This window comes from Coptis chinensis, chromosome 9 (assembly GCF_015680905.1).
Source record: "Coptis chinensis isolate HL-2020 chromosome 9, ASM1568090v1, whole genome shotgun sequence".
In the NCBI taxonomy this organism is placed as follows: Eukaryota; Viridiplantae; Streptophyta; class Magnoliopsida; order Ranunculales; family Ranunculaceae; genus Coptis; species Coptis chinensis.
The window spans coordinates 7,274,521-7,418,699 of NC_141464.1; the positions used below are offsets into that span (position 1 = coordinate 7,274,521).

The 144,179-nt window shown below is 38.9% G+C and overlaps 5 protein-coding genes and 3 long non-coding RNA genes across 8 annotated transcripts; 6 read left to right on the forward strand and 2 right to left on the reverse strand.

Annotated features, from left to right (window-relative positions):
• Positions 1–12,935: 12,935 nt before the first annotated feature.
• LOC147474622 (uncharacterized) lies at positions 12,936–13,829 on the reverse strand. The gene is made up of 3 exons (XM_086585131.1): positions 13,650–13,829; positions 13,148–13,462; positions 12,936–13,048 (listed from the first exon to the last, which is right to left on the reverse strand). Exons 1-3 carry the CDS (start codon positions 13,827–13,829, stop codon positions 12,998–13,000), a joined length of 546 nt encoding a protein of 181 aa, XP_086441257.1. The 3' UTR covers positions 12,936–12,997.
• A 2,415-nt stretch (positions 13,830–16,244) lies between these two features.
• On the reverse strand, positions 16,245–21,525 carry LOC147474623 (scarecrow-like protein 21). The gene is given in 4 exon segments (XM_086582345.1): positions 16,245–18,004; positions 18,007–18,096; positions 18,099–18,385; positions 21,407–21,525. Coding segments are annotated over 3 exon segments (1,644 nt in total). The 5' UTR covers positions 18,162–18,385; positions 21,407–21,525; the 3' UTR covers positions 16,245–16,513.
• Positions 21,526–24,576: 3,051 nt separating this feature from the next.
• LOC147474624 (F-box protein At3g07870-like) lies at positions 24,577–48,210 on the forward strand. The gene is made up of 5 exons (XM_086584879.1): positions 24,577–24,720; positions 25,761–26,426; positions 31,945–32,453; positions 47,729–47,778; positions 47,902–48,210. Exons 2-4 carry the CDS (start codon positions 26,097–26,099, stop codon positions 47,736–47,738), a joined length of 849 nt encoding a protein of 282 aa, XP_086441005.1. The 5' UTR covers positions 24,577–24,720; positions 25,761–26,096; the 3' UTR covers positions 47,739–47,778; positions 47,902–48,210.
• A 32,571-nt stretch (positions 48,211–80,781) lies between these two features.
• Positions 80,782–82,956, forward strand: LOC147474625 (uncharacterized). Its single transcript, XR_015208582.1, has 5 exons — positions 80,782–80,984; positions 81,067–81,185; positions 81,286–81,672; positions 81,753–81,869; positions 81,985–82,956. It is a non-coding gene; the product is annotated as an uncharacterized LOC147474625 (long non-coding RNA).
• A 4,124-nt stretch (positions 82,957–87,080) lies between these two features.
• LOC147474626 (uncharacterized) lies at positions 87,081–94,556 on the forward strand. The gene is made up of 3 exons (XR_015209643.1): positions 87,081–87,160; positions 88,972–89,055; positions 94,460–94,556. It is a non-coding gene; the product is annotated as an uncharacterized LOC147474626 (long non-coding RNA).
• Positions 93,124–94,180, forward strand: LOC147474627 (uncharacterized). The gene is made up of 3 exons (XM_086583343.1): positions 93,124–93,320; positions 93,410–93,506; positions 93,587–94,180. The coding sequence occupies exons 1-3, from the start codon at positions 93,124–93,126 to the stop codon at positions 94,178–94,180; spliced, it is 888 nt and encodes a 295-aa protein (XP_086439469.1).
• A 499-nt stretch (positions 94,557–95,055) lies between the features above and the next one.
• Positions 95,056–96,504, forward strand: LOC147474628 (uncharacterized). The gene is made up of 4 exons (XM_086585132.1): positions 95,056–95,076; positions 95,275–95,346; positions 95,553–95,837; positions 95,914–96,504. The coding sequence occupies exons 1-4, from the start codon at positions 95,056–95,058 to the stop codon at positions 96,022–96,024; spliced, it is 489 nt and encodes a 162-aa protein (XP_086441258.1). The 3' UTR covers positions 96,025–96,504.
• Positions 96,505–98,772: 2,268 nt separating this feature from the next.
• Positions 98,773–100,873, forward strand: LOC147474629 (uncharacterized). The gene is made up of 4 exons (XR_015207929.1): positions 98,773–98,997; positions 99,112–99,402; positions 100,424–100,517; positions 100,611–100,873. It is a non-coding gene; the product is annotated as an uncharacterized LOC147474629 (long non-coding RNA).
• Positions 100,874–144,179: the final 43,306 nt, after the last annotated feature.

A 144,179-nucleotide genomic window follows, 5' to 3' on the forward strand; every position in this document is an offset into this window, starting at 1 on the left:
ATCTGAACCGGAGTCGGCGACCCTTGCAACTCGCGCCCAATTCCCGATCCGTGCTTGTAGCCATTTTCCAGCATGAGCCTAGCTACCATCATACAGTTCTCCGAAAGTCGTGGCTTCGGAAATACTAGATACCTCGGCTATGAAGGTGGTCGAGATGACCTCGAATGAATGGAACGAGTCGGGAGCTCGGTCGTTCTCTATGTCCACAAATGGGATTGACGGGTTATGAGAGATCAGTATATCATCCTCAGCATGAACTGTGACCAGATGATTCTTGACGACGTATTTCACCTTCTGGTGGAGACTAGAAGGGACGGCCCCGGCTGGATGCACCCAAGGACGACCGAGCAGAAAGTTGTACACTGCTGGAATATCTAAGACCTGAAAGGTGATCTCGAATGTGTAAGGACCCACTTCTACCGGCAAGTCAACCTCTCCCATGACTTCTCTCTTAGATCCGTCGAATGCTCGGACAATCTAGAAGGGCGTATTGTAGCCCTATCCAATCCCAGTGTATGAAATGTGACCAGTGGGCATATGTTAAGTGCCGACCCGTTGTCGACTAGTACCTTGGCTAGCTCCTTGCACTTCACTGTCACGTAGAGTGCCTTGTTATGCCCAATTCCCTCTGGAGGAATAAAAACATCTGTGAAGGTGATGGCGTTGCCAAAACATGACCTACCAAGTGCTTCAATTTCTCAAGAGTGATGTCTGACGACGGTACGTGTGCCTCATTCAAAGTTTTCAACAGAGCAGCCCTGTGCACCTCTGAAGCCATTAACCAAGGATGGAGATCTGTGTGTGCAGGCATGCGGTTCAACTGCTCGACAACATTGTACTCGCTATTATTCATGTGTTTCAGGAATTCTGTGACTTGCTCATCAGTTACTTTCTGTTTGGTAGGTCCCCTTTCTTTTCCTTTTCCCTTCTCTTTTGGACCGAGATCCTCCGGCTAAAGGCTTAGGTCAAGTCCTCATTAACTCGATTAGGCCGACTTACCCACCAGTAGGTTTCAGTTAGTGAGTTCTTATCTTCCTTCACTAGTCATAAGAATCTTGATAGCGACCGCCAAGCCCCACCTAATTAGTCATGGCCTATGCTCGCAGGCTAGCATAGTTGAGTATAGCTACAGCCCCCAGAAGGAAATGAAATCCACAAATCAGAGCTTCCATCGCCTTCACCAGCGAAATCCCTTACGTCACCAAAGAGAGATGAAGAAGCTCCGCGGGGTTGATCTAAAGGGCAGTAGTCCCTCATTTCGAGTCATTAAGTTAGCGCGGTCACGCATGAGCTGCCTCCCCTCATATCCTTATGTTGCGCTATGAATCATGGGCTATATATAATAAGGCCAGACAGACTCATCACTTAATATCTGGTGAATAGCGACAGCACTTCGGGACTATAGAGAGCCAGAAAGCAAATCCAGTACTAACTAGCTCTTATTGGTGGTCCTTTCAATGCCTCCCGCTACTATTATAGTAATAGAGCCTCCTTTCATGTGGTTCGGCCCTCCGGTAAACATCTAGCTAGAGAGAAGAATACGACAGATTGTGGACCATTGATTCTTCCCAACCTACCCTAACGACGATTCTTTTGGCGCCTGTTGTTGTCATTATGACGAGATTCTACAAAGGATTTCATGATCAATCTCACTTGAAAACAGATCACCTAGACTGATGAAACTATGACTTTGGTGACTAGCTAGCTTAGTTCGTGCTATCGCTAACGGGATCAGTCCAAGGTAGGTGCTTACTCATTCGGTGATGGAAGCGCATAGTTGATTCATCTGACTAATCACATGCCAATCAAAATCTTGCGACCCAAAGAGTGATTTACAATAGGACCTACTATGCCAGACTGATGATAGTGGCGTCTAGCCTAGTCCCGCATAACAACTCAAACGAATGCTTAATATAACTCGTATCTCCAGTAGGCTATTGACTAATCAACATCTGGACTCAACTTAGGGTCCCGAACGGAGAATCATTCTATCCTCTATTCTAGTGGGAGTGAGGGAACGGACTCATAGCTCTCTTTTCTCTTCTATTGATATGAATCTATCCTTCCTTAACTGAAAGCTATTGAAGGTTTGGAACCTTGTATAGTAAAGGAGCTTGGAGATTTTTGCATGGTCGATTAGTGAGCATCACATCTCGGTCAATCAATCGGTCCGCTGATCCATCATTCTCTATCGTGCGGATCACTCACAGCATAAATCCTTTCTTGTTGAAGGAGTGTCACGACACTCGCTGGGCAGGACATCCCGGTCAGCACCGAACAATGGCGTTGTTTGCGCTCGATTTTCTTGGCCTCAGATGAAAGAAGACGTGAAAAGTTATGTCCAACCCTGTCTTGTGTGTCAACAAGACAAAATAGAACATAAGAAGCCAGGAGGAGAGCTAGATCCTTTGCCTATCCTCACCAGATCATCAAAGTGTTACTATGGATTTCATCTCTTGCTTGCCCAGGGTGGATGAGCTTGGAAGCATCATGGTGGTGGTCGATATATTTTCAAAGTATGCCACCTTCATGGCGGCATCTGCCGACTGCACTGCGGATGAGGCCGCACCTTTGTTTATGAAGAACGTGGTTAAGTACTGGGGGCTGCCCTCGCGTCCCTTCTCTTAAGAATTCTTCTATGAAAAGAAGGAATGCAGCGTGGTAAGCCGATCGGGTGAGTGATACAGGAAAGGGGACCGCAAAATGGAAATCGAAGTCCCCCTCCGTAGTCTCTCATAAGACATACAGAACAATACTTAAAATATAGGGAAACATTTAGCCAGCCGCCTTGGCGCGAAAAGAGAACAAGCCAACAGACAAATAAGTACACTGCAATGCACCTTTTCTTGGTTAGCTTAACCGAAGAGGCAAAGGCTATCGGACAAGGTGGAACAAACTACCCTTATTGAATTTGAGTCTGGTGACCACTGCACCGCTTATAGATACTATATCCCACAGTAAGGGTGAGAAAATCAAATGAATCAAGGTAGTAACCTATGCATCGATAATGATACAAGCGCTCCCCTGGATGTTCGGGGATCAGAAGTGAAAGAACTCCATTTCTAAATGGAGGAGTTTACTTTATCGGCCGATAGGCCCGGACTCGCCTTTAATGACTAAAGGTTGGTTCTAAAAGATCTGACCGGTAAAAGAGGGGAGGGGTTGGCAGTCCAGGTTATGAAATATCCAGCCGGTATTTAGTGCCTGATCCAACAGAAGGGAAAGCCTACCTCAGATAGTAGTAAAATCCTTGCTGCTTTCATCTCGGGCTAGGGGCTGGGTTTGCAACAGGTAAAAAGAAAACTCCTGAATGGGCGGTTCAAGTTCGGGGAGGTCCTTGGCTTAACAGCCCGGATATCTCATATCTCAACACTTCGATTCGAATAGAGGATGAACGACTAATGCTTGCTTCAAGGTCGCACCTCTATGGAATGGGTATCCGATACATCTTCTCTGGAATCTTCGCGATTTCAGCAGGTAGGGACCAAGATCTCCGAACCACTAGCTAGGAGTTCCCTGTTTTCACTGGCTCCGATGAACTGTTCGAAGGCCATAAGCAGTTCCAACATCTTCTGAGGTCAAGTCGTCTTCTATGAATCTTCCATCTCTGGATCTCAATTACCGCCGCTCTTCAGAAGCAAGAGTCTCTGTTGAGGAAAGAAGGGGGAAGGGGAATCCATAAAGGTTTTTGGCTCGCAATAAAGCTAGGGTCCTGATCGAGCAACTAGTAGTCCTATCTATCTACCTCTCCAGACACAATATCTTGAGTACCTATGATGGTGACCACATCTGCTGGCATGTGATGTTTGGACATAGAATCGAAGTCCCTGTGAATGGGCAGAGCCAGGTGCTCTTATTTTACTTACGGTAGGGACGATTGCTTCCATTACTGACCAGAAACACACCAAATTCTCCTTTAGGTGCTTCAACAGCGTATAGGTAGAAGGAGCTGGTAACGAAAACCTTCTGTATAAGGTTCAAATGGTGAATTGAGGTAGAGTAGACCGATGATCCTGTAGTCATTTGGCCGGCTATTGAAAGAAAAAGCTTGCATCTGCTCCCCCTATTATATAACCGGGTCCCATCTCTCCAGACCTAACGTGGTAGTTTCCCATCATAGGGCTTTCTATCTATAGATTAAGCCATTACCAAGACCAAGGAGCTGTTCAGAACTCAGTTGACTGCTTCTATAGATAAGGCGGAGCGCCCTTGGCTCAGCATTATAGCACATAGGGCTTCGGCGCTTATTACAGCGCTTTCGCTAACTCAAGCTCGCTATGAGAATCTAGCTTCGCTAACGCCGCTAAGTCTTGAACCTTCGCTGACCGTTCGCTTTCTCAGTAGTAAAGCTTCTCTTTGCCCCTTAAGTAGAAGGACAAGAAAGAGATTATTGTTTTTTGCTCCCGCTCCTCATCTGGCGCCAAGCCAACTTTGCTTTTGGGAGGTGAAACAGTGGTTGAAGCGGACATTTCGAAATGACAGCATCGAATCACAGAAATAGAAAGATATACATGGTCACGTTATCCCGATCATGCTCCGAAAAAGTGGCCTACTTGAAAGAAAGGGCGGCACTCGTGTTTCAAGCCCACTATACTATTCATAGTTGTGGGGCACTGTGTACTTACAGCCTCTACGATAAGCAAGTGAATGGGGCCGTGCGGGGAACGGAACGGTTCATCAAGCCATTTCGCCCTCAACCCCTAAATAGGAAGAGGGGTACTTTACAAATAGGGGCACTTCGCGACCTGACTGTGATAGCCCTCTCGATACCTTATTGGAGCTTCAGAACTAGTGGCCAGTTTCCCGCCGCTAGAGCCGTTTTCCCAGTGCACGGAGCCCCAACGAGGAAGGTGTTAGTGGTTTATCATGGGGCCAATAATGCTAATCCCTTTTTTTGCTACTCCTAGGGCGGAAGAAGATAATAAAACGCTGCCGTTCTCTTGGTTTCCCAACCTGTTGCTTCTAAAGGCTGCCCTCTCTCGGCTGGATGTTGGTCCAGCCTACTACGAGGATCCCGTGATCCCGCACATCGCCTTTCTCCCTCCTGGGTCCCGTGGTTCCTATGCCGCCGCGTTTCCGGTCCTTTTTTTTAGTGCTTCGACCGGCTTATAGCTTCTAGCTAGTTCAGTGGATAAGATGGCTGCGCTCCAGCTCACTCAAGAATGGGACGGCAGTGGTCCGCCGCAAGCTCGTTCTGATCTTGGACGCAGTACATTGGAATCCTGCAGCACCACCATTAACGCTACCAAGGCGTCCGCCTGCGGTGCGTAAGGCACCACCCTGTTGTGCCAGCAGCCAACTCCGGGCGTGTCAGCTTAGTTATCCTCATCAAAACCACTTACTTGATGTCTAGCTTCCCAACTGGTAGACGGTTCCTTTTCCCCCAGATCAATGAAGAAAGGAGAAGTAAGTTTATTCTTCCAAGAACCGAAGCGGCTATGCCGGGGGGGACGGGAAAAGAAACTGCTCAAGAAAGAAATTGGGGTTCCTAATGCTTCTCCACCCAACGATCGCCAACCTCGATGCTTTACTCCTAACCCCACAAGGTTCGAGACGGAGCTTAACCTCGAAGTCTCGGTTAAGAACGGCGATGATCTACGCTTCACACGGGCGCACGCGATTCCATGGATAGTTTCATTCGACATCGGATGGAGGACATAGCTACTTATCATCGGCTTTGATCATGCCACTAGGCATTTGATTAGGACATTGCACAATGATCCAACACTTTGTCGCATCTCTTCGAGCACGGATACAGTAACGATCATAGCGATCTCCTCTGGTACCTACTGGTACGCCAGGGATCCGATTGGTCATGAACATCGTGAAGGTGCTGCTCTTCGCGAATCCCAGCATACCCCTGGTTGGGATGGGTAGGCCCACCACTTCACTTTCACTTAGGCCCGGCCAAGTCAGTGGGGGGACCCTGTCGGCTCTTTCCCCAAAGCAAACTGTACGTGGGAGTTTCCTTCATAATGCTCGATCATTCTCAGATGCCCGAGAGGCATCCTTTCCTTGTTTGTTGGGTTGGTTCACGCAAAACGAAAGCACCGCCGCAACAGCAGGGAACTATGACCAATAGAGTAATAAACTTAGCTACATCCGCACGCAAAAGGAATGTGGTTCTGGTTGAGGCTTTTTTCTCTGAGGGCGCTGGACGTCATGGAGTCCGTGTTTTTCATTACCACCACAAGACTGGTCGTTCTTGGGTGGATCCTGCTCCTAAACATAAGGGATAGGGGGAAGGGGGCGGGCCTATCATATCAAAAGGGTTGTAGAAAGAGAACCCGCCACCTATTTCATTCGACGTTCCGGGCAGGGGCCCGCCCGATTCGACCGACCAATGGGGCTTAGCTGATCTGCTTTGATCAAGGAGAAAGCCCAGTCAGCCACCTTATCGGTGCAGGTCACGCGGACCTACAGCTCGCCGCTTTTTAGGCTTCCTCTACCCACATCTTTATGTGCCCCGCAGCACTTCCATATGGAGAAAGATGGGCTTACCATGTTCCATCAATAGCACCTAACCTATGCCGATTTTGGCGGACCGTGCTCCACCCCCGTGAACTCATGCGGTTCCGACGCGCCCTGTGAGGCCGAGGCTTATCCCTTCACGGTCCTACAGACCAACACCATTTGAAGGTGGGTGGCCCGGCCCGCCTAGAATAGTCATGTTTGACTGGGCTTACACACATTCGCCACTTACGCTGTCCCCCTCAGCTCACCCTAGCCCCGGTACGTCGTCTCCAAGGCTTCACACCAAGTCTTCACTGACATAATATGCATGCTTGAGTAGGGTCGGGCAGAACCGTTGTTGCCTGATGGGAACTTCCCCATATTGCTATCAATGTCTTCATGTCGCGCATCGACCTCTTAACATTACACCACTCAATCCCCAATCCTTTTGCTTTGCGTGTGCAGTGACAGCATACCAATATCCACTAATCGTTGTTTCCGTGAGATACGGTTGCCGGTTGAAATTTCTTCTGATTCGCCGACACGGTAGAAGCAAATTGTTGTGTGGAGGAATCAATATCTCGACATAAGCCAAGAGGCAGATCTTGTGCCACTCCACCTGGTCAGATGAAACTGGCATGCATCCTGGCTCCCGGGACTCTTTCATAGAATTCCAACAATTTCTCCCCGGCTTCGTGGCCTCCACAGGGACGGAGTTGATGCTCCCACATCCATAGCATGAGTAGTTGAAGCAAGTGAATGATTTGAAATAAAACATATTCTATATTTACGCGATTCCATGCTCAATTACAGAGTGGGTCGTCTCTACACAAGTAATTAAAGTCAATCTACCCTTCAAGAAAACTACATACAATCATATATTTAAAGATATATCATTAACCAACATATTACCATAATTATATTATTTTCAGTTTCTTTATGTTGTCCCTAAAATCACGTCAGATCTATGTCTTAATGAAGCTCGCTACCACAATCGGCTACCCAACGCTAATATGTACATCCACATGCCTTCACATAATGAACTAATTGCATAGCTACTCGAATCCGATGCCGTGACACCGTAACCTCACACGAAGCCATTATATAATCGCCACTATTCGCATAAAATATCACAAGGCCTTCGCTCTAAATTTTGGTAAACTAAATAATCAAGCTACTATTCTCGCCCGGAATGGCCATTCAGATTCATCAAACGCTAGAAGGGCTAATCAAATTACTACGCTGAAGGGTCCATTCAGATTCACTAAACACCGAAGAGACCAATCATATCACATCCGCCCCATCACTAGGGCTAAATCACATGAGTCAGGGTAGCTAGGTTCTAGGATTTTACCGTTACGTGAATTTATTCGATGTCATCGTAGGTGTCTCATAACCATTTCCCTCTATCAGTGCCAAATAAATTATTGCACTAAACCACCATATTTGGAAATATCTCAATAATAATTTTGTTCTATCTCATGTCAAGATACTTAATTGGATCAAGCTCAACGTTTCTTGTTTATAATAAAATCCGTATTATTAATGCCAATACTATTCATTGCACGATATCCAAGCATCTCTATATCAAATCTCAAACTTATTTATTTCACATTACCCAATCATATATTGCACTACACCATATGGAATATATCGAGCCTTCATAAATACTACAATTCATTTAAGTAGCAACTCATAGTAGTAATCAATCATATAACGTATTCGATTCAATATATTTATGTGAACTCAATTCACTATCAAGGCACGCATTATTTCCATTTGTGCACAATAGCAAATAGTATAAAAATAATCAAAATATAAGTCCATTCCACCAAATATCAAAATGAAACGATTTTTAAAAAAGAAAGAACAACTCAAGTCCAATTATCACGCATAATTATTCGAGTCCAAATCACAAATCAGGTCAAACTGATCAACCATAAAAAAGCCCAATACTAACGTCCATGAATCTGAGTCTATGTGTAGTTTAATTCTCATAAAAACGTATATATCTAAGTCTTATAAGAATTCCCCTCTTGTAACGTGCCAATATTTATATTATTTACACACTACTCACGTCAAATCTTAATTAGATAATGATAAACAAAGGTTATACAATTTTCGACAATATTTTATTACTACATTTGTCCATATTAAGTAAATATGTGAAAATCTGGAAAAAGTCAATATTTCGCGTCAATGAGCGGTCAACGGTCCAATGTCAAAAGTCAACCTTTATCATTGTCAAAGTCAAAATGTCATTTCCATGTTCGGGTTCAGGGTCATAACCATGGTTCATGGCTAAGGGCAAAGGTGCATGGCTCATGGGCTCATGACTAAGGTCATGGTTGAACCTAACCAGCCAAAACCCATGACTCAACCAAATATTAAAATAATGTTATGGGATCCACATAACAATAATGAACGCCTACCAACAAAATAAAAGAAAACCGCCCATGTAAACAAAATTAGAACAGGCCCCAACCAAAAATAGAACCGCCCAACTCAAGAGATTAATATCGCCCATCACTAACAAAATAGAACCGCCCAAAGGAAAACCAACTAAGCCTAAGCCAAAGAGAAACCAAAAGGTCGTCTTCTTCACTGGTAACCAGCTCTCCTCCATCCGCCTTTGACTCAAGTCCGCCACCACTTCTCCTTCCCCATCATATCGGTTTTGATCCTTGACAAAACCCAATAACTTTAACAAAAAGCAAAACCACCCATCATTCAATATATATTCTTTCTCAAAACTAGATCTCGATTACGCCATTAAAGCTTCTTCAAGCTTCAATCTTACCCCTTTCCGGCACCGTTCGACACCCTCATTCCAACCCTCAATAACCAAACTCAAATCAACAAAGTAAAAATCATAAAGACAAGGGGTTCAAATAAAAGTCCAGGATGTGGCGCCATTAAGCGCTTTTTAGAGCTTGAAGCGGCTCCTAACAATGTACCACCACAACCCAACAAGCTAAAAGTTCAAAACCACAAACAAAAAGAGTTTAAAGGAAACATTGTGTCGAAAACTTACGTGGGGCATCGCGCCATTAATAGCTTCTCGAAGCTTCATGCTTTAATAATTAAGCAAACACTATACTAACATTTAACCCGTTTAACACGCCGACATTATAGCATGATAACTCACGGAAAAATGAACGCTGGGCTTAGGCGACAGTAAAATTTTGTCTGCGTATAATTCAAAACTTTGGATTCCGCGAAAAAGAAAACTCTCGTGATTAAAAGCTCCACTTAATCCCTCCTGAAAGATAATCACACGCCCAACGCTCTAAGCAATCAAGCTTTTATCTCTGCCTCCATTTTTATTTTATTTTTATCTCAAAACCCTATTCTCTAGAAAAAATATGTATATATACCTGGATTTGAAACCTAAGCCCATTGATTTCGGGCCTAGAAATGGAGCCCACATATCCCAAATCCAATCCAAATAATTTTAAATAAATAAATACATATTTTAAATATGGGCTTTACATTAATCCATCTAGTCTTAATAATTGAACTAGTTCAATATTATCTTCCACCTCGCTCTAACCGTGGCCAACCACCAATTAAATATGATCCCGATCCTAAAGCTAAAAGTGAAATATCCTATAAGCAACCATGTGTCAACTCACAAGTTGTCCAAGTCATATGCATCTTATGTATTCCAGTTATCATCTGTCTCTATTCCTAGTAAAATGTAGGAAGCTTTAGCAGATTCTAGATGGACCAAAGCTATGGCAGAAGAAATGGCAGCACTGAAAAAGAATGGCACTTGGGAACTTGTAATTTTACCCAAGGGAAAGAAGACAGTGGGGTGCAGATGGGTATTTACAGTCAAGCTCAAAGCAGATGGGACTATTGAGAGATACAAAGCTCGGCTGGTTGCAAAAGGGTTTACACAATATTATGGTGTAGATTATCAAGAAACTTTTGCACCGGTTGCTAAACTCAATACTGTGAGAGTACTTTTGTCATTAGCAGCTAATAAAGATTGGCCTCTTCTTCAGTTTGATGTAAAAAATGCTTTCTTGCATGGAGATCTTACTGAAGAAGTATATATGGATCCTCCTCCAGGTATACCAGAATACGATGATACAACAATGCCTCAGAACTAAATAAGGCATTGCATGGGTTAAAACAGTCCCCAAGAGCTTGGTTTGGCAGGTTCACCAAGTCTATGAAGAAGTTCGGCTACAAACAAAGCAACTTGGATCACACTTTGTTTTAAAACACGTAAAAGGTAAAATCACTGCTCCGATTATCTATGTTGATGATATGGTGGTGAATGGTGATGATCATGAGGAGATTTCTAGCTTACAACAAGATATCCGGCTTCAATTTGAAATGAAACAACTTCGGAGACCTTAAATATTTCCTGGGATTGAGGTAGTCTCTGATCAAAGAATGATATTTTCTTATCCCAAGAGAAATACATTCTTGATTTATTATCCGGAGACGGGAATGCTTGGATGTAAGCTAGTTGATACTCCCATTGAGCATAACCACAAGATGTTTCTGTGTTTGAATGCAACTCCAACCGATAAGGGGAGATATCAGAAGCTTGTAGGGAAACTGATCTATTTATCACATACCCTGCCGAGATATGCAGATGTTAGTTAGTGTCGTGAGTCAATTCATGCATGACCCACGTAAACCTCATATGGATGCTATAGAGCGCATATTGAGATATTTGAAATATGCTCCGGGTAAAGGCTTATTGTTCTCGAAACATGATCACTTAGAAGGCTACATCGATGATTAGGCGGTGTTCGACAAATGTAAGGTCTACCTCGGGATACTTCACTTTTTGTAGGTGGAAACCCTCGAATTTGGAGGAGTAAAAACAGCCCGAGTATCAAGATCAAGTCTTTGAAGTTGAATATGAGGTATGGCATATGGGGTATGTGAGTTGCTGTGGTTGAGAAACTTGTTGATGGACTTGGATGTTAAACCAAAAGTGGAAATGAATTTGTATTGTGACAATATGTCAACTATAGAGATAGCTCATAATCATGTTCAACATGATCGGACCAAGCATGTGGAGATTGATAGACATTTTATCAAAGAGAAACTTAAAGCTGGAATTATTACTTTTCCATTTGTAAAGTCGAAGACCAACTAGCAAATGTCCTTACTAAAGCTAAAGCTGGCTAGCAAGCGTTTTATTGACTCTCTTGTCAAGTTGGGCATGTATGCGATATCCACGCACCAACTCGAGGGGGTCTTAAAAATACTATGAAGCGGTGCCACTTTATCCAGCAAAAATAGAGATGGTCACTTAACGATCCGAAGTCGCCAAAAAGGCATGAGCCACACTCCTTGTCCAGCATGGAGAGGCCGTGGTCGCGTTTTAACACTAAAGAGAGAAAAATGTTTTGTTCTCTCCATATGACTCTCTTGTCAAATTGGACATGTGCAATATCCACACACCAACTTGAGGAAGGGTGTTGGAATATTTGTTAATATATTTAGTATTAGGAAGTATCTTGTATATTTAGTAAGAGTATTATCTTCTCCTAGATATGTGGATCTAGGAGATCTTCTGTATTCTTGTATATATACCTAATATAAAGTTATCAGAAATATTCAGTAAAACATCTTTGATAGTAGCCTCCATTAGAACCTTTTAATAAAAACTTTAATTAATTCAATTCAATTCAAGTTATTTTAATCAAGTTTAGTTTAATTTAATTATGTCTTTTTTATTATTGTTTATTGTTAATGAACCCAATGAAACTAGGGCTAAAACTCCATTAGAGGAGTTTTAGGAAGTCTATGTGAGGGTTATGATTGTTCTTCTTTAGTTTTCTTATTGTCTTATGTGCTTCAAGTTCAAGTTCTATAGTTGTCTAGAGATAGAGATTATAGAAGTTGAACTAGAGAAAGGAAACTCCACAAAGAGATTTGTGGAGGAGAATTTCTCTTATGCTAATCATATCTTAGTATTTAGATTGCTAGGATTGGTTAGAGATCAATAATAAATTGTGACTTTTGTTGTTTTACCTTGTGTAGATTAATAAAGGTAAAGATTAAAACATGGGAAACTAGTTAGAGTAATCATAGCTTCACATAGATGGATTAATCCTTCCTCTATGTTCTTCCTATTTATTAAATTCACCTTTTAATTGCTTAGTTTAAATTAGTTTAATTTATAATTAGTTTATAGCATTGTTAGTTTAATTAATTTATAATTAGTTTTAGTTTAAATAAATCACAACACTACCGCATTGTTCTCACCATTGTTTCCTTTTGTTTGATTAATTGGATTCTATTATGTCTTGGTAGTTTAGGAGTGGAACGATTCTCACTCTATATATTGCATGAATATACATGTGAGAGTAGGAAATAAATAATTGATACCGTAAGAATAAAGTTAGAGTAATCTAGTTGAGTTTCTACGGGTTATCGCCTACCGCCTTATCCGAGAATCACCGGCGAAGTTGGCTTTTCACAGAGTCCAATGCTTTCTTCTCGTGATCGCCGCACCTCTCGAAGAGTCGATAGCTCGTCCTTCAAGGACTCGACCTCAGACTTCTCCATCTCAGCAATCTGAGCCTCTATCTTCAACTTTTGATACCCAGCAATATATGAGCTGCACCATAGAGATCACGACATGCCATTATTACACACTTTAACACGTATATATGAAGCAAAGCAAAGGAAAACCAACCACAACAAGATAAGCACTTACCAAGCAGTGCGCCTTATCCATTTCCCTCAGGTTCTCTTCTAGATCCTTAGAATCTAAATCTTTCCTGTCACCATCCAGTGTCATCCCATCCAGTAAACAGGCTGCTACAGGTGTGGACTTGTAGCTGCAGTCAGACCTCTTCACAAGTTGTTTCTTCCCAGTACCCTCATCTACATACACCAAGTTGCGCTTCAGGTCATCCCTCCCACTAATAGAGTGACTCTTGCCAGTCTCCCTAACAGTAGCCTTTCCCTTCACCTTACCAAAAGCGTCCCTAACAACCCCCGGGTCTAAGACGACCTCGGTGGTCCTCGCCTAGGACACTAAAATCAACCTCAACCTCGACTTGAAGCTACGACCGCCTTCCCACCCGGTTCGCCGCCATCCACTACTAGTTCAGAGCTGCCCCTAACAACATCCTCCGCCACCCCGGGCAACCTTAGTAAAAAGCCACCGGATCGGCCGCGATCAGCCTTCCTATTTAGCTTAATCGTTTGGCTACAGGCGTGAAGTTGATCTCCTCCAAGTCAAATGGAGCGTCACCAGATCCCCTTCCCCCTTCAGGTCGCCTACTAGACCCACCAATCCCCGAGGCCCCAGCACCTCCTGTGGGTCGCCCATGACCAGGACGGTTTCGTCTTCTTTCCTCCTTAGTCGCTAGTTCATTATTGTTCCTCTCCATCATTGCTTCAATTTGGAAGATTCACAAACGCTTAAACCCCGAGCCCTTTTTTTCCCGATTCTTCCTCTTCTCCCCGATTTAGCGACCTCCCCTTTCAACTAAGTAATTAAGCTACCTCCGGTAGTATCTCCCATTTTTCATTTCGAAGTTAGCTTAGCAAACCTCTATCACCCTTTCGGTTAAGCTTTTAATGTTGACCTCTACAAAAACAAAACAAATACATATCACATACCCAATCAACAATCAAGATGTCAACACAAAAAACCAGCACACCAACACCCACCCAAAAAATTGCAAACCCTAGTGTGCACGTTGAACCCCCTAGCACAATAATTCCCAGCTAACAACAACGGCCTTCTCTCCCAAGGATCGTTACTCACACTGTCCAGAACACTCGACTTCTTCGTCCGCGTCTACAAACTAAAGTTATGGGCACGAGATCGTTTCACAGAGAAGTGCTCAATAATGTCAGCAACCCCAATGTGATATTTACCAATCCCGTTCAGCAGGTCAAACACCCTGAGCAACCTCCAGGTATTGCCAACGAACTGGCAGGGCGCTTTCTCATAAAAGTTCAGAAATTCACAAGCCAGCTTTGAGAGCGGTATCCTCATCCCCGCCCTCAGCTGCCCCTCGCAGATAACTACCCCGTAGTTCGATGGCACGAATGCCTCACTAAAAACCTCTGCGTCCTCTCCCAGTTCATGTATCTCCAGGTCGTTTACATTTATATCGTAAGCTTTTCTTAGATCGGTGAAAGCTTTCACAACTCATCTATCTACTACCCTAAGTGGTAAACCACTAGAGGTCGATGCTGCCTCGCTATCAGATTTAACTTCCTCCCTCTCACTCTCAAACCCAACCGATTCTTCTATCTCCGCCTCAAAATCCTCACAAACCAGAGAAACCTCGCGAATCTCATCAGATCGCGTATCGTCAGAATCAGACATCTTTCTCTCACAACTACCACAACAATAAACAATACGGACGACCTAACAACTCAATAGAACAACAAGAACAAAATAGAGAGATGCAAGAGCAACAATGGCAGAAAACTAACCTGAGAGCTCTAGACGTAGTGTTTTTTGGGAATGAAGCAGGAGATGGCTCTTCAAATTTCCAGATGTGGTTTTATGCAACCGACCTTTCAGTTCCCAATGCATGTCATGATTACACCCTAAAACCCTAGCCCACACGTCTACCAGAGCGCTATCTTTTCAAGATCCCGAAAAAAGAGGTGGTACATTTTCCTCCTCAACTGCTCAGATTCTCCCTCGTGCCAATCACGTGCCTACTGCAATCCAACACCAGTTCGTTATACAATATGGATCGATCTCTCCAGCACAGTGGATATTTCTGTTCACATTCGTTCACCTCCTCACATATGCTAAACATGTGCCATCGTTCTTTCTCAGCAGATAACTTCTCCGTGATAAAGTTTACCCATCGAGATGGGGTGCAGGAGGGAGTAATATTCACATCTAATGAATATCAGGCACGCGTCCAGCATAAAAGGAAATATCCTACCGACCTCATGTCCTTGTCTTCCGAGCTCGCTTCATGTTTACTTCGCCTCATGCAAGTGGTTCTATTTCACCGTACTACAAGCAACGACACATCATCACCGATCTAAGATGTTCATCCTACGAGCTCGCCTGTGGTGATGATGCAGTCAAACGGACAAACTCACGCTAACGCTTCATCTCATGACATCATCCCTTGTCCATATGCAATCATTACTGTGGTCATACTTACGCTAATCCATTACCGCAATATACTAAACCATCGCAACCACTCTAAATCATTACGGTTTTCCTACCAACACCAAAATTACCTACACTTTTCAAATCTCAACCATACATCTATACTTGTGTCAAGATTACCGTGTTGTGTGGATCCTCATATTCAACAACTATAAATACCACCTGCAAAACTACGTTAGACCGATTCAACTCTCCCCGTAAATGAGAGCTTAATCGTGAGGCAATTCACTCAAAACTAACTCGGTCTTTCCCATCTCCAAACCCCTTCTCCTCCATCCTACTCACATTTGTAAAGCCAAACCAATTCACACCTTTACAAGTTTCTAGAGTGATATGTTCCCCGTTGGAACATTTGTCCATCAGTACTGCTAGTGAAGTCCGTCCTCACTTGGTCCGAGTTTGGGCCTGAAATGTGTAAATTTGAACTTGTTTTCTTTTCTTTTCCTTGACTGACTAATTGCAACTCTATAAGATGCAGAAGACAAGACTATGCCTACAAGTAAATGTTCTTGGAATCATATATATGGATGCAGGCATCCTGCTCAACAATGGAGTCAGTACATTCGGCTATATCGAAATAAAAAGGATCATCTGAGACCTGATTCACCATTTTAACCATCTTGAGTTGAATATGTTCTTAGGACCATATCTGTAGCGAGTAAACTGCATCATCTGTGTAATGATCAACTCATTTTCTCACATGGGGTATGACACTCATTAAACATGATGATCAATTACATAACACAGGCGGAGCATTTAAATGGTAACTTGAAAGCTACGCCATAAAAAAGAAGTAAAAGGAGCATTAAAGTACAGTGCAACAAAAGGGGGCTAATAATCTGACTACTTTTTTATAACTAAATTACATGCATTACCCCCTCCAGCACAGTCCTTTCATAAGAAGAAATCGTCAAGCTTTCTTTATCTCCATGCACAAGTGGCAACTAACGCTCTGCTCCTCCACCCAAGATAGAGAGCCCCATCTCTTTCTTCAAGTCTGTACTCGTCGGAATACTCCTCCAACAGATTCTTGATGGTGGTATTAACTACTGAGCTCAACGGGTGTTGAGTAAACCCAGCCATTCTGAAACGGGACCTCCACTTTCCAAGAACCTCGTGACGCTCCACCCTCTCTGCACCTTCACATGCTATGATATTTACTACTTCACGGGCTAAGCAGTGCTGCTCAACATTAATTCGTTCCTTGTGATCCCTTGGGAGGCTTACGTCAATCGACTCAAATACAGCTGTGTAATAGCTCAGAGTTTCAAGGAATCGTGGAAAGAATGCAGCGGTATTGGTATTAGATTCTTGCTCAACAAGGGTCACCACCTTTGGAGACAAGCTCTTGACCAATCTCAACAGTCGATCCCTGTGGTTATCAGTGCTCACGCTTTCGTCTGGCATGTGGTGTAACATGAGTGCAAAATTCACAGCTAAAGCCTCGCCAGGTCGAATCTCAAGATTTTCGAGCTTAACTTCACAGGCAAACATGGGCCCAGCATGGAACTCGAAGGGCACCTTCAATGACTCTGCAAGCCTTCTCAGCCTCTGCCCCACGATGTAAAGTCCTCCATCCCTGGCATACGCTGATGTGGAGTCATCTATCCCTGTGATCCGAATGTGTGGTGGTCCTCCTCGGCGAGCTGCCAGAGCCTGTATCAGGGTGATCCATTGGGTGCCCTGCGCAATCTGGAAGTCAATAATGTGGACTCGATCTTCACCTTTTAACGCTTCTGCAATGGCACCATTTGCAGACATGTAACCGAATTTGAAGTATGGACAAACCTCATAGAGGATGTGCATGTAAGAGAGGAGTTCAGAGCTTAACGGTTCTTTGCACCTCAAGGCTTTGTAGATAGAACTCCCTGTCAGGGCCAATTTTGCCACAAGCCCTTCCAACATGTATGCACCTAACCTCTGGATTGGATCCCCTGAGACAGATACCATCTTCCGTAGCTCACCCATTAACCAGCCTGTGGTTAATGAATCGCCATCTGAAACAGCTTTTCCACAGGCAATGAGAAGCTGTTTCAAATCCCCTCTTGGGATGACTTCCCTCTTTTGTTTCCACCACTCTGTTTCTGATGAGGATGGGCTGTTTTCATTCTGTATGGTGCTATCTAAGCTGTCCATAATATCTGAATTAGGCCCTAGCATCACAGTTTCTAATTCTCTCAGCTTATATCTCAGATCATCAACATCAGATGTGATACAGGACACACTTATTGGAGACCCATGTATATTATCTGGGGAGTGATGTGGTTCTGAATGGCAGGACTGAGAATCTTGCTGTGGAGGGCTACCATTAGGTGAAAAACTTTTCGTAGACTGGGAATGGTAAACTTTGTAAACACCACCTGTAGAGGATGACTCCAAGGTGCAGTGATTTTCATGAGAAGTCTGAACTTCGATAGCTTAATCACCTGACTGCTGCCATCAAATGAAAGGCTGTTGTCTGAAATCTGATAATTTGGCGGCAGGCAATAGGGGGCCCTGGCCCTGGCATAGGCTGATAATAAAGCTTCTGAGACACACCTAAATCCTCGTGATTCTGAGAAGATTGCATTGAAGGATAATCAGCGCTGGCCAACTGGAATTTCAGTCTAATACTGGTAGCAGTTCCCAGCAGACCTACTCACAGAACTTAACTGAGAACTCTTCTGGAACTAACAACTTATCGATGCTTTTCAGCATTTGTGGCTGGAACACACACATTTGCAGCAGCCGCATTAGTTACTTTCACAGGCCTCACTACATTCCATTGACAATTTATTATAAAGGTCAGATCACCTACAAGAAAATTGAATAGAATCACTGGAACTCTGAAAGTTAAACAGAATCTCTAGAAGCTGAGAGAACGGAAAAACAAACTGGAAAAGAGTTCATGCAGTGTACACATCATTCAGTGTGGAGTTTCCATATGTCAGAAAGTCATGATATGGCTCCAAGTGATAATTAGAATTTAAAAAGTAAAAACTATAAAAAATAATCGCCTAGGAACCTGGGGTGTTCTGAGCCCCTTACTGTTAGGGGCCAATATCCGTAGAAAAGGTAATGTTTGTAAAGATGTATGTAGAAAAAAAAAACCACAAATAATTACTGAGGCACAACAAAAATCACATCAATAAATGTACCGCAGAGCATTTCGTATTAGTAGTGCAGATCAGAAATTACCCCTACGTGTTAGCACAGAACCTCAGGCGTAAACTTTCTAGGACTGAACTGTCTATGCGTCCAAAAGGTAGTCTATAGTGTTCTCTCTCTGGAGAATTAATCTGAAAAAAAAAAAGGTAGTCTATAGTGCTCTCTCTCTGAGAATCAATTTGAAAAATTCTTACAAAATTTGTGTAGTGAATTTCTTCCTATATGTTTAAGGTATATGTTTAAGGTGTAGAGAAAGAAGGTTTGATAGAAAAGGGAAGGCAATCCCTTGGGCAGAGTATTGTCTCTCTATAATTTCACCTTATCCGAGGCATATGTGACTTTCCATGTAGTTACATGCCTTCCCCAAGGGCAATGAGGCTTTGCGTAAGTTACATTCCAAAAGCAGTCAGTTGAAAACCACCAAGACTTGCGATAAAAAGGCACCTATTAGATCTGGAATACAAATATACCTTATATGAGTGAGGTTTTCTTTACTCACAAAATTTAACAGCTCTAAGATGTCCGGATTGGATGTATACTGCCCATTACTTAGTGGTTTGGTGCTTAGGAGCATTCAACCAGATTCATTGAGCAAAATGACTTTAAGTATGCCCTTCTTAGGTATTGTAAGTGGGTTAGATCACTTAAGTCCCCACATGGATCAAGGATCCATCTCCAATATAAACTACTCCCTGGATCGTAGGATATTATGCACTATGTGTTATCCTACTAGATAGAAAAGAATCTATCTTGAATCTCTTGTTACTCAAGAGTAGTGGGAGTTAGCTATTTTCTAGCTATCTCAAATTCTTACTCTCTTCTTTCTCCATTCACAAGGAGTGGGTTTAAGGTGTGGATTCAAAGGGTTGATTCTATTAAAAATCCTACTTGAGACGAGGCTTGTAACGACCAACAAGGGTTCATTATTTATATTCGGGTTTCTTCCGCTAGGACTAAGGTATGTTCTATAACTTGAACTATCATGTTGATATACGATTTAATATTCAGTTTAACTGAGGTAGAGGGGTCTGTTGTATAATAAAGGAAAACAGAAAGAAAGAAACTATACATACTGAATGCAGAACACATATGAGCAAAAAAAAAAAAAAAAAAAAAAAAACAAAAACAAAAGCAAACAAACAAACAAACCACTCTTATCTATACATAAAAGTCCTACTAACTATTGTCAAACCATTGCCTAAAAAATTTCAGCTGAAAGATACTCAATCTTTATATTTCCTTTTCTAGATGTGGTGCTATGGGTTAGTCAGGTAACTAATATGGAGCTTACACCTTTCTGGTAAGTATCTAGTTTGTTGTATATCCAACTGAGATGAACAAATTCTAAGGGATTTACTACGACAAAGTGTAGGCATTATTTGGCAATCTGGAATTCCTAAGCAGGAAGATTGTATGATTAGCAAGTAGAGCATGTGGTGATTGGTAATGGTGGTCCAGGCAACTTTTCCAATTTATTCAAAACCAATATAGTAGAAGAAAAGTGGATATTTGTCCACTTACGGAACAGATGGCTAGAGAGAAAAGACGTGAGTAGCTTGAATCATTGTTTGATCTAGACATACTACACATCTTTTGCCTTTTTTGCTGAAAAAATCCTAAAGATGAAATGTCATAGAAACCCCGAAGAAATCACTAGTGGCAGAATACTACCAGCATCTAACCATAGGTTAAAAGTATTATGCATTGATCGATTACTTTCTCGACATAACAACAAATCTGCATGTATAAGCAGAGGGCATTAAATATTTACTGAGCATCTTTCATCTGTAGGTTGGGAAAATGAGAGCTTACCAAGCATCTATAATCATATGAAAGAGATAGAGATACTAATAAGATCGAGAACTTATGTCCGAACTTTCGTACTCACAACGCTAGAGGTTTTCTTGATTATTGAATGGTTGAGAAGCGCCATTCCAAATCTGAATAGATCCTCTGCAGAATACAGATATACCTGCACAAGGAAAGCATGGTAGAGCTTCCTTGTTCAAAATTATTCTGATTCTCCTTAACTCTATACATCTGCTGTTATATCTCTCACCAACACTTTCAAGCCTACTTCCTTTCTCCATCATCCTTCTTCACTCATCCTATCTACCACTACATTTCACATCTCTCTTGTTCCACTCAAACCACCGTTCCACTGCTCCTACTTTCATTCTTCAAGACAACCAAAACTAATAGTATCTTGGTGAAGAGAAGAGATGGGACTCGGTTTTCATTTCCTTAAACAAATACAGCTTCCTCCAATATCCTAAATTTCACCAAAACAATGGTAGAAAAGATTGTGTTTATCTCATGCATCAAACAGGTAGAAGATCAATCAAGTTTGCTGGTCAAATACCATGGAAGGCTCTTTCTCTGACACCAACAATTGTGTCCATGTCTTTGTTACACAGAATGGTTTGCACGTGGCAAATGTAAACAAGAAACAAATACACATAAAAAATACACTAAGAAATACATACACAAATCTCTCACCAACTCATTTTCCTGAATCATTGACCATATGCTCACATCCAACATACTATTTGCACAATTATTCCATGCAATACTAATTCATTACACCAGAGAGAATCTTAATTCATAAACAACTAACATAAAATTCAATCAATAACTCTAGTAAGATAGTAAGTAAAGTGAAGGTACCTTATTGACTTGTTGATGTACAGTGTTGAGGTTTCTTTGAATTATTAACCAACAAATGGAACTAAAAGAATGAAAGAGTTCCTGCCACCAACAAGGCAGTAATGTCCATGGTTTTATAAGAGAACTGAACTGGAATGACTTTGTTGCCCTTGTACAGGACATATTCTGTGGTCCAATCAAAGACATACTCACCCAACTGCTTACATCATTTTGCTTGAAGAAGCCTTGAGTGCCAAAAGTAAAGAATGTGGTCCAAAGTCCAAACCGAGTGAAAATGTCAATGTTGCAGCATTCCACTGTAAGTCAACCCCGTTGAACACTCGAACCTAATTGACGGTTCGGTACTTGGGATGTTATTGGCTTACTGCTATGCAATTTCCCGTTGCTACTATACTCCAAAATATCCTTAATGTACGTGTTTCATGACTTCATCAGTCCATATCTACTGTTTTGCATATCTGTGGTGGCCATTTAGCAGATTTTAAGATCAAACATTCTTAGGTTATCGAAAAAAACATATGTATATATCAAACATTCTTGATATATATCACTGAACCAGACATTTACCAGAATATTTATACCTCCTACCACATTATTTATTTTTTTACTTTGTTCAGCTCATGGATGTTTTGGAATGCCTGGAATTTCGACCAAAGAAAAATAGTAAAAATAATGGTTACAAAATTTGGACTGGGACAGAAGGGCATGCAGCAGCTTGGTCCGGATTGAATAATGATGGTCATATTTGTAATTTGACATTGAAAGCCTAGTGAAGCAGATAAGAATTTTGTCCGTGAACAGGGTTTTGTACAAATAAAAAAGACCCCACACGGTTCTCCAGCACCAGATTCGCCTTGACATGGTGCCCAGTGCCTTTTTTTCCTCGCCTTTGTCTAACACTAACGTATGCATTTTGGCAGGCATTCTTTTCTTCATTTTAATTATAAGTTTAACGAATATTTGTAGCATACACTATACACTATACACACATGCATTATTGCTAATGCTCTTCCTCCCTTCTGGAAGAATATTTGTAGTATATAAAATGATATCCCACTGTCACCTGATAAGAATAATTTCAATTGATTATTAGTTTTGCTCATTGATGGCACTTCACTGGTTTGCTACTTATTATTATTTAAGTAGGGACTAATAAAGACTACACAGTGACTTCAATCGAATGTGAGCCGCGCCCATGTGAAACCATAAGCCCAGCCAGCACATATTTATTTCAAGGATAGCACTAGATATACGAAAGTGATTGCAAATGACATTTTTAGTAAGGATGGTACGGTTGAAGATTACTCGTATGCCGGTGGAAGGAATTGAAGTCCCAACCGATTTTCTGAATTTTTTTAGTTTGAGAGTCACTACAAAACTTTTTATAATTAATGCATTAATTAGTAGAACCTTGTCACAGACTCACAGCTTCAATAAATATGTTTTGAGTCAGTGTGTAAGGGAATGATGATTAAGAACGAAGAGAAATTTGTTGTTCTGTACGTATTTCAGATTTTAAACTAATGAATAGGGGGTACCAACTGAATTACCTCAAAAAATTCAAAGTTTCAGGGCTGAAATACGTTATGCTGAATTAATTGATAAGTAGTCTACAAGTGAACCATCGATTTCAGGGCTGAACCCAACTATTTTACACACTCGTACAAGCGAAAACAAAGACTTTAATTTGTTCCTTCAAAATTGAATATTACTCTTTTAATTTCATCACAGATACACAATGCTGACAACATCAGAGACTCAGAAGTCAGCTCCAACCATTTTTCAATTATCCTATCCAATATCATATGCAAATTATGCATGTTCTCTTGACATATTCGAATTTAAAATATCTTATGCAGGTTCTCTTGACCTTTGATCGAATAAAGAAAATGTGATTAACCCCTAAAGGTTGAAAATTAGGTGTATGGCTTGTTCCTATGTTCGTGTGTGTATATATATTAATATATATATATGTTACTGACCATGGTATCTCGCGTGACGAACATCACTAGACACCAATGCACGCTTCTGCCATCAACATCCATAACTCACCAGACCAAGCGACCAAATAAATGAGCCAAAGCCAAAACAATGCAATGGAATTTCCGTTGTTCATGTCTGAAGTAACTTTATTCATGTCTAAAGCAATTTTAAACATATTGTATTACCAGGCTTTATCTTGAGCGGACATGTTATATATCTTGAGAAACTTATATAGTGTCATATATAAGTTGTCCACGAACAAGTTAATAAGCATAAATTGAAAAATTGTTCAAGACTCTATATAAGTTGTTCAATACATTATATAAGCTGCCCCACCAACACATCCGTTTAAGAAAAAACATGTATTACAATATATTTACATGAATCCCGTTAGAACTATTGTGCAGTGTTCAAAGTGATGTATAAAGCTAACAAACCTTGTTCTTAGTCCAAATTCACAAATTTCTATGGCACCAAATGACAAACAAAATCATAATTATGCTTGACTTTTGTTAACCCCTTGTGGCTACACCGACCTTGTAAGGCTTAAAAGGAACTTGACTCGAAGAATCAATAATTCTGAATGAAAGGTTATCGCGATTTACAAATGGATCCCATCCAGATTTGGACGTAAGTTTAGAGTGGGATGTTGTTAGATCATTGTTTCCAGTTGTGTCCATGCAACAATGACCTTTGCTTCCGAAAGGAGACTATCCAGAAATTTAATTATATAATCCAAAATCGGGTCCTTGCAATTAATTATTTTTTCTTCGATAATCCCATCATCTATATATTAAGCTTCAAAGTAAACAGGGTTACAATCCAAAAAAGATGGAGGAGGTTCTACGCCAGAAATTATTTTTTTATTTTTTATTTTTTGCAAAAAAAATTCCAGCCTAAAGAAATTAGCTGCAAAATGAGATATGATGACATGACATAGTACCCTGTCACATTCGTAATATTGTTGTCATATAAATGTGGAAATCCATCTTTTCTGGTAGAAAATTCGGTGGTGGTGTTTTGCACATGAGCCCTGGATTATCGGATCCAATCGGCCTTTCGGGCTTAGCCCAGCCCATTAGTTCTGAAATATGACTACCAGATGCCGATATATAGAGCCACACCGATATTTTATTTCGACAACAATTGAGACATCGACTCTAGGGTTTCCATACCACAACAAAAATGTACTCCTTTTAAAAGTTGAAGTTGGTCCCACCATATGGAAAGCAAGAAATAGAAATAGAGGAAGAGGAAAAAACTCTATTTGTCTAACAAAATGACTCCTAAAAAAAGGGACTTGATGCAACCACTCTCAAGTCTCAACTAGGGTGATAAAAGGGCTACAAAGCTAGCCCTGCCCCCATCAAAAGCCCCTCGTGATTGAGGGTCGGTCACCCTCTATTTGATATTGAGGGTAGGGTCGAAGTAGGGTCAAGCATGAAAACTCAAGCCCCTTTAGCCCTCGGCCTCATTTTTTGAGGGCCAAATGAGGGGCGGGGCGGGCCTAGGCCTAATTATACTTCTAGTTTTTTTTTTTTTTTTTTTTTTTTTTTTTTTTTTTTTTTTTTTTGTAATTGATTTAATGATATGTATATAAGTATGCAAAAACTAATTCTTATATCTTTAGAAAAAAAATATATAGAGATGGTGGAAGAGATGATATTCTTAAAATATCTACATTTTTAATACTTAACTATGTTGTTAGGTTGGATTTGTTTTATGTATGACTTATATACATATCATTAAATCAATTACAAAAGTGCATATATTATATTATGTTATAATTTATCCCCTATTGAAAACTAATTTAATTTTTTTTTATACAATTTAGATAATTATAGTATAATACATAAATATAATGTAAAATAACAAGAAAATATGGTTTTCTTTTAGGGTTTACACAAATATATAGTATAATACATAAATTATCACCTCTATTTTGGGTTTTACACAAAATAATCATAATTCACTTTTCTTTTATATTTGAACTTTTACTCAAATTACAAAATACCTCATATGATATGTGGTAAACTACTTTATTATTAAACATCATTCAGAAAGTGAAAATATTTAGTTCAAATAGGAATAATTGTGGTACCTTACATATATATAATGTAAAAAAAATATATATATCTTATCGAAAAAAAAAAAAATCTCGAGGGGCCAAGTGAGGGGCTTGAAAGGGCCAAATCTTGGCCTATATCTTCGTAACCTAGACCCTAAGCCGCCTAACAAGCATGAGGAGGGTGAGGCCCCCCTCAAATTTGTGAGAGCCAACTTTTGAGGGTTTTGACGCGCATTTTTGAGGGCCGGGTCGGGCCGGGTTGAGGGCCTGAGGGCCAAATTATCACCCCTAGTCTCAACTGAGCAAACAGACATAAATGCCCCTGAAGATGATGACGCAAATGAGTGGAGTCTTCTCCAAGTTACCCAGTGGTATATTTCTCGACTACCACTCAAATCACTTTGTCATTTTAAATACATTTGTAAAACTTGGTTTCATTTCATTTGTCGTAATCCTCGTTTTGCCCAAGAAGTCCTAAACAACTGTCCTTGCATTGTTGTTGCTACTAGAAACAGAGAGTTCTACTTATTAGATAACCAAGTTTTTAATCATGGTGCACCAAGTAGAGCTAGTGCTTAAGTTTAAGTGTTTCGACGATGTTTTTTTAGTAGTGGGGTTTTTAAAAGAGTGTATGAAGTGATGGGTTGTGTTAATGGATTAATATGTTTTTACTCTGATTATTCGGGTCATCCTGCATTGTATGACTCATCTGTGCCTTATTATATTTGTAATCCGGTTACGAGAGAGTACATTACGTTGCCTAAGTCTCCAAAGTTTGAAGTTGCTCCTGCTGTAATGGGGTTTGGGTTTGATCCGGTTAGTAATGAGTATAAGGTTGTTAGGGTTTTACAGGGTGATTCTTCCAGGATTTTGAGTTTGAAAGCTGAGGCTGAGATCTACACTTTGGGTTCCAAGAAGTGGAGAGGAATAGACAATGTTCCGTATATTACTAATACACCACCGAAGAATGTGTTGGAATCTCTAAGTGTATTTCGAAATACTTGTGAGTGTGTGCAAAGTGGAGGAGATGAACCATATGTGTTCTCTCCACTTTAGTGCATAGTAGATAGTCCCACATTGGTTATCCACCACATCGGGTTGGGTTCGGGCTTGGGCTTGGGCTACTTGTTGTGGGTAGTGGTTTTGACTAATGGACTAAACTTGTTTTTTTTTTTTTTGGCGCAAAGAAGTTTAGGTGTTCTATTAGGAGTTGGTCTCTCTTCCTCCTAACCTCTATAAATAGGACTGTGGAGTCCATAGAGAGAGAAGACTTGATCGGAAACTCAACTCAGGAGAAACAGAAAACAAAACCCGGTCCTTTTCTTCTTCTTCTTCTTCTTCCGTCGGCCAGGAGAGAGTTATATTATTGTTTACAGAGGGTAGTCCGTTTCTAGTGCAAAGTCAGTAAATTGGTTGTTAACCATTGAATCTGTGAGGGAAGACGCCACCGCTGTGTTGCCTTCTCGCACCATTGGAAGGGGCTTAAATCTTTCCTTAAGGATGACCTAATCCAGCCTTGGTTATTCCAGGTTACATCGGCCCTTGTTTCTTTATTCTCTTCATTTCTACGTTTCTACTTTAGTTCTTTGTGTTCATACAACTATTCTAACAATCTTAAGGAAAGAGTTTTGTAGTAGAACAAAGGAGAGTGCTTTAATACGACAATCAAAAGACCCTATATGGTTGTAGACTTTTCTCCTATGTTTGTGGGAGTCAAATATGAGATTTCTATCAAGAAACACGTCAAAGTTCGTCTTTTTGACAGCTGCGTCACTCGTTACGGAAACTGCTATAACTTTCAGCTCAGAGCTCGGTTTTGCAATCCGCTTCTTGTGTTGGATAGCTGATTCAAAGAGCTTTCCAGTGGTATAAGGCTTGATACCCAATTCGTCCTGAGCTGGTTCAGAGTTACAGTTCTTTTGAACTGTTTTTCTGGAAGGAAGAAAATATGGTAATCCGGTTTTTCAATCGGTTAGGTATCGTATTCTTTCACTATTTGCAATTCTTTTGGTTTGATTATATAGTGATATTCTTGCCTTGAGTTGCATGCTAGTTTTCTTAGGAGGGAGATCCCTAAGCTTAAACTTCTTTAATAACCTAGTCAACAAATTATACGTGTTTATCACTGAGGAATTAATTGGGTTGACTAGAAGTAGTTTGATATTAATTTTCTTTGTACATATGTAGATGTATGTAGATGGTCTAAGAGAGACCTTAAGATAGTTAATATCAACCACACTCAAATCTTGGATAGTAATTATAATGTATTCAATGCATAATTGCTTACCTTTATTGAGTGTGAGCGTGTTGTTAGGCGATGGTTATAATTGATGCTTGTTGTGAAAATACATGTTAGATGAAGTAACTTGTAGCTTATATCTAATATAGCATATGTTAAAGTTGTGTAGCATGCTAATTTTGGATATTAATCATCGTGGGTTTGCTTTGAACTTGATGATAGTTTATTAGTAATTTTTTCTAGTTGAAGACATTAATGGGTTGAGCCATTAGATGTTGTGGTAGTACTTGAGGTCTTGTTAATAGGGTATCCTATCTTGCTTGAGCTCATGTAAAAAAGAGGAGGTGAAGTCCTCGGTTGTTTTGCATATTCGGTGGCTAGATTTGCTTAAAAATATCGTATACTTTTGTTGTGAGGGGTATAGTTAAAGTTTACTTTTCCTGAACCTATGATATGATATTTACCATGTTTGGCATGAATGCATTATTTAACATTGATATGAAGTTTAACCATGTCATATATTATTAAGTAATGAGTATCGTTGTCTACGAGAGGAAACAATATGGGAAACAATTATATCCTCCTAAACCTAATTTAGTCAAGGAGATGTAAGGTTATGGATTGTCTTCTTAGACAATATCCTCCAGTGACTATTTTAGACAAAGAGATGTAACGCTTGTGGATTGTCTTATTAGGCATTATCCTCCTATGACTATGGATAAATAGCTAAGGTGATGTACAAGTCGTGGATTGTCTCTATGATAGTTGGAATGTTGAATGATGAAAAGAAGGATGATAATGATATTATCCTGCAAAACCCTTTTCATCCGATTCTTCTATTCTTTAAGATTCATTAGAATCTTTTGTAGATTTCCTTTCATATAGATAACATGAACATAATATGACTATGTTTATATGATCGAGAATCATAGACTTGAGTAAAATATATTCTTGTCATAAGAGTGCATTTTATTGTTGTTGTTTTTTTAGTGTTTGTAGCGGTATAATGTGTTTTGCATGAAAGTTTGATTAGGTTGAGTAACTATTGAGCTGTGGGGGTGGTGACCCATATGCATAACATCGCTTTTTACCATAGTTCATCTCACAAGATAATTGGAAAGACAACGAACTACAAAGTATGGAAAGGTCTTGGGCCCCATCCAAAAATGCTTCAAAATGTGGGGGTGTCTTGCCAAGGCTATTGTGAATGAATCTAAAAGAAGTCTTTTGAGACCTAGAATTATCTAGTAGATATTCATTGGTGAAACTCATAATAGTGATGTTTGTTTTCAGTTGTCATGAGTGATAACAATTTTGTAGATACCACACTATTATTGAATGTCTTATATGCTAAATTTATTTGAGGTTGTGCTTTTCGAGAAATTGGCATAATGAACTACATAAGATAATCCCATTATTTCTGCGACAAGAAATTTGGAAGACTATCAATGAGTATTTCCACCATTCACGGTGATGATGTTTATATGTTTTCGAGGAAGATTCATTAACCTATAAGGAAGTTGTTCCAATCTATGAGAAGTGTCCTTTTGAAGGATACAACTCCTCTAAACTGGACTCTTGATTTATTGGGGGATCTATAGGTTGAATTGGATCTTCAAAAGAAAACTAAAACGCGTGATAGTGGTATTGCAAAATACAATGCTAATAATAATAGCCAAGAGGGTTTCAATCGAGAGACAAGATTTATACTATTTTGAAACCTTGCTCATATAACTAGAATTTCTTCTACGTAATTCTAAAGACTCTAGTTGAGTAGTTGTGCGGAACTACAATACCAAGTAGTACCGGTGTGATGAGTCAAGGTATACAATTTAGTTAAATCTTTGTATGAGTTGATTCAAGCCTATAAATGGCATGAGCAATTCAACAACATATTAGTGTCATATGGATGTCAAAGCACCGTTGTTGATAAAAATGTGTACTTTCTTTAGAGCAAAGCAAGACACATGTGTTAATCTCTCTTTGTTTAGATGATTTAATATCATGAGTGCTAGCATTGAGAATGTGTATGAGGCGAGAGAAATTCTATTTGAAACACATCATAAACCGCCATTGAAAATGATAGTTTATTATGTTGTTAAACTCATTTCAGAATCGCTATATTGGGTTGTCAAGATGTCGACGTTTGAATATGGTTGAAGCGCCACAACGCACCTTAAACCGCACCGCCGGATGGTATAGGGAATTTCGCACTCTGAGAATTGAATGACCGGTGAATATAGGAATTAAAACTCATGTTGGTCTCATTATATTGTTATAGCACTTAGTAGAAATATTTTTCATTGAAAAGTATGGATATTATGATAGTAAGCATGTGTTAACACCTTTTTGTGGCAAATATCCATCTTATGAAAAATAATCTCATTGTGTTTTCTCATACTAAATAAGTCAATATCATTGGTAGCCAATTGTACTTGATGGATAATGTATGTGAGACATGACATTGCCTACATTAATGGCATAATCGAAATGATAACCCATTGTGTCCTTATAAGGAACTTTGATGTATATTGTCGATTATCCAAGTACTATAGCGAGCCATTGATTATGGTCGATATTTAGTAGATTTCCATCATTGTTAGAAGGGTAATATGTTATAAACTGGATCCAAGAATGTTTATGTGTTTACCTTTGGTGGAAATTGAGTGTCTTGGATATCATCCAAGCTAATCGCCTTTAGAAAAGGCATGTGATGATCTTGAGTGGGTTAGCAACCTCTTGGCAAATCTTCCCATTGGCTCTAAAATGACCTCGATGTGTATATGCTTTCAGAACCTGCCTCATTGCAATAGCTAAGACATGTTAACTTATGCGCAATGGGAAAAGAATACATGTAAGTTGAGATATAACTTAATCAAGCGGTTGCTAGAGATTATGTTAGGTTGGACTTAGTTTGGCCACATGTCTAACCGCACCACTTCTTTGGAGGCAAGTGGTTATCGTCGAGGGATGGGACTTTTGCCTTAGATGAGGGCTTACACCGACAAGAACCCCACCTATGTGATTGGAGATCCCATGAAGTAGGTTCAAAGGGGAAAAACAAGTCACCTCGCCGCTTCTGGTATGCTATTGTCTTTCTTTGAGACGCCCCACCCTATGACTAGATAGCATTATTGTATACTTTGTATAACTTGAATAGCAATGAGAAAAGGATGAGTTATTTTACTCTTAATGGAATCCATAGTCCATTATTTTTATGAGATAGTGTATTTTAGCCGCTATGTACACTTGATGGATATCCACCTACGTGAATGTAGAACTGGGTCGGTTCTTATGAGTATTCGTGCAAATACTCTGTAGAGCATTCACATAACACAGTGTATGAAGGGCCAAAAAAGCAACAACCATGAGAAACGGCATATAATGAAAGAGCAATGTGGGTGCATGTCCTCTATTTTACTACAAGGAATGTTGGTTCAAAGATTTTTAATCCACCACTTTCAATGCATTATAAGACATGTTACCCTATGACTGGTTCAAGCCCGAAAAGCACCAATATCTTATGCATTGTTTTTTCGATTCTTTTCCGGCATTTCGTTAACCCTTTCTTTTGTAATATCCTATTCCAAAATAGTGGGGACTATTAGTATTTTGAAATAGTGGGGGATTGTTGGAATCTCTAAGTGTATTTGAAATACTTGTGTGTGTGCAAAGTGGAGGAGATGAACCATATGTTCTCTTCCACTTTAGTGCATAGTAGATAGTCCCACATTGGTTATCCACCACATCGGGTTGGGTTAGGGCTTGGGCTTGGGCTACTTGTTGTGGGTAGTGGTTTGACCAATGGACTAAACTTGTTTTGCCTTTTTTTCGAAAGCAAAGAAGTTTGGTGTTCTATTAGGAGTTGGTCTCTCTTCCTCCTAACCTCTATAAATAGGACTGTGAGTCCATAGAGAGAAGACTTGATCGTAAACTCAACTCGAGAGAAACGTAAAACAAAACCAGTCCTTTTCTTCTTCTCTTCTTCTGTCGGCCGCAGAGAGAGTTATATCATTGCTCTAGAGGGTAGTCCGCTCTAGTGCAAAGTCAGTCTTTGTTAACCATTGAATCCTCGTGAGGAAGACGCATCATATTTGTCTTTTTCTGCACCATTGGAAGGGGGCGAAATCTTTCCTTGGGAGGACCTAATCCGCTTGGTTTGGTTATTTACTCTTGTCCTTGTTTCTTTATTGCTACTGTTCCTTCTGTTCTACTTTAGTTGCTGTGTTCATACAACTATTCTAACAGAATGTGCTTGTGAATGGGTGTCTTCATTGGGTGTCATTTGAGAATGTTGAAAATTTGCACTCACTGTATATTGTCTGTTTCAATGTGGGTAAGGAGGAATTTGGTGCAATGAAACCACCCCCTTACACTGACGGTGATACAGAACACAAAAACATGTTTAAAAATTTGGGTGTGGTAGGTGGCTGTCTTTGCTTTATTGATGGAAATTTTAGTGATTATAACGAGTTATGGGTGATGACCGATTATGGAGTACAAGGGTCGTGGGTTAAGCAATGCGTGTTGAAAAAGGCATTATATGGATGGCTTTTGCATGGGGATTATGAATTTATTAAACTAAGGAGTGGTGAACTATTGCTGCTACGTGGTCAGAAGGAAATTGGTTATTATAACCCCACTGAAGACACTTTTAGGCCTATCACGATTGACGGGATACCTCGTGTAGAATTTCGAGTAATAGTTCAAATGGGAAGCCTCTTTTCACCGAAGAATGTTCATAAGCTAAGAAAGAGGTAAAGCAATCTAACCCTAAGAGATTTTCTATATACTGATATCTGCACACGCTATCATATATTCCGCTTCCGTTATTTGAGAATGAAAACTCAGACAGTTAGGATCATACATTCTGCCATACTATGTTTTTTATCTGAAAATACAATCTTTAGTATTTACTGCATTGTTGTTTCATATGTATTTTCCAAAAGCAGCTAGTCATTGTGTCTAAATCCTGCAGTCATAAAACTTTTCTGTATATTTTGGTTGATAACTTAATATGTTTGTCTACTCATTTGCTTATGATGATTGTCAAACCGTTATGTCTACGGTGGTGAATCAGAAAATCAGTTGATTCGTATGTTTCCGTGGGTTCAAATCTCGATTGGATGGTGATTTTAAATTAAAAATTGTCTCTGCATATTTTTGAGAATTACTTGCTGACATCTCCATTGGCAAGCCGTGGTTGTAGGTATCAATGAGAAGACAGAGCTCTCATTTATTTTTAGAAAAGGCTTGGGTGTTGATTTTGATTGGACTATGGGTTTGGTCATTTTGGATGTTCTTATGTGTCTGAGTTTCAACACAAAGAAGAGGAGAGGGGTTGGAGAGTCCTTCATAGTAGTAGAGGGAAGTTGGATCTGGACATTAATTATTCCCTTAATTCGTTTAGAGACCCACTAAAAGAGATGATTTGCATCCTAACAAGTGCATGTTCCTATTTGATTTGTTTTTCTTCATTCCTTCCCTTCTCGTTATATGTTTCACTTTCAATATTTTTTAGTAATTTCTTCAGAAGCAACTAGGAGTTAGGGAAACCCCACCTGTGTTAATAATGGATTTCTTATGTGCATTGCTCCATTTGCATCATCTTCAAGTAGTTTGGTTAGGTTGACATCCATCGGAGGTGCATAGTGCATTACAAAGTCATCTGCAAGCTTACAACAATTAGATAGGTAATCTGCTGTATTGTTACCCTCTGTAAAAATGTGTAAATACCACTCTCTCAAAATCTGGTTGCTAATGTTTGGATCGATGCAGCCAGGTTAGTATAGTAGCAGGGTTCTCCTTAATCTCTTGGACTGATCTCACTGCTCTGAGTGAAACAGATCGACTTTTAAGGTTCTAGTTGTCTCCTGTCAAAAGGGCTGATTGAAGTCCACTGGCAATTGCAATGAGTATCTGTACAAGTACAGATATGTTTCCTTAACATCCCTGCATATGGTGGCTTCACTGTACCTTTGTGATCCCTTATAGGTCCCCCATACCAATTATCATTATCTGCAACAGATCCATCTGTGCTGATAGTCACTTCATCATCTTCTGGTTTATACCATGTACCGCGACTTGATAAGCTTTTGGCCTTTCGCGAATATCGAACATCAATACCCAATTTGTGCAGTAGATTTCTTTTTCTCCCTGATTCAGGCACATCCGTGAGTATAGACTGTATGTAGATTTCATCTCTCGTCACCTTAAATAAACTTCCTGATAGTTCTTGGTTCTGTTTTTCTGTTCCTCTCATCCCAAATAGCATAGATACTGGCACAAACAAATGCTTTCATTACTTCAGACTCCACTGTTGCTTCCCTGCATAATCTCGTAATGTTTTACCGTTCTGCTGTAGAATCTACTACTTGAGAGCTCATTCCGATTGGAGCTTTAACACTAGGCTATATCTGCCTTGAGAAAGGACAGTCAAAGTAAATGAGTTTCGAGAGTTTTCTGGCTGAATATTAATATTCAGTTATTCACATAAAGCCAATCTATATTATACCTTGTGCAGAAAAAGAAACGAAAGGAAAACCTAGTGCATTTAGCAATTTCTCACCACTCTTGGCCGTCCATTTATATTTCCTACTACTTGTATGTGAGAGTGTTTGTATCACTTTTTCACTCATTGCAACGTACTTGGTACTTATAATAATTTTTCAGATATAGCAATGTACTTTTCATGGTCAAAAAGTGCTTAGTTGCATATACTTTCACAAATGTTTTCCAGTTATAGCATTCCCTCAGTATGCCGTCGAATCTCCATTAAAACTTGATAATGTGAATTCTTTCTTCCTGATTAATCCCATTTTCCATCCCAAGTTATGCTACATCAGCTATGCACATGAGAGGCATGTGAAGATCTCATCTCCTCCCCAAATTGATTTGAATTATTCTTCTTCTTCCCCAACCCAACCGAGTTGAAAACCTAAACTGAAGACATGACGCAAAGGATTTTAGTCTGGTTGGGTGGGAAAAGAACAAGACTCTGGGTTCAAATAAATTTGAGGAGATGAAGTGGCCTACATTTGGGAGAAGAACAAGACTCTGGGTTTAAACTATGGACATTGAAAAAAAAACACATCATCAGTTTTTAACTGAGATTTGATGGAATATTGGCGTAATGCTAAAGCTGAACAAAGTATAAAAGTATAAGCACTTTTTTACTAGAAAAAAGTACATTACCTATTTTGGTGTTGAACTCTTATATGATATTAACTATTGGCATCTAAAATGTTTGAATTTTGTATTAGAAGCTATGATGCACGGATACTACACTTTTTCTATTGCATCGGTGTCCACCGGGTACGATACTGGTACCAGCACAAAGGTCCAGCTAAAAACATGGTTAATGAGGAATGGTTTGAGAAACAATACGCTGATCCGTCTCGACCTGAGCTGATCAACGTGGAATCTAACTTCAGAATTGAATGGAATAACCTTCAAATTATAAAAAAGGATACCCCTGTAAGACTTGGAATCAAAAGGGACCCAGTCTTTGATAAGAACAATGCTTGGGTAGATACACAACCTAAGAATGTAATAGACTTCGGTGGTCAAGAAAGCTCTATTCTGAAAATTATTCATAATGAACATATCCTTCTTCAGGAGAAAGTTAATGCACTGACTAATGAGAGGCTTAAGTCTGAGAAACTGCAAAAACAGATGAAAAAAAAAAGCAAAACCTGAAGAGAGAAAATCGAAAAAGAAAGCGAAACCTGAAGAGGAAACTATGAAGCGGTCTGATAAGCAAGATAAAACAACATTACAAAAAGAAATAACTGAATCTAAAACAGAGAAACCTACAAAACAGAAGAAAAGAAGAAATACGAATAATAATAATGGGAATTCATATATGGAAAAGAGAAAGAAAGAATACGAAATAAGTATTGATTGTATGAAGTCAGAACTGCGTGAAGAGATTCAATTGGTAAAGAAAGAGAATCAATCCGTAAAGAAAGATATGCATCCTCAGCAAACTCTGCCTCAAGATACTAATCCTAAGAATAAAGAAACTAACAAATTACAGATACCATTAATCCCACCTCAAGAAACTACGGGACAACCTATGCATGGATTAGAGCAAGCTAACCCTATTACTGAAGACCGAACTACAATACCTAACCCGGGATTAGAGAAACCAGTAATGCCTCCTATTACTGAAGACAGAACAGAAATACCTATGCATGGATTAGAGCAAGCTAACCCTATTACTGAAGACATAACAGAAATACCTAAGCAAGCTAACCGGGATTAGAGAAACCTGTGCCTCAAGAAACAAATCCTATGACTAAAGATACAACCGGGAAACCTAAGCAAGGATTAGAGAAAACTGAAGATACAACAAGATTAGAAAATACTAAGAACAAAAAGAACATCAACATAGAAGAAACAACGGGAAACCTACTCTATACAATCATAAAAACAAAAGCTGTGAATAACAATTCAAAAAGAAAGAATAAGAATAAGAAGAAGAAGAGCAGAAACAACAAGAAAAATAAGAAAAGTAAAGATCCTCTGGAAATAGAATGAACAAGGATCAGAAATGGCAAAGATCCTCCAGTGTTTATCTGTAAATAGTATATCCTTGCGCTTATAGGTCATTTAGTTCAACTCGAGTTTCTGCGCGTTGGATAGGTGGTAGGCTGGGAAACTGGCACTACAAAGTCGAGGTCTCTAGGTCGAAGGATATCATGGCGGGTATTCAAGGTTTGCAAAAAGCAGCCGCTCTAATAGGAAGAAGTACCATCTGAAAACCCATGCTTAGGGGCTTGACTTCAGTCATTAAAGAAATAGTGTTTCTAGTGGCACCAGCCTTAACTTAAATAAAAAGGGTTGAGGAAACCCTGATACCGACACCGACTCAACTGGATTCCATCTTTCTCGCTATGATCCGATTGTCTAACATTCTTGTATCTAAATATAGAAATAATAAGAAGTGATGCTTGCTGGCTAACGCGCTACTTCTTTATTTAAGTGTGAACTTGACTCTGCCCCGTTTGCAGCTTGCGGACCATTAAATAGCGCCGTTTAGTGGCCTTAGTCGGGAAAGTGCTTCTTCTTCGAAAGAAGAGTCAGGGACGAGCCCTTTTTTTGTATGTAGTTTTCGCTGTCACTTAGTTTTCGGGATTGGATAAATGATTGTGGTCTCATAGATCTTTGGTGCACTGGTTCTCAGTTTACATGGTGGAATTGTCGGCAAGGGGGCTAAGCGAGTTAGCTTGAACTTCCTCTTCCGGTTATGTTATGAGAGGACTGTCTCGTTCCTTTTGGAGTGGGAAAATCGATGAAATGACCAAGTTGTGAGATCGAGAACTACTTTAAAGGAATTAATGGAGGGGTCACCAGAAGTTCATCTTTGACGTCCTAATCATAAATTATGGTACACTGGAATTGCTAGAAAACAAGTAGAGCCAAGGTAGCTTCCTCTCGCTTCGGAAAGCAAGAAGTAGTGGGGTCAAGGGCGATCCTTTCTGCCTTCTCACCCTAGTTCTTCAGGCTGGATCCTCTTTGTGAACACCAACTCAAGCGAAGCCTTCAACTTGTCACTCGAGTTTCGTTTGGCCGTTAGCAGATCTGCTGGGCCATCCCGTGAGCAACAAGCAGCGAGGTAGTCTGGAGCTGAGCCTGTGCAAAACGAACCAGACGCGGGCTCTCATCTTGGCCGTTGTTTTCACTTTCGCATCACTTTGTGGTGTGATATTGTGCAGACAAGGTGCACCCGGGAAAGAAGTATCTCTATCTGCAAAGGACACTGGAAACGGGTCGAAAGGAGACGGGCTCCGGTAAATCAAAGAGTGGCTCCCTCTCAAAAGAAGAAAAAAGAAAGTGAGAGGGCGGTAAGGTGGGAGCGAGTGAAGCATATTATTATTCTAATGTGTGAGACTTCGATATCTTCTAATTGCACACCGATCCTCCCCTGAAAAAAGCTTAGCGAAATGGTCTGCCTCACTTCACGTGCAGGAATGGATCTTAGCCAGACGGTGACCGTCAGTGGAGTTCCCTTTCTTTGCTTTCAGAATCTGTTTCTACGAGTGGAGTTTACCATGGCGGTGTCCAAATGGGAAGAGAGGGAACTAAACACTTGAGAGAAGTAGGTATGCCTTTGATCCAAGCTACAGTAAAGCCACTGAGAAAAAATCTCAATTGGTTCGAACGTTGCGTAGGTCCAGTTTTTACCTACAGCCTCTCAGCTCAAACTCCCTTTGACTGGTGGCCGCTTAGGCATGAGTTTAGAGGGCTCTGGCAAGAGACGAATCTTTGCGATTGGTAACTATGTTAAACAACGGTTACTTCATCCGTACCATGTGTGGTTTATGTCTTTGTGAAAGACTATTCCTAATGATGGCACATTTGATCAATCGCGTCCACTTGAGTGAGTGGATTAAAGGTGCCCAAAAGTGTTCGCGATGTAGAACATGAGTTCGTTTCTTTTCTAGGTTCGATGGTCAAAGCCCACGGGTTGCTTTTAGGCGGCTTTTTCCTTTCTCTTAGTTGGTTGTTGACATGTCGTGGTTCCTATTGGTTTATAGTTTTTAGGATTAGTATAAATAATGAGTTTGTAATTAGGGTTCTTTAGAGTTGTGTTATTGAGAATATTTCGGAGAGAAATAAAGATTTGTTTTAGTTTTAGTTGTTTTGTTTAATTCAAGAGTAGATTTGATAAATTGAAGCTTCCATTAGTTTAGTCTACATCATTTGGTATCGAGCGCGAATCGTTCCCCGAGTAAAATCCAATTTTCTTTTTTTCTTATTCGTTTTAATTTTTTTTGTGTTCTTGTTTATCGACACTATTCACGAAGTCTTCGTTCATCGGAAATACTATTCCCGGTACTGTTCATCGTGGTACTGTTCACCCGATTAAATTTCAATCTTTTGCTTCTTTTTCTCATCGAGATTCAATTTTTCTTCTTTCAAAGTCAAAAAACCGATTATCTTTACTTCTAAAGATTAAAGTTTCAATCTTTACAGAGCTATGTCGATAGATCTGACTGGCATGACAGAATCTGAGTTAAATTAGTTTGATGAAGACGACTGGGATGTAGGATGAGATACTAGTGTTTCAATTGACTGGGATGCGCCTAATCCTAATCGTGGTGAGCCTTTGTGGGATGCACCACGGGTTGATAACACAACACCAACTACACCTATGCAAGAACAATCATCTGTTAGGAGGCCCAACTAGAAACACGCACAATCCCCAATAATGTCAGCAACACACTTCTCCTTAGTTGCAACACCAGCAATGATCATTGGGAAGGGTGATGAGACATGGAAGCGCCATTCTATTTTTAGAACTAGATGCATCAGTAAAGGTAAGTTGTGTACTGTTGTTATTGATGGTGGTTTTACTGATAATCTAGTTTCCCAAGAGATGGTCGATAAACTAGGACTACAGACCACTAAACATTCTAAACCATTTTCTATCCAATGGTTTAAAAAGGGAGATCTAGTGGCAGTCAATCATCAATGTTTAGTTCCACTGACTATAGGACCTTACGAAGATACAGTAATGTGCACTGTTGTTCCAATGGACGTTTTTAATCTTCTACTAGGGCGTCCTTGGCAGTTTGATCACAGGAGTATTCATGATGGCGTCAAGAACACTCACTTATTCTTGCATAAGGGCAGGAAATTAATCTTGGAACCGCTCAAACCACCAGATATAGAAACCACTATGTGTACGACATTCTTGGCTGAAGCACGGAATCTGGTATGTTTTTCTCTCTTACATCACATGAGAAAAATAAGTATGATAAAAAACCAGAAATCGAGACAGCAAGCCTTGTTAAAGCCGCACCAAGCCCTACAGTGGACAGCCATGATGCATCCATTTTTATACCCGTTATGGCTTATTCTACTTCTTCTTCTACTGAGGATTTATTTGTTGGTGAGGTGCCGACTAGCAAAGTCGGTAAAACCTTTGGGTGATGATACCAAAGGTTTGGGGCTCGAATCTCGCCAAAGATCAAAGAGTTTTGATCTCATTTAAAAGCGAAAGCTTACCAAAAAAAAAAAAAAAAAATATGGAGTTAAACTGTGTTGATTGGGATTCCCCTCTTATTTTTGATGTTTGTCCAGAGGAGGAACATGATAGTTTTTTAGATACTCCACCAATATTTTATGAATACGGAGCAGATGAATCTGAATTTTGTGTCACTACTCCCTCTTTGTCTGGGAATCTTTTCATTGAGTATGCCGATCCGGTTTGGGAGGATTTTGATATTAATTATTCAAAGCTCTTTAGATCTGTGCATCTAAAGTTACAATTGGAGGTATGCGCATTTTCTGTTTTGGGATGTGGTAGTATTATCATAGAGTAGAGAAATCATGTTGGTGGTTTTACATCTTTCTTCTTGCATCGCTTTGCATATGGTGATTTTGCAAACTGGCATACATTATGGTGTATTCTTATTCTTGTGAGTAATTATCTGGGCAAAATTCAAGGTCGAATTCGTTTGAACAGCAGGAGAGTGATGGGTATCAGCTACAACGAATTTCATCAGTCCTTTGCGTATACAAACTCGAGATAAGTTCTTTTCAAACTGGGGAGAATGATGTAGAACATGAGTTCGTTTCTTTCTAGGTTCGGTGGTCAAATCCCACGGGTTGCTTTAGGCGGCCTTTTTCCTTTCTCTTAGTTGATTGTTGACACATGTTGTGTTCCTATTGGTTTATAGTTTTTAGGATTAGTATAAATAATGGGCTTGTAATTAGGGTTCTTTAGAGTTGTGTTATTGAGAATATTTCAGAGAGAAATAAAGATTTGTTTTAGTTTTAGTTGTTTTGTTTAATTCAATAGTAGATTTGATAAACTGAAGCTTCCGCTAGTTTAATCTACATCAGCTACAATTTTGACCTTAAGTCGGCTACTAATCGCTGGCCTTTATTCTATCTATTTAGTATAGTGGAGGTTGGGTCATAATCTGGCAGGGTCTATTGTTAACACAACACTAGGACATAATGTATTTGATGTACCAAATTGTAGGAAACATCGAAACGTATGTGGCTGTTCAACCTTTATTACTCTTCTTGGCCACTCTTTGCTTTATCACACCATTTCTTGGTGTGGTATTGTGCAGAACTAGTATACCCAGGTCGGGAATTTAGGCGTTATGCCGTGTTAGGTGACGATGTCGTCATCGCTGACCCGCTTGTGGCTAAGCGCAATGAGGAAGCCTTAGGTGAATTTCAGGTAGAAATCTCTCGACAAAAGTCATTGATTTCTAGCACTGGTTCATTTGAGTTTGCTAAACGGTTCTTTGTTAAGAATGGGAGTGTGGACTTGAGTCCTATTTCTATTCGGACTTTGATGTCATTTATGTCTCCATTTGGATTAATGGGGATATCCTACCCGTCGCTTATAAAAAATCTTTTGAGAATATGTGGAATGGGATATAAGGTGATTGCTCTCTTAAATCATAATGCGTCGCCTAAACGGGTTTCGTCAGATAAGGGCAATGTGGGGATTACCCGAGGACTGTCCAGTCTTTCTTTTGAAATTTGGTTAGGGCACTCTCTCTCCTTATCTGAAGGGAGTTCTAGTGGCATTCTTGCTATCTGAGCTTAAAGAGTTCAAACGCGGCCTATGCCCAGCATAACTCCCGCATCGCTATAGCAAGGTTGGTTCGCTAAGTTGAAGTTGATCACTGGTTCCACACCGTGGCTGCTGTTCAATCTCTTCCGAACGCTTGATATGATGGTTCTGTCCTTTCACTTTCGAAGATTGACTGTGCTTATATGGTGACAATGAGAGGCTACTGATTCAGTAATTCAAGAAAAGCCTCACCCGCGACTCTGTCTTGGTTTGCGCTGTTAGACCCTCACAAAATCCGCACCTGGTCGGATTTGGCCAATGCTTTCCTTGCGCAATATAAGTTCAACACTGAAATGGCATCAGATCGTTGCAAACTTCAGCGAATGCAAAAAAGGAAGAATTTCTAATTAAGAGCCTATGCCCAGCGATGTAAAGAATTGGCGGCACAGGTGAAACCCACACAGTAGAGTAAAATACTATTAACCTCCATCATTAGAACCTTAATAACCTTAATAAACCTATCATTCTACCCACACAGTAGAGTAAAATACTATGAAATTCCATCATTCGAACCTCATAAATAACCTAAATAACATTAACATTCTACCCACTCTTTAGAGTAAAAAAGCCTCTCTCAATTAAGGTAACGAGCGGTAGAGTAAAATCCTTTAAAAAAGCATTTAAAAGCTCTTTCCTTTCCTTTCCTTTCTTGAATCCCTAAATCGCTCCCAGGAAATTATGACATCCCATAGCCGGTAACTAAACCGCGTCTGAGGGTCTCTTTTAAAGAGGTTACTCTACTAAAGGAAGGTCTACACAGCAAGGATGAGAATCCGAACTGAGACTGAGAGTAAAAACAAATGATTTCCTCATTCAAACACTAGATGTTTAGCCTGTTACAACAGGTTGTTGTATAGTTAAGACTACTGAGTCCTAGGGTAAGGCAACGGGAGGGGCTACAAGCTTGAGAAATTAGATCGTATCGCATAAAACATTTCGTTTTTGGACCATAAGTAGCAGATTACAAATAGAACTCAACCCACACTTTAGAGTCACTTTCTCCTTTAACACAGGTCTTCTGCTAGCACCTTTGATAGTAGCTCTTTTGAGACAATCCTGCAACTATGGCCATTTATCCAAAGTAGAAATGAATTTAGTGAAAAAAAGATGCTACACACGAAGTAAGGGCTGCTGCTAAACCGATGCAACTACTTCTTCAGTGGAATCTTAGCTTTCCTGAATGAAAGCAGTTGTCAGCTAAGCCACTTCGTTAGCTCCTTCCTTCAAGAAAGAATCTACAAGCAAGCTCTCTTGTGAATGGAAAACGAACTTCTAGTCTTTCGTAGGTTCGTGAAGTCAATCTTTCCAGAGTGAGGGTACTCAAGCAAGGGCCGCTAATTCAGAATGAAAGATGCTCAAGCGCTATAAAGAAAACCACCAATTACCTGCTTTTAGATAATATTCCATTCCAGAACTAACAACACTGGTACAATGGAGGAGGTACCCTTCAAAAAGGGACCGAGCGGGGGAGTCGATTAGTCAATCTATTCTAGCTTAATGAGGGAACAGACTCCAAGTATACCTCCCATAGCCCCAAAAAAGGCGAAGGGAGGTATACATTGAGAGGCAGTGACTGAAAGAAACAGTGAGTGTTAACTTAAAAAAGTATGCATTAGTGCTTTAAGATTCTCTTACAGTTTGTTTTTAAGTTTCCTAATTCCAGACTTGTAATTGAGAGTTTCTGATTCTCTAGTTGCAAAGACCATTCGATGTTGCCGCTGTCTTCACTTCTGCTGCCGTAGCCTCTACCTTTGCTTCCAGTGCTTATGCCTTTGTTTCTGTCTTCGCTCTTGCCTATGCCAGGATGAGTAAACCAAAGAAAATAGAAATAACAACCTACCCACTCAAAAGAGTCAAATAGAATTTCTCCTTTGCTTTGGAAAATAGAAATTCACTCGGAATCAAACTATGTAAATATTTTCTCTGATTTAGAAAATTCTAAATAAAGAGGATTAGGGAATGGTGTTGACCCTAATAGGTGCATTCCTCCCCAGAAATTTGAACCTCAAAGCCGGTTGTTTCTAGAAACCAATATAATCAATCAATCATTCCTTGTTTTAGAAAGAGGGATATTTCTTTATCCAGGGTAAGGCAACGGGAGGATGTTGAATCTTTAGTCTTATATTGATTCTAAAAAAAAGCCTAAACATAACAGGTAACGCCGTAAGTAACAATAAATAAAAGCAAGCGGGCGGTGTTCGATCCATAAAAGGCCAACCTGATGCCTGGGGCTTAGGACAAAGCGCGTCCGGAGTCTCTTGAAAAATGACCCCAACCCCAACCGTCGCCATAGCATTTTTCAATGCAATATCTTATAATGTGATTTGTACAGGTATTTATGGAATAGGTGTCTCTAATTTAGGATCGAACGTAATTGAAACTAGGAGTATCAATTTGAGTAGGTTGCTTGTATTAGGTGTTCTAGTAGTATTTCTGAAAATGAGAGTTCTGAACGTAAAGATTTTATTTCTTCAAGTCTCAAACCTACTGATACTTCTAATGAACCAATTATGAATTTCAATAATCAACAAATTCTTGATCGATTTTGGAATAACGTAATTCTAAAAATTGAAGAAAAAAAGAAAGTTTCTGAAAAAAAAAGAAAAAAGAATCTCTTTAAGTTTTCTTATGCCAAGACCCCCTTCTTCAGGGGGTTCGCATGTTTTCTGCCATCATACAGTGACTGCCTTTCTTTCAGTTGGATTGCCACTCCAAATTAAGTTTATGATGATTTCCTCACACACTTTAATCACGGACTGTGGCCAAAATGGCCATGTTATGCACAGGAATCCTGTTGAGGACATGTCTTGCTAGTACAACCCTCCCTTGAAAACATAACATTTGGCCTGCCCATCCAGTTGCTTTATTCCTTATCTTGTCCACTAGAGGTTCCAGAGCTGCTTTAGTTACTCTCCCCATGAATATAGGAACCAAAAAAGTTTTTTCTGTATATTTTGGTTGATAAGTCTACTCATTTGCTTATGATGATTGTCAAACCGTGATGTCTATGGTGGTGAATCAGAAAATCAATTGAGTCGTATGTTTCCGTGGGTTCAAATCTCAATTGGATGGTGATTTTAAATTAAGAATTGTCTCCGTATATTTTTGAGAATTACTTGCTTACATCTCCATTGGCAAGCCGTGGTTGTAGGTATCAATGAGAAGACAGAGCTCTCATTTATTTGTAGAAAAGGCTTGGGTGTTGATTTTGATTGGACTATGGGGCTTGGTCATTTTGGATGTTCTTATGTGTCTGAGTTTCAACACAAAGAAGAGGAGAGGGGTTGGAGAGTCCTTCATAGTAGTAAAGGGAAGTTGGATTTGGACATTAATTATTCCCTTAATTCGTTTAGAGACCCACTAAAAGAGATGATTTGCATCATAGCAAGTGCATGTACCTATTTGATTTGTTTTTCTTCATTCCTTCCCTTCTCGTTATATGTTTCACTTTCAATATTTTTTAGTAATTTCTTCAGAAGCAACTAGGAGTTAGGGAAACCCCACCTGTGTTAATAATGGATTTCTTATGTGCATTGCTCCATTTGCATCATCTTCAAGTAGTTTGGTTAGGTTGACATCCATTGGAGGGTACATAGTGCATTACAAAGTCATCTGCAAGCTTACAACAATTAGATAGGTAATCTGCTGTATTGTTACCCTCTGTAAAAATGTGTTAATACCACTCTCTCAAAATCTGGTTGCTAATGTTTGGATCAATGCAGCCAGGTTAGCTTAGTAGCAGGGGTTCTTCTTAGTCCCTTGGACTGATCTCACTGCTCTGAGTGAAACAGATCAATTTTTAAGGTTCTAGTTGTCTCCTGTCAAAAGGGCTGATTGAAGTCCACTGGCAATTGCAATGAGTATCTGTACAAGTACAGATGTTTCCTTAACATCCCTGCATATGGTGGCTTTACTGTACCTTTGTGATCCCTTATAGGTCCCCCCCATACCAATTATGCGTATCTGCAACGGATCCATCTGTATATCGACTTCATCACTGATAGTCACTTCATCATCTTCTGGTTTATACCATGTACACGACTTGATAAGCTTTTCACGTTTTGCGTATATCGAACATCAATATTCAATTTGTCCAGTAGATTTCTTTTTCTCCCTGATTCAGGCACATCATTGGAGTGTAGACTGTACGTAGATTTCATCTCTCATCACCTTAAATAAACTTCCTGATAGTTCTTGGTTCTGTTTTTGTTCCTCTCAGCCCAAATAGCATAGATACTGGCAAAAAAAATGCTTTCATTACTTCAGACTCCACTGTTGCTTCCCTGCATAATCTCGTAATGTTTTACCGTTCTGCTGTAGAATCTAATACTTGAGAGCTCATTCGATTGGAGCTTTAACACGAGGCTATATCTACCTTGAGAAAGGACAGTCAAAGTAAACTAGTTTCGAGGGTTTTCTGGCTGAATATTAATATTCAGTTATTCACATAAAGCCAATCTATATTATACCTTGTGGAGAAAAAGAAACGGAAGGAAAACCTAGTGCATTTAGCAATTTCTCACCACTCTTGGCCGTCCATTTATATTTCCTACTACTTGTATGTGAGAGTGTTTGTATCACTTTTTCACTTATTGCAACATACTTGTAATAATTTTTTAGATATAGCAGCAATGTACTTTTCATGGTCCTTTTCATGGTCAAAAAGTGCTTAGCTGCATATACTTTCAAATGTTTTCCAGTTATAGCATTCCCTCAGTGTGCCGTCGAATCTCCATTAAAACTTGATAATGTGAATTCTTTCTTCCTGATTAATCCCAGTTTCCATCCCAAGTTATGCTACATCAGCTATGCACATGAGAGGCATGTGAAGATCTCATCTCCTCCCCAAATTGATTTGAATTATTCTTCTTCTTTCCCAACCCAATCGAGTCGAAAACCTAAACTGAAGACATGACGCAAAAGATTTTAGTCTGGTTGGGTGGGAGAAGAACAAGACTCTGGGTTCAAATAAATTTGAGGAGATGAAGTGGCCTACATTTGGGAGAAGAACAAGACTCTGGGTTTAAACTATGGACATTGAAAAAAAAACACATCATCAGTTTTTAACTGAGATTTGATGGAATATTGGCGTAATCCTAAAGCTGAACAAAGTATAAAAGTATAAGCATTTTTTAACTAGAAAAAAGTACATTACCTATTTTGGCGTTTAACTCTTATATGATATTAACTATTGACATCTAAAATGTTTGAATTTTGTATTAGAAGCTATGATGCATGGATACTACACTTTTTCTATTGCACCGGTGTCCACCGGGTACGATACTGGTACTGGTGCAGGATACACTTTGGATACTGCTGAAACGTCTCGTTACATATCCGGAGTGCAGGGGGAGAGGAGGGGGAAGAACACACAAACAGAGATGGAACATAAGAAATAGAGAAAGATGAAGAGGAACTCAGACCTACTTTGTTGCTAATCAATAGTCACACCACTACCTTATGTTTGAAATCATATTAAAATGCTATTTTTTCTACGAATTTTTTGTTTATATTCCCGTGTCCGTATCCCTATCCCTATCCCTATCCCTATCCGTACCCGTATCCTAGATTTTAAAAATGCGTATCGTACCCCGAGCCTGTGTCGCCGTATCTGTATCGGTACCTGTATCCGTGCATCATTGATTAGAAGTTTAGAACAACTTGTGCTTTTAGACTGATTGAGGAGGTCAGATGAGGTTCTCTATATGCCAACCAATCTTTGGGTGTATGTCTGTAGTCTGTTAATTTAGTAGTCCCCAAAACCTGTTTTGTGGTTGCTGTAAGTTGCATACATTTGTAATTACCATACCACTCTCCATTGTCTTCTCTCTTTACAGTTTACACAATATGATGGTGGTATATTAATTTTTTTTCCATTGATTTAACCACTCGCACTTCTGCTTCTGTTTGGCCTTCATCCTCTATGCTCTCTGCATAGTATTATGTTGTTACCTATGAAATGAATGTCTTTGCCTTGATTCTGACTGCTTTCTTGCATAGTCAATGGAAGCATGACACCAACATAAGCTCGTCTCTTTTATTCTCTGTAAATAGTTGATGTCGATCTCTATACCGTTTTTTAAATGCAATTTTTCTAAAAACTGCTAAATATCAGATGGTTCAGTTATTTGTAGAGCTCACGTTGTACTGCTATTAACCATGAAATGTGTGGGTCTATATAGTTCAATCTCATCTCTCTCAGTTAACGACTTCTCAGTATATTTAGCTGTGTGACTTGAAATTGGAAGACCTCATTTTTAGATGGGAGTCTGTGGTTGAGGGGTAGCATTTATATGTAATTCTAGTAGTGTGAATCTCTCACACTACATCTTCATTATTATTAATATAAAATATTGTTTTGCTGATAAAAAAAAATAAAAAATAAAAAATAGCTGTGTGACTTGTGCATCTTTTATTCATGTTCAGGAAAGATTAACTGGTGGTGGCGTGGATAGATTGGGTCTTTTGCTAATCAGGTGAGCTTCCAAAATATTTTCTTTCACCTGATGATATTAATTTGCTTTTGTTTCATCTATATGATTGCTTTCCCCCTTCTTTGTTTCTTTATATTTATCATATGTGCTCTATATCATGTGAAGGTTGAAGAGTTTTTCCATTGGAGTTGGAATGCGCCAGAGTTGTAGCATGAAATCCAATGCGCTCCTTTGTTCGTTGACGTCACTGTAGAAGAATAGCCTCTTTTGTTGGGTTCCTTTGTCTATTTTGTAGTCGAGGACTTCCTTCCACAAAATCTCTACAAACTCTGAAACTGTTTGCATTTACTCGATTGACTTGTGTATTAAGTATGCTGTTTATTAGACAAATTAAGTGAATCGGGTTATCTGAGGCACCAGTCTTGATATGTACGACTTATTGAATCTCAGTGCATTTTGAAATTCTTTTGCGCCTGCAGTTCTGTTAGATGAGAACTTGCAGCACTGCCAAATCTCTTCTCACAAGGCATTCTTAAGTGCCTAGCTCAACTGTTCCAGAACTAGAAGATACCAGGAGTATTGTAGACGGAGTTTTATTTATTACCCCCCTTCTTGGTGAAGTATCCACTCATTTTGAAAGTGAAAACTGTAAGGCGGTGATTACCTTTTGTCCTATTTTATTGCCATGTATACAGTCGGATTGGATTATAGCATAAACCCAGAAGGTTTCCCCATATCCAAGCAAATGTACGAGGAGGGTCACATGTAAATATGCCTCTAGCATAATTTTTGATAAAGATAGTTATTAGAAAATTATAACATTCTAACGCCAACGCTAGCAAAAATATGGATGTATACTTTCAATAAAACGGGTTTTTGACTTGTGTGACTAAACGGTCTGTTCATAAAAGGCCTCCGACCATGTTGAGCAGTCAATTGAGCCCAATAGTCCATGTCATTGGTTGGGCTTAGCCCACCAATTGTTCCCAATTTGTGTACGTGTTTACTGACCAGTTAGCGATGGAACCGCTACTCGTCTCAACTCAACAATACACAGATGATGATGATGAGGTCATGATGACGCAAATGAGTGGAGTCTTCTCCAAGTTACCCAGTGGTATATTTCTCGACACTCTTTCTAGACTTCCACTCAAATCACTTTGTCATTTTAAATACATTTGTAAAACTTGGTTTCATTTCATTTGTCGTAATCCTCATTTTGCCCAAATGCAATATGCCCGAGAAGTTCTAAACAACTGTCCTTGCGTTGTTGTGACTACTAGAAACAAAGAGTTCTACTTGTTAGATAACCAAGTCTTTAATACTACTAATCAAGAAAACTCAATAGAAACACCTACAGGCTACAGCTTATAACTTATAAGCATGAGTTTAAGCGGTTTGATCTAGTGTTTAAAATGGCACTGTATGCAGTGATGGGTTGTGTAAGAACCACAACACTAAAACAGTTGTATTTGGAAAGAAACTCAGATTACAACCCTAACTCCCTTCTCTCTCATTCTCTCTCTCTTTTCTTTTTCTTTTTTCACCTTCTTACTTTGCGGCCTTCCCTTTTTCTCTCCTCATGCTCTTCTTTTTATACCCCTTCCCTTCGGTTCTGGATCGTCTATCTGTCCACTCATCTAGTGGCTCTCCTCTTGGTCGTACCTAGGCCACGTCCGCAATCTAGGGTTTCACGGCTATGTTCTCCTGCTCCCTAGGGTAGCTTACTAAGCTGCCTTCCCCTCCTTGTCCCGCTGACTTGGTCTCCTTGCCTCTATTGGGACGCCCCAATCCAGATCGTCCATCTCCCCCTCCATCCCTCGGTTCATCTTATAGCTGCACCAATGCCACGTCCACGATCTAGGGTTTCGCAGACCTAATCCTATACCCCCAGCCTTCCCTATTACACTGCATCCCCTTTCGTCCTTGACCAAGTCCATTATTATATAATGGGCCACTACAAATGCCCATTCTCGACTTCGCAACCATATAATTGGCCCGGGGTCGAGAACTTCCACCGCTTCATCTCCTTTCTAGCTAATATTCGTCTGCATTGGGACGCGTGTGATGTGAAAGGTACTCATCATGCGCATTTTTCGACGGCCCCTCGTTTCCTGTGTTCCCACGTGTCGACCCTTCGGGTGGAGCCCCGACTAATGCTTCGATTTCCTCATCGTCCTGAAATTACCTTTTTACCCCCCAGCCTATTTAAACCCCACTCCTTCTTCTTCTTCCCTCATTTTCTTTTTCCTTGTTTCTTCTTCTTCTCTCACCTTGCTCCAGCTCTCCATTTTTCTTCTCCTCCAATCTTTCATCAATTTGCGTGCGCTTCCCAGTAGTGATCTCTTCGGGTATCTCTCTTCGCTTCCGGCTATCTTTCACAAGCTCACCAACTCTCTCTTCCCCTTGATTGGTATGTTTTCTAGGCCCCCTTTCCTTTGGTTTGAATTGTCTTTTCTATTTATCGTTTTGAAGTAGTTCAATTTTTAGAATCTGTTCATCTCCCGTTTCGATGTCAGACCGCGAATCCGGCGACTTGTCCCCGTTCCGCGGGTGTAGCATCTTCTCCTACTCCTGCCTCCACTGCGGTACCCTCCATTTCCGGTTGCCTTGCCACTCTATTGCCACCCCCCGGTCTTGTAGACCTAATTTAGATGCAATTAGAGCCACCTACGGCGTCGCCTGATGTTAGGTTGGAGCATGTGTCCTCTGTCACCCACTATCCCCATCTAGTTCCCCGCCGTCTGGGTTCTCTTGTTATCACTGTATGCCAAATAGTTGCCGGTCTACGACTTCCCCTCACTCTCCTGGACGTCGAAGTTTGTAACCACTTTAATATTCCCCCTTGCCAAGGCATAGGAAATTTTTGGCGAATAATGTATGCCGCGAACTCTTATAATAGGACACGGGAACCCAAGATCACAAGCCGCGATATCTACTCTCAATACTACCTCAAAACCAGCACCAAAGATGTCAGCATAGGATACCAGTCTTTCTGTGTACGCCCCAAGAAACAATCTTTTCTCCCCCGGCTTACCACTTCAGATAAAGTGTGACACCACTATCCGCTATACGTATCAGGAAACTTTTTGTCCGTGGACATTCCTTCCACCCTAACTCTTAATCACCTACCTTCCGACTTCGTGGTGAGTATCGCAGTTCTTTCCTCATTTCTTGAGGTGTTTTCCATGTAATCCACTAACTCTCGATTGTTCTTATTTGCAGGTTGGCGGCCAGATTCTAAATCCAGGATCTAAGATAGCATCTCTTGTCCTATCTTTGCCCAGCTTCGCGACCTTGGTTCTGCCCAGGCTGATCTCTTAGGCATACATCCCACCACCCCTACTCCCTTATTGCCCACCGCCGGTCTCAACACTTTCCGCGGCTTATCAGGCCCCTTTTTTTGTCGCCCCCCCAAGGAGCGAAAGCCCCGAGCGTCTCCTCCTCCGAAGAAGAGGTCTCGCGCTCATACTTCTCATCTCCCTCCTCACACTCCCCCACCTCCCTTGAATCTCAAGATCCTCACCCCTCCTCCGCTCCCAAAGACGTCCCGTCCTACCGCTCTATCTCCCACTGGGACGATCAGTTCGCCTTTCCTAACTCCCCTCCTAAAGACATGGACGTCCACAAGTAGAAACTATTCGATAGTGATTCTGACGACGATGTGAGGGAGGTTCCCCCCACGGAAATGCAGGCGCCCACTGACCAGCCCCCAGCCAAGAGGCCGCGGACCTCCACCTCTGAAGAGCCTGCCCCTACCACTCAACAGGCTTCCATACCCAAAGATCAAGCCCCTACCTCTGCACCCTCTCACCATGCTGTCTCCTCACCCACACGCGCCGACTGGTAAAGAACCCTTTCGACCTACCGGCTCCCAGAGATCCCTCTTTTGTAATGCCGAGGACTTCTGTCTCATATTCAAGGTGCGTCAACCGTAAGGTGAATACAGCTAACTCCGCTCTGGACAATGCCGCCATGGCCTCCTCCTTGTTCTACAATGCTCATCTGCCCAAGGACATAGGCTACGTGGACGGAGGTTCATTCGACTAGCACCGCACTTCATTGTACACCAACTGGGAAAGGGTACAACTTTCTCTCTCTCTCTCTCTCTCTCTCTCTCTTTTTTCTCTATCTTTTTTAAGTGGAAATTTTATTGATAATGATAACGAGGATTACAAATAATTAGGGAAAGCGTACAACAAGCCTGAAGCCGCAAGTCCTTTTCTCGAATAGCAAATCTTATCCTTCTAAACACAACTTCGTTTTCATCCATAACGCATCGCCCATAACCTTTCAAGTCTCTTGAGAAGCTCAACCGATTGTTGTTCCAAGAAACCGAAAGTGTCAAAACTAAACGGAATGAAACAATGTTGGTTAGCTATACAAGCTTCCTCATGCTTCTATCTTCCCTCGCGCTCTCTTAGGCTGCTTCTCCCACCTCAAAGACTCCATTCCCAAGCCCTACCAGCGGAGAGGCTCCGGTTACATCAACACACGATGTCTCCCCTCGGACCAACCAGATCAATACATCTGGCAGGTCGAAGTGTAGATCTTCCCTCATTCGGATCGTTGAGAAAATTAACGGGGAGCCTTTACACTTTGTACCCCACCCTCGGGAATGCATCACATAAAATATCTCGACATGATCATGTCGGTATTTCCGGAAAATGTGCGAATGTGTCGCATGGTCCCCGAAAGCATCTAGTCTACTTTTTTTTTTTTTTTTTTTTTTTTTTTATTTATTTTTTTATCCATCTTCATCTTCAATCCCAGGTGAGCTTGGACATCTCCTTTATGATCCGCGACCTATTCAGCGCTAAGACTAAGGTGACAGCCTTGGAGCAAGAACTTAGCGGCCCCACTGGCTTGCGAGCTGCCTATGCCGGACTTCAGTCAGATTTGGCAGCTGCTAATTTGGCCAAAGTCCAGGCTCAGGATGAACTTAGGTCCGCAGAATCATCTCATCAGCGATACATGGACACGGTCAACGAGCGCCTGAGTCGTCAAAGAGAAGCGCTCCTCCAACACACTAGCTCGATTTGGATGCCCTCACCCAACAACATCAGAAGACCGTGGACGCCCTCAGTCAAAACCATAAGGATGATACCACCAAGCTGATGGAGCAGCACCAATCGGACATGACGGTTCTTCGTGCCGCTTCAAGGCCCTGGTTGACAAGAGGGTGGCCCGAAAGATCCAAGAAGAACTTGACCGGCTCACCCAGGAAGCCTACCTTCTCCCCGAAAGACCTGCCACACTGGTGATTTAATCCCCTGAGGTTGCCAGGGAAGGAGTCGCGGACCCTGATGTCACTTCCGAGAACCCTGTGATGGGCGAAGCCACCTTCCCCGCGGTAGCCGCTGAGGAGACCCCTGCTGCCACTGCTGAAGGAACCGCTGAGGAAATGATTGTTGATGAATCCACCTAGGGAATGCCCTAGTCCTCTTTTGTACTAAAACCTTGTTATTAACTCGCGATTTGATTCGTCCCCTGCTTATTGATTTTGCTGTGTGATTACGTTTTACATGCATGTTACCCTTTCATCTTTGAGGTTTATCTGCTTGTTTGGTTTGCAAAGTATACCCACATGCACGTTTCAATATCTCTAGTCAGTCCCTTGCCCTCTCCTTATCGCATTCCTACAATTTTCAACCCCGAAGCTTTCCTCCTCCCATTAGGGGCACTTCGGCTCGGTTCTAAGTTGGGCGGTGTGCCCAGTCTAGCGTCAGTGAAAGGCTTATCCACTCTGCTGCCTCTCCCTTTGATAAGCGTTGAAGCCTTCCGGGGCCACTCTCCTTGCCCCACGTGTCTCTTGCATTTCTAACCCACGGAGAGCTCATCCAGCTCCGCGGGCTCGATCATGCCATGACCTGTTGGACCAATTCATCTTGTTCTAGGCTTTCTCTAGCTCTAGTGTCAGCGAAGGGCTCATCCCCTCCACTGCTTTTCCCTTTGATGGGCGTAAAAGCCCAATGGGGCCACTATCATTGCCCCATGTGTCTTTTGCATCTCTAATCTGCGGAGGGCTCATCCCGCTCCATGGACTCACTCATGCCATGACCTGCTGGAACAACTCATCTTGCTCCAGGCTCCCTCTAACTCTAGCATCAGCGTTGAAGCCTTCTGGGGCCACTCTCCTTGCCCCACGTGTCTCTTGCATTTTTGATCCGCGGAGGGCTCATCCCACTCCGCAGGCTTGATCATGCCATGACCTACTGGCACGACTTATCTTGTTCCAGTCTCCCTCTAACTCTGGTGTCACCGAAGGGCTCATCCCCTCCGCTGCTTCTCCCTCTGATGGGCGCAGAAGCCTGATGGGGTCACTCGCATCCCTGTGTCTCCTGCAACTATGATCCGTGGAGGGCTCATCCCGCTCCGTGGACTCAATCATGCCGTGACCCGCTGGAACAATTCATCTTGTTCCAGACTCCTTCTAACTCTGGTGTCTGCGAAGGGCTCATCCCCTCCGCTGCTTCTCCCTCTGATGGGTGCAGAATCTGGATGGGATCACTCGCATTGCCCCATGTGTCTCCTGCATCTATGATCCGCGGAGGGCTCATCCCACTCCTCGGGCTCGATCATGCCGCGACCTGCTGGAACAACTCATCTTGTTCCAGACTCCCTCCAACGCTAATGTCAGCGAATGGCTCATCCCCTCCACTGCTTCTCCCTCTGATGGGCGTAGAAGCCCAATGGGGTCACTCCCATTGCCCCATGTGTCTCTTGCATCTATTATCCAAAGAGGGCTCATTCCACTTCTGCGGGCTCGATCAGGCTCATCCCATCTCTAGTGTCAGCAAAGGGCTCATCCCCTCCACTATCTATCTCTCGGATAAGCGTAGTAGCCTGCTGGGGCACTCTCTTTGCCCCATGTGTCTCTCGTATCTCTAGTCTACGGTTCACATTCTCATTTAGAAATCACACATAACAAACATATTTCTTTTCACAAAAGTGCTGTGGTTTTATATATTTACAAACAGCTTTAGTCCTCTATTCTGGACCTTCCTTACATTGTTTTGTAATTTCAGTACATTCAGTTGTAATTTTTTTTCAATATTCTTACATTCCAAGGCTTTTCTATTAGCTTGCCCTTCATTGTTTGTAGCTTATAGGTTTCGGACCCTCCTACCTCCACCACGGTGTACGACCCCTCCCAGTTTGGACCCAACTTACTGTCCCTTTCTTCCTTCATGCTTGGAGTCACCCGGCGGATCACCAATTCCCCTACCCTGAACTGTCGCGGCCTGACCCGCTTGTTGTATTACCTCTGTAATCTTCTGTGATACGTTTCCAATCAGATGCGAGCTGAATCTCTTTTCTCTTCTGCCAAATTCAAATCCCTTGCCAAGATGCACCAATTCGATCCCTCCTCCATAGCCTTTGTCCTCATAGTAGTGGCCACCATTTCCAAAGGAATCATGGCCTCGACGCCGTATGCTAAGGCAAATGGGGTCTCTTTGGTGGTTGTCCGCAGCATGGTTCTATAAGCCCAAAGAACATGCTTCAACTCGTCGGCCTACGCGCCTTTCTTATCTTCCAATTTTCTTTTCAAATTGTTCAATATCGTTTTGTTGGAAGATTCAACTTGGCCGTTGCCCTCGGGGTTGTAGGGGGCAGAGAACCTTTGTTTCACCTTGTATGCTTGCAGAAATGCCGCCACCTTAGTTCCTGTGAATTGTGTCCCATTGTCTGCAACGATGGCATATGGTAGCCCAAACCGACATATGATGTTCTCCCATAGAAACTTAATCACTTGCGTTTCCTTTACCTGCTGCAATGGTACGACTTCTATCCATTTAGTGAAGTAGTCCGTGGCTGCCAGCATATACCTCCTTTTGCCGCTAGCCATGGGCAATGGTCCTACGATATCCATCGCCCACATGGCAAAAGGCCACGGACTTGAGACATTATGTAGGGGCTCCGCGGGTGTGAATATCAACTGTGAAAATCTCTGAAACTTGTCACACCTTTTAGCAAACTCCACCGCATCCCGTTTCATGTGGGACCAGAAATAGCCTTGTGTTAATAATCGATGCGCCGTCGTCCTCCCACAGTCCCTTTCATGTAATTCTGCAACCACCTCTAAAGATAACCCCGGCCCTAGGCATTTCAACAATGGCCCATTGAAGTTCTTTCGATACAGCTCTCCTTCCACCAGAACATATCTCTGAGACGCCTGTTCCAACCTCCTTTTTTCTTTCTTATCTGTCACCTCCCTTCCCTCTAGAAAATGCTTAATCCACCCCCTTTCTTCTTCTATAACCTGACACACCTCTATCACCTCCTCTGTGCTTGGCCTCTCCAGTCTTTCCACCCGTATTGTTCTTTCCTCTGACCCAGGCATGGCTGCCGCCACGTATGCCAGAGCGTCTGCGTGTCTACTCTCCCCGCGCCCCAAGTGTACAAACTGGAGCTTCGTAAACTTGCTGGCCCTTTGGTGCACTACCTTCAAGTACTTTGCCATTCGCGGACATCGAGCCGCGAACCCACCATTTGCCTGGCATACCACCAGATTTGAATCTGAATACACTGTCAATTCTTTCACTCCCAAGTCTTCAGCCATTCTCATAACGGCCTCATACTCTGCTTCGTTGCTAGATGTCGCGAAATCCTAGTTTCATGGTCAATTCTATTATGTTATTGTCAGGTGTAACCAACACAACCCCTATGCCGCTGCATGCATCTGTGGCAGATCCATCTACAAATACTCTCCACCCATTCTTCTTATCCCAAGGATCTAGTAGATTGTGCTCCACGTCCTTCTCTAATTCCATGACCTTCTCCTCTCCCCACGTCGGGTCCTCAGCGGGGAACTCTACCAGAAACTCTGGAACTGCCTGTGCTTTCTCCGCTGTTCTTATCTGATATTATATCTCATATGAGCTAAGCATCACTGCCCATTTCAACATTCTGCCTGATTTCTCTGTTCTTAATGCTTGTTTAAGAGGCAGGTTTGTCACCACCACCACCGAATGTGACTCAAAGTAGGGCTTTAGTTTCATGGCTGAAAAGATTAAAACAAGGGCATACTTCTCCATTCTGCTGTACTGCGTCTCTGCGCCCAACAATGTCTTGCTTTGAAAATACACTGGCTTCTCCACTCGATTAACTACCCGGACAAGAACCAAATTGATTGCATACTCGGTGGCCCCCAAATACAGATACAACTTCTCCCCCTGCTCTGGTCGCGATAGCAATGGAGCCTTGCCCAAATACCTCTTCAACTCTTGAAACGCCTCCTCACATTCTAACGTCCACAAGAAATCAAGGGTACTTCTCAGTAATCGATACAGCGGCCTACATTTGTCCGATGACTTGGAAATGAATCTATTCAATGCCGCTACCCTTCCGGCCAGCCGCTGCACCTCTGTGACATTCTGCGGTGTTGGCATCTCCATAAACGCTCTTATCTGTTATGGATTAGGCTATATTCCTTAATGAGTAACAATGTAACCCAAGAACTTCCCCGAGGTCACCCCGAATGTGCATTTCTTTGGATTCAACTTCAAATTGTACTTCCGCAGTATTCCGAACATTTCCTTTAACCTCAGACATGCTTTTTTCCACCATGTCATCTATGTATATTTCTATCTCCTTCGGATCTTGCTCTTGAACATTTTCTCCCCCAACCGCTGAAATGTGGCTCCTGTATTTTTTAATCCGAATGTCATCCTTGTATAGCAATATATGCCGCCTTCTACAACAAATGCTATTTTCTCCTGATCTGGCCCATACATTGCGACCTGATTATACCCCATAGACGCATCCATGAACAAAAATATTTTGAATCCTGCTGTCCTATCCACCAATTCATCCACCCACGGCATGGGATAACTATCTTTTGGGCACTCTACATTCACATATGTAAAGTCGACGCACATACGCACCTTGCCGTTCTTTTTTGGTACCGCAACCACATTGGACAACCAATCTGTGAACTCCACTTCTCGTATTATTCCGGCTCCTTTCAACATCGCAACCTCCTCGCGAATGCCCTCCGCATACTTCGGTCTAATGCTCCACATCTATTGCCTCACCGGTTTAGCATCCTCTTTCATGTGTAGTCGATGACACGCGAACTCCGGGTCTAACCCCCGTAACCTCCTCAATTGATCGACCATGCAAACACGCCCTTGTTTTATGACAAGAATTGTATTAACTTACTTTTCCATTCCTCCAACAAGTTGGATCCTACTGCGGTAAAATTCTCATCCTCCCCTCCAATGTTCACTACTTCAATCTCATCCAGTGTCTTCGGACCTGCAGTTGCCTCCGCCTTCTCCTCTACCGAGGCGCACTGTAATTGCTATGCCTGCCTCTTCCTCGGGTTCGGATTCTCTTCATCCAGTCTTCAGATCAACTGTTTCACTGTACCCCTGTGACTGTTTTTGGCCGTGACTTGATCTTCGCAAACTTCATACATACCCGTTAGGGTGGGAAATCGTATCACTTGATAATATGCTGACGGGACAGCCTTCATCTCATGAATCCACCGCCTCCCTAAGATTGCGTTGTACTGAGAAGCCGAATCTACCACCATAAACCGCGCAATACAGGCACTGGACCTGTGGTTATAGGCAGCAAGAGTTCTCACATAGGTTTTGTCATGCTCCCATTGAACCCGTATAAATTAGTCCGCGGAGGCCTCAACTACCTATGATCAATTCCCATTTCTTCCAAAGCTCCTTTAAACAACAAGCCCATTGCATTGCGGCAATCTATCAACACCCTCTTCACCAGGTAGTTGCCCATTGCTACTGTGATGACCAACGCGTCCTCATGGGGGAAATCCATAGCTTGTAAGTCAGCGCTGCTAAAGACGATCCTATCTCTGTCTTCCGCTACCCCTACTCTTGCTCTCGGTCTGTCTGTCCCCTCGTTGATCTGCTGGATGCTCACGGTTCTTCTCACCCTATCTCTATGAGCATTATGACTTAGTACCTCTCCACTGAAAATCACATTAATAGTTCCCAGTATACGATCCTGACGCGGCATGAGCTCCTCATTATGTGCTCCCCTTACAAACCCTCTCATCCTCCCTTTTTCCACCAATAGCTGAACCATCCACTTTAGTGCATAACAGTCATCGGTCTCATGATTACATATCTGATGATAGGCGCAGAAAGGTTTATTAGGCAGCTCTCCTGGGGTGTTCCGCGGCCTTTCATATCGCTGCAGGTTCTTAATCAACGGTAATATTTCGCTCAAGGGTCTATTCAGCGGTGTCACCTCTATCTTGCGTTATGTCTTCCTTTCTCTGTTTTCCCTTCGAATCCCCTCCCGGCCTCTCTCTGCCCTCGATGGGTATCCGCGGTACCCCCGCTTTCTTTTTCGGTCGCGCCCGCCTTTCTTGGTTCCCTTTCTTTCTCCAACGATAGCAATGCCTTCCCGGATCTCTTAGACTTCTTTTGCATACTGTCCTCATATCTGATATATTTTTCCACTCGCGGATATAGTTCGTGCAAGGTTGCAATCTCGTTCTTCGCCACTGACTGGTGTACTCCTGTTTCTGGCTGCATCCCTCTTTCAAATGCAATCACTGCAGTTCTCTCATCCATATTTTTGACCTTCAATGTCTCGGCCTTGAACTGACACAGGTACTCCCTCACTGACTCCGCTGAGCGCTGACGAACATTGAATAGTGCTGCGATATCCACCACCCACTTTTTTTTGGTGTATAAAGTGATCTATAAAAGCCTGTTCCAATTCTTGGAAGTTTCTTATGCTTCCCACTAGTAACCGGTAATACTAGTCCGATGCCCCTCCTTTTAGACTAGCCGGGAACATCATACATCACAGACCGTCATATCGAGATTCTTGCCATAGTGGCATCTGCTGCCGGAAATGAAGGATGTGATCCGCTGGGTCTCCTTTACCATCATACTTCTCAAACCTAGGCTGGTTGAAATGCTTTGGGACTTCCGAAGCCCAGATGCCGTCCGCTAATGGGTTGCGGTTTAACCCGACCATCGCCTGACTAGCTGCTCCCCCACGACCCTTCGTCTGCTGTCGGTTAGCTTCCCTATCATTATTTATCATCTCTTGCACCTGTTCGACTGTCAAGCTGGTTACTGGATTTTCCACGAGATTAGGTCCATCCTCTTCCTTTTCCGCGTCCTCGCTTGCCTCTCAACCTGTCTCTTCCTCTTCCCTTTCCATTTCCTTTCTCAACTCGTCATTCTCCTCTCTTAACCTCCCGATCTCTTCTCTCATAAGCCGTGTCTCTTCTGTTTCCTACTTATCTCTCCTGTCTCTTTTTTCATCGATCACCGCCTTTGGCATCGGTTCCTGCACCGCCACCCTTTTCGGTCTACCTACTTGTTTCTTAGGTGCCATTATATCTATCTCACTTTTATGTCCCCACAGACGGCGCCAAATGCAAGAACCTCAACACTAAAACAGTTGTATTTGGAAAGAAACTCAGATTACAACCCCAACTCCCTTCTCTCTCATTCTCTCTCTCTTTTCTTTTTCTTTTTTCACCTTCTTATTGTGTGGCCTCCCCTTTTTCTCTCCTCATGCGCTTCTTTTTATACCCCTTCCCTTCGGTTATGGATCGTCCATCTGTCCACTCATCTGGTGGCTCTTTTCGCCGTACCTAGGCCACGTCCGCAATCTAGGGTTCTGCGGCTATGTTCTCCTGCTCCCCAAGGTAGCTTACTAAGCTGCCTTCCCCTCCTTGTCCCGCTGACGTGGTCTCCTTGTATGAGCCGTTATTTTAGAATGAATATTTCTACAAACCGTGAAAATCACGCGCAGCGGAATTAATGGTTCTCATGATTTTGGAATGGAAAACAAACTTGTAAATCCGGTTTAGATAACTCTGAGAATCCAATAACTATGAATCTGAATCAACCTCTTGATCATCTGTTGTATTCCTATCTTTAGATTAGACATTGTGTGGGTAACGATCTACCAACCTCTCCTTTCTCACTTGGCCTCTATCACTCTCAATAATGGAACCGATTTTTAGATCTATTTCCTTGAGCAAAACCTTGATCTTTTGTGTAGAAAACGGCAAGAGAATGAGGTTTCTTTTTATAGGCTACTGATAATCACCCAAAACTGTAATATGAAACTCCATTGAGACATATAAATTTAGTTAATTATATGTTTAATAATCATGAAATAAGTATATTTTCGTACTTTTGCAGGTATTCGCAGTAAACATGAAAATATTGGTTAAACCTGCGTTAAAGCACGGGGAACAATGTATATATGAATTCTTCCAAATCAGCCATGTGAAGCCCAACAAATCCGCACAGAATCATCAAACTTTCGGAGCTCCTATCTCTTGAACCAGGACTCCGAATGCAACAAGTGAGCTGTTTAGACAATCAGGGCGATGAACTCTACACATAGGCGAAAAGTTGTAAAATTGTCAAAAGACCGGACCGCCACTAGACTGCACGTGGACCCACTATGCAGGCCTGCAAGATTTGATGAGTCATCAATCATGGAGCATGTCAAGACAAAAATGCCAAATTATTGGTGCAAAGTTGACACCTTGCATGTAATTAATTGGATTAGGTGTTAATAGTGAAAAAAAAGCAAGGTGTCACTTTGCTTTAATGTGGTGGATAAAAATGAAGTAAATGAGGTTTGGTGTTTCACGTGGGATGAGGGGGAAGAATTGAAAAAGGAAGGAAGAAAACAAACAAGGGGGGAGACACTCCATTTACTCCCTTGACTTCTTTTCCTTTACCATGCATTATTTTAGTTCCTTAGTCTTAGTTTTTATTTTAGTCTTTAGTTTTTGTAGAAAGCTTGTAATAGTTTTAATGGAGGAAACCATGTGTTATTCTAGTTAAAAACAAATCTAAATGCAAGTGAGTTTATATAGATAGTTTCTTCTTTTTGTTCTCTCTCTCTCTTTTTACATTCTACACTTGTCATCCTTTATCCCAAGGATCATGAGCTAACCTTCCCTTTTTGGGGAGTTAATAATACTCATGTGAGGGAAAATCTTTGTTATTTGGTTTAGTAAGTTGTTTAAGAAGAACAACTAGACCTACATCCTATCCCAAAATGATAGTTGGTGTAGAGTCTAGTTAGGGATCAAAGTGATGAGCTTAGATATAAGTCATTGCTTTGGTTCTACATGCTAGCATGTATGAAGCTTAGAGATGAGTCATATATGTTAGGGCTTGTCTAAGAGTTCTAGGAAGATTAAGATGTACTTACTAAAATCAAATAACAAAAGTTATTTTCACATGAGGAGAATTAACTCTCCATTTTCGTTTTAAGTAAAATTTTATCGTGTTTTAGTTGCATGTTTACGTAACTTAATGTTTTCAATTTTTGTGTAGTAAAGAAACCAAGTATTTAGTATTTACACAATCATAGCTAAACTTACTCACTAGTTTCCTAAAAGAGTAAAACCAAGTTGTAAGTGGTCCTAGAATTTAGGTTGGTTCGAATCCCTACTCCAAATTATATGAACACGAAGATCGTGAGTAAGGAAATATTTGTTTCGCATTTTGGCCAAGGAAGAGATTCAAATCTCTAACATAGCAAAAAGATGAATATCAAAATGGCGCCGCTCTCATTCTAAAGACCAAGGACTTGTGCTACATACTGGAAATTGCTCCAAGGGGAACCCCCACCCTCATCTTTCCTTTTGTTTTTTGTTTTCTACGTTTTTGTTTTATTTTCAAAATTTTGCCTCGCAAACGACCTAACGATCATCGGATTTTTTTTGTACTTCCAGGAACACAAAGTTAGGTCCGGGAAAGTAAACTACACAAGAATCTAAGGTTGCTGTGAAAATTTTAGCTTAAAGTGGGAGAATCCTCCGAGTGCGCAGTACTGAACTCACGTCCGCAGGTGTAACCTGCGTCCGCGGGTGTCGTAACTTTTTTGCTGCTCATGTTCTAGCTCCAGGATCCACTGATCTATCTTGATCTATATCCAGGCCTAATTCTCTGGAACGGTAACAGAAAATTCAATTATCTTCTGGGATTAATTACGTCGATGGATTGAAACGTGTGTTTCATTTCTTTGGCGACTAGCGTGATGCTACAGGTTCCAAATTTTTATTGTTTATGTATGAATGTCATGTACGTAGTTATTATGTACTAGTTTATGGATTATTATTTATGTATTAGCCTAGAAATATGCATGAATCATGTTCATATACCTGTAAATATTTATATACGATTAATTGGGCATGAATTGCATATCAATGTATATATACATATAAATGGTACTATTTTGCATGGTTATATGTCTTTCTACGTATAAGTGTCTATTATTGCATGTTTAGTATTTCTCTACGTATAAGTACACGTCTTGTATAATACTTCGATTTTGTCAAGAAAGAGGAGAACATTCCAATGAGGGTTAAAATCTGAGTTGGGTAAGTTGTTTCTAAACCTTACGGGGTGAAGCTGCTCTCTATATGATACTCATAATCTCAATGAGTATTACCGAAATCGATTTATTATGCAATACAAGAGTCGTATTTTAGTTTATATATAATACGTTGCATGTTTAGTTTTAGCATTGTCGTATTTATATGCGCGACGATACTATATTCGATGCTATCAGATTTAGATAATGTATGAGTGATTCAAATTTGCCTGTTACTGTTGATATACGTCTACGTAATATCGATCTACAAATTAGCATACATATACGTATTACTGATGTATATTTGCCTGTACGTATGGAAGTATTTATCGATGATACAACCTTGCCTATTCGTATAGCTATACATATGAGTAGAGTATCTTCACATGCTACTGCATCTAGTATTGTATAAATCTTAAAAAAAAAAAAAAAAAAAAAAAAAAATTAAGAACGACCTTGCATAAATTTTAATTCTATAAATCTTAATCATATTCCAACGGTGTCTAGGAAACTTGAAAGATTGAGGTTACTTAATTAGAACCGTGCTTGCACGGAAAGCCTCCCTCATATCTCTCTTGTAACATGGCCATTGGTTTATACACACGTATTCCTTGCTTCACTGCTACATTAGTAGCAGCTTAGGCCTACGTTGTTCAACTCCAAAATCTTTAAGAGAATCATAAAATTCAAGTAATAATAAGTTCCTTCTGTCAATTAGATATAATTTTATGCTTGTATGAGATTAAGGTCTGGTTCCACTAAAGAATTTGAACATACCTATCGTCGAAAAAAATACGATAAGCAACTGCGTAAGTTCTCACCTAAAAATTGTTCTTCTTCTGTTAATTACCTTCATCAAGTTCCTTCGTCGCCATTAAGTTCTGCAGTTATGGCCGACGATCCTCCACCAGCTGAGAAGCCCCTGTCGGACTTCTATACTGCATTACATGAAGGACCTTCTTCCTGCATCAAACTTGAGGACATTGTCGGTGATTTTCGTATCCTACCAAATGTTTTTAGTTTGTTACCTGTGTATCATGGTTTGGATCACGAAAAACCGTACAATCATCTTCGTAGGCTTCAACAAGTGGCCACAACATTTCATTATCCAGCTGTCTCTAAGGAACAACTCTTGCTTCGGCTATTTCCATTCACTTTAGCAGAAAAAACGTCAATTTGGCTTGCAGGACAACAGCCACAATCCATAGACACATGGAATAAACTTGTTCAAGCTTTCATGCTTCAATTTTACACTCAAAAGAAAACTACTTGAAATGCTTCAAAAATTCAATTCTTTTCGTCAAAATCCCCATGAATCCTTTTACGGAAGCATGGAGTCGCTTTTTCGATCTTCTTTTAGAATGTCCTCATCACTAACTAGACAAAGCCGCCCTTGTTCGTTTCCTTCTTTAATGGACTTTTCGATCATCAAAAAGAAACTCTTGATATAATGAGCGGCGGTTGCTTCATGGACAAAGGAGCTACCAAGCATATACTTTTATTGAAAAACAAACTTAAAAAAAGGTACACACTTTGGGGTAACACCGAAGTCGCCTAGATCATCAAAGGATACTGTAACAAAGGCTACATCTATTTTTGAGGTAAAACCCGATCCCGAATTAAAAAATTTGATAGAATCCCTAACTAAAAAAGTAGATGCCCTTGCAGTTCAAATAAACGATCAACTCCCAAAATAGGTCATGAACGTTGACACATCCCCATGTGTTCTTTGTCTCACTCCTGACCATCCTGATGCTTATTGTTCCTTATTATATGCCTCCCCTTCTCAACCATCAGAAGAGGCATGTGCATTCAACATTCCTAATGCACCTTGGCGACAGCATCCGAATTTCGCTTGGTGCCAGAATAACCAACAGCTGGGGGCTCCTCTAGGTTTTGCTAATCCACCTGTTCGACCAACCAACAACTTTATTCCATACTGCCAAGGAAATAATCAACAATACCAACAAAGTTAGAATCAATTTCAAAATACTTCGAATGTTAACTATCAAACCAACCGCAGCCTTGTTCCAGCCAATCCAAATCCCAACTATAATCAACAACTTCTCAGCAATAATCGTGATCTAGTACCAGTTGCACAACCTGCACCACTCGTTACGGATAGGACAAGTGAGACTTTCTTAGCTTACATGAACCAACAATCTCAAATTTTAACGTCTATCCAACAATCACTTCAACAATTGGGGCAAGAAAAGAGTCAGAAAGGCGTGTTTCCTAGACAAGCAATTTCAAACCCTAATCTAGCAAACACTGCCTTTGAACTCACCAATGCACCTGGTACAAGTACTCCCAACCAAGGTGAGGTGCACGCAATCACTACTCTTCGATCTGGAAAAATTGTAGACAATCAAATACGTATGCCAGATGATCAACCAAAGGAATTCGACGGTTCATATGAATCTATTTCCAATAATGAACCTACAGAGGATTCACCAAATACAACAAAGTCAACATCTCAGAATTTAGGAAACAAGCAAGCGGACCCCTTTGCCAAATTCCGCCCTAAGGCACCGTTTTTTGCGCTTTGGCAAAGAATAAACCCCGATGAGAATTTTGATGAAATTTGAGAGACTTTTCAGAATTTGACAATCAACTTACCTTTTCTCGATGCCTTAAAGCTATTGCCAAAACATGCAAAATTTCTGAAAGATATGTGCACCACAAAAAGGAGAACTAATGTTCCTCAACAAGCGTTCCTCACCAAACAGTTTCCATCCATCACCGAACACAATAGTATAGTCAAATACAAGGACCCTGGTAGACCAACGGTTCCATGCACCTTAGGTGACAAATATACGGCTACAGTGCTACTAGACCTAAGAGCTAGTGTGAACTTACTTCCATATTACTTATTTAAACAACTACGTCTTCATGAGCTGAAACCTACCATCATGACTCTACAGTTAGCCGATCGTTCCATTAAGTATCTAAAAGGAATTGTGGAAAACGTCCTTGTAAAAGTCCAAGACTTTTTCTATCCTGTAGACTTTATTATTTTGGATACAGAAGTTGCATGTGATTCCATTCCTATCATCTTAGGCCGTCCGTTCCTAGCAACTGCTAATGCTCTTATTAACTGTAAGGATGGTTCCATGACCATGTCCTTCGGAAATCTTTCGGTTGAGGTAAATGTGTTCAAGATGATGAAACAAATTCCAGAGCCTGACATTGATGGTGAGGTGAACATGGTTGATAACATTGTGCAAGAGTATTTAACAAACACTTTTCTTGAAGATGAAGTATACCAATTTCTTTCCTTGAGCGATTCTAAATTTGAGGACGATGATTATACACAAGAAGTAAACGAGTTATTAGAGTCAATACCATTATTTGACCCTATGACTGTGATGTCCAGCGATTTGGATGAACATCAATCTGTTTACTCTATGGACGATGACTTTCTTCAAGAATCTTTATTACCCACTCCACCCGCCCTTGACTTAAAACCTCTTCCTTCGGAATTAAAATACGTACATCTTGATCCAGATGGTAGTCATCCAATTATTATATCATCTCAATTGATTGATGATCAAGAATCCCGTTTAATAGATGTCATTCAACAACACCGTTTTGCTATTGGATGGTCCCTCGATGACATTAAGGGCATTAACCCTAATGTATGCACCTATCGCATACATCTTAAAGAAAATACTAAGACGTCGCGTGAACCGCAGCGTCGTCTAAACCCAACCATGAAAGATGTGGTACGGGAGGAAGTTTTAAGATTACTCGATGCAGGTATTATTTACCCTATATCCGATAGTATTTGGGTGAGTCCAGTACATGTTGTTCCAAAGAAATCTGGCATTACAGTTGTGCGCAATGATAAAGATGAATGCATCTCCGCTCGTATTCCAATGAAATGGCGAATATACATTGACTATCGCAAACTTAATGCAGTAACTCGTAAGGATCACTTTCCACTGCCCTTCATCGATCAGATGCTTGAACGGTTAGCCGGTCATGCGTATTACTATTTTTTATGGTTATTTAGGATATTTTCAGATAGTCATAGATTCTGCCGATCAAGAAAAGACTACGTTCACCTGTCCTTTTGGTACATTTGCATATAAACGAATGCCTTTCGGCCTTTGCAATGCACTTGATACTTTCCAACGCTGCATGCTTCACATTTTTAGTGATATGGTTAAACGTTTTATGGAAGTATTCATGGACGACTTCTCAATATATGGAGATTCTTTCGATAGCTGTCTATCAAATTTTGAAAAGGTCTTTACACGTTGTGAAGAGAAAAACCTTGTTCTTAATTGGGAAAAATGCCATTTCATGGTTAAAAAAGGAATAGTTTTAGGACATATCGTTTCAAAAGACGGAATCGAAGTCGACAAAGCTAAGATAGAAAAAATTGCTTCACTTCCTATACCAAAAATAGTTCGCGACATTCGCGCATTTTTAGGACATGGAGGTTTCTATAGGAGATTTATTCAAGATTTCTCAAAGGTTGCTCGACCTTTAACCAATCTCTTGCTTAAAGATGCCATTTTTGACTTCAGTTTCAATTGCAAACAAGCTTTTGAGACTTTAAAATCCGCCTTAACTACTGCTCCCATAATTCAACCACCTGATTGGTCGAAACCTTTTGAATTAATGTGTGACGTGAGTGACTATGCTATTGGAGATGTACTAGGGTAACGCCAAGAAGATAAGCCAATTGTCATTTACTACACGAGTAAAACCCTTAATGAAGTTCAACATAACTATACAACCACTGAGAAAGAGTTTCTCGCCATTGTATATGCCTTGGATAAGTTTCATCCTTACCTAGTGGGTTCTTCCACAATTGTCTACACTGACCATGCGGCGCTTCGTTACCTATTAGCGAAAAAAGTTGCAAAACAGAGGTTGATCCGCTGGATTCTCCTCTTGCAAGAATTTACTCTAGAAATTAGAGATAAAAAAGGTTGTGAAAATGTGGTTGAAGACCATTTATCAAGACTTGTCAGTGATATTGATACTGATACCGAACCTATCTGTGATTCCTTTCCGGATGAACACTTATATTCCATTTTTTCGTCCCCTTGGTACGCTGACATAGTAAATTACTTAGTTACCGAGGAAGTCCCTTCATCTTGGTCTCATAATGACCGAAAAAAGTTCTTATCCACTTTGAAATTTTATTTATAAGATGATCCCTACGTCTTCAAGTATTGTTCCGACCAACTAATCCGTCGTTGCATTCTCGACTGGGAACACAATGACGTGTTATCCTTCTGCCATGAACAATTTTGTGGTGGTAATTTTAGTGGTAAGAAAACAGCGGCTAAGGTTCTACAATGTGGATTTTATTGGCCAACACTGTTTAGAGATGCACATGAGCATTGCAAAGCATGCAACCGCTGCCAACAGCTAGGACGCATTACTCAACGCAATATGATGCCCTTAAATCCCATTTTAATTGTGGAAATCTTTGATGTATGGGGCATTGACTTCATGGGTCCCTTTCCAAATTCTCATGGTTTCCTTTACATACTGGTAGCAGTTGACTACGTGTCAAAATGGATTGAGGCATTGACATGTCGTGCTAATGATCATAAAACTGTAGTTTTTTTTTCGTAAAAGAAAATATTTTCTCTCGATTTGGCGTTCCAAAGCTATTATTAGTGATGGGGAAAAACATTTCTGTAATAAATATTTTGAATCATTAGTAAAGAAATATGGAGTCACACACAAAGTGGCAACTCCGTATCATCCTCAAACCAGTGGCCAAGTAGAAGTCTTTAATAGAGATATCAAATCCATTTTGGAAAAAACTGTTAATCCATCTAGAAAAGACTAGTCTCTACGATTATCTGATGCCTTGTGGGCATACAGAACAGCTTTTAAGACACCTATAGGGATGTCTCCTTATCGCCTCGTTTTTGGAAAACCTTGTCACCTGTCGGTTAAACTTGAGCATCGTGCTCTATGGGCCATCAAAAGCTTCAATTATAATACTAATGTGGCAGGCGCAAAGAAAAAATTGCAGTTAAATGAGCTTGAGGAAATTCGGAGTGATGCCTATGATCTCTCGAAATCTTATAAAACCAACATGAAAAGAGTGCATGACAAGCACATATTGAGAAAAGATTTCAAAGTTGGTCAAAAAGTTTTGTTATACAACTCAAGATTACACATTTTTCTAGAAAAATTAAAAACTCGATGGTCTGGTCCTTTCATTGTCTCTGCTGTCACCCCTTATGGGGCTATATCTTTGAAAAACGTAAATGATGACAGCGAATTTCAAGTAAATGGACAACGCGTTAAACATTATCATGAGTTGCGCTCTCCAGATGTCGAAGAGACTCTTCTCAAAGATCCAGTCTACACAGATTAATAGATTCACTGGTGTATTTCTTCCCATGTGATATAAACAGGGAAAGTACGCCATTAGGGTAGCCGGGCCCTCTTCTATTTTCTTTTCTAAAATCCCTAGAGTGTGTGGTTACAAGCACCGGAACCTTAGTCCACAAAAACTCTACTTCAGAACTGATTATAAATGTCTTCTGTTAATCGAGCAAACGTGCCTTCTGGTAAACAATGGGTACCAAAAATTTCAACTCCCTCCTTCTCTTCCCTTTTCTATTCTCTTCCTCGCGAACTTCAGCTAATCATTTGGTGTAAATCTCACCCATCTCGAATAGGTAATGGTAGTAGTACTTTTGCTCGAAAGCGACGGGCGAAAAGGATGGGGTGGTGTATGAATTGTCAAACACCTTTCTATCTAGGTTTTGATCTACTATCCGATATGAGCCGGTATAAGGTATATTATTATCTGACACCAGCTCAGCGGGATAAACTTCGTCGTCGTCCCGTTGCTCCCATAGGTTGGGATTCGTCTTGAGGATCTGACGTTAAAAGACTTAACTTGTTTATACTCGTGACTTTTATTTTCACCTTTGCACTAAGTGTTGTGCACAAAGAGAGTCGTGATATGCAACATCAGATGGTCCCTCGTTCGCAAGGGCAATGGATTTCACTAGGCCAACCCCGAATAGTTTTCTATTTGATTACAGTTCGGGGCGGTTTGAGGCTATACCATATGTACTAAGGGTAATATTATTATTAGACCATTGCACATTGGTAAGGGATGGTACCGTCCTGAACCCTAGTCCCCCAAAATATAAAGGTTAAGTCACAGTCTGGCTGGATTGGGTTCACCCCAGAGTCGACATGACAGTTGCCTGATTTTACAGTAATGATTTTCTTCTTGAAATCCGGTGTTGTTAACACGTTTATCTCCCCTTGTACATTTGTATATAAAATTTGTAAATAAATAAACTTCCTAAAAAAAATAAAATAATAATAATAATAATAATAATAAAGTTGGGGTTTGCGATTTGTTTTTACAAGATTCAAACCCCCCAAATAAAAATAAAAAGGTTTGAATGTGATTTTGTCATTTTCCCGTGGATGGAATTTTTAATGCCGATCATTTTGATATCTCATTCGTTCAATTTGGAGTTAAAACGAATCGAAATTCCATGTTTGAAATTTCGGGACATAAGGGGAATTTCTGGATATCATTTGGGCTTGGGCCAAAAATTGGACCTGACAAAAATCACGGATCCGGTCACAAAACCCAACCCGCGAGCCAAACAACGCGTCATCCCCTCACTTTTCTTCCCCCCTAAATTATGGATCTTGGTCCCCCACACAAACAACTCGCGAACGCGGCTACACAGGCTTGATTTGGACCCGCGCACGCGGGATAAACACCACCAATTCGAACCCCCTTGCTCCAGCACCATCTCCTCCATCACTCCAAGCAATTTCCACCCTCAGAAAAATAGCTAGACCTCTCTATGGCAGCACGTCAACGAATCATAGTTGAGAGGAATTTTAAAAATCTATTCGATTTGGGCATGTTTCATCCCTTTTTCGATGAAGAAATTGCAAATAGGGAGTGGGAGTATCTGTTGCACAAAGTGCCGGCTAATTACTCAGAAGATTTCGTTTTAAAGTTTTACAACAATGGAGGTTTTCGGGGAAATGAGTTTTGGATTACGGCGGATGGGTTGGAACTTGAACTCACGTTGGAATTGATAGCGACAATAACAAATATTTCAATCAACTCCGATAGTGCGACACTGGTGATTTCGGAGTATCCGAATACAATAGAGTTGATGTTTGACACGCTTCTCGAGGGCAAATACAATGCTACCTCGAACTGTGTGTACCAGCACTTGCTCAGACGTAACCAACTAGCCATTACTCAGTGGCTGGCTTACAACGTCATTGGAACTTCAAAAACGTCTGACGTGAACAAGACATTCTTACACCTGTTGTGGATCCTCCAGGAGAAGAAGGATACCTTCTGTATGGTCCATTTCTTGGGCCATGTTCTTACGTCTACGTCAACTAGGTCAGCTCCTCTTGTTGTAGTTGTTACTCAGCTTATGCTTAACTTAGGGTTCCAGTCCGCTAGTCCTTTAACTCCAACAAGGTCTTTTGAAAATTTTGCAATTTTGAGACTTGTGTCATGGATCACTGGGACCCTATAGCAAGAGATGATATCGAGCGTGATAATGTACCTCCTCCTCCTCCTTCACCACCCAACTATTTTAATGAGGATACCATGCGCCGAATCAGCACTCCCATGGAAGCTTTGAGACACATGAACACTAGCATGCGCAGGATGTTTCTTCGTCAGGAAGAGATGCTTACTTCCCAAAATGACTTCCAGCAAGAAATGCGTAATTGCCAAGGCCGTTTCCAGAGAATGATAATGGCAAATCAGCAGCAATTCCAAGATCAACTGCTACAGTCTTTGAGCCACATTCCAGACCAGTTAGCTCAGCCAGGAGTACGTCGTGGCCGACGATGTAGAAACCCTGGTTCATCCTCTACTAACCCTGAGGATTCCTAGTAATTGTTTATTTTCCTTGGTTTAGAAATGACTGTCATTTATTTCCCTTATGCATTGCATTTTTATTTTTCTAGTGATAAAAAAAAATTATATATCGTTTGATTTCTCATAATTTTGTATCTCCAGACGATTTGAATGAGAAATTGTTTATGATATGAAATTATTGTACTTTGTAATATATTAGTTGTTCCTTGATGCACTGGGCCTACTCTCAAAACCCAACGGTCAAAACCCAACGGACTAATCCAAACGGTCAGATGCCCAACGGTCAGATTTCTAATTATAAATCCAAACTCTCCTCTTCCACTTTCACTCATCCCTTTCTCTCACTCTTCAAATAATCCTCTTCACAAATTCTCATTTTCTTCAACATAATGAATCAACTCGAGCGATGGGAAAAGGAGCAACGCGAATGGGCCATCACAGTATTAGTGATAACAGTGTTTATCATTATACAACTGTCGATCATGCATAACATGATCCAGAATATCTAAATCTATGTAACCGACAACTCTCTTTCCTTCTGTCATTTTGTATATTAGTATGGTGTGTTAAATAATTCTCACATTTGTACAGTTTACGTATTAAATGGAGAAGTTTCGTATTAAATATTTGTGTGTATTAGTTGTATTTTTACCTAAAAAAAAAATCAACAACTAAGAAAACCATAACAAAGAAATTACCATCCAAATCTCACCAAAATAATTATATCTCTACTCATGGTGTTTAGAGAAGATCGCGCACGCTACACGGTACGCATAACACTTGTCACGCTCGATTATTCTATCCATATTCTATCACTGAGGTATGATCATAAATTCTGAAATTATCTGTAGGTCTAACTGCCATGTGAAACCTTCCCCCATACTTTCTATCATTTTAACATCTCATTAATTGTTTGTGGAAATCTAACATGAAAAGACTTACTATGGATACCCATTGTTGCTGTTCATAAAGGTCGGTGTCACAACAACACATGAGTCACTTGTTTTTCATATATTAATTTTGGATTTAACTAAACTTGGAATCCTGATTGGTACATACTCATAGATTGCCTATAAATCTTTTCTTTTCAGCCATTCTCTTTCAAGCATTCTTCACTATACTTCCCTCCGTAATACTTCCAAATGGATCAACCAAGAAAAATAATGCCTGAGAAAGACTACCTGAATTTTTTTGAAGATGGCCGGTTTTCTCCTTATTTTGACACTGAATTGTATGTCGAGGATGGACACCTCTTCTATATCATTCAGCAGCTGGTTATTCCCAAGAATTGGTTATGATGTTCTACCAATTTAGCGGAACTGAAAATGGAAAATGCTATTTCAATGCCTATGGACGACGATTGGGAATTGACTAGGGAAATTATCTCTGACATACTTCAAATCCCAATGAATACCCAGGAGTTCCTTTTTCCAGAGTCATCATTTGATTCCGTCAAAACTTTACTATGAGCTACCGTGATCTCATGGCTTAAGTCGGAAATAGACATCACGTTGTTCTTCAACGCTCTTTGAAACAGAATCAACGAGTTGTGCTCCACTGGTTGGGACACAATGTGGTAGGTACATCACCCCAATCAGAAGTCACAAAGTCTCAACTTCACCTACTTTGGGTTTTGCAGACTCAAAGGGATGATTTTTTTTTAATCCAACACCTCTGGAACGCGATCACCAAGAAAACAAAAAGGTCAGCACCTCTACCTACTTTAGTCACACAAATTATGATGCGTTGGGGTTATCCAATAATTTCTCCAGAGACACCCCTTCAAAGAGCAAATATTAGTGTGCTCCAAACAAACTACTCCGTTGGTTTTTGGACTCCTGACACTCTGACAAATGAACAGAACGACCTACGCTCAAACTCTAAACTTTTCTTTGATGAAAATGCCACGATAAACATTTTTAATCCCATGGAAGGCATTCAATTTCTTCATCACGGCATGTAGGAACTATACGCTCGTCAAAATATCATCATTACAACTCTTAAGGAATTCCAAGAATGTCAAGCAATGCATGATGTTGAACAAGAGGAAATCTTGGAAAATCATTCTCAGTCCTTGCAAAATCACGCTCTCCTAATGGAGAATCAAACTACACTCTCTGCCAGCCAAGGGGACATTCAGATGCAGCTCTACTAACAAATAGAAGAACTAAACAGTGTGGTGCACGATTTGGTTCTCCAGAATCATCATAATAATCCATAATTTTCTTATTAAATAAAAATATAATAATAATACTAAGTCAATAAATAAATAATTGTATATATTATTACGTTTTTCGTCGTATTATGAATTTTGTTGCTATCTTTATGTATTCTTTTGAAATGCTTACCAGAATTGTCATCATTTACGTTGTGACTAAAATAATTTTAACATGTGATTTTCAATGTCATTATAGGAGGGTCTATTTTCTTCCATACTTATTTATCCATCCAGTTTGCCTTTATCATTGCCCATTTCTTTACTTCATCCACCATGTCATCTTCATCAAATATTGCATCTTCATCAAACATGACACCTCCAAAACTCATTCTTGAGCAATCCTTTCAGTCTATGATGGATTCTAATACTTATGGCCATCTCTTCCGTGACTACATCACTAACATTGGGTGGTCTTCTCTAGTTCTTCAACTTGACCAAACTTATTCTCCGAGTTTGGCCACATACTTTTATGCTAATATGGAGGACACACCAGCATTCACTCATGCGCATGGCTTTTGCTTAGACGGGTTCACAATCCTAGTTGGTGACACACATCATATTTTTTTTGAACAACAACTTGCCTTAACTTTGGATCTTCCATATCACGAACCGGCCGCATCATGGCATTACATCTATCATAATTCTTACCATTCCTTTCAGTGGCAAGTGTTTCGCGAAACTTACGGTGATGGTCTTCATATTAAACGAGAAGGAGACAGCCATGTACCATGGCGCGACATCACCATTCCCTTAGCAAGCATGACCATGAACATGGGGACTGCGATGTTGTTTATACTCCTGAACATCATGGGAGATTGGCATTTTTCTACTGCTAATGAGGCTGCCTGCGTAGTATTCAGTGCACTGGCTCAAGGTCATACATTATTTAACATTTTAGGTTGTGTTATCTCCAACTTGAAACGAGCTCGCACTTTTCAGGATTAGTATATTCTTTTACCTGTAACCGCTTGCCGAATCATGAAGACACATATCCCACAATTTGCAGCTACTTTTCATGACTGGGTAAAGGTAGATTCTATGTGCCTAGCAAACAAAATCATTCGCTCATTATGGTTTAGGCAATGGAAACGTCCCGCTTGGTACCTGAGGCATGTTCGTTGTTACCCGAAGGATGAAAATATGAAGAAACATTTGAACAAATCCAAAGACAAAGAATGGGCATAAATTTGGCAGACTATTATCTTTTAGCGCGATGCTAAGGAAATGCATTTCCTTATTGAGGACGCCAGACTTACACATCCTGCTAGATGGTAAATTTTAGCTTGCCATTGTACATATATCTAGCTAAAAATTATGTTTCGTGTACTATTGTCTTTTATTATTTCGTGTGCTATTATACATTTCATTGTTCCTTTATGTATAATATATTATGTTCTCCAACCTTTCTGTTCCAGCAATCTAGCCCTAATTTTGCTCACGGTTCTCAGGTAATTTCTCTCTTTATTTATTGATACTTCGAGGACTAAGCATCATTCTGTTTGGGGGTGCTTTTAACCTGTAGCAAAAATTAGGCAAATTGTAGCCTGTATATAGTTTTTATTTTCTAGTTAATAATTGTACTCAGTGACAAAGTCTTGTTTCCTTTCCAATGATGAAAATTGTCTAGAAATCTCACATTAATATCTGAATTAGGATTCATTTTAAGAAACTTAAGATAATACGTATGCAATAGTTTATATATCTTTTCATGAGCATTCATGTACTGAGTATCATCGAGTGTACATAGCAGTAAGTTTCTGGAACCAACGGTTAGTTACTTAAACGATCAATCCTGTGAGAATCTAACCAAAAAGCCTCGATATATGTGATATGTGAGTAATGACATAGACGAGTAGTTTTTCCAATTAGAGAAAATCATGCGTCTACTTACTTGATCACCACCCGAACCCTAGGCGAGAATTTAGGCCTTCTTTGTATCGACATAGCTAAAAAAATTCTTACCTATTACAAATTTTACCGCTAGTCACTCCACTGAACCTTTCATCAAACCTTTCACTTTCACCAAAAATTCCTTACCCATCTATCAAACCAAATAAAAGAACCTACCTAAGTGATGAGTATGAGAAATAGGATGAAATGTGGAAAAATAAAGAGAAAGACTTGTCCCAAATAAAAATCAGTTACTTGCTTCAGGAAAGAAAAATAGAATTATGTTCTTAAGTATATAAAAAAAAAAAACATCAGTATCCAGAGGCTTAAGAACAAGGTTGGAAAACTCAGTTAGAAGAAGGAAAGAAAACAAGGATTTCTCTAGTATAAATATCTTGAAGACCCTATTCTTTCATACTCGTAAATTTTGATTATCCATTTCCATTTTCTTCTACACCATCACCTAAGCCCCACAATACCTAATAAAGACCTCTAGCTCATTTAGGAGTAGGAAGGTGTGATAATAAATAGTAGACGTGATTGATCGACCTCGGCTCCTTGACTGTCATTGAGATGTGAGGAAATGTGTGCCCACTACACACTGGAGTTAATGAAACCTGAGTGGAAAATTTTTAAGTGAATTTATGTTTCGACACAGACCTGTGAGAACCCATTTAGGTACGCTCTACAAAGGATCTAGAAACGACCCTGCTAGTACATTTCAATGAAAAGTTCACTACATGCATGATAAAATGTAGATGTTTTAATTATTGAATGCATATTAACTTGAGTTTCAAAGAAATCAATCCCCGTTTCCTGCTAAGGAGATTTATGGATATCTGATATTAATTTAGGAAACGAGTTTTTGTCACTGAGTCGTTGTAGTATAAATGAAGTTTGTGAGTATCTTCTCTGGAAAACTCTCACGAGGCTATAACTCGTCCACTAGGGAATTCCTAGTGGTTTAAGGCCTTGTCGCATATGGTCAATGCAACCACACTCTGCGAAACGAGAATTAGTTAGGACTACACATTTTTGGCCACTAATCTGTTTTAATGTCTCTTCTTTGCTTGAGGACAAGCAAAGTGCTGTTTGGGGGTAGTGTGATAAGCACCCAAAACTGTAATATGAAACCCCATTGAGACATATAAATTTGGTTAATTATGTGTTTAATAATCATGAAATAAGTATACTTTCGTATTTTTGTAGGTATTCGCAGTAAACATGAAAATATTGGTTAAACCTGCATTAAAGCACGGGGAACGATGTATATATGAATTCTTCCAAATCATCCATGTGAAGCCCAACAAATCCTCACAGAAACATCAAACTTTCGGAGATCCTACCTCTTGAACCAGGACTCCGAATGCAACAAGTGAGCTGCTCAGACAATCAGGGCGATGAACTCTACGCATAAGTGAAAAGTTGTAAAATTGCCAAAAGATCAGACCGCCACTGGACTTTACGTGGACCCACTATGCGGGCCTGCAAGATTTGATGAGTCATCAATCATGGAGCATGTCAAGACAAAAATACCAAATTATTAGTGCAAAGTTGACACCTTACATAAAATTAATTGGATTAGGTGTTAATAGTGAAAAAAACAAGGTGTCACTTTACTTTAATGTGGTGGATAAAAATGAAGTAAATGAGGTTTGGTGTTTCACGTGGGATGAGGGGGAAGAATTGAAAAAGGAAGGAAGAAAACAAACAAGGGGGGAGACACTCTATTTACTCCCTTGACTTCTTTTCCTTTACCATGCATTATTTTAGTTCCTTAGTCTTAGTTTTTATTTTAGTTTTTAGTTTTTGTAGAAAGCTTGTAATAGTTTTAATGGAGGAAACCTTGTGTTATTCTAGTTAAAAACAAATCTAAATGCAAGTGAGTTTATATAGATAGTTTCTTCTTTTTGTTCTCTCTCTCTCTCTCTTTTTACATTCTACACTTGTCATCCTTTATCCCAAGGATCATGAGCTAACCTTCCCTTTGTGGGGAGTTAATAATACTCATGTGAGGGAAAATCTTTGTTATTTGGTTTAGTAAGTTGTTTAGGAAGAACAACTAGACCTACATCCTATCCCAAAATGATAGTTGGTGTAGAGTCTAGTTAGGGATCAAAGTGATGAGCTTAGAGATAAGTCATTGCTTTAGTTCTACATGCTAGCATGTATGAATGAAGCTTAGAGATGAGTCATATATGTTAGGGATCAAGTTTTCTTTTATTAGGACTTGTCTAAGAGTTCTAGGAAGATTAAGATGTACTTACTAAAATCAAATAACAAAAGTTATTTTCACATGAGGAGAATTAACTTTCCATTTTCGTTTTAAGTAAAATTTTATCGTGTCTTAGTTGCATGTTTACATAACTTAATGTTTTCAATTTTTGTGTAGTAAAGAAACCAAGTATTTAGTATTTACACAATCATAGCTAAACTTACTCACTAGTTTCCTAAAAGAGTAAAACCAAGTTGTAAGTGGTCCTAGAATTTAGGTTGGTTCGAATCCCTACTCCAAATTATATGAATACGAAGATCGTGAGTAAGGAAATATTTGTTTCGCATTTTGGCCAAGGAAGAGATTCAAATCTCTAACATAGCAAAAAGATGAATATCAGCTACAACAGGGACCATGAGGAGAAATTAGGGTTGGGCCTCCTGACGGGCTTGGGCTTCCCATGTTCGCCCATAACACACGGCCCAAGTCCGTCAACAAATGACTAATTACACTAAAGGTAATTGTTGCACTACCACCTAATCCCAAATTACGTGTCAGCGTTTATGGGCTCCATATTATATGCTCGTTGATCTCCCCATGTTTAAGATATCGAATGCCCGTTGATTAAGTCAAGTTACTGACAACTACATTAATCAACTTCTTATGTCCTTGAGTAGTACCACTCAACCTCATTGTCAAATCCACCTGCAAGGTTTACATGACAATCTTTATGAGCTCCTCAAGGGGACATCATCAGCCCGACTTCCTGCGGGTCACGGATTCCTTCTATAATCAACAGCACACCTTACATACAATGTCATTACCCAATCCATCGAGTTTGTTGATTCACAAAAGAATCTCACTCATTGATGATTTAAAGCAATATACAATGCACATAAGTGCCCCATTATTATATCCGGATTAAGAGGACAAGCATCCATAATAACAGAGGCGTTTGTTCTCTTATATAGTCAGTATAAAGAGAAACAACCTCACTTGGTCATGTTCAATACACACAAAGTGTACTAGTGTAATCCTATAGTTAAGATAGACCAATACCAGATTATACTACAACCATGCTAATGGTTTGTCCAAATCCATTTAGGTTGTGAACGTTTACTTATACTTTATAAGGTACTGATGATATGATCTTCTGTGTGTCCACACCGTATCAACTACAACATAAAGTATTAGACACATGCATATAACTAATAACATATATAATATGCATAGCATTTGCCCATATGATTCTCATTCAAAATATAAAGAATTATAGTTATTACAAAAATAATGCTTTTAGTATATAACCTTATTACTCCTTGCCTTTATTGGGACGCTCCAATCCAGATCGTCCATCTCCCCATCCATCCCTCGGTTCATCTTATAGCTCCACCAATGCCACGTCCACGATCTAGGGTTTTGCGGACCTGATCCTATACTCCCCAGCCTTCCTTGTTACACTGCATCCCCTTTCGTCCTTGACCAAGTCCATTATTATATAATGGGCCACTACAGGTTGCATTAATGGTTTAATTTGTATTTACTCTGATTTTCATGGTTATCCCTGGCTGTATGACTCATCGGTGCCTTACTACATTTGTAATCCGGTTACGAGAGTGTATATTACATTGCCTAAATCCCCAAAGTTTGAGGTTTCTCCTGCTATAATGGGGTTTGGGTTTGATCCGGTTAGTTATCAAAGACCATGAATACTTAGTAGTTAAGAATGCTCCCAGGTCAGCCAGCCTTTTTTCTCTGAGATGGACACCTCAGCTTTTAAGATAATTCTGCAGAAAAAAATGAAATACACGCCCTCTCTTCTATTTTCAATTGTTTGCCAATAATAATAACCCAAAAAAAACATTTCTTCAAAACAAACCCGAAACCTCAAAACTCTCCATTCTTCTCTCAATTCACTCGAGCTCCAGAACTTAGAGTGGGCATCTCTCAACTATTTCAAAGCCGCCTCTCTTTGCCATTCGAATACCTCTGCCTTCCCTTTCTATAACATACCCAGGCGCCCTCCTTTCCAATCACTAAGAAAAAATCAATACCAATTAAATCAAAGGATGACTTCGTTTGTTATTTTTCCGGCTAAGATATTTGTTTGATCAGATTTTATCTGTTTTTCTTAAGAATATATCTGTAACTGATTGTTTTAGACCTTTACCTGTTATGCTTGGTGATGGGTTGTTTAAACTATTTTGGGTTGTTAGAGAAAGAGGTATCGAAGAACGGGTTATGGGGTTCTGTTGCTTAGGAGATTGGATTGAGTTTAGGTGTTGCTTCATCTGTAAAACTGTTTTATGACTGAGAAGGACAACCACATACGAGATGTTGATGTTCCTAAGAGGATGCAGGTATATTTGCACATTCCATGCTAAACAATTTTCTTTTCTTTTTTTATATTGCGAGCCTTCAATTATATGAACCATACCTCTCTATTGGTTCTTATATTATTTGAACCATACCTCTCTATTGGTTCTTATATGTAGATATCAGAGGAAAGCACTGGTCCTTATCCAACTTATGAAATGAGTATAGAGAAGGAGAGTGTGTGGATCCATAACTAGCTTATAACCAATTATAAGTCTTTATTTGTTAAAACATTTTCTGATGAGGAGATACCAACCAGATTGTCTTCCGATATTAAGGAAGACATTCCGAGGTTCTTGGAGTTGATGCATGTGGAGAAATGTGATGTAAGTACATCCTATATTATTTTGTTCTTAGTGTTGGCATACATTATTATATGCTCATTAATTGTTTCTTTTCCTTTTTTAGATTCCTTTCATTGCTATGTACCGTAGGAAAGTTGCCCCACATTATTGAAAGATTTTTCCGAGGAAATGACTGTAACAGAGGATAGGGATAAGGATACACGTATACTGAAGTGGCATAAGGTAATTTGTTTTTCATAGAAAAGATGAAGGATACTGACTCATCATTACTTGCATCTGCAATGAAACTAAATGTTGAGCGGTTGATGGTACGTCTTTGTAGGTACTTTGGGCCATCAAGGATTTGGACAAAAAGTGGCTGCTGCTTTAGAAATGGAAGAGTGCTCTTCAGTCATACTATAAGAAATGTTACGAGGAAGAATCAAGACGGGTTTCTGATCTAACCAGACTCAATTTAAACCAGAAGCTTTTCGAATCAATCATCGAGTCGATTAAGACCGCAGAAATAGAAAGAGAGGTTGATGATGTCGACTCAAAGTTTAATTTGCATTTTTCTCCAGGGGAAGTTGGTGTGGATGAAGGACAGTTTAAGAGGCCTAAGAGAAAATCCCATTATAGTATTTGTAGTAAGGCTGGGCTTTGGGAGGTTTCTAGAAAGATTGGTCATAGTTCTGAACAACTTGGGCTACTAATTAATCTAGAGACGATGGTAATTCTATTTCTCTATTCACATTTTTTATTTATCTTTAAAATGTTGTTGTTCTAAGCTTCATCTTCACTTGATTGTAGAACATAGTCCCATTGAATAATGCAGAGAAGAAGGAATCTCCTAAAGATTTAGCTCAAAATTTTACCTGTGCAATGTTCGAGACTCCTCAAGCTATGCTCAAAGGTGCTAGGCACATGGTAGGTCTTTGAGTACTAAATTTTATTTGGAGTAATTGTTTTGTTAAAATTTCTAGATTTAAAATTGTGTGGTCTGTATTCATTTCATAATTTGTTGGTTTTTTATTTGCTCCAGGCAGCTGTGGAAATCAGCTGCGAGCCACATATAAGGAAACATGTCCGTGGTAAGTTTATGAGTGGAGCGGTAGTCTCAACAAGTCCTACTCCTGATGGCAATGCGGCCATCGATTCATTTCATTAGTTTGCTGGTGTGAAGTGGTTATGTAATAAGCCAGTAAAAGAATTTAAAGATGCATAGTGGCTTCAAATCCAAAAAGCTGAAGAAGAGAAGCTTGTTAAAGTTACTATCAGACTACCACAATAAGAGTTAGACAGGTTGATAAGTGAGATTACTGAATATTATCTCAGTGATGAGGTCAGTGCAGGTGCCAAAATTTGGAACGAGCAACGCAACTTGATTTTGAAGGATGCATTCTCAAATTTTCTTATTCCTTTGATGGAAAAGAAAGTGCGTTATGTGTTGATTGCTAGATCCAAAAAAATTCTGCTCATGGAATATGGGAAGCAGTTATGGTCAAAGGTTTCTGTAGCACCATATAAGCAGAAGGGGACTAATGACGTAACCTCAATGATGAAGCTGCACCAAGAGTCATGGCTTGCTGTTAGGGATGTGGAAACCCTGCAACCACTTTTGTGATGTTGGATTCATTTGGAGAGGTGGTTGATGTATTAGAAGCTAACTACATTAGTAGTTGATCACAAAATGTTAATGACGAGCAACGTAAAAAGAATGACCAGTAGCGTCTCATGAAATTTGTTACATACCATGGACCTCATGTTTTTGAAATATGTCCATCTGTGAAAATCTGGAATAATTTATGGTCATAGCTCCACTTTTCTAAGCCGCTGCAACAGATGCTTCTGAGATCTGGCCAACAAGTCTTGGTCCTCCATCACAAAATCAAACAGGCATCCTTCCTCATTTACTGTATGAGTTTGTGTTAATGTGTATATATCAGATGTTGTTTACTTAAAAGTGTTAGATGAATTCTAATCTCTCATTTATTGTGATTAGACTCATGTAGTTTGCACCATCTTCTTATGGTGAGCTCCAATTTACATAAATGCTTCAACTCACTACCAACCAATATCATAAATGCATACACTTGCTATTCCTTCAGCTGGACAGCCATAGTTGTCATCTGGAAGCTAGAGTGCACCAGTTGTCCTCGCTATGTAGCAGATAGGCCAGCAACCATCAGTTGTTGTTTTTCACAGTTCATGTAAGGGTCTTGCTATTAATTTTTCATTGTTCTTCTATTAGTCCATCCGAGTGTTCTGTTTCTGATTCATGGTTGTTGTTTAATGGGAATTCTCTTCTTATTTCTGTTTGTTGCAATTTTTAGTCAACAGTTATCCAGCCCAACCCGAATAGCTAAATTTTACGTTTGTTGAAGTTCTAGATAAGGAAATTCAGCTGGAACAAGGTAGTGCATGATAAATTTTCTTGCATTTGATGCTGCCGCATGGTCTTTTTATCCAGGTACTTTCTGATTGTGATGACATGGAGAAATGGAAGGTGTGTATCATTTGCTACAGGTTTATGTTTCATTTATTGATGATTGAGTGAAAATGGTAGGTGTATCTTTTTGGTAAAGTGTTACTTCATGGTAATAATTTCTTAGTTTCTAAGCCTTTCTGTTTTCCTTTTCGAGCTTGCATGTAGGACAGTTTATGGTTTCTATTATCTTCTTCAAAAGTAAGACAGACAATATAAGATTGTAAACAATAAGTATACAACAGTTTCATAAGATGTTTGAAATTGTACAATCTAAAACTAAAGCCAAAAAGAGCATATCATATCATTATTCTCCACCAAAACAACATTTATGTTTGACATCCCAACCAAACGCCATCCATTTAGACTGCATAAAAATGTTCTGCTGAATGGGAGAAGCTTCTCATTTCTTTGTTTACATACATTCATCTTTGTTTTTCATCAGAGTCTCATAATTGATTTTACCATCCTACAAAAAGGGATTCATATAAGAGAAAAAAAGAAAAGAAAAACCTAGCTTGGGTTGAAATTTTAACAAAAGAACCCTTTGTCAATTCATTCTCTCGCCTCTCTCAACAACAAAACAGAAATGCTTACTAGGCTCAAACCATTCTCTATTCGGTTCCTTAATTGCCAATATGTTATCTTTCAAATGGGAATACGTTATTGATTACCAATCATCTCGATCGAGCACTCCGACACCATTAAATCACTTTCTTGATTGAAGAGACTATTTGCAAATGAGAGGAAAATAAGAATAAATTGATAACAATAGAATTCACATTATTAGTGTCGACATCTCTAATAACTTCATCTATTTTCGCTTCATCTCCCATTCCGTACTCACTCATGGCGTGTTTCAGTTCATCTCTTGTGATAAACCTTTTGATGACAAAAACAAAACAATGATATGTACACAACCAAGTTTCTTAAGAGGAAGTAAACAGGTTTATTGAAAAAAAAAGAAGAAAAAATTACTCCTAATTAGGTTTTTGTTAGGAAATAAAGTAGCTAGACCATAAAGATTAAGACTCTCAAGATTTTTACAATAATTAAAAAAATTAGAGATTGTTGCATATAGCAGTACTTCAAACAACACATATCTTTACTTGGATCTCGATTTGGTGGCACAAAGTTGTAAGGTAAAAGGAGAAGAAAGGGTTTTGGTTTTAGAGGAAGGAGATGTGGGTTTCTATGAGAGAGGGGAGGGGTAGACGAAGGGGTTTTAGGTGCTAATAAACACTAAAAAGATAGGACGAAGGGTTTTTTCTCTTTTCCTATTATTAGTAGAACTCTAGCTATGCATACCATTTTTTTCCTGAAAGATTGTATATTAAAACCACTATACCTTGAGTCCCTGATATGCTCATCAGTCTGATGGGTTTTTTAAGGCACCAATTCTTATCAGCTCAATGTAATTCATCACTGTGTTGAAGCAATCACATGGAAAGAAGCACCACCTTAGTGTACATGCAAAGGTTAGCAACACAACACCTGTAGTAAGGTGTAAACTTTTACATTACCAGAACTATGGATGTCATGGCCAATCTTCACCTGGCCTAGATCGTATATTATATTTGAGGAACATCTTCACTCATTTGATTTGATAGGTTCCAATCAGCAGCATCGTCTTGTAGACCTAACATATTCTCTCCCCATAGATGACGACGATCAGAAAGTGATCCAAAGGTGCGTCGATACCTTCTCCATGCCCTTGACAAGCTCTTGGGCTCAAAAACAGGCAAAATGGTTGCATCATCTTATACAAGATAAATGTAATTGGCAAAGATATATATTACATTTCATTTTCATATTCCTTAATTAGAAGTAATTGAATAAGTAATTGTTGCAATGGTACCCTTAATTATCGGCTAATTTTAAGAGATTCCTACCAATTTTAAACTTTCCAACACAACCACCAATGAGTTACTCTTGCATTGCCAATTTTTTCTCACTATTCTCACTAACTTCTCAGTTTACTAATATTTTTTTTTTCTGTGCAGTAGAAAGTGTTAAAATCCAATTCTCTCTTTTAATTCTTAAATTGGTTTCCAACAAAACGAAACGATAGATTGTTGCCTTTCTATCATAGTATTGACTACTGAGTATCGACATTGATCTCCTAAGCTTGAAATCAGCTGCGTTTCACCTTCAATCAACTACTGTTCAGGTACACAATGTTTAACAACTATATTTTAGTTTTTAATTATCAATGTTAGATCATCAGTTGGTTTTTATATTTGTTTATATTTTTAGTTACCAAGTATCGACATTGATCTCTATTCAAACTATGCATGTCTGTGATCAATGGCTACCTAGGCTATCTTTGCTTTGGTGTTGCTCTAGCTCAATGGTTTTATCCATAAAAAATATGATTGTTCAAGCTGAATAATCCAACACGATTTAAGCCCTTCCTTTTCCCCTTCCCCCCTAAATTTTCGGCCATATCTTGGTTCTCGACTTGATTCTCTACTAATCTTAAGAGATAAATTTCATGCAATGGGGTTGCCCTTCTAATGTTTTTCATAGAAAAAGTCTTTGAAATCTTTAAATTCTTAATTTGATTGTCGCCTTCTTAGTCTTTAATTACTATGTACCTGTTTTATATATCACTCTTTCACACAAACCAAAGGTTCTGGAACTATGACATTCTTCTAAAAGGATTACCCATTTGATGAACTTAAATTTGTCCAATATAAGCTTGATCCTACTCCAAGGACTCTGTGTCAAGTCATTGTTTGCTATCGACTTATAATCAATAGTTGAGTTCTTCAATTGCTATCTGTCACACCCCAAATTTCTAGAAAATTTAAAATAGGGAAATATCCACACCCTATTCCATCTTATGAAAACTCAGGATGAAATGAAACCCTAATAACCCATTACTAAACACGATATGGAAAAAATAAGATCAAAATAAAACCAAAAGAAAAACTCTTCATTCACATATAAAAATATTACAATCATTTCAACTTGGAAGACAAGTTAGTTCCGTTTTTTCAAAACGGCATGTAGTTTCTTCCCAAGTAAGATTTCAATCCCAATATACATTCCCATTTTCCAAGATTAACTCATATAACAGTACTCATAATTCTCACTTTCCCAAAATAACTTACAACATAAATACCACTTACATTCCACTTATTAAATGCACATATAATAACCTAATTAAATATGAGTTTGATACACTTTACCTTTAAGCCAGCACGTCGTCTTAGGGTAGGACAACGTCTCTGCATAAAAAGTTAATAAGTCTCACCCTCTTGCAAAACAAAGTTAGATTTCGCAAACGTAATCATTTATAGTATATATCTATTTCTCTCTCGCTGCAACCGTCCACTACACCATAATAGGATATTTGCAACACGCACCTTTTTTGATTTGCAACGCTTATTTAGCGTTAGTAAGTTTCCAACGTTAAATAAGCGTTGGCAATGTTGTAAAGTGTTGCTTTATTTGGGTGAATTTCCGGAATTAATTGCTAACACTTAAAAAGCGTTGGAGAAGTGTTACAAACTTAAAAATTTCGCAAAACGAAAAAAATCAAAATATAAAACATAACTTTTTTTTTTTCTCTCTCTCTCTCTCTCACCGCGCATTATATTTCGACTCCTCAAAACCTAATTTTCAGATTCAATTAAAATCAATCAATCAAAGAAAGAAAAAGAAGAAGAAGAAGAAAACAAGGAGTTTGGAAGTCCATTTTGACACAATCCATTTCTTGCAGTTTGAGGTAATAATCTTTGATAATACCAAATATCAGTATTATCAAACAAGCTGTTTGAAGTCCATTTAACACTTTTTAATGCCACTTGCTTGGCGTGATCGTGCATTGTTTTACCTATTTTCCTATACACACGTTGATTGGGCCTTCACTTCGTAGTGATAGGTCCACAACATTCTGGTTTCTTCTGGCATCATTCTGTTTTTACCCTTTTCTTTGCTTTATCTTACAATTCCTATTTAGTCAATTTCTCTACAATTTACAAGTATGTGAAAGTTGCAATTCTCGATAAAGTAGACATATTTTTACTGTGATATATTTGCATCCTGATTAGTTTGTGTAAATGTGGTCTTACGATCACTTAAATATATATGGAGCTTATCTTCTGATATAATATTTATAGGCAACTTGCACCACAGACATTTCTATGATTACGAGTTGAAAAGATGTTTTGTTAGATATATTAAATTTATTTTCACATTTTTTTAGACATTTATACTTTTGTTGTTCACATATAGTATTTTGAGTCCAAATTGCTATATTGCTTGTGTGTCTATATGTCATTTTGTTTTTATTGTTGTATCTGGTAGTAGTATAATGGTGAACGCCCAAGGGGTTAATTCAGTTTGGATATCACAACCATTCTTAATTGGCAAGTCTCCTGTTAGTTTTCTACTCAGCCAATTGTGTTTTCGCTTTCATAAGAGAACTTTAGCTGGCAAGCACAACAATCACAGAAGACCTGTTTTGAAGTCATCTTCATTAATCATATATTTTATGTTTTAAAAGGTCTGTATTCTTAGATCCAAGGAATTTTTCTATCTTTTTGCAGGTTTGTTGCTATGAAATGATATTTTCTCTCTAGTGAAGTAGACTGAGAAAACTGTTGATGGGCTAGAAGCTTGGAGTGAGTACATGACACAATATGGTTTTCCATTTAGCATTGGTACTATATATAGCATTAGTTTTTTCGTCATGCAAATGTTAATGCAATTCTTATTAAATCATTTTGTCATTGATAGATGTGGCTCAGATGAAGAATTTTAACTTGAAAAGCATGTGGAGAAGTCGAAATTGAACAATCGGGGAACATTGTGAATGGTCATATGATAAATGATGCTTTTGACAGTGTGATGATACGCCGCCCGTTCGGGGAATGATTTACGTGTTTGATGTTGAGTATCGATTTATTAACAAAAATGTTCTTACATTTCGAGTAAGTAATGACAGAGGAACGCTTAACTTCTGCTGCCTTCTTTGGACCAACCACATATGCATGCATTTGTTGATCAATACCCATATGCATGCATTTGTTGTTTTTGGTCTTTTTTCTCTTCATGAACCTTACCAAATTGGGAAGAAAATAGAGAGTTTGAAGAGAATATCTTGAGACTATGTCCAAGATATTAGAAAAAACAAGACACATTTGTCTTATTATTACTAAATTAATTCATTCATTAAAAACACTACAAGTATAAATAGTCTTTAACGGTTTAGAGATAAGGCTAGGTTTCAAACATGGGGAGAGCGGCAGTTTTTGCTTTTCTGTTTGTTTTTTGTTGTGGTTTGTGGTGTTGATGCTTTTGTCAAGTATAATACATCATTTTGGGATTGTACAAGGGAAATTGAATGTGCATTTAGTTCCTCATTCACATGATGATGTTGGTTGGTTAAAAACTGTTGATCAGTATTATGTTGGATCTAATAACAATATTCAGGTTCTAATTACTTAACTCTTTTGTCATGGTTGGTAAAATAGGTACATTGTGGAGATTTGTTACATGAATTTTTTTAAATTTGGTTTTGTGTTTTTTGTGTAGGGTGCTTGTGTTAGGAATACATTGGATTCTTTGGTGGATTCGTTGGTTCGTGATCCTAATAGGAGGTTTATTTTTGTAGAACAGGTGAATTTAAGTAATGCTTTTCTTTGATTTGATTCTTGTTTATGTTACTGGTTCTTGATGCTGATAACTAGAACTTGAATTCGGTTTTTAGGCAATGGAGTATTGAACTATTATTCGTATTACATAATTATTTACATTGAAATAGTTGTTAACAATATAATTGAAGTTAATTAACAAAAGATGTGCGACCACTAAATGTAGTATAGTTTGTTTAGTGTAAATTGCAAATCCATGAATGCTTAGGGAGTTCAGTTAGCTCAAACAAAAACTTGACATACTTCTCTTTCTTATCCTTCTCGTCAAAGCAATCTCATAGAGTTGGCCACTATCGATTGCCAAGAATAATTTCCGATGTAGCAACTAGAGTTGGTTCAAATAAGATAAAGAAGATATCAATGTAGACTCTAAGAGAACGCGTAACAAGTGAAGCGGTGAATAATAATAATCCATTGCTACCTTCATTTATCATTTGCCTGTTCGAGCTCTTGCATTTATTACAAGACCTTTCAATTTATTTATAATACTGAGGCTTGCTCCATTTAGCATGTGTATAGTATGTCTCAGCCCGCCACTATATCTACCTACTAGCCTACTAGCCTAGTGCCCACATTCTTGGAAAGAGAATCCAAGAGGTATGTTTTTTGTTGTTTAAGGGTTATTATGTCTTTGATTTATAAAGATTATATATGCATATGGGTTATTGTTTGATTTGATAAACTTTTCATTGAAATTGATAAGATAAAATTGCATTTCATAGAGCTTGATTAGGATGGTTAAGTTAAATAGTATCTCGATTTGCAATATGCCGTGATTGCTTTGTTTGGAATTTACATCTTGGGAAATGTGTATATGGTTTGTGTAGAGAGTAAATATTTTCATTGAAAGCTATTTGATGCATCGTGGTCTCTTTTTCAATAAAAGTGTCATGTAGTCATGTAGGGGAAGAAAATTTATTTTCAGATTATCTACATAACAAGTTAGAAACAGGTGAAGTAATTGTATATGTAACATTGTTGTTAGAAAATGAAGCATGCTAGGTTTACGGACTCTTCAAGTTTTTCATCGGTACACAATTTGACGTCGACTGAGTATTGATAGCTGCTGTTGTTTGAAGTTTTCTTATGTTCAGTGGTGAAACAATGATGAAGTATATGTGGTTGCTTAGATAAAGATATGTCGACTGAGGGTTCGACGGCGGTGCCTGCCTAAGGTGGTAGTATAGCCCAATGTTACGGCAGATTAAATCAATTTTTCTTTGTTAATATTCTTTGTTAATTCTATTTATAGCTATTCTTTTAATATCATAGACTTAGCTAGAATTCGAGAATACTAGTGCTGCTTGCTACCTAGGCCAGCTGCGTTGGACCGACTTAAAGCTTACTTTTGATGTAGTTGAAGTCGAGTTTAGGATTCAACGACTTACACAAAAGCCTTAGTACTCTGTGTCTATATTCAAGGTTTGATTGTGTATTATGTTGTATCAAATCGATAGATTACACAATGTGCTTGTTCAACCCCCCACGTCTAATTTTGCAGAATGTCTCGGCCAATTCAGAAAGAGTGGATGAATGAATTGGACAGATTTGGAGATGTGTACAAACAAGGGGTAGCTGATTTCATTCAATTTTGCGATTTGTGAACAACCGCGGCTCGACCCGTGTCCTTGTCCTTTGCAGAGAATGTCGAAATGGAAAAAGCTTTGTGTTTGGTACAATCTCTAGACATTTGATTAAGTACGGGATAGATAAGAATTATCGTGTATGGGTTTTACATGGTGAGAACCCATGTATCGGATCCGTGGTGGAGCCGATTGATTGAAGAAGAAAACACCGAGGCCGGGGGCTTGGGATGGGGAATTTTGTTGATGCTTCTTATGGAGTGCATGAAGTAGTTGCAGGTGATTTGAATGAGGATGAAGAAAATCATATGGAGGATTTTGAACCACCACCGTTCTTGAACGTGATTTGGGGAAGAGGTACAACGAATACAACAAAAATGGCGAGAACAAAAGTTATACCCTTCATGTGAGGCTCCCATTACTACACTTTCAGCAGTTGTTGACCTTTATAACTTGAAGAAGAAATATGGTTGGTCAGGAACTAGTGTGTCTGCACTTTTGTCCCTTTTGAGGATATGGTTCCCAGAAGGAATCACTTTGCCATCAAAGTACCTCTGTAATGAAAGCAATCTTTGAAAGATCTAGGAATGAAAGCCACAAGTATCGATGCATGTTAGAACAATTGTATGTTATACTGGAAAGATGATGCTAAGTTAACGGAATGTCGTCAGTGTAAAGCACCCAGATACAAAGTGAAAGAAGGAAAGATGGGTAAGAAAGAAACAAAAGAGCGAATAAAGTTTTGAGACATTTTCCCTTGATTCCAAGGCTCAAGAGGTTGTACACTATCCCATGGATAGCTTAACGAAATGACATGGCACGACCGACCGAGCTACACCTTCTTGGGATCATATCGCGACATCCCATCGACTCAATCCAAAGTGGAAAACATGTAAAAGAGTTGGCCTGATTTTTTTTCGGGGAGGCGTAATGTTTGGCTTGGAATTGCAACCGATGGTTTCAATCCCCGTGGAATACAATCCACTAGCTACAGTTGTTGGCCTGTTTACTTGGTACCTTATAATCCCCCCTTTCTTTATGTATGAAACCGAGTTCCAAATGATGTGTTTTCGATACCGGGCGGAAGGCACCGAGGTCAAGATATCGACGTTTTTTCTTGACCATTGTATGAGGAGTTGGAACATTTGTGGAAGGAAGGGGTTCCGGGCTTATGACATGCATAAAAACAGCATTTTACCTTGAGAGCTATGCTAATGTGGGGTATTCATGATTTTCCGCTTTTGGAAACTTAGCGGGGCTGTATAACACATGGTTACAAAGCATGTCCGATTTGTTCGATAACACTCAATCGATATATCTTGAGCATGCAAAGAAGATTGTTTACACAAACTATCGCACCTTTTTTCCGTTGGGTCACCCGTTTCGGTTAGGCAAATACTTGGGACTTAAGACTGAAGAGTTGAACATTGCTCCACTAAGGTTAAGTGGAGAAAAAGTTATGCAGCAGGTGAGTTATATCAAGTATAAGCCGGGTAAAATCCCAACTAGTAGCAAAAGAAGCACATCTGATGTGAATTTGGATGATAGTGTAGATGATGAAGATGTTCAAGTTACAGAGGCTTGGTATAAAAGGTCTATTTTTTGGGATATGCCCTATTGGCCCACTCATAAATCCCGACATGTTGTTAATGTGATGCATACTGAGAAAAATGTTGCGAAACATCTACTAAATTACATCCTAGACAAGAAAGACAAGTCAAAGGATACAATAGGTGCGCAAGAAGATATGAGGAAGATGCGAATTCACAGTGGTCAGTGGATGCAATCAGACCCAGTCACAGGGAAACCAATAAAACCGAAGGCTCCATTTGTCTTAGCTAAAGGCGAAGTTAAATTTCTGCAAAATTTTGAAGGACTTGAAGCTTCCTTACGGTTTCTCATCAAATCGAGCAACATTGTCACTTTAAATCCACGGGTTTGCTTTCGTAATGAAATCACATGACTATCATGTCATTATGTGTTATTTGCTACTGTATTGCTTCAACATGCTTTTCCTAAACATCGTGACCTGCGAAGAGCTATTCATAAGATAAGCTTATTCTTCAACTTGTTGTGCTCTAAAGTCTTAGTCCGCAACATATCCAAGAGGCCAAGTACATGGTTGCGAAGCAGGCGTGCTTGAAAAATATTTTCCACCATCGTTTTTGATATCAAAGATCCACCTCATGGTGCATTTGGTCGATGAAGCTTACTTTGTGGAACTATGCATCAAAGGTGGATGTTTCCATTTGAACGGTATGTAAATTACTTTTACCTTAATATCTTCTCTAGCTTTTTCTATAATTGGATTTTAAAAATTGAAAGTGTATACTTAAATTTCTTATTCTAATAGGGCGATGAAAGAGTGTAAAAATATTCCCAGCAATAAATGATATGTTGAAGGGTCCATTGCAGAGTTGTATATTGTTTCTGAGTCAGTTAGGTATGCTATGGAGTATATGCCCAATTCGCGGGATGGAAATCATAAATCGAAGCGGGTGGCCTTTCTGGATGAAGATGGCGAGTATAGTGATGAAGGGCCTTTGCTCGATGGTAAGATTGTGACCTTAAGTGTTAAACAATGGATTCAAATACGTAGATGGGTCTTGTTTCGACTAGACGTCGAAAAGCTTGATGATTACTACAGGTGTGTTTTTTTTTTACACATTTGGTTTCTAAACCCACTCTAGTACTCTACATGAAAAACTCATGCGTAATTGCATGGATGATTTGTAGTGAATACCGCTCCTTACAATCTCGTGGTAGAGGAAAAGGGGTGGCAAAGTCAGAAGTGCAAATACAAACAGATTTCATTGTCTGGTTATATAACAAGGTATTGTTTAATTCATCCATTACTTAAATAGGAAATCTGAAGTTAGTAATATTAGCTTTCTAACTATCGTCTTTTTACAGTTATTGGCTGCAAATGACACCAAGAGTGACTTATGGCGATTAGTTGAAGGACCATTGCACCAAGCTAAAATGTATAGAAAGTACCGCATCAATGGTTTTGTCTTTTCTACTAGGTCGCATGACGAAACAGTTGCCACACAAGATAGTGGTGTTTGCATGGAGGCAATCACTTCGTTTACGTCAAGTAGGAAAGACAAAAATCCAGTAGATGCATCGACGAAGTGGTATGGGGTTATTGAACAAATATTAGAGCTGGACTATACAGACTTTCAACAAGTAGTCTTTTATTGCAATTGGGTGAGGGTGGAGGACAAGACCAATGGCTGCAAGCTCTGTCCAGACTCTAATTTGGTGTTGGCCAATCTTAATAAGATGAAAAGTGTTGATCAATACTTTGATGAGCCGGTCATTCTCGCTTCCGAAGCTAGTCAAGTGTTTTACTCGAAGGACTTGAAAAATCCTAATTGGTCGGTAGTCATCCATTCACCGAGGCAATTGACATGTGGAGTTGACTCACTAGATGTACCAACTGTTTTCCAATCTACCCTTGAGGACCAACCTAATTTGAAGCCTTTGATGAAGTGCTTAACCTGATTGTAATTGTTTTAGTTTCCAAACTATGATACAATTTTTTGCTTTAAAGTTTCCAGTCTTAATATGTATGCTTATTGTGTATATTATTATTATTATTCATTTTGTTTGTTATGTATCTCTCTGGGGTTTATTAAATTGGTGGTATGTGTGATAAGGTAATGAAATACTTTTGTTTGGATTGAATTGTTTATATACTTTTATTTATTCTTCTTTCTCACCTTTCATGATTATATTTTTCAGTACCAGACTACTAATAGACTATTTTGCAATATATGTTAGGATTTCATTTGAAATGGTATCAGTCAACCATAGCCTAGTGCATCTCAACCTTCTGGTTATGCCTCACATGCATCACGACCTTCTATTTCAGTTTCACGGGCATCAGGCCTTCAGCGACATGCAAGAATCAGAAAATGTTAGGAAGTTACCCGTGTATTGATTGATATTGATGGTGTTGTCATTGGTGATAATGCCTCCGGATGGAATACTTCGTCTTTGGTAGTTTCATTCGAGCTCAGATATCGCTTAGTTACACCGATTGGAGGCTTGTACATCGACTTCAAGGATAAGGTTTGGAATGCCTTAATGGTAAGGTTTACCTCTCGATTTTTTTTTAATGCATACTAGACATTTTGAGTTCTATCTTCATTCACATTACTATATAACTTGTGTTTTTGGCGTGAATTTGAAGTTACAAATGTCGACCAAGCACTAGCTTCGTTCACATGCAGAAAAAAAAACTTTTGTACTAAGTTTAGATATGGAAAATGGGTCTTGAGAAAAGATATATTGAATAAGTTTGAGACCTTGGAAGAACAAATCATTTGCATGCCCGGATGGCATTGATCCAAATCATTGGGAACAATTTGTACTATATGAGAACACTCGAAGTGATGGTAAGAAAAGCGAAGAATGGTGAGAATATAAAACTGAATGATTCTCGACATACACTCAGGGGGGATCGTATCCCAACATGTTGCATAAAATGGTAGGTGTCTTTCCATAAACTTTTAAATTTTGATCCGCGATATGCTAACAATTATTTACCAATGTACACGTAGAATAAACAAAAATCGACAAGATACATGGGGTAGGTAGAAACCGGTTGGAAAGCAGGACATGAACGTCGTAATGGAACTGTTTTGGAGAGTGCTCGAGCCCGTTATGTGAGTTTGCATTTCACTTGAGTTCCAACTATAATTTTGTTAAGTCTTTGGCATAGTATTTCCCTTTATAAATGATGCACGAACTAGTGTGCAGGATGTTGTTAGTTCGTTACTTTGATATTATAGACAATATTTTCTCGACTGATTTACCTTAAGTTTGTACTAACTTGTTAGTTTTGAACTAATTTCCATGGAAAACACTATAGGAATTGGTGGAGGCTGCTCAAAAGAAAAGAAAAAGTGCAACTTCAAGTGGAGAGGGCAGTGCAACTCATCTTGATTTTGATAATGACGAATTGACCGAAGTTTTAGGAGCGGACAAAAGGAATAGGACTCGTGGAATCAGCTCTAACCTCTCTACGAAGCAATTAAAACGTACAAGTATTGCGAAGGTGATGTTAGCACAAGCAAGGTCTTCATCAAATTCTGAATTTAAGGGTGATATGAGTGAGATGAAGTCCTCCATAGCTAGAGTTGAGGGTGTGTTGATGGTGAGTTTGCCTTAAATATAAAACTTATTGCTTTCATCATATATATAAATCTTAGTTTTGTTTTTCATTTTGTCAGGATATGCTTAAGCTTGTAACCAATAATGGAATGTCGAATAGTCAACCGCCGCATGGAGATACAACACCCGGAACCGATGTTGGTTCCAACTCAGTTCGCCGTTCGTCTTAACATAATTTAATGAATATGTTTGAATCTGCGAACCCTCCTGTGAACCCTCTTGCGAACCCTCCTGTGAACCCTCCTGCAAACCCTCCAGCGAACCCTCCGGCAAACCCTCCGGCAAACCCTCCTGCTGAAACGTTGAGTCCACCTCTTAAGGTTATCCTATTAGGTAGAGATGGTGTTCCGGTTGCTAGGGGATATGTTATGACTACCACCGCTAATATTTGCCATGGCAGAGTCGTCCTTGGAGGGGAGAAAAAGATCTACATCCAGGAAGTCTTGGTTCCCAATGCTCCTATTTATGATGGACCTCAATTTGGCTGCTCGGACTTTAGTGATTTTGTTGAAGGGGGGCCTTTGATTTGGCTTGAATCAAGGTTGCAGTATGAGTAATCTATTGTGTGGGATATGCAAACTTTTTTCTATTTTGGTTTTTTGAGTATGTTTTTTGTAAGTAATGGTACGAGCCTTTTGCAAGATGTAAGAATGACATAATGGACTTGTGCACTATAGCTTGTTATGATGGTATGATGGCTAGATGGTTTATAAGAATGTTATATTATGAAAGTTTTTTTGTTTTTTGCAGGTTGAAGAGATAATAACCCGTTTTAACTCCGCCAATTGCAAAATAATGAAAGTCTTTGCACCTTGCCGGTCATAAGCCGGATAAAGGAGGAGGGAGAGTGGTGGACAGTTCTGCGGTTATGCTACGTTGGTTGATGTCCATCGGGGTAGGACAACAACAATTGTTCTTCGTGGTGGAGTGATCGTATCCGAACACTGTAATTGTGTGATTTAAATATGTGTGATTTAAAGCTATGGTGTTGTTTATATGTGAATTTGAGTATGGCTCCTCTTCTTTGTTTTTCTGTAGGAGGGAGTTGATGGGTCAGAAGGGCCATCTTCAAAGTCAGCCCCTTCGAGGAATTCTTGAAAAAAGTAAGTAGGAATTTGAAGTTCATAATTTGTCAGAGAAGGTAATGATTAATGGCTAATGATTGTTAGTTATGTTTTATGAAATTGGTGGTGATAATTTGGATTGGATGGGTTTTTTGTTTGGTTTGGGACAGAGGAGGAGAAGTAGGATTAATGAGAAAATGAAAGCTTTGCAGAATTTAATTCCTAATTCTAACAAGGTAACACCATCTTTTACGCGTTTTTGGTTTGTTGGTAGAATTTTCGATTTTGATGTTTTGGTTTTGGTAGACCGATAAAGGCGTCTATCTTTGGATGAAGCTATTGAGTATCTAAAGCAGCTTCACTTCAAGTTCAAGTGAGTTGATTGTTTTAGTATCTTTGAATTTCATGTTAATGCTTGGATATTCCTATTCTTTGAATGCTAATAAAAGTCGTGTTAACATCTTTGTTTAAGAGTTCTATGATGATTTTTATTTTAATAAAAAAAAAAAAATGTATTAGGTGATTGACCTGGAAGAATTGGGATTATGTTGCAACTTTAGTTGGAAATGTTTATTTATATATACATATATGGACCCTTCTTTCTTTGATGCAAAATCAAATAATTTATGTATTAGTTATTGTAAAGGCTAAAAACCACTAGAGTCTAGAAGTGTATTTTATTTATTTGAGATGTAATGTGTTGTGAACAAAACAGCCCCATCAAATATTGTGTACCAACATGAGTTTTGAGCTATGCGTCTTACTATTAATAACTATTAGGTTGGTGATAGGGAAATAAAACTAAAGAATTGAGTTGCAACTCACCATAATGGAATCGAGACCAGAACCAAGTTTATCTTGGGAATGTGGATGATAAGCAAGAAGTTTCTCTACCACAACTTTCTCATCTTCAGCTGATAGCTAGTCCCCATCCGCATACCTAGAACAATGTACACGTGTCAAACAAACTCACATTATGAATTAGGATCTGGAACAAAAAAAAAATATTACTTTTTTCTTGCTAACATTTACCTGTCAGTGTGGAGAATTTGTTTAGCGAGAGAAACAATGGGTTCGATATCTTGGAGTATTTCGGCTTCTCTATCTTTCCATTGCCGATATTCAGGGCTATTATCTTCATGCGGCGGAGAAGAGAAGAAGAAGAAGAAGAAGAAGCAAATCCAAGAACTAGAAGACGAAGCACCAGGGGGGATAAAGGAAGACCTGACCACGACGGTGGTGTCGGTCGCCAAGATGTCGTTGCACGTCGTGTTTTACGGTACAAGTATCTCGCTGTTAAGAATATGATTAATGGTATTATCTTCCTCTTTTTTTATATATATATTTTTTATATATTATATTATATTAAGGGTGTTTAATTTTGTGTATTTCACCATTTTTTCAGATGAGAGAGATAATATTTCTGCTGAGGGTGATAAGTTCAAATCTGTTATCGACCAAGTCGAAAGCCTACATAGTCAAGGTACTTTTCCCTCTCTTGTTTTTATTATTATCTCTACATTTGGGCATGATAGCTTCTCTAGTTTGATTTCAGTGGCTAGTTTGCAATATAAAACAAAAATGTATCATTGAATTAGTTACAGATTTTGATGTACCTAGCATACTTGATTTTATTGTTACAATGCTCCTGGCACCCGCTTGTCTTGAAGTACAACGTAAGTAGGACTTTATTAAGCTTAGTAAAACACTATGATGTTTTGGCATATGTATGACCACACTCAATATTGCTTATGAATATAATATGGAGAAAACACCGCACTTTTTCTTCCACTTATATGTTCTCTCTTTGCTTTTGGGTTGGGATTCGGAATCCGGGGAACAAGTTGCAGATGCGAAGCTTTGTTAGATATTGCCAACACCATTGTAGCTTCTGTCAAATCACAAAAAACAGTGATGGAATTACTCCATCTGATTTCATTACTTCATTGCTTAGTAAGTTTGCACATCAAAATGGTGAATCGAAGTAATCGAGAATCCAAGGGACTCAATGGCTTGGGGTAATTTTGGTTTTCTTTTGTCATCGTCACATTATAAGAAGGGCGGTGGATGCTCAACCATGTCAGTGCTTTACTTTTTTTTTTATTATCTTTTTGAAATAGAAATAATTTTCAAGTTTTTCCCTCCTTAATTCAATAAATCTTCATTTAAATATGTGTTTCTAATGTAATTTAGGCTTGGGCCTATGGATATGGAAATAAAGCAGCGGAAGGTTGTTCAGAGAAAGCGTGCGAGACCTCCTGCTGAAAGCTCTTCTCATCCTGAGGAGGTTAGTCAGTTGCCAGGGTAAGTTATCCCAGTGTACTCACATAGTGGTGCTGCAACAAGCCGAAAATATGTCGGATCTGATAATAAATAAAAGGAAGAAGAGATGGCAATAGGAGAATGCGATAGCAGGTGCCATTGCTGGATTCGCAACCGTTGCTACTCTTCACCCCCTCGATGTCGTTCGCACTAGATTTCAAGGTACATTCACATATTATTATTATTATTATCATTTTCGATATATAGGCGAAGTCATAGGAAACAGTGGCAAAAGCCGAGGCACCGAGTCTCTTGGAGACGCGATTGGTGAAGAATGTAGATAAAATCCCTTCTCAATAATCCTTCCTTGATCAACTAGAGATAACTTACTAGTTGTGTAAGTAGTTGGGGACCTGTTAAATTGGTCTTGAGTCAATGGTGTGTCTGGGCTAATCACAAGTGAAGGAAAATCAAGTATACTTGGTGATAACATCTCTAGCTCCCTCGGCAAAAACCCGCAGTTCTGAACCAATCCAGACATCAATGGACTTACTTTGAAGTTCTTAAAATTGTTTCTTCTCTCATATAGCTTGTTGCCTTGTTTCTTGGGTCCTGTCTTGATAGGACGGATGACGCTCTTCGCCGATGCATTGTTAGAATGAATTGAAAGCCCTCTTTGTTTATTTTGTTGTGTTTTGTGTTCTAAATGCAGTTTTGTCATGTTAGATTGAAATGTTGTAAATGTGGTTGGGTTTGGAGAGGTTGTAACATTGTAAGAGATAGGAATTGAATGGTGCATTTAAGGACTAGTTTTTTTTTTTTGTGCTTACACCAATGTGGAAAGCAAGGGGATTATGGTTAAACTCGATAATATATTTTTGTTCCTGATTTGGCACTAGTGGGTAGGGTTTTTTTTGTGTTTCAGATTACTATTTTTTGAGTGAGAGCAAGTGGGGGTTTCATTTGTTGCTTTACCTTAGTTGTCATTGTGTCATTACTTGTAGAATACCACAATGCAGTGGGGAAAATGAGGAGAGGAAGTAGTGTATCAATAAGAGAAGGAAAACAGGCAATGACTGTCAGAGAGAAAGAAATGAGGAAATGTCTAAGAATAAGAGAAGTTTTCATCATTGAGGAAAACGTCATTATTATTATTATCAAGACAGGAAACAGTGTATCACTTTACTTCATTTTAGTCCAGGAAGGAAATTTACTTTTGTGTTTTGTATTACTTTTTATTCAGCTATGGTAGAGCGAAAGACATATATTCCAAAGGCGGTGAGAACAAGCTCAACCCTGGCTTTCATTTAATTTCTGCTGCAGAAGCAGGGGGGTTGGTAATTACTTTTCATTGGTTTTTTAAAACATGTTTTCATCAGTTTTCTCTTCTTTTTCGCTGGCTTGATGTTAAGTGTGAGTGGTCATTTCAGGTATCTTTGTTCACAAATCCTATTTGGCTTGTTAAGACTAGATTGCACCGGACTCCCTTGCATCGAGCGGGCCGTGATTCTCGGGTTTAATGGTTTGCTCTATGTTTCATTTTTCATATTGGTAACTGTGAGTTAGCTACGCCTTGTCATGGCAGAAATATCTCCCAAGTTTTTAGCTAAATGATTATTTCATTTTTGGGATGCTCTACTTTATTGTCTTGACGGCTATTTCGTATTATACAATGCTTGCTACTTTCTTTTTAGTTTTTCATTTCCATGTTTATGTGCATTTGATGGTCTAGAATATGCTTTATCTTGAACAGGAAATGAAAGATCGAACGCAAATGATTTGAATTTTGAGCTGCTCAATCCATCTTCAGGTAGTCGTTGCACATGCATTTCATTGGTAGTTATGATATATGTGTATGTAGTACTCTATAGAATATGTTAGTCTAGAAGTGTAGTTGTAAATGTATAGGGTATGATGATATCTGTGTCGTGTTGTCGGTCATAAAAGTCTTAGTTGTACCACCAAATTGGTTTAGCTGGTCTCGCTACAAAATATGAGATTTTTTTTTTTTTATTAGCAACCCATCAGCAACGGTTTATAACCGTTACAAACGAATTTTAAATTATTTTTTTTAAAAATTAACTAACAACTTTGCAACGGTTAAAAACCGTTGGTAAAAATTTTAACAAATTACCAACGCTTAAAAAGCGTTGCAAAGGTTTTAAATATGTGTACGCAATGGTTATAATAAGCGTTGGAAAGTTCTGCTTGCAACGCATTTTAAGCGTTGGAAATTTCTGTTTGCAACGCTTTTTAAGTGTTGGAAATTTCTGCTTGCAACGCTTTTTAAGCGTTGCAAATATTTCCAACACTTTATCGATGCCATATTTGCAACGCTTAAAAAGCGTTGCGAAAATTATTAGCAACGCTTTTTTGCCGTTGCAAATAGCTTGTTATGGTGTAGTGATCATTGGTATATGTAATCTGACATAATATATCACCAATATATATTAACATTCATGTCACACCACCATATCCATTATATTATAATATGTCACAAATCATATCTAACAACTCGCTCATACTTAAAACCAATATTTTTCTTAAAAACCACTCGTCTACATATGAGAACGAGGAAAATATTACAACCAAGGAGTACATTCATCCCTTGTGAGTATTAACTCACACAAACCACGTATGCATTTCTCATAAGAAATCATGTACATCATAATACATAAATATTCATATGCAATAACTCCATCACACATAAAATTAATATTTTACTTTGCTTATTTATTACCTCGTTGACTCATTTATTAAAAGACACAGCCCAACCTTTAGTTCCTACTCCACGATTTGCACTTCACATATTTGCCAAATCACACATATCCGTCTGCCTCACTCACACCGAGTACCACTACAAGACATATGTCCCAAGTGGGGATATCGCCTCCAGAAAACATATTTTCATCTTGTAAACTTGTAACTTGTGAGTCACAGCCATCTCTAGGCTTTCCATACACATACACAAAACCACTTTTGGGCATAACAAAATATCAGGTCATTCATGGCACATTCAATGAATATCTTGAGTCATTCCTGCCACATTTAAGGAATACCCATCATAATACTAACAGGTCATTCATGACACATTCAATGAATACCTTAGGTCATTCCCGCCACATTCAAGGAATACCCATTATAATACTAACATGTCATTCATGGCACATTCAATGAATACCTTAGGTCATTCCCACCACATTCAAGGAATACAGACCTACATTCCTGTACATTTAAAGAATACAGCCCACCCGCAAGGCGAATGCCTTAGTTCCTCTCTAAGGCAGCTTTTCACATGACATCATTAGTCATAAACATTTCTTTTCATCAAAGAGGCGTGGAGAGATCTAAAGATGTGGGCCACACATTAAATTTTCACTGAACACTTTTACACCGGATTTTAACACTCAAGAGTTCTTATTTATTATAATATTTTCATTACAAAACAAACATCGTCTCAAACAATAGAATAATTACTAAATACTCCAAACACAATAACTAATCAACTCACCTCATTATCAATTATATAAATCATAGATATCAAAAGGTTCAATCAGGAATAACGCATTACTTAAATGTCTCGTGAACACATTTTAAACAACCACACTCACATACACAATTAAGTACTAACATTGTACATATATAGTTATCACAATAACTAATAACTAATAACTAATATAGTGGCTGAACTTTTGCTCAAAGCTGCCTACATATCCAAATCTTTCAAGATTGGAATCAAGCCTTCGTAGTTCTTATTAGCCACATAGTCAATGCTATAGTTTTTCCTACATTCATCTAAATGACATGTAACTTAATTATTTAGAAACTAGGGTATGTAGATATACTTTTTCATGTAGAACTCAAAGTCCTAACCTCAGCCCATCAAAATGAAAACTTAGGTCAAAAGTGGTAAAAATCCTAATTTTCAACAAACTAGAAATCTGACGAGTTATCTTTCGGAGACCACAACCCTTTCTACAATTGTCCAAACGTTACAAAGCTTTTTGCATTGAAAATAAGACTCTCAGAAATTACTCTTTCATGTTTTACTAAAATACTAACTCTCACTCTAACTATATGAAAACTGGACTCAAACACATTGCACAGAAACAGAATTCTGCCACATTGTTTTCTGTCAACCAAACTTCCAGACATCATAGCTGTCTCCACAAGACTCGGAATTGGACAAGGCCAATTGAGTTAGAAAGAAGACTCATAAAACTCACTTTTTCATGTTTTACAAAAACTCTAACTCTCTCCCTAGCCTTATGCAATTTGTGATCAAACCCTATGCAGAAAACTGTTTTCTGACGAATAGAATTTCTGATGCATAAAATTGTCGAGGTCATATCTTTTCCATCACTCATCCAAATTATGTGAGGCTCACTGCGTCGGATAAAAGACTCTCTAAGGTTTCATTAGGTTTTGGTTTCACACAAATCTACAAAGTATAGTGTCCTATACACTTCCTACAATGCAACATGTCCAAAATATGTGCACAAACAGTCAACATATATTGAAGGCAATTTTCATAATCTTAAACACGAGTATGAACTCGGGTCAAAGTATGAGGTTGTACATCTATAAGTCTAGATTCTAATGGTTTTGGAATCAACACAAGAATAAAATCTTGATTTTATAAGATTTTATTACTGCAAACTGCTCAGTTTCTGTGTCAGACTTCAACGTTTTCACTATAAACAATTGTTTTTCAATTGGTCTATTGCTAGCTTGATCATACCAATGGTAGGATCAACCTCACCGTGCAAGAGCTCTAGAGACATCCTTCTAAGGTAGGCCATTTTTTTTAGGCTTAGCTACTATAGTTCACTCACCATTAAAATGTACCATCTTAGAGAATCCCTCACAACTACACTACTCAGTATAGGTTCCCCTTCCATGATGACATTGATTCTAGAAGGATTGTCACCAATACATTTCGTTGTGCTGAGCATATGGCAGATTGATAGACGGACTACAAAGCATAGTCAACATAAAGCGAAGGCAGCATTCAGCAGCAATATATACTTTTAATAGATTGAAATAATCACAATCTTGCTCTAAAAAATGTAATCAACTAAATATTATAACATTAAAACGTACCTGAACATCCTGGGCATTAACATCAAGATGATCAGCAATAAGAAACCAAAACCTCGAAAAATCAAGATTAGTACCGACCCAATCACACGGTTAGCAGGAAACCCATAAAGTTTCCAAGCAACATAAGTCAATGCATCAACCGGGTTAGAAACAATCACTAAAATTGAATCGAATCAGGTGAATATTTTGCCAACGGGTTATAACATCACGAAACAACGTTAAATTCCTTTGTAACAATTCACCAGATATTTGCCTTGCACCTTGAGAGCCAAAATTAATAGAAGATCTGTAACATCTATACATCTATGACAGTGTATCGCCATATCGCTTGTACGTGGAAAATATGCCACGAAGAGCCACTAAAGCTTATGAAGCCGATCCCAAGTCCAACGATCTAGCCCTTTCGTGTAAACACCCTTAAACCCAACAAATCGTAGAAAACGGTTATACGCTCTCCGTAAAGAAGCCTCCCTTTTCCTCTCAGTAAAACTCCCCTTTTTCCTCTGTGTTAACCTCTCTCTTCCTGTGTTACAACTCTCCGTGTAAACTACTTTTCGTGTTTTCTCTTTTTCAAAACCCATGAAAAATAGGGAATAGGGTTTATCCTCTTTACCCTATCTCTTTCTAATCATTATCATTTTTATTTTATTTTATTTATTCTTATTATTAATATTAATCATATATTATAAAAATAATAAATAGAAATAGCCAGGTGTTATACTATCCTTTACCGATTTCTTCAATTGAAACAACGTCATAACGCTAACGTACAATAGCCATTTCTTCATTCACAGTTCCCAATCTATTTTATATATTTGTTAATTGGGTGCTTCAAAAAATGCACTATGTGAATTCAGTCACTTATATTAATAATTCGGTTAACAGACATCAATATACACATTAATGACAATCGAGAGGGTTGTATAGCGGGTTTTCCTATAATTTGAGTAAACAAGATATTAATCTATCATTCATTCACTGGTATTATTAAGATATGTAGTTCAAAAGGTTATTAGTTCAATAGTATCATGTAAGAGGCACCAATTGGATGTAGATCATTAGGCTAGCATAGTGTGCGACAAAATTACAGTGTATTTCCAATAATTAATAAAAAGGCTTTGGTAAGGGGCATGTTGAGAGCTGGGTTGATGGCACTTAACTAACATAAGAATATGGAGTGGAATGTCCATGATAGGAAAACCATTACATCTCAAATTTAGCTTTTATTTTTTTAAGGGTTTTTGAAACTTGACTATTAGACAATATGGTTCTTAGTAATTGAAATATTTCTGAAGGCATGTATCTCTTTCTTCACTAGACAACACAAATTCAACTCTGAGTTTGGTGCAAATGTAGTACGCGGACATGATGCCAGTTTGGATAAAAGAGATGAGATTTGAAATGATTATGCAATAAGTATGTGCAAATATTAAATCTCTAAACTTTGTCTGAACTGGATGATTTTTTAAGTACTCGACAACCAATAGAAAAAAAAAATATGCCAATGGAATTTCTCCGTCTCCAGCAGATTCAAAATATCTACATTCAATTCTTAGTTATTTTGTCGATTATTATTATCGGACAATACTATTTTTGTATTTTTTTTGGATGACGTTCAATTATTTTATGTATGCAGTGTTATGATTCCGTACTATAGTGAGGAAATTGCCTTCTCCTTGGCCTAGCATATAAATATATATAGTAACGCGTTATAATCCGTATGATTCTTAGGTATTTTCACTGACCTCGGTGTATGGAATATTCTTTTGTGAAAAAAGAAGAAATTAAACAAAATTAATATTTGTAGTGTATTTGACAGTAGTGAATTGTTGAAATAGTTTGATTATTAACTTTCAATTGAAAAAAAATCCATATCCATGTCAGCACTCTCTTTGAATGGATTAATGACTACAATGTTTAGTAAACCGTACACAATCAAACTGTTATGAGTGTTATGTAGAAAAGACAATATGCAAGAATAGTTAGGTGTACATAATGATCTTTGTTTTGTTACCAGGTACAATTCTCAAGATCAAATTATTTTATGAGATGTGGATCACGGTTTGACAGTTGAAGAGAATAATTACTTTGTGCATACAGGAAAGACTTGACAGCAGTTGGATATTATTAGGATATTCCAATGCAGACAACAGTTAAATTGTATTATACGGCCTATGAGCCTTCAAGTAGCTTATTCATATTTATCGTATTAGCAGTCATGCAGTACATAATGTAGTAGGTCTTATTTTTCTTGATAACCTACCTATAGGTGAGCTCTATTCAACTATCGTACTCTTTTGAAATTGAAATTGAATTTTTATGTGTCTGTCACCTTACAATTATAATGGCGGTTATTCTTCCAAAATATTTATGTATGGACTTGAGCAGCAGGGTAGTAACATCCCCTCAAGGTCACTGGTGAGGCAATATCAGGTCGAATTTTCAACTAGGGCCTGGATTTAGTTGAGGTGCGCATAAGCTGGGCTCGAACACCTGGTTAAAAAAAACAGCAGGGCAGTAACATCCTACCAAATTTCATTAATGTTCAGATAGAAATAGTATAATAGTGTACCATTTGGATTAACCTCAGTCAATGTAATTATGCAATTGATATGCATTTTAGTTTATGAAGGAAGCGTGTAATTTATCATGTAAACCCGAGATTTTTCCATTTGAATTTTGTTTTCATTAGAAGATAATGAAGAGAGATACACAAAAAAATTGATCAATTTCTTTATACTATTGTCCCTAGGTTGTGATTGCGCATACATGAATCCTACCTACAACTCATTTACTCGTTCCACTTCTTAGCCACACACAATTGGTTTTTATTAATCTCTTTTAACAATATATCATTTGGAATATTATATATGTTTTTTAATGTTTAATATAATATTTATTTCTATTTCATCATAAAATAATAATAATAAACTAAAAAAATGTAACAAGTCCAAAGTCAATTTTAAAAAATTGCAAGTTCGGCCATAGGCCGGGCCAAATAGCTAGTGAGTATAAGATTATTCGGATTTTACAAGGTAAACATTCCGAGATTATGAGTTTGAAAGCGGAGGATAGATGTTTTAAAGCGGAGGCTGAGATATACACTTTGGGTTCGAAAAACTGGAGAGGGATAGAACATGTACCGTACATTACAAATATCACTTGTTGTGATGTGTTTGTGAGTGGGTGTCTTCATTCATTGGATTTCATTTGAAAATGTTGAGAAGTTTTATTCACTATATATTGTCTTTTTCGATGTGGGTAAAGAGCAATTTGGTGCAATCAAACCACCGCCCTCCTTACTCGGATTGTGACACTGTAGCCACCAAACACTTGTTTAAAGGTTTGGTTGTGGTAGGCGGGTGTCTCTGCTCTATTGATGGGAATTTCAAGGATTGTGTTAGATATGGATGATGAACGACTATGGAGTAGAAGAGTCGTGGGCTAAGTAGTATATATTGAGACAGGAAGTATGTGGATCACTTGGCATGGTGGTCGTAAAGTGATTAAGCTAAGGAATGGTGTACTATTGCTGACACAAGATCATGATGAAATTGCTTATTATAACCACAATTGAAGACACTTTTAGGCCTATCAAGATTAACGGTGTATATAACACCCGTAATTTTCCTTCCTATTTATTAGTGCTTAGAAATTAAATAAAATATTAACAAAAAAAAAGAAAAATTTAAAGCAAAGATAATGATAATGATAAATATAGAAAGAGAAATTTTTTGAAGTGAGATAAGTATAGTTATAGTTACCAAAAATATGGGGTGGGGTTTTAGGGGTTCCCTCCTTATTTTTTGGGGGAGTTTTTTTTTTAAGAAAAAAGAGAACCAAAAGAAAAAGAAAAGAGACGTGTGTGAGATAAAATAGAGAGAGTACAAAGAGAGAGAGATCAAACCTTTTTGTAGCGAGGGGGAAAGAGAGAAAGGAGCCGAAGGAAGAAGACAACCTTCTCAACGCGTAATCGATTTTCGAGTTTTCTGGATTTCGAGTTTGTTACGTAAACAAACGTTTTCGCTTTTCGATTAATTCCGATGAGTAGTCTAAACTTGATTAATTCTTTTGAAATTTTATTGTTTGATTATCACATAATTTGTAGTAGTTATGCATTTTATTTAATGGATTTGGAGATTTAAAAATGTATTAATTAATTTTATCAAATTCATATATTGTATATTATATGTTACTCAGCAAGGTTGACAATTTGACACACTGTCCTTCTGTCACAAGGTTCACAGTTGCTTGATAAAGATTTTTCACGGATTGTTAAGTGGTCTTTGGTAGTCTGCAAGATGTTGATTGCTTTGAATGGTTTATTAAAACATTTGGATTGTTTTAAAGGTTGTCTAAAGCTACGTTAAAAACCTTATAGATTAATATTTTAACTAAAGGGTATTGTTTGATTTTGATGCATGAGATAAGTACAGACGCCAAGATTCCCTTGTTGATATACGTGTTTTGATGGGTATTTTCCATGTTAGTTTCCTGTTAGCAAATTTCACATGCTAGTTTCTGGTGGTGGGTTCTCTAGTTTCTGTTGTCTAATTTGTGGCTAGGAATTGTTAAACAGGAATGTGTGGATTTGGTTATTACATTAAAATAAGTCATGATATACGATTTCTATGCATAGGAGAAATGGGTTTTGAATACCAGGAGGTACAACACCCTTTGTATTTATCCCCACCTAATAATTTTGCAAGGTTATAAGTCTGACTTTAATGTGTCGCGTGAGCATAGCCTATCTATTAGTTTTGAACCATTTTCTTGGTGTATAAGGATACTACATGAACACAAACTCTTCTATTAAATTTGATAAGTACTCAAATGGGCATACACTTTGTTCCAATATTGGTGTTGTTTTGTTCTTATTCAAGTTAAGAATTTTGTCTGATTTGGAGACGATTTTCAGTGTCTTTAGAAATTGATATAGGTTTTGATTAAAGCATGTTAAGTAAGTTTCAACTGTCCTCTTTCACACTCAAAAAGCCCTATAGCATTTCGGTTTATGTAGAAGGAGTTACACCCTTCGGAAGTTGGCATGTCAGAATTTTCTGACTGTAGAAATCAGGTCTGTGCCTGGTTTGGAATCGAGTTTTCACATAGTTAGGGTCAAACTCAAACTCTCACAAAACCATGAAAAAGTGAGTTTTATGAGTCTTCTTTCCAACCCAATTGGGCTCGTCGCATTCCGAGGTCTGTGGAGATAGATATAATGTCTGGAAGTTTGGTTGACAGAAAACAGTGCGTCAAAAATCAGTTTTTGCGCACTGTGTTCAAGTCCAGTTTTAAAATAGTTAGGGTGAGAGTTAGAATTTTTTATAAATATAAAAGAGTAAGATATGAAAGTCTGCTTTCTATTACAATTGGCCTCATCATATTCGAAGGCCTGTGGAATTAATTATGACGTCTGGAAGTTTGACTAGCAGAAAACAGTGCGTCAGAAATCAGTTTCTGCGCACTGTATTCGAGCCTAGTTTTCGCATATTTAGAATGAGATTGAGTATTTTTGTAAAACATAAAAAAGTAAGTTCTGTGTGTTAGCTTTTTATCACAAAAAGTCTAGATGTATTTGGATACCTGTGGAAAGATTTGTGCCATTCGGAAGATAGTCCGTCAGAAATCTAGTTTGCTGAAAATTAGGATTTTTACCATTTTCGACCTAAATTTTCTTCTAGATGGGATGAGGTTGGGACTTCGAATTCTACATGAAAAATTAGGTCTACATACCCTAGTTTCTAAATAATTAAGTTACATGTCATTTGGATGAATGTAGAAAAAACAAACTATAGGATTGACAAGTTGGCTAGAAAACCTACAGTGTTATCCTTTATGTGCATGAACCTATTTTGGGAAATATGTCTAGTAATAAACTAAGAGTCTCTTAAACTCTTCTTGGGAGTTTTATATAGTGTTTGTAGCATACTTTTAGACCGTGGGTTTATTTTGAACCGACATGGTTCATAAGATTTTTTTTTTTTTTTAGAATAAAAAGTAGAGAAATATCCATTTGTAAGTTTTTGGATTTAAAGATTGATAGTGTATCTCTGGGTATGAAACTTAACATATATGATTGTGGGAGTATTTGAAACTTATTGTATGTGATTCTATATAGTATAAATTATTATTTTTATTAAAGGTACATACAAGGATGTTGATATTTATTGGTTAAGAGTTATGTAAGGCTTGATTCTAATCTTGAAAGATTGGATACGTAGGCAGCCTTATGTACAGGAGCAGCTACTATATTATATATTATATATTAGTTTTTATGATAACTATATGTGTATAATGTTAGTATTTAATTGTGTATGTGATTGTAGCTGTTTGAATTGTATTTGATTGATGACCATTCATGTTGCATTCGATGATATTTAAATGCGTGATTGATTTGCATTGATGCGTGAAAATAACTTTATGCACGTGTGATCAATTGTTGTGCATGATTAATGCTAGTACAATGATAAGTGAGCTTAGAATAATATTTTCAACAAGTCGACCATACCTTTAGAACTTTCCACGCCTCAGGATTTGGTAATGATATATTATGACTTGAGATGTCATGTGATAGGAAGGTATTCATTAAATGTGCCATGAATGACCTATTAGTGTATGATGGGTATTCCTTGAACGTGGCGGGAATGACCCAAGGTATTCATTGAATGTGCTATGAATGACCTGAGATATTGAATGCCCATAAGAGGCTGTGATTATATGCATGGAAAGCTCTGAGATGGCTATGACTCACAAGTTATGAGTTTGCAAGATGTATATATATTCTTGGAGGTGATATCCCCGCTTGTAGTGGTACTCGGTGTGAGAGAGGCACACAAGTATGTGTGATTTGGCAAATGTGTGAAGTGCAAATTGTGGAGTAGGAATTAAAGGTGAGGTCAGTAAATAAGTGATTAATATACAAGATACATTGTGGAATTAAATGAACTAAAAGTATGTAAATTTGTGTGATGTTATGGATGTGAAGTGTGATTGTGAATAATATCAGTGAATGTTTGTGATTTTTTATATGATTGCGAAATGACTATAACTTGATATGTTATTACGAAAATATTAATGACTTGTGATAGTCTAAAATCTATGGTTATGCACGCAGAAACTTTATGAAGTAATGATGTCATGTGAATGACTACCCTTGATTTAGGTATTATAATAAGTGGTATTCCCCGAATATGCGGGACGAACCAGGTTGTATCAATTAGACTTAAATGGCTTAAATGAGGTTTGATTATGAATAAAAATTTGACTGGCTGAGATAAATCATTTTATTGTGATGTCTAACTCTGTTTTGCAGGAGGGTAGGATCTATTAATCTTTTATGCAGGGACGTAAATATCCTACCCTAAGACGATGTGTTGGCTTAAAGGTAAGGTGTATCAAACTCGTATTTAATTAGGTTATCATATGTGCATTTAATAAGTGGAATGTAAGTGGTATTTATGTTGTGAGTTATTTTGGAAAATGGGAATGATGAGTACTGTTATATGAGATTTTTGGAATTGTATATTGGGGTGAAATATTACTTGGGAAGAAACTACATGCCGTTTTGAGAAAACGGATCGGAACTAACTTGTCTTCAAAGTTGAAATGATTGTAATAATATATTCCTTTATTTGAAATATTGAACATGTTGTTTTTTTTTTGTCTTACTCATACTAGCAAATTCAATTTGCTGACCCATGTTTGCTTTGTTTTGCAACGTGGGTGTGTTCTTTGAAACATAGATGGTGGAGTGCAGTGGATGAGGACACATGATTTGGATTTGCTCTTAGAGTCTTCTGGTTTAAGTTTTTCTGAAGTGCACAGTTTTGTTTTGGAGACAGATGTAATAGAGTTGGTTAGTTTCTTTGTAGTTTAATAATGTGATTGAAGGATTGTTTCTTTTGGTTTTAAATTTGATCTCAGATTTTAATATCGTGGTTGATAATATGTTATTAGGGTTTCGTTTCATCCAGGGTTTTCAGATGATTGATATATGTAAAATGAATAGTTTTACCTACACATAAGTAACGAGACTCAAACGCAAGTAAAACTAAGACTACTTTTTGCTGTGTTTATCAAAGATTTCTACTCTTGATGCTATCGCAATAGAGATGGAGTAGAAGATTCATTCCACTCCTAGTTCTTTAGTATTAGCGTTTTCTAAGATTATCGGTCTATCCAAAGTTAATGAGAGTATGATGGGAATTATACTACGATGCAAATTATGCTAACAAGATACGAATAACTCAACCACGAAAAGCTAAATTGATCCTAGATAAAGAATTAGGGGGGGATTGATTCCACTTTAACTCGACTTAATTCACTAGCGAAGATTCGTCGTAATCCAAATTGCAATGCTTTCACATAGCAATTGGGTGTTCATAATCCCTAGTTGTTCAAGGTAATCTCTACCAACTAACATCTAGCATGTGAAGCAATCAAACCCATTCTCATGGTAAACTAATTACTTTCTAGATTGGAATGGAAAATTACGACTATTCTACACTAACAACAATCAAGCTTTCATCAAGGCTTCCTCAAACCCCTCTAATGGAGGTTTAGCCTAGAGTCATTAAACTATCATTTTCAATCGAATTTAAACAAAACATCATATAAAGATTGTAAATTTGCTTATCTGAATTCAAATGGAAATCTAATCATGCAAGAATTAATTGAAACTAGTAATGACAAATAACTAAATCTATGAATTGAAACTAAATAATTAATGGAAAATGAAACTAGATTATGATTTAACTAATTATGAAATGAAGACAACTAATTTATGAATTCAACAATACTAAAACTAAATAAGAATTTAATCAATAAACTAAATCGGAATTAAAAACTACTACTTTATTATAAAACTAAATATGATTATAAAATAATAATCTACTTGTTCTAACACTAATTAATTGAAAGGTAAAACTAGATCTAAAACAAGATATGAAAACTAATTAATGGAGAGAAAACTAGATTTAGAATTATTCACTAATGGCTACCTAATTTTCTACTTTCTTAGGAGTTAAGTCTTGTGTGTTGAAATGGAGGAGACCAAATCCACATTTTCGTGCATGGGCTGAGGAGCCATATTTTGGGCCGGAAAATCGAGCCCAAAACCCAATTTCTTCAGTCCATAGAGGCCTTTTCAGCTAGATTTTGCTTCAACAGACTTTACATCCACTTTTACTCCTCTGATTGGCTCAAGGTTTAGACCATTGGAAAGCTCTTTCCGAGCCGGTCATTTTGACATAAGGTAGGCCCAATTCTGAGGCATGAGTCCAAAGATACGGTATTTGGAAGTTATGCTGACTTTTGTGCGCTATTTATGCCCGCGTTGACTTTGACTTTTCAGCTTTGACCGGGCTTTAAAAAGGCTTTTTCTCCTTGAATCTTGGCCTTTAATCACAGAATTTCTTAACAACCAACCCTTGCTCTTTTATCTAGCCAAAGTGACACATTTCTGCACATAATTGACTCCAATGCCTGAAATACATAAAAGCACGTAATCAGCATTAACTCTTATTTATTACTCACATAATTGGTCTAAAAGTATTATTGTTAAGGGGTTAAAACTACAGTTTTGGGCTCTTATCAAACCACCCCCAAACAGCATTTTGCTTGTCCTCAAGCAAATATGAGAAATTAGAATAAGTGACCAAAAATGGAGTTAACTAACTACTCGTTTTGGGCCGAGTGCGATTGCATTGACCATATGCAACAAGGCCTTAAACCACTAGGAATTCCCTAGTGGACGAGTTATAGCCTCGTGAGAGTTTTCCAGTGAAGGTACTCACAAACTTTATCTATACTACAACCACTAAGAAATAAAACTATTGTTTCCTTATTTATGCCTTAACTATCTATACATCTCACTAGCAATGAATACAGAATAATCAAGTCAAAACCTAAGCTAATATATGCATAATAATCAATCATCTATGAATAAACATATATACAATGAGTAATACTGTGAAATGCACTAGCAGGTACGTTGGAATAGCGTCCTTAAGTAGGTCCTCACATAAATGTCAAGACAAAAACTACTTTGAATTTTTCCGCTCAAGTTTCGCTACTCCAGTGTGCAGTGGGCACACTTTACCTTACAATCTCAATGACACACAAGGAAGCCAGAGTCGATCAAACACATCTGCCACTTACTATCACACTAACTTATTCTTAATTGAGCTAGAGGTCTTTATTAGGTGTTGCGGGGATTAGGAGATGGTTTAAGAAGGAAGGAAATAGATATTCAAAACGGACAAATCTGAGATAATAGAGTCTTCATATTATGTAACTAGAGAAAACCGTGTTCTTTACTTTTGCTTCTACACTTTGTTTCCATCCTTAGCCATATTTTTCTTTTTCTTTGGCTTTTTGACTCCTTTGATTCTATATATATATATATTTTTTTTTTTTGGAGTTCTAACTCTTTATTTTCTTGTAAAACTTTTTTTTTTTTATTTGGATGGAAACTTTCTTTTCTTATCTGAAGCGACTAACAAATTCTTGATTTCAAAGGTCTTTCTCTTTTCTATTCTTCATATCTATTCTCAGACTCATTCAAAGAATGGGTAAGCTGATTTTTATTTTTATTTTGTTTTGTAAAAGGTTAAAGGATTTACAGTTTATGAAAGGCTAAAGAAAGGCTCAAAGGGGCGACTAGCGGAAAATAATTTCATAAGGTTTGAATTTCTGGCTATATCGATCCAAAGAGGGCCTAAATTCTCGCTCAGGATATGGTATAGTGATCGTGCAAAGTGGACGTGTGATTTCTCTATCCGGATTTTACTTCTCCCTTGTGTCATTTCTCAAATGTTTCACTCATATAAGGCTTTAGGCTATATTTTCACAAGATTTATAGACTAAGTACTCTAGCCTAGATTTCAGAAACTTACTGCCAAACAATCATAGATACTCATGCAATATATTCATAGAAAGATGCAAGGATTATTATCTACATATTAACCTAAGTTTCTAAAAACTATTCTAATGCAACGCTACGTGAGACTTCTATATTATTGAGAGCACAGAGAAAGAAAACAATACCAATATTCCTAAGTGTATAGCATAAACTTTTATTTATATTTTTGAAATTTTTGAATTTTTACTAGAAAACAAGTGCATACTGTACATATATATATCCTAACAGATGTCTTAATTACACGTGTTTCTATGCCCCCCCCCCCCCAAACAAGAAGCATGCTTTGTCTTCAAAGTATTTAAATAAAAAGGGTAGAGAAATACCATGGAAACGAGTGAAATTTTGGAATATTTGCAAAACAAGGTTAAAACATACTAATATAGAAAAAAAAAAAAACAGACGCAACTCTATATGAGTTCCACCCGTTATGGGGTTAACAAGAATCAAACTGCTTGGGACATAAACAGACACTAACTGAAACTAAAACTTACCTTATCTCCCGTTTAATCGTCATCCTCCTCATCTTTCTCTTCAAAGAGATGAGGTTCGTTTGCGTCTTGCCATACCATGATAACTTGCCAAGTCTGCCGCCGGGTGTCATCAACTCGTGCTAACCTGTTAAGTGTTACTATGTCTGATGGGTGTAAGGGGCAACCAAATGAGGCTGCATCTGCCATCCCAGCTAAGTCATAACTCGTAATGAACGAACCACCCAATTGGTGGGTCTCATGACTTCAACCCTTTTCTAATCCGTGAACTGGGTACATAATACAGGTAAACAACCACGTATGATGCGGCAAACCAAAACAGGCATAAGAAGATACTTATGCCTCATACTTTAGGCTCTCTTAAGATTAGCCACTAATACTCGGGGAATGTCATATCGGCGACGTCCCTCAGCTAAAGCAAGGAAAACGTCACCAGCGGTACTATTTGCAGAAATAAACTGCCACTCCCCCAAAATATTCATCATGATGAATAATATAGTGGTTCCTACATTCAGGGACAGGCTACCAAGGGCTATGTTATAACGCCCTTGGTCCATTATACGAAACACCCCTCCCCCATAATATTCATGGAAATATGTATAGTCATAAAGGTATGCATTATCGGTCATATATCCCCACGTGTGCATAGGATCAGGCAATGGCAATCTCGAAACTAACGCTACCAAAGACGTACTGAAATCTAGTGGCGTGTCATCAATTACAACGAAGAATTTTTGTTCTCCCTCTTGGTTACAATAGAAATTAACATGGTCATAGAAATAAGCTGAGATGAATACGAGTCATCATCACTTACCAGTAGATGCCGCCATCCTAACTACAAGATCCTGTTATGGAACCAACCTCCATAAGTCTCGCTGCCCAACAAGTCTTTGAAAGACTGCTCCGGTATGACTGTAGGAGATGTCATCACAAAACTACTCTCTAGAATAGCTGCAAATGATCCTGGAACAACCCACAAAAAATCGGAATTTTTCGTGCCTACGGATGTCAGAGTGTGGGGTGCACTCAACTATGCCTGGGTAGGTGTTTCGGCAGTAAACTGCTTCAACACAATGAGAGCAATGGTAAAGAACACACTAAGAAACAGAGGAATGTGATGTTGGGGGAGATGAAACTGAACCAAATAATGGCTGCCTACGTACCCAAGATCTATTCTCTAGGGATCAAGTTTCCACGTAGTTCCTTATGAAAAATGGTTTGATATTTATATCGATAGAGTAGAGAGTCCTTGTTGCTCAAGTAATCTTGTATCTTGAGTAATTGTGATAGAGCATAACTGTCAACTGATAACTATCTCTTTGATAAGAAATGAATCTGGACATAAATCAATGTACATTAGTGGCAAGCCATGTGGCTAAGGTTCAGCCTTAGACACATGAGTTAATGGGCCTGTACATTTATCTATGGTATTGCAAATTGGGCTTTAGCCCTGTTGATTAAACGAATAAAATAGAGGCCCCTACTAATGGACGTTTGCCACGTAGGTGGGGGTCGAAACACCGCCCCCTCTTTGTCATGCGAACAAAGTTCACATGGCAAAGAAGAGAAGAAAAATCATGGAAAACTTGAAATAATAAAAGAGTAAGCGGAGTGTATAACAAAATGTCGTGTGAACGTAAACGATAAGAAAAATGGACAATCGGAAAAAATTCGTGAATTAGTGGAAATGAAAAAATGTCAAATTAACGTATACGGGACGCAATGACGTAGTTAAATAAAAAATGGCCGAAAATGCACAGATAAAATAAAAGATGCACATAAATAAAATTGCAATAGAAATTGATTGGCGAAAATGTACCGAACACGTCACGTGATAACGCGAAATTTGAGTGCGATGAAGCGTGCCAACGGAATAACGATACTCGGATTATACCGTTGAAAACTGTGGAGAAAAATTCGCGAATGACTATGAACGAAATAATTGGAATTCGAAATATGTCCGAAATAACGAGAAGATGTGAACGTGAAAATACCACAGAAACTAGGACTCCAAAATGAAATCCGGATTGGATAATGCTTATCATCAAGTCTTGTACATGAAGTCGGTTTGGTTTAGCTAATAGAATTACACATGGACTGAAATACGGGAGCAGCTCAAAGAATATATAAACAGAGAACAGAGAGGCTCGATCCAAACCGGCCATTAGTTTCGACGAAGAAAAGCTGCGTGTAGACGAAGAAAAGGTTAGTACTGTTTTGCTGTTTATGTATACATGCGTCTTATATCTGATACTCAACCTCTTCTTCTGTCTCCTCTACTTCCAGGTAACCCCTCTCCTCATCTTCTTCTTCTCCTTCTACTTCTTCTTTTTTTTTTTTTTTTTTTTTGTTTCCGCATATTCGCTGGAGAATTTTGAATATGTATTACAATAATAGACCTGTGGCCGATTTGTCGGAGTTGAAGAATACTTGGTCCTTGTGGAATCGTGCCAAGAGCTGTCATCTTGCTTTTAACCAAACAGAGCTCAAAGTGGAATTTCCTATCCCAATAACTGCTTGTAACGTCATGATTGAGCTTGACTCTTTTTTATGAGAATCTTCAAGCTTCCTCCCTCGAAGTCTTTGCGGTGCCCTCGTTGCGGCCGCTCGTCACCGATAAGCATGGTATTTGTAGCAATTGCCATGAAAAACGCATATCGGTCGCGCGGTGCGCAAGAATATAAATTATGAGAATGAGTCTTTCCTTTGCAATGAATGCGATTTACGGCAAATATGGCCGTTATGAATTTAATCTTATGGCGAAGCCTAGTTTCTCGTTTGACACCATGGAGAATGATGAAGACATGAAGAAAGGATTAACAGACTATTGAGTCGAGAATCAGAAAATACTCATAGGAGATATCAACAACTTTTGGGCTTTTAAAACCGTTACTTAAGCTTGTCTCCAAAGCATTGGTGAGAATGAAATAGACTCTCAACAAAAGACTCATCCAGCAAATGATGGTCTCTTTTGCCCGCACCCTTCTTGCAAGATAAATCGCAAAGTCGCTCTTCTTGGTGTCTTATATGGAGAGAAGTGCAAATCTGCTTTTGATTCTCGGAAAAAAAGCGTTCAAACTCTACAGGGCTTCGTTGGGTGTTGATGAGTTATCTGCATCAGAAACATTCTGATAACACAGTGGCTTCTGCAAGATTTGCTGTTCCCAGATCACCAAATAATTGCTATGGCTGCGCCATTACATTCGTCACACAGTGTCTTGCTGGCGGTTTCAAAAAGTGAAACTTTAAACACGATATAGTGCATCGCCAGTAAAGGAGGGGCATCGTAACCGCACTTAATAACCTGGTCCGGTGCATTATGAGGAGTGAATACCAAACAAGATACGGTGAAACGCCCTGCAAGGAAGGGCACCGTACCTGTGTCCCGATGAGCTGGCCTAGTTCGTCCTTGTGGACTCAGTGAACCCGGTTTTCGTGCTCTCTGACCCATTTTTTGTTTGTTTTTTGTAGGTAGAACGACTGTACTACACGGGCGAAAAATACTCGAGAAGAAACTCAATGACGATAGCGCAGACTTGGTGAGGTGGAAAGAAGTGCGGATCTGGCCGACTATCACGGAACCGCGTTGATGGTCGCTTAAGGAACTAAAAAAATACTAGGACTCGAGAAATTTGAAATGGAGGAAGTGTACGAATTTGAAACGAAAGTCGAAGAAGATGAAGTAGTAATGGCTTACACACAATTAAATTGCAGGAGTGCAATTCCGTTGAGCAAAGAAATTGCGCAATTATTGGAGTGGTGGCAAATAGCACCGGGACAACTGCCAATATCTTTCTGGCTAATCTTTACGAGCTTTAACCGTTTACAAAATGAATTTAACGAAGGTTCGGGCTCAAGAAATCTTCGCGTTGATCTGACCGAAAGCCATACTGACGAAAGGGTACATAAAATTTGAAGTTGAATTCAAGGATTCCAACAGAAGTTTTAAATGGTTCCCAAAAGTATACACCGGATGGGATAGATTTCTGTACGCTTGCGAGGGAAGTGGAATCCGACATAGTTTAAAGTGCCGAACAAATTTTGAGGTAAGCCAAAACATAAGTATTGAAAATAGTACTATGAGTAAACTGTTGACTAACACGAGTTATTTTTGTGTCTAACAGAAAACGCGAGTACACTACCAGACATTGAATTGGACAAGGAAGTGGAGAACAATCTTCATTTCTTCTTTCATGAATGCTCTGATGAAAGATTGGTAGATCTGAGCTACTTTGATGATATCGTTGATTTCCGACATTATGGGGGTATTGAACAACGGCCCAATAGGTCCAAGGAGGCACATAGTGAAATGGCGAAGAAGAGTAAGAGTCTCAGAAATGCAATATTTGGCAGCCGATAGCGATAGTGAAAAAAGAAGATGGAACGGAATTAACTGGCCGAGAACTAGTCTTTGAGTTTGCCAAGAAAAAAAAGTGAATTGTACAAAAGAAGATGTGCCACAAGAAAACGGGCGAACGGAGATCAAGAGAAAAAACCAACGTTACAATGTATGATGCCTCGAGGGACGAGACTACAATGCACAAAACATCCAAGACGAAAGATAATACATACGCAACATCAAGAGGAAAAGGTATGTACCGTAGAAAACATATAAATATAAAAGTGTGGTGAGATGTAATATCTCGTTCTGGTTTGGTATACACAGGAAAAGAATGGCGGGGAAAAAAGCGAAATAATGATACTTACAAAAGATAGTGTAGCGAAGAACACAAAGTCGGTGAAAGAAAACAAAATGCAGGAGCAAAAAAACCAACCACCACTGGCAAGTACTGTCAGGGATAATACTACTTATGGAGGAAAACCACATATCTGATTAATGATGAAGTTGACCGTTGACTTTTACTACTTCGTTAGGACGGTAAAGAAATTTGTGTCCAAACCTAAACCAATGAAAATGGCAGATGAAGCAGAGATGTTCAAGTTTGGAAGACGAAGTGAAGGGATCGCCCGGGATTATGCCAATGGAAGGGCTCGAAAAATATAAAAAATGTGACCAGAATACGGAGAACCTCGGAGAATATGACAAAACAATGTCAATGATCTTCGATAGTATAAACCAGGTATGATAGTATTATTTTTATCAGTTATCGCAAACTTGTGTTTAAGTCTAAAAGATGATGAAATCGGATTTTTTTATTTTTTTTTTTTTTGCCGCAGGTTAAAACGGCGGTAGTACGGGCCAAAGAAATTCATGAAAAAGTCGTGAAGAAAAATATTGTTCCAATTGAAGTCAATGCCTTAGAAGAGATAGAGAAAGTGAAGATACTCAACCAAAAATTGGAAGAGGCAAACAAAGCGTTAAGCGGAACCATTAGAGAGTTAGAAGACGAAAACAAAAACTTAACCGAGCGGACGGAAGAAGCAGAGGAGAGATCGTACGAAGAATTTGGGAAAGCCTGTGAGATAATGGAGGAGCACAAACACTTAAAAGCAGATGTGATAGAATTGAAGTCCCTCATGGCGATCAAAGATCAGGAACTTAAACGTGCTTAAAAAGAGGTAGAGAAAAATAACAAGCGAATGACAGATTTAAACGAGCGGCTCGACCAAGATCACGTGCAAATGGCACACTGTGAATCGTCCGTAAGACAACTGACAGAGACTTTAATAGAAACGGGCGATGAACTAGAACGTGAGAAGATGAATTACAAGGATTTGTACGAGTTGTATATGCGAAAAGTTGGGAAGAAACCATTGGATTTTCCCAAACCAATGATCATGTGATTGCGAGTATGTAATATCGTAGAGCTAAAAACTCTTTTTATGAAAATAAAACTAAAGTATGTGTTGGCTATTGAATATTATTGTGATGTCAGATAACATACCTGTATAAAACTTAGTGTTGTTGATTTATGAATGTAAAAGAACGAGACGGCCCCATGTAGAGAGAAAAACCTCCCAATATAAAACCATTGGAGAAAGTTATTGAAAGGTAAAGGGGACATGATCGTCCTCCATGAACCTAGCTATTCAGGTGTTAAAATATTTGTACCGAACGTGAAGCACGGCCTGACAACTGTTGGAGTTGTCACAGGTTCAAAGTCGTATACAACGCCATTGCCTTAGTAGTGGATTTAGCACGGATATTGTATTGTGGGAGTATTGCAATAATTGTTCCGAGCAAGAATAACCATCTTATTGACTCGGATTTCCGTCAAGTAGGTATGAATGCGACTTACTTGAACCGAAAAAGGCATAATATGAATGATCTCCCTAGAATGAACGTTAATGAATGACATTGTTGAAAGTAAAAGTACAGACGAATAGAGAAATGTAAAATGACAACCAAACTAAGAGAATGGATGTTGAATGCTTTATTGATGGATAAAATAGAACGAACTACATAGATGGATAGATTTGTTATTGATGGAGTAATGTAAAATTGCAAAAAATTTCCTAACGGTAAAACTTGCGAAGGTGGTAAGCATTCCATGGCTTTCTATTATTCTTCCGTAAATAGTACGGAGGAAATATGACCCCTTAGATCTTTGGACGATCTATGATGTAGGGTCCTTGCCAATTTTCGCCAAACTTTCCCGATTCTATAAGCTTTGGTTTCTACAAAGAACCAGTCTTGAGAGCAAAAGACTTAGGACGGATCTTCTTGTCGTAGTTCCGTTTCATGTCGACTTTGATACTTAATAAGCTGTTGTAGTCCCTCGAAGCTAACCTCATCAATAAGAGCTTTTGGTGAGCCAAAGTAGTGTCATTGGAACTGTTTCAACCGCGAATCGACCCGAGATGTCTTGGAAATCGGGTTCTCGTAGGTAAGACGACTTGACACCATATGCAAGGTTAAAAGGTGATAAAGCGGTTGAATATTTTGGCGTTGTCCTATAAGCCCACAAGGCAATTTGGTAACTCCTTGACCCAATTTCCTTTGGCGCCGGTCAAATGCCTCTTTAGGTTGGCCAAAATCACCTTATTGGTGGCTTCGCCTGCCCATTGGCTTGGATGATGATATAAGGTGCGGAGAAGTTATGCCGTATCTTCAAATTAGCAACGTAACCCCGGCGAATTTCTTCAATCGAATTGTTTACCATTATCGATACAAGTGCCGCATGGATGCCAAAATGACAAACAATATTTCTCCACAAAACATTTTGACATTGGAAGCATGGATCCGGACCAAAGGCTTTGCTTCTACCCATTTGGTAAAGTAATCGGTTGCCACAAGAAGGAATCATTATACTACCGGAGCTTTAGGTAAAGGGCCAATAATGTCTAAACCCCACTTGGCAAATGGCCATGGGCTTAGCATGGGATGCAACTTCAAGAATGTGGATTTTACTCATATTGTCGTGCTTTTGGCATGGCTCACACCTCTCGATAGGTGTTTTGCATCCTTTTGCATCTCTCGCCACCAATAATACGTGTCATAGCCTTATGAGCTAAAGCTCCGCTTGGAGTGGCTTCCACATAAGCCGGAGTGAATCTCTTCCAAAACTTGAAGTCCTTCCTGTTTTGAGAGGCATCGCAACATAGGGTTTAAGTCCGAGCCTTTTGCGATATAATTGCAAACTTCCATCGAAGCGGATATCACCAAAAACTTCCATGCATCGCGTTTGATTCTTTCAAATGAAGTTTTGGTTCCGGGCGGAAGCGAAGAAACTTACAAGTAGTGGATATAAGGAAGACGCCAATCTGCGCGATCGGAGATCATCACTGGCTCGATAGTAGCATATTGGGAACTTCAGGACTATCATCTGCTTCATGTACCAACTCACTATCTTTTTCGGGAGCGAATTCAGGAGGAACAAATGGATCTACAGATTCTAATGGAAGATCCAAAGTATGGTCATGTTGTGAATTTTCCATCTCCCTTTTCCGCCTTCGAAGTCATGATTGGTGCGATTATCGCGGGTGGATTTTATTTTTTTCATTAGCAAAAGCAAAACAAGTAATTGCTTTCATGTACATACAAGTCATGCAATTCTTTTTCGGTAAAGTCAATGCTTGGCTCTTTCTGGAACTCCACAGTGATGTGTCTTGACTCTTCGCTTCTAACGGCGGCAGATAGATAAGCCAATGAATCAGCATGACGTATGTCATTTCGGGGTCTTTGAGTGATAGAGATGCTATCAAATTGTCGAGCAAGGCTATGTATCAAACCAAGATAAGCCGCCATACGGTCATCTCTTGCTTCAAAAGACCCGCCAAACTGATTGGCTACAAGGCGAGAATCCGTGTATAACTGAAGGTTTTGCACCCCCAGTTTCAAAGCTGTTCTCAAGGCACAAACGGCAGCCTCATACTCGGCTTCGTTATTTGAAGCGGCGAAGCCAAGTCGCACAGATTTCTCAATCTTTTCTCCGTCGGGTTTAACAAAAACACATCCAATTCCAGACCCAGATTTATTATGGGAGCCATCTGAATAAACAATCCATAGGTCAATTGGATTAGAAATTGCGTTTGCAAGTTGGTCTTCGTAAGCCCCCGGTTATTGGTGGCGAATGTCTTCCATAGATTCTTCTTGGCAAGAAATCGTCAATAGGAGAATCATCAATCGGAAAATCAGCTATCAAAGTAGCTAGAGCATGTCCTTTTTTCAGCAAAGATGCGACTTTCAAAGACAATGCTATATGCACTAAGATAACTTTCCCATTCGGCTAATCTGCTTTGATTCCGTGCATTACGAAAGATCTTGCGTAAAGGGATACTCAAGTATAAACTCGACCAACCTCCCCGGAAGTATGGTTTTAACCGACGGCGGCATGAACCAATGCAAGTGCCATTTTTCCATCTTTGAATAACGAGACTTCGGCTCGGTTAACGTCTTCTTATCGATAAAAAGACGGGTCTACCATCATCGACGAAAAGAACAAAGACTAACGGCTTGAGTTGTAGCTGCTAGGTACATGCCAATCGGTTGACCCGTTGAAGGACTTGTCAATATAAGCGGATTGACCAAGTATTTCTTCGGTTGTTGCAATGCCATCTCACAATCAATGTTCCAAGTTGCCCCCTTTAAAGTCCGGAAGAAGGGATGACAACGATCGGAATATTTAGAAATAAATCTATGAAGAAGCCGGCCCCGACCCAAGAAGCCGTTGAATTTCCTTCTTATTTTTGGCGATGGCATATCAATAACGCACGATATCGATCGATTAGCCTCAATACCTCTACGAGTCATGAGGTATCCCAAAATTTTCCGAAGAGGCCAAAAGAACATTTGCGGGATTAAGTTTCATGTGATACTTGTTAATCCTATAAAAACAAGTTGAAGATCGGAAAGATGATCACCAAGAAAGCTTTGATTTCACGACTATATCATCGATATAAGCCTCCATTATTATTCAGCCAGATCGGAAAAAATTGTATTGATAAGCTTTTGGTAGGTTGCACCGGCATTTTTCAAACCAAAAGGCATAACAGTGTAGCAGAAAATGCCTTGGTCGGTAATGAAAGTGGTGAACTCTTGGTCATCCACATTCAAAGAGATCTGGTAGTACCCTGAAGAAGCATCCATGAAAGATAAGCGTTGGAATCCCGAAGTGGCATCCACTAGTTCGGAAATTTGTGGCAATGGATACGGATGAATTGGACAAGCTGCGTTAAGGTTTGTAAAGTCAATACAAATTCTGATTTGTCCGTTCTTTTTTGGCACTGCGACGACATTAGCAAGCCATTTAGGGTAAGTAACTCGTCGGATAAAGTTAACCGCAAGTAACTTATCAATCTCCTCTTTAACCCTGAGCTTCCGATCAGGTGCCATTCTCCTTGGTTTTTGGCGAACTGGCCTGAAACTTGGATCAATGTCAAGTTTATGACAGCAAATGTAGGGTCGATTTCGGCATTTCCTCAATTTTCCAAGCTTAAGATACGCTTTATTTATTTGTAAAGGGAAACCAACTCTTGTTGTTCTACGCCGAAAGTTCAACGGAAATAAAAGTGGTTTCTTCCCTGAATCTCCTACTTGCACTTCCAAAAGTCGATCCATCGTGGCGTGCCCTTGCACATGAGCCTCAATATTATTATAGATGGAGGGCACGCGCTGGTAACCGTGAATCAAGGTGGGGGCACTTGCAAGGATCGTATTACCTCGAACTTCAGATTTTTATAGTCATCCATTGCTTTGTCATGACAGAATGGGCAGACACGGTCACTACTGAACCTTGCAAATATGCCCAGAGAATGGGAACTTGACACACTGATGAAATGTGGAGACTACAGCCCCCATGGAATGTATCCAATCTCTACCCAAAATTGCGTTATAGTGGGATCGACAGTCCATCAATAAGAAATCAAGCTCAACTTCTTTGTTCATTAATTTGATTGGTAAGGTAATTCTTCCAACCGCTGAAGATGTTGTCCCGTCAAAACCGATGATAGGATTGTCTTCGGCGATGATCATACCCTCGCGAAGTTGCATCTGAGAATAACATCCACTGAAAATGACGCTGGAAGTGGCCCCTGTGTCGATCATTACCCGTTGAACACGAGAAGCACCTATAGACACAGAAATTATAACTGCGTCATAGTGAGGGTGATATACACCACGGAGATCATCATCAGTGAATCGGAGGGGCTCTTCTTCAGAAGTTTCGGTCTGGATTCCTTTGACAAAATCGACTTTGTTGATACGGTTAAACTCACCAACATAACTAACTTTCAAACGCTTTTGATTCTTACTCTGACTTTTGGAAAGAGACTCAACATGAGAATGGGAAACATTAATGACATGCTCATAAGTTCAAAGCAAGAACTGTTGAGAGTTTTAATAAGATATTCATTTAAAAGTCCTTTCTCCACTAATTTCTGAATCCGACCCGGAGAGAGCGACAAAGTTCCGTCTCATGGCCATAGTCATTATGGAATTTACACCACAAAGCTTTGTCCCTTTGTCGCTTTGGTATCTTCGAAAGTGGATAAAGGCGGGGAAAGAAGATTCCCACTTTTCAACTTCTCATATATAGCAGTACTTGGCATTGGCGGGGTCGGTTTTAGCTCGGTAGAGTTTTTCCATCACGATTGAAATTGACTTGCTTCCGACCGTCACTCTTTCCATCGTTATGTTGTTGATCCGATCCTTGTTGCCGGCTTAAAATTTTTGCTCTCGGAAAAATCTTTACTCGAATATCTTTTTGTCCCTTTGCTTTCGCCGATAGGTTCTCCTCGATCTGGATGTGTTGTTCAGCCCTAACATACGATCGTGATCGAGTTTTAAGGGACATCTTTAATTAGAGAGTGGTAAAGATCCCTTACAATGAAGTTCGAACTTCCGTCTCTTTCATAATATAATGCTTCTTTAAAGGTTAAAAAAGAAGCATCCCATCGAAAACTTCGGAACATCTGCTGCGCCTTTCGAACCTAGTAACAAAAGTACGTAACTTCTCGTCACGTTGTTGCTTGATGTTCAGAAGTGAGTCGACATCCTTTGGCGTCTTGCAATTGTGGCGGAAACGATTAACAAACTGATTTTCTAGTTCATTGAATTGGTGAATTGATCTTGAAGGCAACTCACTAAACCAGCGTAATGCTTCTCCCTTTAGAGTCGATGGAAAAAGCTTACATATGAGCGGATCATCTCCACCCCATAACACCAACTTATTTTTGAACGATAGAACATGCAAGCTAGAATCTCCTTCCGACTCATCATAAAGTTCAAAATCGGGTTGTTTGAAGTCGGGATGGTGGTAAGCTTCTTGAATGTCGAACCGAAAACTTATCAAATCGCCATCATTGGATTGTCAAGTTTTTCATTCTTACATCCCTTGATGCTCTATCGTTAAGTTCTTTTGCAATCAACTCTTTCACTGTTGTTCTGTTAGAGTTAAAGTATTGGCTCGAACAACTGGACGCCCCCGGTCGTGCCCATGTGGAGAAGGATACCTTCCATTATCTCTTATTGGAGTTAGAGATCTTTGGCGGTATGCATGATCAGCTCCGACCGGTGATTGTCTTTGTCTATCCCTGTAACCAGCCTGTCTAGGCCGGTAGTCACCCTTGGCCGGGTGGTCGGAATAATTATACCACTTCTCCATGTTTTGTTGATCTTGTCTGGGATGCCCGCCTTCCCAGTCATGTCGGACATATTTCGGATGGCGGTCTTCCCTGAAATTGCTTCTCAGAGGTAAATCTTCCCTTTGAGATCGGACATGTCTAGGGTAGTAGTTATCCCTGCCAATTCGATTCTCCCCATAAGTACGGGTAATAGGGTCATTACTCCTAGAACGTGCACTGGTTGATTGTGCTTGAGAAATAGCACGTTGCTGAGGACGACGAAGTGGATCGTCAAGACGGTCCCATACACTGGAATGGCCTGCATCCCTTCGTGGTCGCCTTGATGTTGTTGAATTTGCAACATCGTCCACCGGCCTTTGCCTCTTTGCCAGCTTCCTTCTCAAATTCCTGTTTAAATTTTTGACTCGTCGTAACTCCCGCTCAACCGTATTAGGGGTGAATTGGCTGTTACTATCACCTTTTCCGCTAGTTGGCGTGAGAGTAATGTCCACGTCCATATCCATGTCAACCGGAAGGATCGACATGGACAGACGGGCGAACCGCATGGAGGACTAACGACTTGTCGATTTTTTCTTGTTGCAAGGCTGTTAAGGGTGGTGGCACTTGTCGCGCCTTTGCGGGGAGGCGGATCTTGGCGGACGCTTCTGATCGATCGGATGTTGAGAATTGATCCTACTACTAGGAGCAACTTGATTGTTCAACGGTTCATGCATCGGCCGATTTGAATTTCGAGGGTTGCGATTCTTGTTAGTAGGAGGAATATGTTGACTATTTGGTCTGCTTCTTGTGCTTACCATCTTGATTGTTTCACGTGATAATGAATTCTCTTTTCCCCACAGACGGCGCTAATTATGTTTCGGCAGTAAACTGCTTCAACACAACGAGAGCAATGGTAAAGAACACACTAAGAAACAGAGGAATGTGATGTTGGGGGAGATGAAACTGAACCAAATAATGGCTGCCTACGTACCCAAGATCTATTCTCTAGGGATCAAGTTTCCACGTAGTTCCTTATGAAAAATGGTTTGGTATTTATATCGATAGAGTAGAGAGTCCTTGTAGCTCAAGTAATCTTGTATCTTGAGTAATTGTGATAGAGCATAACTGTCAACTGATAACTATCTCTTTGATAAGAAATGAATCTGGACATAAATCAATGTACATTAGTGGCAAGCCATGTGGCTAAGGTTCAGCCTTAGACACATGAGTTAATGGGCCTGTACATTTATCTATGGTATTGCAAATTGGGCTTTAGCCCTGTTGATTAAACGAATAAAATAGAGGCCCCTACTATTGGACCTTTGCCACGTAGGTGGGGGTCGAAACAGTAGGGCGCAGGTTGCGCTCTGGCTATGATCGAGTTCCAAGCACTTAGGCGCAGGGCGTGCTCACTTTTTGCCTGGGATGGGCGCGGGATGCGCCTTGGTGGATTTTAAGCTCCAGGCATTTAGGCGCAGGGCGCGCTCACTTTTTGCCTGGGATTGGTGCTGGTCGCGCTCAGGTGAATTTCGAGTTCCAGGTGGTTCAAGCGCAGGTGGCGCTCAACTGAGGCGCAAGCACGCTCCGTGCAGTTTAAGTGCTGAAGTGGAGAAGAAAAGAGGGAAACTTGGGAGTGAAAGGTGAGAGATGAAAGTGGGATGTAGTGTGGGTTGTGAGTGTAGAATGACGGAAGTTTATATTGGTTGTGAGCTTCCAAAACGAATCAGCAAGTTGCCAAAAAGTTTTAAGGCAATTGCCAGAAACAAAATATTTCCGAAACCGAAAACGAAAACAACCCATATTCTCTATTCCAAAACAAACCCAATATCTTTTAGGTTGAATTTAGGATAGTAACTGCCTAACTCATTGAGATTTCATCCCACCAGAATATCTACTCATAGCTATGCTAATATCGACAACATTCTCAACAATCATCGCAAAATTATATAATAAATTTTGGATCATATAAAAAAAACCATGCTAAAAGAAACAATACCACCCCCAAACAATTCGGGAAGGTGAGATTAACACTAAAATCAACGCATAATTTGAAAAGAACCAAATTATATTCAAATACAATTAACTAACGAATACAAATCTAACTACTGAATTCAAAAAACTTAACATCAGAACTAATAAAAACAAATAAAAAGCAACATCAACTCATAATATCCCTAAACCCGCGTGCTACTGGTTGAAGATGGAGCATGAGATGAGGGTGGGCCCTGAGCTCCCGATGGGCCTGAGCCATCCGTCCTTTTGCGATGACGCTCGTGCCTCACAGACGCCTCCTCAGAAGAAGAACCCCAGTGGGGTGGGAAGCGTTCAAGCATATCTTCTCGGAACTTGCGCTGTGCATCCATCTTTGTCTTCATCTGTTTCCAACGCTCATCCTCGCGCTCGGCACGAGTCTCGAAGTTATGATGTATGGTAGCCTGCCGAGTCAGGAGATCTTCACAAATAGTATTGAGAGAATGCATGCCACGATGAAGCACCGACATGCATTCTGTATCAGACGTAGAACTCTCCAAGGCATCGGCAACAAAACATGTCGTATCCTCCTCATCCTCTTCAACTACCCTCTCTCCAGGCAACCTCCAAACCTTTTGAACACATTCTATATACGCTATGACATTTGCATGTAACTTAATCATAGTACGCTCAATTTTCGGAGTTGCTCTCAAACTCATCATGATCTTTGTTATCAAAATGGGGAGAGGTGAAATACTCTTCCCAACTCCCCTAATCATATTAATAAAAACCTGGAGAATATAGAATTCATACTTTTGCTCCTGGAGTATCCATAGAATGTGAAGGCAGTTCAGACTAATGTCATTGACCTTCTTTTTCCCAGTGACATTCCTACCAATCCACTGAGCTACAGCCAGCTGGTTGGTTAGCAGAGACGACTGGCGAACACAATGCGAGCTCGCATTGTAGTTCCCCTCCAAAACCATCGCGTTCATCATTGGCTCGATCCCACCAAATTGGGATTCCTGCAATGCGGCGTCGAGATGGCTTCTAGGCGGAATGCCTAAAATCTCAGCCAACAACCTCCTAGATACTTCTCTCCTAGTCCTAGCCACCTTAACAAAAATTCTATTCCCATCCAACTCCCTCGTCCTAGAAATTGTCAGACCAAATCTTCGAGATAAAAATCATTCGTCGAATACCACAAATGCCTCCAATCCCTCATAATCATCTCGTCACCGTAAAACGGCGCGAAATGGTTGGCCATAAAAACTTGTTCCGGCAAAATTCTCCATCTTTGTGCCATTGAAGTTTTGAAACAATTTGAGGGTTTAAATGCAATGTGGGGATCGAGTTAGAATCAAACTCACTCAAAGTTTGGGCGGTGGCGCGGTGGTTCGAAGTTTTTTCGAAATTTTTACTGTTTTGGCGGTTTAAATTGATGGAGATGGTGGTTGGGATGTTGTGGGGAAGGTTTGGGCTGGGTTTAAACTTTTGGTGTGGTTGTATTTAGGTTTTTTATTTTTTATTTTTATTTTATTTTATTTTTTTTTAATGTTAGGGTTTGAAAGTTGTTAATGGCGGAAGTGGGAAGATGAAGAAGAAGAACGCGATGCGTTCTTGGGTTGTACTGTTGGCTTAGGCCCAAGCCCAATTCGATTTCCAAAAAAATTTGATTTTTCGCGCAACTTCAAACTAAAATTGCCGCTTCGTTACCGGTCCGATTTTTGTGAATGAGATATGAAAATGATCAGGAGAGAATTTCCAATCCAATGATCCCTAAAAACACTCTATTCCAACTGTGGGTGACATATAAGAAGATGGAAAACGCCTCGGAATGCGTACGTGACGTAAGTTATGCGAACGAATGAAATCTAAATTCATAGATAATGTCAGCCCAAATCAAAATACGATTACACGGCATAAACAACAAAAATGGAAAGTTTAGCAATCACGGATGGAAAAACCAACACCCCACCCCCAACTAAATTTTTGACAATCGAGTTTAGAAAATTTGTTTTAAACATGGGTCTTTTAAAGTCAGATTCCCAAAACTTCCTAAATTACTATTTTTATAATTTTTTAATTTTTTTTTTACTTTTTATGAATAAGATTTAATATATAAGAAAAATGAAAAAACAATAAAGACATAATTCACACCATAGAGGAACATGACTCAAAAACCGAGAAAATATGCAAGAGTGGAAAACGTGAATTATGTTAAACGTGAACTTAGGATCCGGTACTTATAGCCACACACTCCATAGGGAGGGCCCAATTACCTAAATGGTGCACTAACCAATATATGGAAGTGTAAGGAAGTACACCAAACAACAAAATGAGTCGTTTATAATCAAATACTCGAGACTTTAACAAATAACTGGATATTTATATATATACCCTGCAGTTTTTCATATATCAACAACTTAAAGAGTTGTGGGTCTTTCCATAAATAAATAACATGGAATACACCCCCAAATAGAATCAAGCACCAAGATTTTCTATGATGCGACTTAATGAAATGAAAGCGAAGTTTGATAGATCTAGAACGTAACCGAGCATGCACCTTCTTCTTCATCTTTGAATGAGAGGGGTGTCCAAGTGAATGATCGTGAGAAAATAGATGTTTATGGAAGATATGTTGGATATGGATAAGTTTTAGAAAGAAAGAATGGAAGAAATGAGAATGTGGGTTTAGCACAAAACTCATTCATGGTGTAGGTGGGAACTATCTCAATTTTCAAAATGAAGGTGTCAAGTGCCTTTCCCTTGGGAATTACTTCCGTATTAGGAGGATTTAGAAAATCATTAAGCACAGAAAAAGCAAGAGGGTCAAGTGCAAACTCTAGGTTCCTTTGAAAAGGTGGAAAGTGGGAAAAATTGATGATGGAAGATGAATAAGTATCAGCTAGAGCTCTCAGGTCTAGATCATTAGAAGCCTTGAGATATGCAAGACATTCCTCAATAGGTGGGTCAAAAGAATCACTGGGATAGAGGGTGAACAATTCATCTTCCGTCATAGTGTCAAGGGATGAAGGGATGTTGGCAGGGTGGGACTCACGAGGTGGCAAAGAAGAGTTGCAGAAGAGTTGAAGGAAATCTTTCTCAATTTCATCTACGTCCAAGGAGTCCTTGTCGAAGTTGGAACTTCCAAAGGAAAGGAATTTATGCATCTGATCATCTGGAAACGTAGTTTTGAAATAATCTTGAGCTAAGCTCTCGATCATACTAACCTCTCCATCGATATTCGTATCAAGAAACTGTTTCATCGTTTTAAAAACATTTACCTCAACAGAAAGATGGCCAAAAGACATGGACATCGAACCATCGCGGCAGTTTATGAGACGCGTTGGCAGTAGCCAAGAAAGGACGCCCTATAATGATCGGAACAGAGTCGTTGGCGAATTTTGTATCGAGGATAACGAAATCAGCAGGATAGTAGAAATCCTGAACCTTAACAAACACGTTTTCCACTACACCTTTAGGATACTTGATAGACCTATCAGCTAATTGCAACGTCATTTTTGTAGGTTGCATCTCATGTAGACCTATTTGTTTATATAAACAATAAGGGAGTAAGTTAACACTAGGTCTAATAAAGCAGTGGTCGTGTGAGTATCTCTTAAGGTGCATTGTACAGTAGGACAACCAGGGTCCTTGTACTTAACGATTCCATTGTGTTCCGTTAAAGTTGGAAACTATTCAGTTAAAAAGGTGTCTTTAGGAATCTTTGTCTTACGCCTAGCAGTGCACAACTCTTTGAAAAACTTAGCATGGTGAGGTAACTTTTTAATCGCTTCAAGAAAAGGTAAGTTTATCATTAGATTTTTAAAAACTTTCCTAATCTCGTCAAAATTTGTATCATTGTTTAACATAGCTAATTTATGAGGAAACGGTGGTTTCTCTCTATATTTAGCATATGGATCAATAGGATGTTTAACCTTGCTTTTATGTTTCTTAGGTTGTGGTTTAACTGGTACCTCTATAGGGGTAGGATCTTCAGTTATCATTTCGGTATCCAATTCGATATCCGGTGTAGGAACTACTGGTGGGGTAACTATAGGCATAGTTACTTTGTTATCAACTACTCTGCCTGAATGAAGAGTGGTAATGGAATTTAGCTCACCTATGTTTTTATTGTCGTTACTAGTATTACCGTTTACCTCAAAGGCTGTGTTTGTTGTTTTAGGATTAGGTATCGCTTGACCTGGAAACACACCTTTGGGTTGTACTTTCTCTTGTACTAACTGCTGTAAGGAAAGTTGGATGGCTTGTAAAATCTGTAGTTGGATTTGCATAAAGGAATCAAAACAATTCGGTTGTGGAGGAGTGTTAGCTATAAGTTGTGTGATAGGAACTATGTCACATTGATTATTAATGGGTGGATTTTGATAGTTATTATTTACCGGAATGATACCTCTATTAGCATTATAATTATTATTATTATAATTATTATAATTACCCTGACCTTGTCCTTGCCTTGGTGGAGCTTGGTTGTAATTATTTGTTGGCCTAACATTTGGGTTATTAAACCTTGGAGATTGTTGATTATTTCGCCAACCGAAGTTGGGGTTTTGTCGCCAAGCTATGTTAGGTTCGCTATTAATGGAACAAACATTATCTTGTTGTGATTGTTGTTGTTCATAGGCGAGAGGGCAATAGGAGTTGGGATGCTCTGGACTCAATCAGAAATTATATGGATTAGAGCTAACATTTATGACGGGGATAAGATTTTGTTAAACAGAAATAGCCTCTACCTTTTTAGTGAGAGATTCAATTAATTTTTAAGTTCAGGATCGGGTTTCATCTCAAACATACCGGCGGCCTTAACTGTTGTAGAAGAACTAGCGGAACGGGAGATATCGTCACTACCCCCCCAGTTATTATTACGCTTTGTTTGATCTTCTAAAAATTTATAAGCCTCTGAGGCTCCTTTACTGAGGAAACTACCCCCATTCATTATGTCAAGCACCTCTTTGTGGTGGTGTAACATTCCCTTGAAAAAGGCACGAACTAATGTGTCTTTCGCGAGGTTATGATGTGGACACTCTATAAGAAGATCAGTGAAACGATTACAAGCCTATGAAAATGATTCATGAGGATTCTGTCGAAAGAAATGAATCTTGAAAAGCATTTCATCGGTCTTCAGTGGTGGGCAAAAATGTTCCATAAATAGTTGAACAAGTTTGGCCCACGAGTCCACAGAATTAGGCGCTTGGGCAGTTAACCAAGACGCTGCCTTATCGGCGAAAGTGAAAGGAAACACCTTCAGTTTAATTTGTTCAGCACCAACCGTAGGATGGTAGAATGTAGTAAGGACTTGGTCGATCCTACACATGTGCTGATAAAGTTTTTCATGGTCTAACCCATGAGAAATGGGTAACAAATTAAATATATTTGGGGAAATTCGGAAATCCCCCACTGGGTCTGATAGAATAATGCAAGATTTTGGGCTATCGTTCAAGGCTTTGTAAATGTCAGAGAGAGGAGACTCTCTTTCTTCAGCCATTATTTCAGGTGTAGTGTGTGGAATACTAGTTAGAGGTGTAGTGAGTGGTATACTAGAAAGGTGTGTTTGTTGACGTTGCCGGTTGATTACGTTAGGCGTTTTTCTTTTGCCTGACCTTAATCTCATGCAAGGCTAAGACCAATAATCTTAACTAAACACAACAACACTCAACACAATCATGATATGCTAATATAAACCTCTAACAGGAGATGCGAGGAGCGGAAGAAAAAAGTACCTAAATGCCTCATTGCTTCGCTTATGAATAGCGTCTTGTATACACGTGCTCAGTGTGTATAATAAGTTAGAAACACTGAATAACTTGAAGTAATAGAAATTTGAACTAACCTGTGGAAATTGCGGTTCAGAGTAGGGCGCGGGGTGCGAGAATCAGCCTAGGTAGGGCGCGGGTCGGGCTCAGGTCCAACTCGAGCTCCAGGCGCTTCAGCGCGGGGGGCGCTCGAACTTTGCCTTGTTAGGACGCGGGTCGTGCTCAGGTGAAACTCAAGTTCCAGGCACTTCAGCGCGGGGGGCGCTCGAGTTTTGCCTTGGTAGGGCGCAGGTCACGCTCAAGTCAAATTCGAATTCCAAGCGCTTCAGCACGGGGGGTGCTCGAATTTACCCTTGTTTGGGCGCGGGTCGCGCTCAAGCTTGTTCTTTGAAAAAAATTTAGTTCTAAACCAAACAATCTTTGTTAGAACAATCAAGGGTGGGTGTGACTTTGGGAAGACTAACAATACTAAAGAAAACAATACTAACGGGAACAATCAAGGGTGACTTTGGGAAGACTAACAATACTAAAGAAAACAATACTAACGGGAACTAAGATGGCAGTGGCGCTATTTGATAATCGTAAAATGATAGTTTTACCTATGCATAAGTAACGAGACTCAAACGCAAGTAAAACTAAGACTACTTTTTGCTGTGTTTATCAAAGATTTTTACTCTCGATGCTATCCAATAGAGATGGAGTAGAAGATTCGTTCCACTCCTAGTTATTTAGTATTAGCGTTTTCTAAGATTATCGGTCTATCCAAAGTTAATGAGAGTATGATGGAAATTATACTACGATGCAAATTATGCTAACAAGATACGAATAACTCAACTATGAAAAACTAAATTGATACTAGATAAAGAATTAGGGGGGATTGATTCCATCTTAATTCAACTTAATTAACTAACGAAGATTCATCGTAATCCAAATTGCAATGCTTTCGCATAGCAATTGGGTGTTCCTAATCCTTAGTTGTTCAAGGTAATCTCTACCAACTAACATCTAGCATGTGAAGAAATCAAGCCCATTCTCATGGTGAACTAATTATTTTCTAGATTGGAATGGAAAATTATGACTATTCTACGCTAACAACAATTAAGCTTTCATCAAGGCTTCCTCAAACCCCTCTAATGGAGGTTTAGCCTAGAGTCATTAAACTATCATTTCCAATCAAATTTAAACAAGATATCATATAAAGATTGTAAATTTGCTTATCTGAATTCAAATGGAAATCTAATCATGCAAGAATTAATTGAAACTAGTGATAACAAATAATTAAATCTATGAATTGAAACTAAATAATTAATGGAAAATGAAACTAGATTATGATTTAACTAATTATGAAATGAAGACAACTAATTTATGAATTCAACAATACTAAAACTAAATAAAAATTTAATCAATAAACTAAATCGGAATTAAAAACTAATACTTTATTATAAAACTAAATATGATTATAAAATAATAATCTACTTGTTCTAACACTAATTAATTGAAAGGTAAAACTAGATCTAAAACAAGATATGAAAACTAATTAATGGAGAGAAAACTAGATCTAGAATTATTCACTAATGGCTACCTAATTTTCTACTTTCTTAAGAGTTAAGTCTTGTGTGTTGAAATGGAAGAGACCAGATCCACATTTTCGTGCATGGGCTGAGGAGCCATATTTTGGGCCGGAAAATCGAGCCCAAAACCCAATTTCTTCAGTCCATAGAGGCCTTTTCAGCTGGATTTTGCTTCAACAGACTTTCCGTCCACTTATTCTTTTCTGATTGGGTCAAGGTTTGGACCATTATAAATCTCTTTCCGAGCCAGTCGTTTTGACATAAGGTAGGCTCAATTCCGAGGTCTGAGTCCAAAGATACGGTATTTGGAAGTTATGCTGACTTTTGTGCGCTGTTTATGCCCGCGTTGACTTTGACTTTTCAGCTTTGACCGGGCTTTAAAAAGGCTTTTTCTCCTTGAATCTTGACCTTTAATCACAAAACTTCTTACCAACCAACCCTTGCTTTTTTATCTCACCAAAGTGACACATTTCTGCACATAATTGATTCTAATGCCTGGAATACATAAAAGCACGTAATCAACATTAACTCTTATTTATTACTCGCATAATTGGTCTAAAAGTATTATTGTTAAGGGATTAAAACTACAGTTTTGGGCTCTTATCAATGATTGAATAGGGTGACGATTGAGATAATTATATCTTGGATAATTCCCTATTTTAAATATTCTGAAAATTTAGAGTGTGACAGTGTACCTTGCAGAAGAGCGTATCGAGTGAGAGTTCAAATGGGAAGCCTCTTTTCACCGCAGAATGTTCATATGCTAAGCAAGAGGTAAATCAATTTAATCCTATGAGATTTTCTATATACGGATATTTGAGCATGCTATCATATATTCCGCTTCTGTTATTTAAGAATTCAAAAATAGAGAGTTGGGATCATACAATCTACCATACTATGTTTTCATCCGATAATACTATCTTTAGTTATTCACTGTACTGTTGTATCAATCTCATAGTTTATTTGGTTTTTTCAAAAGCAGCATGTTATTGTGTTTTTATTCTGTGTATCTTGGTTAATAAACTACTATAATTTGTCAAGTCATATGCTTATTATGATGATTTTCAAGCCATTATGTTTGGTGGTGAATCAGAAAATCAATTGATTCATATGTTGTCGTGCGTCAAATATCAAATTGATGGTGAATCTTAAAGTAAAAACATTTCTTTGCATTTTGAGAAGCCATAGCTCATTTATCGGTAGAAAAAGGCTTGGGTGTTGATTTTGACTGGACTATGGAATGTTCCTATATGTCCGAGTTTTGACACAAAAAAGAGGACAGTGACTTAGAGAGGGAACTAGGATCTGGATTCTGGAGATGAAGTATTCCAGGTTAATGATTTGCTGCCCGTGCCTTTATGGCAAGGAAATCTTGCTCGTGCTGTTGACCATCAAGGCACGAAGAGGATCTACAACTGCATTGAACGTACGTTGGAGCATTTGAGAAGGTTTGTAAAAGGCGAGCATGATAGTGACAGCTTGGAAAGAGCGTTGTTTCAATAAGATTACTCCAGCGCGATGAGGTTCTAAAAAGTAGCGCATTTGGTAAGTGGGTAAAAGTAGGTTGGGTACTAGGGAACAGTATGAATGACTTAATTCATAATTGTACCATCTCAAAGTTTGCCGTTTTCGACATTTTTCTGGTGCTTCTATGATATTCCATGGTTTTAATGCTTCACAAATAATTTGGTGGGCGCTTCTTAATTTTTTAAAATATTATGAGCTATGCCTATTATGGTTATGTACTGTATCATTTTCAGTTTGGAATATAGGCAACCTTTTGCTACAAATGTCATAAACAAAATAACAAGTTAGATTATTTGCTTAGGATCATTGATAAGCACAAAAATTATAGTTTTAAACCTTTAATAGTATTATATTTAGGCCAATTATGTTTACAATAAATAAGAATTAGTATTGTTTATGTGTTTTTGTGTATTTCAGGTCTTGAAGCTGTTTATGTACTTAAAGATGTCATTTTGCATGGAAAACGAGTCAAGATGATTACTAGAAGAATTCTATGTTTAAAGCCCAAGAATCAAGAAGAAAGAGTATTTTCAAGCCCAGTCAAAACTGAGAAGTCAAAGTCAATTCGGATAGAAAAAGGACAAAATGTTATCAGAACTTCAAAAAAGCATATCTTTGAACTCAGGCCTCTGAATTGAGCATACTTTATGTCAAAATGACCGGATCAGAATGAGCTTTCCAATAGTCTTAGACTTGTCCCAATCAAAGCCGTAAAAGTGGGTGAAAAGGGTACTAAAGTATTTTCCAACAACATTGACCATTTTAGACATAACCTAGTGGACTTTGAACTCACTTTAGAGGCCCAAAGTCTAATCTCTAGGTTTATGCATGAAATTATAAACCTAATCTTTTCCTATATAAAGAGGACTAAGGCTAAACTTAAACTCTCTCTCATTAGTTTAGTTTTAATTAGGGTTCTCTCTCTCTTCCCCCCTTTCTTTAGTTTAGCATACTTTAGTTTTTAGGGTTAGAATTAGTTTGTAGTGTAGCCTCCATTAAAACCTTTCAATAAAAGATTTAGTTATCAATTTAAATTTGTTCTCTTTACTTTAATGTCTTCTTATTATTGTTTTGTTATATTGCATCCAATGACACAAGGCTAAACCCTCAAATAGAGGGGGAGGGGGTTAATGAAGATATGTGATGATGATTGCTAGTAGAATAATTGTTGTTTGCAATAGCGTGTCAAGTTCATCGTTTTAAGAGTTCAGGGATAAATCTTAAACGGTGAACTAAAGATTAGAAACCCCATCAAAGAGATTTGTGGGAGTGCTAATCTCCCGTGCTAGCAAAACTATGATTAGAGATGATCATAGGCTTGCTAGGGATCAACACGCCATTCAACGACTAATCTAATAGTTAATTGAATTGTGTGGTGGATTACACCCCTCTATTATATTTCTCGTATCGTTAATTCACTGTGTTAGCATCTTTAGTTTACAATTTTCATAGCATAATATTACTCTCATTAGTGAATAGTTTAATCTATTCTAGATTTACTATTAAGTACGTAAGAAACAAGAGTGGATCGAACATGATTACTCCCTATATCATATGATATTGGAGAGTATTATAATATGTTGATAAGTATGATTTAAGAACTGTTTAAACACTGTTCCCACATCTAATATTCTTCTCATATCAATCATCTCATTACAACTCTAAACTGTTTCTTTGATTTTCCTAATTGAATTAATTGAGATGCATAGTTGCTTAAATATGGAAAAAAGAAACAGGTAATTCTTTGTAAAAGTTTGATTTTAGGTGTCTAATATAAGACTCAAGATAAATGTAGGGGAATGGAACCCGGCAATCTAGAGGAAGAATACCCATGGGCCAGACCACAACATTGATGAATATGCAGTTTCGTTGCCCAAACACAAGATGTGTAGCAAGGTGGCAACTGACAAGTGAAGTGTGTTGGATGCGAATAAAGAAAACAATAAAGAGACAAGAACAATAGTAACAGGGAACAACCAAGGCACGTATTAGTACTAGTGGTGGATAACCAATGTGGGACTATCTATTATGCACTAAAGTAGAGAGAACACTCTTTGTTCATCTCCTCCACTTTGCACACACACACACACACACACACTAGTATTTAGAAATACACAAGAGATTCCAACAATCCCACACTATTTCAAAATACTAATAGTCCCCCACTATTTTGAAATAGGATATTACAAAATAAATGGGTTAACAAAATGCCAGAGAGAATCGAAAAAACAATGCATAAGATACTGGTGCTTTACGGGCTTGAACCAGTTATAGGGTAACATGTCTTATAATACGTGAAAGTGGTGGATTAAAAAATCTTTGAACCAACATTCCCTTGTAGTAAAATAGATCACATGCACCCCACACCTGCTTTCTTTCATTATATGCCCTGCTCTCAAGCGGTGTTGCTTTTTTGGCCCTTTGCGCGCCTTTTGTGTTCCATGAATGCTCAAGAGTACTTGCTCATATACTCATAAGAACCGACCCAGTTCTACATTCATGTAGGTGGATATCCATCAAGTGTACATTGCAGATAAAATACACTATCTCATTATAAAATGGACTATGGATTCCAATAAGAGTGAAATAACTTATCCTTACTCATTACAATTCAAGTTATACAAAGTATACAAAAATACTATCTCGTCATAGGGTGGAATGTCTCAAAAAAGGACGATAGCATACAAAAGCGACTCGGTGACTTGTTTTTCCCTTTGAACCTACTTCATGGGATCTCCAATCACATAGGTGTGGTTGTCGTCAGTGTCGCCCTCTATCTTAGGCAAAAGTCCCATCCCCCTTGACGTTTCAACCACTTGCTTCTTGTGAAGCAGTTTTGTCAGAGGATTAGCCAAATTTAACTCTGACCTCACATAATCTAGAGCCACAACTCCAGATTCCAGTAGCTACTTTATAGACTGTAGTCTCAGACGGATATGCCTGCTTTTCCCATTGTGCAATTTGCTCTTTGCCTTTGCTATTGCGGCCTAACAGTACAATGCATAGGTATAGCTGGAGGTGGTTTTGTACCAATAGGAAAATCTACCAAGAGGTTTCTAAGCCACTCAGCCTCAGCACTTGCTCTATCTAAAACAATAAGCTCGGACTCCATGGTTGAACGAGCTATCAAGGTCTGCTTATAAGATTTTCAAGTGATTGCACCTCCACCAAAGGTGAAAATATAACCACTAGTGGACCTGATATCATGAGAATCAGATATCCAGTTTGCATCACAATAACCCTCTATCACAGGTGGAGTTTGGCTAAACCGTATGCCGTAATTCATTGTTCCTCTCAAGTACTTGGCTAGTTTCTCTAACGCACTCCAATGTTCCTTGTTAGGACAATGAGTGTATCTGCTTAACATGTTAACTGCATAAGCAATGTCAGGTCTAGTGCAATTCATCAAGTACATGAGATTACTAATAATTTGGGCATATCTAGACTGAAGGACACTATGATGATAATTTTTCTGAAGTTCACTACTTGCTTCATAAGGTGTCGACATAGGCTTACTATCATAATAGTTAAACTTCTTCAAAAACTTCTCAACATAATGCTATTGTGAAAGCGTATAGCCATCACAACTTCTGATGATTTTGATTCCAAGAATCACATCATCTTCTCCCAAATCCTTCATTTCAAATTGGGAGGATAAGAACATCTTAGTGTTTCTCACAACATCACCCCTAGGACTCATGATTAACATGTCATCCACATATAGACAAATAATCACATATGTATTCACATCAAAAGATTTAAAGTAAATACATTTATCAGCATCATTTATTTGATATCCATTGGACATCATAACACTGTCAAACTTTTCATGCCATTGTTTTGGCACTTGTTTCAACCCATATAAAGACTTAACTAATTTGCATACTTTCTGCCCATTCCCTAGTACTAGAGTACCATCAGGCTGCATCATATATATTTCTTCATCAAGATCACCATTCAAAAATACAGTTTTTACATCCATTTGATGAATAAATAAATTATAAATAGCAGCTAGAGCCATTAGAACTCTTATAGAAGAAATCCTAGTTACAGGAGCATAAATATCAAAATAGTCAATGCCTTTTTTCTGGGAGAATCCCTTGACTACTAGTCTAGCCTTGTATTTATCAATGGAACCATTTAGCTTTAGTTTCTTTTTGAAGATCCACTTGTAACGCATAGGTTTTGCCCATGGAGGTAGATCAACTATCTCCTATATGTGATTAGATATAATCGAATCTAGTTATGAGTTTATCGCATCTTTCCAAAAAGGTGCATCTCGAGAATTGATTGCCTCATTATACGTCATAGGATCATCATCAAGAAGAAACGTGTAAAAGTCATCACCAAAATTGGTGGATTTTCTATCTTTTTTACTCTTCTGAATTTCTTGTTTAGAAATTTCAGGATTTGTTGATTGTTGTTCACTAGGAGCAACCAACCACTCAATGCCACTTTTCAAAGGAAATATATTCTCAAAGAAATCAGTATTTTTACTCTCTATAATAGTGTTAGCATCGACAAGGTTATTATCAGATTTTACTACTAAAAATCTATATGCAGCACTATTATAAGCATAACCAATGAACATACAATCAACAGTTCTAGGTCCCAATTTTCTCTTTTTAGGTTCGTTCACTAAAACCTTTGCAAGACACCCCCCACATTTTGAAGTATTTCAGGTTAGGTACATGACCTTTCCATAATTCGTATGATGTCTTATTCCCTGTTTTTTTTGTTGGGTATCCTATTCTGTATATGACAAGCAGATAGGATTGCTCCCCCCCCACAAGTTCAGGGAAGCTCAAGAACTTACAAGCATATCATTCATCATCTCTTTTAGTGTTATATTTTTCCGTTCGGCTACTCCATTAGACTCAGGAGAGTATGGTGGAGTAGTCTCATGAATAATGCCATTCTTGTCACAAAAGTCCTAGAAGGGGTTAGACTCATATTTTCCACCCCTGTCAGACCGATGTCTTTTAATCTTACAGTTAAGTTGTTTTTCAACTTCAGCTTTGTACTTGAGAAACATCTCACTTGCCTCATGCTTGTTTCTAACTAAAAAATACCATGGTGTACCTAGAGAAGTCATCTATGAATATAATATAATAAAACTTCCCCCTTCTAGACATGGTACTTCTGAATTCACCCAAATTCATATGAATAAGAGTTAGTAATCATGTTTTATCTCTAGAAACAGTTCTGCAAGGTTTCTTTGTGGCTTTAGTCTCAGCACATATCTCACATTTATCATTAGAAAAATCAGAAATATCAGACAATAAACCACATGCTTTCATCTTTTTCATATACTGAACATTCACATGTCCTAGTCTACCATGCCATATATTAAAAGAGTTAAGCAAGTAAGCAGAAGCAGATTCATTCTTAATAATAATAATGTTGTCAAGTACATTCAACATGAAAAGACCGCTGTTATTACAATAACCTTTCCTAACAAAACTCTCATTCTTTGTCAGAATGAACTTGTCACTTTCAAAAGTCACCTTGACGCCAGATTTTCCCAGTAAGGACACAGAAATCAGATTCTGATGAATCTCAGGAACATGAAGAACATTACTAAGTGGAAGGGTTTTCCCTGAAGTTAACTTCAGAAGAATCTTGCCTGTTCCCTCAACAGGAACAGACCTTGAGTCACCCATATAGACCTTTT

Excerpts from the sequence above, each read along its gene's own strand:
- LOC147474622 (XM_086585131.1), bottom strand. The coding sequence starts at position 13,829 with ATGGAGAGGAACAATAATGAACTAGCGACTAAGGAGGAAAGAAGACGA. Across the intron at positions 13,463-13,649 it reads AGGAGATCAACTTCACGCCT|GCGAGGACCACCGAGGTCGT; the intron begins GTAGCCAAACGA and ends TTAGTGTCCTAG. Across the intron at positions 13,049-13,147 it reads TGGATAAGGCGCACTGCTTG|CTCATATATTGCTGGGTATC; the intron begins GTAAGTGCTTAT and ends TCTATGGTGCAG.
- LOC147474624 (XM_086584879.1), top strand. The coding sequence starts at position 26,097 with ATGGGTTGTGTTAATGGATTAATATGTTTTTACTCTGATTATTCGGGT. Across the intron at positions 26,427-31,944 it reads CTAATACACCACCGAAGAAT|AATGTGCTTGTGAATGGGTG; the intron begins GTGTTGGAATCT and ends CTATTCTAACAG.
- LOC147474627 (XM_086583343.1), top strand. The coding sequence starts at position 93,124 with ATGGAGTATATGCCCAATTCGCGGGATGGAAATCATAAATCGAAGCGG. Across the intron at positions 93,321-93,409 it reads AAGCTTGATGATTACTACAG|TGAATACCGCTCCTTACAAT; the intron begins GTGTGTTTTTTT and ends GATGATTTGTAG. Across the intron at positions 93,507-93,586 it reads TTGTCTGGTTATATAACAAG|TTATTGGCTGCAAATGACAC; the intron begins GTATTGTTTAAT and ends GTCTTTTTACAG.
- LOC147474628 (XM_086585132.1), top strand. The coding sequence starts at position 95,056 with ATGAGAACACTCGAAGTGATG. Across the intron at positions 95,077-95,274 it reads TGAGAACACTCGAAGTGATG|GTAGAAACCGGTTGGAAAGC; the intron begins GTAAGAAAAGCG and ends TACATGGGGTAG. Across the intron at positions 95,838-95,913 it reads GAGTTGAGGGTGTGTTGATG|GATATGCTTAAGCTTGTAAC; the intron begins GTGAGTTTGCCT and ends TCATTTTGTCAG.